The sequence below is a fragment of the Hypanus sabinus genome, chromosome 10 (assembly GCF_030144855.1).
Source record: "Hypanus sabinus isolate sHypSab1 chromosome 10, sHypSab1.hap1, whole genome shotgun sequence".
Taxonomy (NCBI): Eukaryota; Metazoa; Chordata; class Chondrichthyes; order Myliobatiformes; family Dasyatidae; genus Hypanus; species Hypanus sabinus.
The window spans coordinates 38,742,206-38,873,385 of NC_082715.1; the positions used below are offsets into that span (position 1 = coordinate 38,742,206).

General features: G+C 38.5%; 2 protein-coding genes across 5 annotated transcripts; one reads left to right on the top strand and one right to left on the bottom strand.

Moving 5' to 3' along the window:
• Nucleotides 1-4,348: 4,348 nt before the first annotated feature.
• Nucleotides 4,349-49,594, bottom strand: hadhb (hydroxyacyl-CoA dehydrogenase trifunctional multienzyme complex subunit beta). Of its 4 annotated transcripts, none has more exons than XM_059981698.1 (16): nt 49,464-49,594; nt 34,647-34,730; nt 33,733-33,774; nt 33,500-33,596; nt 31,734-31,778; nt 31,527-31,626; nt 27,433-27,520; nt 26,579-26,766; nt 25,496-25,676; nt 23,155-23,276; nt 20,701-20,780; nt 20,554-20,601; nt 20,389-20,476; nt 7,007-7,081; nt 6,119-6,283; nt 4,349-4,707 (listed from the first exon to the last, which is right to left on the bottom strand). In XM_059981698.1, exons 2-16 carry the CDS (start codon nt 34,711-34,713, stop codon nt 4,669-4,671), a joined length of 1,425 nt encoding a protein of 474 aa, XP_059837681.1. In that variant the 5' UTR covers nt 34,714-34,730; nt 49,464-49,594; the 3' UTR covers nt 4,349-4,668. The 4 variants fall into 4 exon arrangements, with proteins under 4 accessions (XP_059837681.1, XP_059837680.1, XP_059837682.1 ...); XM_059981697.1 differs by lacking the exon at nt 49,464-49,594 and adding an exon at nt 49,224-49,380; XM_059981699.1 differs by lacking the exon at nt 49,464-49,594 and adding an exon at nt 49,217-49,367.
• Nucleotides 49,495-109,425, top strand: LOC132400596 (trifunctional enzyme subunit alpha, mitochondrial-like). Its single transcript, XM_059981696.1, has 20 exons — nt 49,495-49,627; nt 65,953-65,994; nt 67,221-67,291; nt 67,810-67,943; nt 68,642-68,780; nt 70,685-70,804; nt 73,441-73,543; nt 78,646-78,768; nt 85,410-85,528; nt 85,636-85,692; nt 87,104-87,213; nt 90,635-90,769; nt 91,119-91,290; nt 91,374-91,460; nt 92,972-93,112; nt 99,551-99,619; nt 101,706-101,901; nt 104,471-104,585; nt 106,918-107,063; nt 109,036-109,425. Exons 1-20 carry the CDS (start codon nt 49,552-49,554, stop codon nt 109,179-109,181), a joined length of 2,301 nt encoding a protein of 766 aa, XP_059837679.1. The 5' UTR covers nt 49,495-49,551; the 3' UTR covers nt 109,182-109,425.
• Nucleotides 109,426-131,180: the final 21,755 nt, after the last annotated feature.

Below are 131,180 nucleotides of genomic sequence, written 5' to 3' on the forward strand. Positions count from 1 at the left end.
CGGCAAGTGATGACATTTCCCCCCGGTTTTGGCGCGTCTTGTGGGTAAGTTCTGGTTCAGAGAAACAGGAAGGTGGGGGCCTGCACTTGCAGGACCAACGCGAAACGCTCCATTTCTACCCACAAAGAAACATCATAGAAGCAAATCCATAAGTTCATATGACAGTTGATATGTTGGAAGTAAAAATATTAATGCTGATTCTGTTAAAAAAAATGACGGTTGATGAGGTTTATTTTCTTGTGCCATTGAAAGCATTGCTGGAAAAGTTGTGTTGGAGTCTACCTAAAACTGTTGATGGCTGAAGCAGATTCTGCCTGTATGTTGTACTTTAATGAGACTTTAATGTAATACAGTTTGTTATAGTTTTATTTTTACAAATATGATGCAAATGTGTCAAGAAGGCAACAGACACTGTATATATTTTGTATTATTTTATCAACAGTTTTCACCATACGATATTAATGTGGAAGAGCGAACAGTAAACGGTTAATCTTACTGCAACTTTGTCTTCATTGGCTCCAGTTTAACTTGGTGTTTAGTCAGAGTTTCAACACTGCATGAAAACACTACATTGGCTTTCAAGAAGGAACTGGATTAACAAGTGTTGGCAAAGCAATTGTAAGGCTCTAGAAGAAGAGCTGGTGGAGGAAACTAAAGAATTGTTCTAACAGAGAGCTGGCATGATCATGATGTAACCACTTCATAATTACGTATTTGAATTGTGAATCAGCATTCATTTAAAAGGGTACAATTTCTGGTAACAGAAATGAGTGATGAAAAACATGATATCACACCTAACGACTAGCATTGGTTCTGACACCCACTATCATAATGGCATGTTCTAACTCCACACTTCTAGATAATGATTACCCACTGCAGTTCATCTAATGCCAAAACAAGTTTGTGCCAGATGCCATATTCCTCAGCTTACACTCATCTCTGGAGCATCTACATTGTAAAGACACCTATAATAGACTATTGTTTATTGACTACAGCTCTGTTTACAACACTGTTCAACTCATCACCAAACTCTGGACCCTGAGAGTCAAAGCCTTCCTCTGGAACTGGATCCTTGACTTCCTGACCACAGTCAGTAAGGATAGGCAGCAAGACCTCCATCATGATTACTCATGGTTCACTGGTGGACCACAAGGTTGCTCTTCAGCCCTCAATGTCACAAAAACAAAGGAGCTGGTTGTGGACTACAGGAGGAACGGAGACAGGCTAACCCCTATTGACATTAATGGATCTGGGGTTGAGAGGGTAAATAGTTTTAAGTGGCTTGGCATCCATATCACGGAGGACCTCACGTAGTCTGTACAAACTGGCTGTGTGGTGAAAAAAGCACAATGGCACCTTTTTCACCTCAGACGGTTGAGGAAGTTTGTTATGGGTCCCCAAATCCTAAGAACTCTCTACAGGGGCACAATTGAGAACATACTGACTGGCTGCACCACTGCCTGGTATGGGCACTGTACCTCCTGTTATCACTAGGATTCTGCAGAGAGTGATGTGGACAGTCTAGCACATCTGTAGTTGTGAACTTCCAATGATTCAGGACATTTACAAAGACAGGTGTGAAAACAGAACCTGAAGGACTTTGGGGACCTAAGCCACTCCAACCACAATCTATTCCAACTGCTACCACCTAGAAAACGGTACTGCAGCATAAAAGCCAGGACCAACAGGATCCGGGACAGCTTCTTCCACCAGGCCAACAGACTGATTAACTCACGCTGATTTGAGTGTATTTCTGTTATATTTACTGTTCTATTTACTATAAATCATTATAAATGACTATGATTGCACATTTAGACAGAGACATAATGTAAAGATTTTTACTTTTCATGTATGTGAAGGATGAATTTCCATCTTTGAGATGTGAAACCAAAAAAAAAATCAATCTCTTATATAAACACAAGAGATTCTGCAGATGCTGGGATTCAAGAGCAACATACACACACAATGCTGGAGGAACCCAGCAGATCAGGCACCATCTATGGAAATACATATAATAGTCCTTCATCGGGATTGGAAAGGAAGGGAGAAGGTGCCAGATTAAGAAGGTGGGGGGTACGGGACTAGAAGAGGACAAGCTAGGTGGTGATAGGTGAACCCAAGTTGTGGAGTAGGAAGAACAAAGTAAGAACCTGAGAGGAGGAAAAGGTGAAAGTGCTGGTGAAGAAGGAATCTCATAGGAGAGGAGAGTAGACCATGGTAGAAAGGGAAGGGGCAGGTAATGGGCAGATAAGAGGAGTTGAAAGGCTAGAGTGGGGAATTGAAGCAGGAAGGGGTGGAGGGAAATTACCAAAGTTGGACAAATCCGATATATTTTTATCTGTGTTGTTCTAAGCTAATAATGTTTTCTCCTATTAACAATATACCAGAAAAGATTCCAGGTTACAGAACAAATGAAGCTTGTTCACCAAATCATATGAAAATGGGCTCATTGCTCAAATAACCAATTATTTATGTAAAATTGTTCTTTTGTTTTGAACACATTAATGTTCAACCAGAACAACAGAATAATTTAAAGGTCGACTGACCTAGTTTAAAATAAAGATGTATTTCCTTTAGTCAGTCCAGAAGAGGTTGGTTTGGCTAATGCTTTGGATTAGAGAGTTTTCCCATAATACACAACTGAAACAGGTTTCAACTATATCATTTGGAGTTAGGGTAGTCTAATTGAAATAAGGGTGAAGGACAAGGTGAATATTGAAATGTTTCCACTACTGAGAAGTTCCCAAATGACTGGACATGGTTACAAACAACTCTTGCAAATTTATGTGAACAACTGAGAGATCTGCATCAAATTATGTAATCAGTGAATCAATACCAGATAAATAAAAAAGCAAACCATAACCATATCCAGTTATAACTTCCCCAGAGTTAAACCTGCTTTTAAATAAAATTACTTTTTTTAAATTGCTTTTGATTTTTATTTAATACTGAAGCTCATTTTGTTACATGCAATCAAATTGAATATATTCCAACATTAGCTTTATTATGAACTGAGTCAATAATTATATATCAAATATGCATTTGAATTGAAATCCACTGCACTAATAATGTTTAGAATCAATAATTGTTAGGGTCACATTTCCACTGTCTAGCTTCTATCTACATAAGTTAGAAGCCAAACAGTTTGTGGTAATTTCAATAATTTTATTCATGTGTGGGTGATTAGTTAATTCTTATTCTACTGTGACTTCATTAAATATTATAATGTAGATAGAATTGATACTATTTGATGTTAAACCTTAGTATATTTGCCACTATTGGTGATTATTCAATATTTATTCCATTGAAGCAATATTTGCATTGTTTCTAATTTTTGGCTAAATTATTAATGCAACAATGGTATAAGTGAGGTGTAAAATTCAAACTTTTTTTACTCATAACACAGGCTGTTCAGCCATTGGATCTTTGCTAGCTTAAAGCAAACTCATCCAATCACTTCTAATCCCCATCTGCCTATTTTCCTGCAGTATGCAATATATTTCTCTCACATCCCAATCCATTCCCTCTTTTACCCAATTAACTTACCAGCACATTTCATTACACAAGAGGAAAATGTTGCACCAGGTAGTCAGAGATCATGCAAATTCCACACAAACAAGACCCATGGTAAGCATTTGCATAGCAACAGCATTAACATATCTGCCACATGCAACCGCATAATTTTTAACCTGTTACCAGACATTCCTCCATCTCTTATCAACTAAAATTCATATTTTCCCATCCCATTACAAAAGTTGTTCACTACCCAACATAGGAAAGTAAAGTTTTGAATAAATCATACAACTTCTTTTAACCAATTTCCAAATGGTGTTCACGAGAAACTTCTAAGTTCTATTTTAGATTTTTAGAGATGGTTTATAATATTGACCTATATTTAGGGAAGGTAAAGAAATTATTACCACCAATAGCTTGTTAGATTAGCTCTTACCAAAGTACAAAAATTTCCAAATAAAGGTGAAGAATTTTGGTGCATTTAAGTTAACGGAGAGCACTGAGAGGTGCAATGGATCAGATTCTTTCCTCAATATGTGCAAAGCCTATGTAACAAAAGGCTTTTGACATATTGACTACAATGTCGCGTTAGTAAGATTGAGCAGTTTTACCAGGACATAGCAAATTCAACTCACACTGCAGAAAATTACCATTACTTCAACATTCACATAACAATCAACAATTTTGATTCATTCAGTGGCAGAAATAGAAAGTCTCCTGTTGGTAATGAAGGATTGGTTTTCTTGCAGAAGACACATCAGTGCTGTGGTCATAATATATTTAAAAGAAATAAATTATATACTCCCGCATAGGTGATTTCAAGAAAATCAAATAATTCACAAAACATGGTTTATTAATGAATAAGGCACAATTTGATATTACTGCATCTCCATTCTTCTGCATATCCTATTTAATCTTTTTACAAATCACTAAGAAACTATATTCTTAGCTGGAAGGCAGAATTAGGCTTATAATGTACATTAAGAAAATCATAAACTAAAAGCTGGCCAAAGCTCCTTATTTGAGATACATATTTAATGGTTTAATTTTTTTTTAATTGTCAAATGTGGATGGTGTTTTCAGATGAGCAGAATATTTCTGATCTTCATTTAACTCTCAGTTACACTGGATTGGTGCTGATTAGGAAAGCACATTTCATTTCTGGGGATAGGTTTCAACAATCATTCCATGACCCTGAGAAGAGAAAATGCAAGTTAACAGGGAATAACTAATCCTTGTACTGAACACATATGACAAAGAAAAATAAAATAATTAGTTTCCAAAGTAACTGATCACAACCCTGAAGTGTTGTGTATTTAGATACTCATATTATTACCAGGTTTAAGTAAAACAAATAAATTGCTAAGTGAAAAATGGATACAAATATTTTTTACTATTTTGCTCTTCTATTTGTAAAACAACATCTCAGGTTTAAAGTAATGAAATAACTAAGTTTCATGCTCGGTTGAAAAACATTCAAGAAAAAGCAATAATTAAATCTTTGAAGAGACACTTAAAGCTCTTCTCCCAAATATGATGTCTATTTAAATGCCAACTCTAAAGGAAAATGTAGCTTAAAAGAAGCCATTTTTGGAGGCAGAGAACAGTATCATAGCTGCTCCAATCTCAAGACTATTAAACAATTCAAACACTTTAATAGAGACCAACATCCTACCTTGCACTATGTGGTGAAATATTAGTATTTGTAAAAAGGTATTAGAACACCTACAGCAAGTTACTTCTGGCCACAAATCCCTACTGGGATCCTCCCTGCTGGGAGGATCATCGAGGTCTTTCTTTCACCTTTCTATTTATCAGGAGTGCAACACAGAATCGTCAGTGATTCCTCCCATTGAACCAACAATCTTTGACCTTCGACCATCAGGCAAGAGGTACTGTAGCATGCCATCAGGAACTGTTAGGATGGGAAACAGCTACCTTCCTCAGGCCTCAAGATGACTGAACTCCCTTCCATCACTTAGGTCTCACCACGCATGAAGCATCAGTAGTATTATACTGTTCACGCTTTAGCTTGTGTCGTAAATGCACCTGATTATTTGTTAATTTATTTGTGCTAATATTACTTTATGTGTCGTGTATTTGAGTTATATATAGTGTGTTGTGCACCTTGGTCCAGAGGAACATTGTTTCATTTGGTGGTATACATATGGCTGAATAAAATAAGAGAATTTTTAAAAAACAGAATTATGCAAATGCCTGAAATTTGATAAAGAATGCTGGAAATACATAAATGTTCAGTAGCATTTATAAAGAAAATTAATTAACATTTCATGTAAATAACCTGCCATCCAGTGCCAACTAACCTGAGGGTTCCCAACAATTGCTTCAAGCACATAATTCAACTGCAATTCACATTAAAAAGAGTCATGTTTACCATTCTAATCTGTTCTCATGGAGCTGTTGCCATCATTTAATACTGTGCTAGAAAGATATAAGGCGTACGCTAAAATTAGTTAGCTAAAATTAGGAAGAATTTAACAATGATATTGTAGAAACTGCTTCCTCAGTAATGGACTGCCATACTGCAATCTGCACTGTCTCAAACAGTAATCCTTTAATGTATCATAACAAATAAAAGAGATACCTGTCCTCCAGCAGCACAAGCAGCAACAAGTGCATATTGTCCACCTCCTGCAATCAGTCTATGAGCAGCCGTTGTAATGAGGCGACAACCAGTGGCACCAAACGGATGTCCCAGGGATAATGAACCACCCCAACAGTTAAACTTATCCATTTCAGGAACACCAACCTAGTTAGATTGCAGAAGATTTTCAAAGATTTTATAGATCAGAGCTACAAAAATAATTCAATAATTGTATTAATAATAGTTCAATAATTGTATTTCATCTGTGAACATTATGTTTTTCCATAATGCTGAAGATTTATGAAATCTTAAAGAATAAAATTACTATTTCCACCTGATTTTGGTTTATAATTTAACTTCACTGCTTCCTATCATCAAAGCATCAAACCATCAGGTGGGAATTCCCAATTCTAATAAACTTGGAGATATTTAACAGCAATTGATGCAAATAAAATGTGAAACTTTGATAACATTCTGGAAGTAACATAGACCACAATGATTCCAACATTCAAATTGAATACCACTTACTACTTATCTGTAATTTTGTGGTCACATGGACAAAGGGTGTGCTTTCAAGTTTTTAAGTATCAAGATTTGGAAACACTTCACCCCTCTTGTGTAGGACTGATGGAATGTTGTGGAGAAGGGCAATAAGATACTAAACCAAAATTTTGTCTGTCCCACAGGTATACAAAACAAAATCCATAACACTATTTGAAGTGGAAATCTCAAATGTCCAGCCAAAAGTTAACCAACTCTGTAATGAGGCTAAATCTAAATTACCTAGCAGGCTATTCAGTTCAGGGTCCAGCTGTTCCTGAGAATAATTAAATAATAAAGACTACATTACAATCTGCATAACTAAAAATAATTTCAGTTTAAACATACCTTAGTTTTTCTGCCCATATAGGTTTTTGCAAACCATTCTGAATCCATAGCTTTCATATTAGACAGGATCTGTGCCTATTTTAAGTAGAAAATGGCAATTACTATACATTACACAAAATGCTAGGCAAATATTTATAATCAGTCTTGATACTACATTGGTAGAGTACTGACAATTGATATAATATCTTGTCTGAGGAGTTCTGCAGCAATATTACAAGTACAACCCATTATTTATATTTTCTGAAGTTTTCTCAAAACAAAAAAATTACTAGCTTTGCAAGAAAATTAATATTAACTCGTTACCATTATCATTCAAGTGAATTTTTAAGTATTCTGACAGACCTGCTATCTACTACTACAGTAAAACCCTACTAGCCCAAAGTATTTACAAAAAAAAGCTGTTACTTATTTACACCGTCTATGTACGTTTTTATTTAATGCTGGCTATACGAGAGGTTAGTTGAGAAATCAATCTAAAAGAAAACAGAAGGTTTTTTTTAATAGAGGCAGAGGAATGAAGGGGGGGGGGGTGGTGGCATTGCTAGTCAGGGAAAATGTTACAGCAGTGCTCAAGCAGGATAGATTAGAAGGCTTGTCTACCGAGGCCATATGGGTGGAGCTGAGAAACAGGGAAGGTATGACCACATTAATGGGGTTGTATTATAGACCACCCAATAGTCAGCAGGAATTGGAGGAGCAAATCTACAGAGAGATAGCACATAACTGCAGGAAACATACGCTTGTGATAGTAGGGGATTTTAATTTTCCACATATTGATTGGGACTCCCATACTGTTAAAGGTCTAGACAGGTGAGAGTTTGTAAAATGTGTTCAGGAAAATTTTCTAAATCAATATACGGAGGTACCAACTAGAGAGGATACAATATTAGATTTCCTATTAGTAAATGAGTTAGGGCAGGTGACGGAAGTGTGTGTATGGGAACACTTTGGTTCCAGAGATCATAAACGCCATTAGTTTCAACTTGATCATGGATAAAGATAGATCTGGTCCTCGGGTTGAGGTTCTAAACTGGAAAAAGGCCAAATGTAATGAAATGAGAAAGGATCTAAAAACCGTAGATTGGGACAGGTTGTTCTCTGGCAAGGAAGTGATTGGTAAGTGGGAGGCCTTCAAGGCAGAAATTTTGAGAGTGCAGAGTTTTTATGTTCCTGTCAGGATTAAAGACAAAGTGAATAAGAATAAGGAACCCTGGTTCTCTCGGGATATTGGAACTCTGATAAAGAAGAGGAGAGAGATGTACGACATGTATAGGAAACAGGGAGCAAATAAGGTACTCGAGGAGGATAAAAAGTGCAAAAAATACTTAAGAAATCAGGAGGGCTAAAAGAAGACATGAGGTTCCTTTGGCAGTCAAGGTGAAGGATAATCGAAAGAGCTTCTACAGGTATATTAAGAGCAAAAGGATAGTAAGGGATAAAATTGGTCCTCTTGAAGATCAGAGTGGTCAGCTATGCATGGAACCAAAAGAAATGGGGGAGATCTTATATGGGTTTTTTGCTTTGTATTTACTAAGGAAACTGGCATGGAGTCAATGGAAATAAGGCAAACAAGCGGTAAGGGCATGGAACCTATACAGATTGAACAGGATCTTGCTGTCTTGAGGCAAATCAGAATAGATAAATTCCCAGGACCTGGCAGGGTACTGCCTCGAACCTTGAAGGAGACTAGTGTTGAAGTTGCGGGGGCCCTGGCAGATATACTGTATTTAAAATGTCGGGATCTACAGGTGAGGTGCAGGAAGATTGGAGGATAGCTGTGATTGAAGTTTGACCCTTTCTTTATATAGGTCTTCAGTAGGTTTAATTGAATACGCTTTATCTGTTTCATTTTATTTATAAGCACTGACAATTCCGCTTTAGTTTTCTTTCTCAAAGCTGCTGAACGTGAGATTATCTGTCCTCTAAGAAAAGAATTCAACTTGTCCCATATAACCAAATTTGACATTCCTTTAGTTGTGTTAAATTCAAAAAAATATAGAAATTTGCTCCTTAATAAAATTAACAAAAGCTGGATCCTGTAACAATACAGGATCCACTGTGACATTTTCAAAAATCTATTCGAAAGCTTAAGGGTTAACAAAGGCACGTGATCTGAGAGTGCTATGATGTCATACACACATTCAACAACAGAGTTTAACAGATGTGTATCTAAAAAAAAGTAATCAATTCTTGAATACTTGCGATGGATGTGTGAGAAAAAAGAGAAATCTTTATCATTGGGGTGTTTATATCTCCAAATATCGACAAGGCCATTTTCTAATAAAAAAGAGTTAATACAAGCTGCCGCTTTATTAGGAAGCGACGGATTGGTTGATGAACTGTCAATCGCTGGATTTAAACAACAATTAAAGTCACCACTCATGATCAGCTTATATTCATTGAGATTCTGAAACTCAGAAAAAAGTTTCTTAAAAAAATCAGAATTATCTACATTAGGTGCGTATACACACACCAGAGCTACCTTTTGCTCACATAATAAACCAGTAACAATTAAATATCTTCCAATCGAGTCAGTATTAGTATTAAAGTGTACAAAAGGGGTTTTAGGGCCAAAAATATAGAAACAGTATGATTTGCTTCTGACCTTTCCCATTGAACAGCAAATTTTTAAATCTAAAAGTTTATTTTATATACATGGGGAAAAATCTGCTAAGCCTTTAGTGGGTCAGTTAAAGGCTGGGAAAGTCAGAAGACAGATTTTAAAAATTAGTTAACCAGATAGAACAGAAACTTTAGATCCTTATGAAATTAATACGATATTTATGGACTTCTAATCTTTATAAATCTGAATTCTCTGATAGCACTACTATTATGAATAGATTTTTGGAAAGGTTAACTATACCTCAAATTTCGATTCAAGATGTTGATACATTAGATACACCTATTAAACAAGAGGAGATAGCAAAGGCTATATCCTCTATACAATTAGGTAAAGCTCCAGAACCTGATGGTTATATGGTAGAATTTTACATGACTTTTCATGAAATGCTTATACCACATCTTCATCAAATGTTTACTGTTTCTACATCCTCTGGGAATCTTCCTAAAACTTTTTATGAGGCACTAATTTCACTGATTCCAAAAAAAGGAAAAGACCCACTGGAATGTGTATCCTATAGACCCATTTCTTTATTGAATGTAGATTTTAGAATCCTCTCTAAGATTCTAGCAAATAGGCTTGAGAATATCTTGCCTAATGTTATCTCAAACAATCAAACAGGATTTATAAAAAATAGGTACTCATATTAGAAGATTGTTAAATTTCATTTATTCCCCCTCAGCCAAAGAATCTGAATGTATTGTATTTTTGGATGAGAGAGCCTTTGATAGGGTGGAATGGGCTTATCTATCTCAGGTTTAAAAGAGGTTTACTTTTGGTCCAGGATTTATTTCCTGGATTAAATTGATTTATCATGCCCCGGCAGCTGCTGTTATAACTAATAATCAAAAGTCACCTTATTTTAGATTATATAGAGGTACCTGTCAGGGCTGTCCCCTTAGTCCTTTATTATTTAATTTGGCTTTAGAACCACTTGGTATTGCTCTTAGGGATTCTAATTCTGTGCAGGGTATTAAGAGAGGGGATAAATTACATAAGGTTTCGTTATACACAGATGATTTATTAGTTTACATTTCAAATTCTAGGAAATCTATTCCTTTTATGTTATCTATATTTATGGAATTTGGTATTTTTTCTGGATATAAACTTAATTTACATAAAACTAAATTATTTCATATTAATAATTATTCTGATTATTATGATCAACTACCTTTTAATATTGCCAAAAACCATTTCACTCACCTTAGTATCAAAATTACTAAAAATTTTAAAGACCTATACAGGTATAATTTCTCCCCTTTAGTTGAATACACTCAATAGGCGCTTTCTAAATGGTCACCTATGTCGATGTCATTGATAGGTCGAATAAATGCTATAAAAATGGTTATACTACCGAAATTTTTATATATATTTCAAGCAGTTCCCTCTTTTGTTCCAAAAACATTTTTTGATAAAATAGATTCTCTGATTTTGTCTTGTGTTTGGAAATAACAAAAGCTCCAGAGTGAATAAACTTTTATTGCAAAAACCAAAAAAAATGGAGGACTGGTCTTAACAAACTTTAGATTTTATTATTGGGCAATTAATATTCATTATATTACTTTTTGGACTTATGATATAGATGACCAAGATAGCCCTTCATGGTTACAGTTGGAGGAAAATTCAGTCATGAGGTTTTCATTAGCTTCTTTATTAGGAGCTCCTCTTCCATTTTCACTCTCTTGAATAGGTAGACAAGCTCTCAACCCTATTGTTAAACATACTTTAAAAATTTGGTTTCAGTTTCGTAGATTTTTTGAATTGAATGATTTTCTACTTTCTAGTAATATTTATTCTAATTTTTTAAATCATCAACTTTGGACAAGGCTTTTTTAACATGGAAAATTAAGGGTATAAAAACATTTTTAGATTTGCTTTTACAGGACTGTTTAATGTCTTTTTCACAGTTAATGGATAAATATGATATCTCTAATACACATATTTTCAGATATTTACAGGTTAGGAATTTTTTACGTGATTTTTTACTGAATTACCCCTTGGCTTGCTCTTTAAATTTGGCTTATGCTATTTTTCAGCTTAAACCTTTTCAAAAATGATTAATAGCTATCATTTATAAACAGTTAATGAATGCTCGCATGTCACCTAGTGATAGGGTTCAACACATCTGGGAAGTACAACTTTCAGACAAGCAATGGAATAAAATGTATTATCTAGTCAATAATTCATCTATCTTGCCATATAATTCATGCCATATCTTAATTCAGTTTAAGATCGTACACAGGGCCTATATGTCCAAAGATAAATTGGCATATTTTTTCCTAATATAAGCCCTATTTGTGACAGATGTAACGCAGAACTGGCTACTGTAACTCCTATGTTTTGGTCATGTGTAAGCTTAAACAATTTTTGGAGGGATGTGTTTGGAATATTATCTAAAGTTATAGATGTGGATGTTCAACCTAATTCTCTTACAGCAATTTTTGGGATTATTCCAGAGGAAGCAAGCAAAGTGTCTGCTTCTGCTCAACATATGTTAGCCTTTTCAACTTCACTGGCTAGGAGAGCCATTTTGCCATACTGGAAAGAATCTAACCCACCTACTGTTTTTTATTGGCTCTCCTCCATTATGTCATGTCTAAGCTTGGGGAAAATTAGAAGCTGGACATTTGATACACCTTTAATTTTGAACAAGTCTGGCGACCCTTTATTCAATATTTTCACACGATTTAATCTATTTTTATTTATTTATTTTTCTTTATTCTTTTCGGAAAATCCTTATCCATGAAGGTTCGGAGATGACTGGAAGGATGTGTTTTTTCCTCTCTCTCTCTCTCTGCTTTTTAAATTTTATCCTCAAATGGACTGCCCAATCTTTCTTTTTCCTTTCTCTTTTCTTTCATCTTAGTTAATTAGTGGGTTTTTTTTCCTTTATCAAATAAAATTTCCAATTTTTTTTTTAATGATTGCTATGCGGAATTGTAGTTTCTTTTTTACCATTGTACATATAACAGCGTAATATTTTACCTACCTGATTTTGACATAATATATTTTCTGTTTTTTTATTGCTGTTTATATGTCTTTTATATTATTTGCTAAGCTCCTCCTCTGATCTGTATATTCTTTATTTGAAAATCAATAAAAAGATTGAAAAATGAAATGGAGGATGGCTCATGTTGTTCCATTGTTTAAACAAGGCTCTAAAAGTAATCCGGGAAATTATAGGCCAGTAAATTTGACATCTGTAGTAGGTAAATTATTGGGTTCAGCTGGAGACGCTCATGGAGTGAGTACTGTTTTGGATTCGCTCCATAACCTTTACTTTTTTTAACCTTTGATCACCCTTATTCAGCTTATTTTTACCTATACCGAAAGTTTCTTTATTCATTTTTTTTTGGATTTACTGCCAAGAGTTTGTTGTGAACTTTTGAAGATATGCAAACAGAAATGTCTCTCAGGTCTAAGGGACGGGATCCCGGACGTAATCCGAACGGTAACGGAAAAAAGCAGGCTCCAACACAACAAACTCAATTAACTTTTGAATTGTTTATGGAGGTTTTGGATAAAAAATTTGCTGAACTACAACAATTTTTTAAAGAAGATATAAAGGCTTTTCAAGAGTACATGGTTAAGACGGATTTAGTAATTAAACAGCAACAAGCTCTTATTGCGTCTCTGCAAGAAGATGCTCGGAAGCGAGATTTGACTATTGGAAAACTGCAACAGGATTTAATTTCGACCATTAAGCTGATGGAAGCCCTTAAAGCCAAGAGTGACGATTTTGAGAATCGGTCCAGAAAACAGAACTTATGTATACTTGGTCTTCCAGACGGCATAGAAAAAGATGACCCTTCGAAATATTTTGCTCAACTTTTAAAAGAAGCGTTTCCGATGATTTTCCCGAATAACCCCCCACTTTATTGGATCGGGCACATAGAATTCGGCGTCGAACACCGAGTGTTACAGACAAACCTTCGGTGGTAATTGTCCGGTTCCATTATGTACATGACAAAGAACAACTTATAAGAGCTTCTCGTCGAGCAGGAATGATTAAATTCAAAGATTTTTGCTTCTGCCTGATCGAAGATTTTAGTCCAGACCTTTTAAAAAGAAGGCTTCTTTTTAAACCGTTGATGGCTGAATGTTATGAGAAAAATCTGAAACCTGCGCTTCTATACCCTGCGAAGCTTCGAATATCTCCGTCGAATGCTCCACGACAGGTTTTCATTTCAACTTCAGAAGTGAGAAAATATCTGGAGGAGAACTTCCCTACTGCTACAGACACCAGTCTCTAATAAATGAACGATTCTGATCATGTAAGATGGTTCTCGATCTCCTAAACCAGAATTAAAATCTGGTTATTGGTGTAGGTTCATCCTACACTTTATACTTAAGTTAAAGTGTGTTTGCGTCATATTAATTGTTTTGCCTTATACACTTTAATCATTTAACTACATATTTGTCTATTAACTTTGTTCCTTCGAAGGTATATTTTTAATTCTTTGAAGGTGAATTTTTCCTTGATTAAGATGGTGGTTTTTTGGAAAAGATTTTTGGTTTTGCTTAAGATGGCGTTATGTTTATATTTTTCGCGTTTCTTCCGTACAATGCATCGCTTATCTTAGCTTAAATATTTTTTGTTTTGTCTGGGCCAGAACCCGATTTATAAGTTTTTTTTTAGTGATTATATTTTTATTCTTTTTACAACTAACTATACTTAGAAATATGGTTTTTATTATAGCGATTTTAATTTTTAAAGTTGGGGTGATTCTTTTATATATATCCTTTTTATATGGAGTGTTCTTCAGCTGACATGGGGGTAGGATTAGTCTTACTTTTTCTCTTTTTAAGTCATATTTTGGCTTTTTCTCTTTTTCTCGGGGGGTGGGGGGATGGTCTGTTTTCTAATTCTATTTTTTTTGTACCAGTTTGTGTTAGTTTTTTTATTTGGGCTGTTTTTGAACTTCAAATATGTCTGTGTTGTCGTCACTTCCGGGTCTTCTCACTACTTTTGTTCCTCTTCCGGGTGCATGAGTTTATAAGTTGGTTAACCCTTTTTATACCAAAGGGTTGATTATAGAATTATGGCTCAGACCATTAATTTTGTGTCTTGGAATACTAATGGTTTAAATCATCCAATTAAACGAAAGAAGATTTTCAAAGTATTCCAAAGACTTAATGCTCATATCATTTTTGTACAAGAAACTCATGTGAGGAGGGAGGACAAATTTCGTTTTTTTAGATTTTGGCGGGGTCAACAGTATCATGCAAATTCGAATGCTAAAGTAAAAGGAGTTTCAATTTTTATTGACTCCTCTATTTCATTTGTTCAACATGATATTTTTTCGGATCCGAATGGCAGATTTTTGTTAATTACGGGTTTACTTTGTAATAAAAAGGTTGCTTTGGTTAATGTTTATGCTCCAAATGTGGATTGTCCTGACTTTTTTAAGTCTTTATTTACTTCTTTACCCAATCTAAACGAATATAAGTTAATAATGGGTGGTGACTTTAATTGTTGTTTAAGTCCTCTGATGGATAAATCTTTATCTATTCAGACTTTACCTAATAAGTCGGCCACTTGTATTAACTCTTTTTTGACTGACAATGGAGTTTTTGATATTTGGAGATTCCGGTATCCTAATGACAAAGAGTTTTCTTTTTTCTCACATGTTTATCACTCTTATTCAAGAATTGATTATTTTTTTGTAGACTCTTGTTTTATTCCATTGGTAATCGGTTGTAACTATGATAGTATAGCTATCTCTGATCATGCTCCGTTATTACTTTCTATGAAATTTACGGACACAGCTTCTAATGCTAGACAATGGCGATTTGACTCTACCTTGTTGCAAGACTCTGAGCTTATAAAATTTATGGAGGAGCAGATCGACTTCTTCTTCTCAACTAATTCTACAGATGATATTTCCTGCGGAACACTTTGGGACACTTTTAAAGCTTATATACGTGGACAGATTATTTCTTATTCTGTTGGTTTGAGGAAATGTATCAAGATGGAAACTCTTTTATTGGTTGATAAAATTAAAGAGATTGATAAGAAATATTCGATTGCTCCTAGTAAGGAGCTTTACAAACAAAGGGTTGAACGTCAAATGGAACATAGTTTATTACTTACATCCTCGATTGAAAATCAATTAATGAAAACTAAATCTGATTTTTATATACATAGTGATAAATCTGGTAATCTGTTAGCTAGTCAATTGAAGAATGCTTTGGTTAAACGTCAAATCACTAAGATTGGTCAGCAGAATGGGAATCTGACAGTTAATCATGATGAGATAAATAAGGCATTTCAAGATTTCTATACCTCCGTGTATCAATCTGAATTTCCTCAAGATTATAATACCATGTCTGATTTTCTTGGAAAATTAAATTTTCCAAGGTTATCATCTGATGATCTTTTGATATTGGATACTCCTATTACGGATGTAGAAATTAAAGGGGCTATTTCCTCAATGAATTCTGGGAAAGCACCGGGTCCAGATGGTTATACAGTTGAATTTTTTAAATTTTTTTCCGCTACTCTTTCCCCTTGGTTAGGTAAGGTTTTTGAGGAAGCCATTAGATTAGGGAATTTGCCACAATCTTTTTATAGAGCTTCCATTTCTTTAATATTGAAGAAAGATAAAGACCCTACTAACTGTGCTTCTTATAGACCTATATCTTTATTGAATGTAGACTCCAAGATTTTTTCCAAGTTACTGGCATCTAGATTGGAGAAGGTATTACCCAAAATTATTTCAGATGATCAAACTGGCTTTATTAAAAATCGTTATTCTTTTTTTAACATTAGGAGATTGTTGAATATTGTTTATACTCCCTCACATGATACTTCAGAATGCGTGATTTCATTAGATGCGGAGAAAGCATTTGACAGAGTTGAATGGCCTTACTTATTTAATGTGTTGGAGAAGTTTAATTTTAATCCGATATTTATATCATGGATTAAATTGATTTATCATACTCCAGTAGCCTCAGTGTTTACCAATAATCAAAGATCTCCCTTTTTTCGCCTATTTCGGGGCACTAGACAGGGATGTCCTCTTAGTCCATTACTATTTAACATTGCCTTAGAACCTTTGGCAATTGCCATCAGACAATCACAGGATATTTTGGGTATTAATCGTGGGACAGATATTCATAAGTTATCTTTGTATGCAGATGATTTATTACTATTCATTTCTAACCCGGAGAAATCCATTCCAGCAGTTTTATCATTATTGGCTCAATTTAGTGAGTTTTCTGGGTATAAGTTAAATCTTAATAAAAGTGAATTGTTTCCATTGAATAAACGGGTCCCAATTTATGGAAATTTACCTTTTAAATTAGTTAATGACTTTTTTACTTATTTAGGGATCAAAATCACAAAAAACCATAAAGATTTGTTCAGATTTAATTTTTTACCCTTAATTGATCAGATTAAAGGTTTGTTTACTAGGTGGTCACCTCTGTCTTTATCCCTAATAGGTCGGATTAATGCTATTAAGATGGTTATTTTACCTAAGTTTTTATATATTTTTCAAGCGATACCAATTTTTATCCCGAAATCTTTTTTTACTAATGCTGACTCTAAAATTTCTTCATATATATGGCAGAATAAAAATCCCAGGTTAGGTAAAACATATTTACAGAAGACAAAAAGGGAAGGCGGGTTAGCATTACCTAATTTCAGATTTTACTATTGGGCAGTTAATATTAGATATTTGTTATGTTGGTTGAAAGATGGGGGTGGATCTTTTGGCCCTTGTTGGGTGAGTTTAGAAACTAAATCGGTATCAGCTTATGCTCTGGGTTCTATTTTAGGGACTTCTCTCCCTTTCGCTCTTTCTAAATTGCCGAAACGAATTGACAACCCGATAGTTAAACATACTTTGCGTATATGGTTTCAATTTCGGAGATCTTTTGGGTTGACTCAATTCGTTTTAAATAGTCCTATTGTATCTAATTGTTTTTTTCACCCTTCCATTATAGATCAAGCTTATTCGGCTTGGAAAACTAAGGGATTACTAAGATTTTCTGATTTATTTTTAGATAATTGTTTCATGTCTTTTGAGCAATTATCCAACAAATATAACTTGCCGAGATTTCATTTTTTTTAGATATTTACAGACTAGACATTTTTTAAGTTCTGTACTCTCTACGTTTCCAAATTTTGTGCCTTCAGATACTTTGGAGAGTTTATTTGAATTAGACCCTTTTCAAAAAGGGCTTATTTCAAAACTTTATAATATAATTATGAAGATACGTTCAGAGCCTCTTTATAAGACTAAAAAGGATTGGGAAAGAGAGCTTAGTTTTAGTATTTCTAGTGAGAATTGGGATAGAATTCTTCAATTAGTTAATACATCATCGTTATGTGCCAAACATTCACTAATACAATTTAAGGTCGTACATAGGGCCCATATGTCCAAGGATAAATTAGCTCGTTTTTATTCTCATATAAGTCCTATTTGTGATAGATGTCATTCTGAAATTGCGTCTTTAACTCATATGTTTTGGTCGTGTTCATTTTTGGAGAAATATTGGAAAGATATTTTTGATATTATTTCTGTGGTTTTGAATATCGATTTACAACCTCATCCTATTACCGCAATTTTTGGTTTACCAATGTTAGACTCACTGCATTTATCTTCTTCAGCCCGTCGAATGATTGCATTTCTAACTCCGATGGCTAGAAGATCTATATTGTTGAATTGGAAAGAAATTGATCCTCCCACTGTATTTAATTGGTTCTCTCAAACTATGTTATGTTTAAATTTAGAAAAAATTAGAAGTGGTACTTTTGAGACTTCTATTAAATTTGAAAAGTTATGGAGACCATTTATTCAACATTTTCATATGATGTGATATGACCCTGTGCCAAGTTCATTTGATTTCCCAGCTTTTAGCTTATGTATTTTGAGAGGACCGGAAGTGACGGCATTGATGAATACTTATTTTTGTGAGATATTATAAACAGCCCCCCCTTTTTTTTTTCTTCCTTCTCTTTTTTTTGTTTCTTTTTTTTATTACTTATTAGTTATAGTTATTAGATTAGCTAGTTTTGCATTATAAAAATTTTTTTTTGTTTTTTTTTCTTTCCTTTTTCTGTTTTCTTTATATTATACATTATGAAATATTTAGATTTACTATGTCCATACATATATCTTATGGCTTAGGTCTTGGTAAACTCATATATATTGTAACTATTATGTATGTTTTTTTTCATATGTAATGGAATGTGTATGTTGGTAATTTCTTTATCAATATATCATTTGTATTCTGTCCATATTACTAATACTAATAAAAAGATTTAGAAAGAAAAATTATTGGAAGGATTACTAAGAGATAGGATCTACAAGTATTTGGATAGACAGGGATTTATTAGGGAAAGTCAACATGGCTTTGTGCGTGGCAGGTCACGTTTAACAAATCTATTAGAGTTTTTCGAGGTGGTTACAATGAAAGTGGATGGAGGAAAGGCAGTGGATGTTGTCTACATGGACTTCAGTAAGGCCTTTGCTAGAGATACATGGTGAGGTACTAAATTGGATTAGACATTGGCTCAATGGGAGAAGTCAGAAAGCGGTAATAGAGGATTGCTCCTCTGAGTGGAGGCCTGTGACTAGTGGTGTGCCACAGGGATTAGTCCCTGGGTCCATTGTAATTTGTCATCTATATCAATGATCTGAATGATGTGGTAAATTAGATCAGCAAATTTGCTGATGACACAAAGATTGGAGGTGTAGTGGACAGTGAGGAAGGTTTTCAAAGCTTGCAGAGGGATTTGAACAAGCTAGAAAAATGGGCTGAAAGATGGCAGATGGAGTTTAATACAGACAAGTGTGAGGTATTGCACCTTGGAAGGACAAACCAAGGTAAAACATACAAAGTTAAATGGTAGGGCAAAGAGGAGTGCAGTAGAACAGAGGGATCTGGGAATACAGATACAAAATTTCCTAGAAATGGTGTCACAGGTAGATAGGGTCGTAAAGAGAGCTTTTGGTACACTGGCCTTTATAAATCAAAATATTGAATATAAGAGTTGGAATGTTATGGTGAGGTTGTATAAGGCATTGGTGAGGCCGAATTTGGAGCAATGTGTGCAGTCACCTAATTACAGGAAGGATATTAATAAGGTTGAAAGAGCACAGAGAAGGTTTACAAGGATGTTGCTGAGACTTGAGAAACTGAGTTACAGAGAAAGGTTGAATAGGTTAGGGCTTTATTCCCTGGAGCATAGAGGAATGAGGGGAGATTTGATAGAGGTATATAAAACTATGATGAGTATAGATAGAGTGAATGCAAGCAGGCTTTTTCACTGAGGCTAGGGGAGAGAAAAAAAGAGGACATGGGTTAAGGGTGATGGGGGAAAAGTTTAAAGGGAACATGAGGGGGGCTTCTTCACGCAGAGAGTGTTGGGAGTGTGGAATGAGCTGCTAGATGAAGTGGTAAATGCATGCTCACTTTTAACATTTAAGAAAAACTTGGACAGGATGAGAGGTGTATGGAGGGATATGGTCCAGGTGCAGGTCAGTGGGACTGACAGTAAAATGGTTTGACACAGCCAAGAAGAGCCAAAAAGCATGTTTCTGTGCTGTAATGTTCTATGGTTCTATATCAATTCACCCCTAACCTAATTATACTTTTTAAAAAATACCTGCAATTATTGACAAGAATTCTGGCTACTGGATTTGCATTAAAATAGTTTTGGGTAGAAACTTTTCAATCAGCTATAACTAAAACTGCAAAACTCCTCTACATTACATTTTCACAGTTTCCTTTAATGAAGTAATGAACTTACTGCAAAAGCTTCATGGAACTCAAAGACATCAATATCATTAAGCGTTAATCCAGCTTTCTCCAAAACCTTAGGAGTTGCATATGTTGGCCTAGCATTAAAAGAAAATTGCATTATAGAAAGAAAACAGCCAAAAAATATGAAGTAGTTGGAAATAATAATAATTACCCAAGCAGCAACTGGTCTTTTGGATCCTGTGAGACATATACAAAGTCCCTGAATGAAACAAAATAGTGCTATGTATTATTTCATCAATTATCAACTTGCTACATTGATTCCCCCACCATTCAAGTAGAAAAGGAATAACATTTTCACCTTAGATAAGCCAGTGGTTTGTAGCCCATAGCCAGCGCTTTATCTTCAGACATGATTAACACAGCAGAAGCACCATCTGTCTGAAATTAAGACCATGAGAGAAGACTTATAGAGTACAATAAAAGAAGTCTATGCTGAATCCAAGTAGCTCATTCACATATTTCCATTCTTTTCTCAAGGTCTTGAAAATCTCTCAAGTATCCATTCAAACTCCCCATGGAAGGAACAAAATTGTTCTTTTCCCATCATGTTTAGAGATCATTTCTATTCAGTAAAAGAGTTTGATCTCGTTAACTTTGAATCTCATGCTGTAATTTTAAATATATCCCCTTTGGGGTTTAAACAATTATTTTGTTTAATCCAAACTAAATCTGTCATGATCTTGTACATCTCAACAAGTCTCAATTTTTTTGCTTCAAGAACCCCAACTTCTTCATTCTAACCTTATTGCTGAAGTTCCTTATTCCTGGAACAATTGTTTACAGGTGCTATTATTTGACAGAATTTAAACCTAATAGTAAGATCAGCCCTAAGGACATGTCCAAATCTTGGAACAGTATTTATTTCTTATACATTTTCAAAACCATATCAAGTAAAATAATTAAACAAGTACATCTCTGATTCTTGACTAACTTGAGCTTTTGAATTCCCAATGGCTAAATAAACATAACAAATTTAGAATTAAGTAGAGAAGCCTCATCAGTAAACTTGGATTGGCAAATTCTCAGAGGTTGAGAGATGATACAAATGTTATAAAAATCTGTTAATCAAGTCTTGAACCATGAAACTGAAAAGAGCTAAGGTTTGAATATTGGATGGGGTTGGGATATAGAGGGAAAGAATTCAAAGCTAATCAACACCAATATAGAGAGACAAAGGGTCTCGGCCCGAAACATTGACTGCTCGTTTCCACGGACACTGCCCCACCTACTGAGTTCCTCCAGCTTGTTGTACATGTTGCTTTGACTCCAGCATCTGCAGTGTACTTTGTGTTTACCAATATAGATCCATTGTTTATGGGGAGGTAGAGAAAAAGTAGGAAGTCTGGCAAGCCCAGGTAAGTGGAGATCCTGATGAATTTAATGACTAGACCTCAAAGATGTTATGCTTCCCTTTTCCTTCCTTGCAGCTGGCTAAATTGATAGGCTGGCCATTTTCTGAAATGGGGTATGAGAATAAGAGACAGCAGACTTATCCCGATCAGTAAGAAAACAAGTGTTTGATTTTGGTGACAAAGGAGACAGTAGCAATTGTGTTTGTCAGAGAGCAATGCGACCTCAAGGAGTAATCAGACCTTCAGTGATGCATTGGGGGAAACTGCCCAAAAACTTTTGGCAACTAAGATTCACTCCCAGTTTTGCCAGCTACTCAAAGTTCACAGGAATTTGGCTTCCATGAAGAATCCACAGAAGAGTTTGTCAGTATATCTGTCCTTGGACTTGTTGCTAATTAAACAGGACAATGCCAGCGGTTCTATCTGGAACCAGCTAAATCCAAACCAATGTAGTCCAAAATATAACAATGATAAACTTGATGGATTGAATAGATGGCTTTGGACACATGGTCATTACCTTTTTATTCTTTAAATTTTCTTTGTCCTTTGATTGAGTAAGATTGATTGAAGTTGATTAACTAATTTTTCAGTTATTGTTATAGTTTGCAATAGTAGAGGGTGATCCATATTGTCTTTTATTGTTTATTATCATGAACAATAAACCCACTAATTTGCTCAAGAGTCATAAGAGATACCATCACACAGTTTCAGGCTATTCAAAGACCTTATTCAAGAAGAACAGGCAAATGAACTGAATTCAACATAAACCAAGTTCTATTCACCCATTATTCATAGCCTGATGATCAACAGGAAGTCATATTTTAAATGCTTCTCTCCATTTTCAATGGCTTTGCCCTTCTTTAACTTACAAGTGTATGCAATATCTTTCAGGCCAGTCAAAGATCTTGAAGCATCCCCTCCTGATGCACATGCCTTCCTCAGATGTTAACCTCCCAAAATTATCCTTTACTTCTTCAAGACCTACTGGATTGACCAAGCACTGTTTGATAATTCCAAATATGTCCTAGCACAGCATTAATCTGTGTTAATAACTGCCTATGACTATGACACTATGAAGACCTTGTGATGAGTTGCTATAATCAAAGACAAAATACAGCTGAGTTTTTTTTTATGAAAACCAACATTAATGTATGTGCAATCACAAACAAGAGAAAACCTGCAGATGCTGATTTTGATGAAGGGTCTTGGCCCAAAATGTTGACTGTACTCTTTTCCATAGATACGACCTGGCCTGCAAAGTTCCTCCAGCATTTTGTTTTGTTTATGAATGTGTGTGCGCTAGTTAGCAAGAGTCAATCAAATAAAAATTACTATTTAAGTGTTAGCATTCCTCTTCCATCTTTGCAAATTAATAATACTTCAACCTTATAAGCAATTACCAGGAAAGAAGCATTGGCAGCAGTAATGGTTCCATGTGGTTTGATAAAGGCTGGCTTCAATTTAGCCAGCTGTTCCATCGAGGATGGTCTAATTCCATTATCTTTGGTGACGGTGTGATGGCCTGATTTAACACAAAATAAATAAATAAATTCAGGTTGCCTAGCCAGACAATTTTTTCCCCCCCACAGCAGACAGTAATTTGATTTGCTTAATATTTCTTTTGCCACAGATGTTGCCTTAGCTGCAGAGTACTTTTAGCATTTTCTTGTTTTAGATTAGATCTTTAAGTGAATGCATCAATTTATCTTAGAAAAATGTCTGTTGGAATTTCATTTCCTTTATTTGCTCCAATAAAAATTCTTTGACCCGCAGTTGTGAAACAACCAGTCAAATGAGCAACAAAATCAGATTGGTGAGAGCATAGAGACCAGCTGCAATACACTGAAATTTTACTGTTCTTACTTGTGACCCCATTATCTGAACAATTAATAACTCTTGAGTTTTCCTTTTTCCTTCTACTTTGGTGAATGCTTCAAAAATCCATGATAGTTTCAATCATAAAAATAAGTCAAATTCCCTTACCAACCTCTGCTGCTTTAAAATTTGACCAGTAAACTCAATAAAATTTTATAGTTGTGGCTTCAAACTCACACTGAGTGAGGGGGAAAATGGTTAAGACTTACAAGTCAGCACAAAATTTGTAAATTAAAAAAAATGTAAATACTTAACAGTTGTAAGAACATTGAGATACATTTAAGCATGAACAGATTAACTTTAAAGATTATTATGCAAGATTGAGGATCAATGGCGATACAGTGGAAAAAGGCATACAAATGTCTGGGTATAGTTTCAGTAAGGCTCTGTACTATTGAAATAAGATTTCCTTACTACTGTTTTCAAATCCTCCCATATATTGAGCAAACTGCCTTTAGAGAAGAGTGACATAATAAAATAGAATTTTACATCGAGTTTGAAGGTGACTTGGTTTAATATCACACCACGATATTAAATCTAAACAGAATATATTTCTTAAGATAGGAGAAAAAATTAGCATGCTTGATAAAAGTCATCAACATTGAAAAGCATGAGATTATATGTGGACAGACAATGTTTAGTATTTTTCAATAATGGCAATTGGATTGTACCTGTTTACTTCTATTTGTGCTATTATTTCAAGTACCATGTCATGACTGGTGTGAGCATTCAGACACAGCATCATTAATTCTAAACTTTTAACATTTATCTTTGATTAATATTGCTATTTGAATTTGCTTTCAGGCACCTATTTGGCTTATTTTCTTCCTGTATTCACTAGGAGATCCTCCATGGTCAAGGATGACCATAGATGCTGCGCTCCAGTTGTCTATAACTGGTTAGTAAAAGCCAGGGTTAGTAGAATATGGAAAGTAAACTGTTGCCCATCTTGCAAGCTACCACTCTCCTCACAGCTGAAAAATCCAAAGGGAAGTTACAGACCTCTTTCATTTGGCACCAGTAGTGTCACAGGAGTTGCAATCAGTGTTGAACTCAACACAAGACTGCCTTAGGGACCCCAGCTCTAGATTTTACCTTGGGGTTTATTCCTGAAGCCCTCCCCATAAGTGCAAGGCATCGAAGGTTTGAGATCAGTTTTCTTTCCTGTAGATGAGATGCAACCACAGCTGACAAGCACTATCTACCTGAAACAGCTGGTTTTAAGGTGCCAGTAACCAGCTTTTGCCCCTTCTCCTGTCAGCAGAAATGATTCTGCTGGACTTAGTAGCTATGCTACACATGAGGACAGCAGCTGGACTTGGTTGTCAGAGGCTATTTGAGACACATGCCATTGAAAGATTTAATAGGTAGCAGGAGCTTATCCCCAGTATCAACTCCCCCCCTGGCTAAAACATCCTTAGGAACCTATGAAATTCTCATTATGACAAGCTAATTTAACAACTCACCCCCTCCCAATAGCAGTAACAAAGCTGCAAAATGTTTGCTCCAGAAATGGCAGGAAAGAAGTGCTTGCCATGAATGGATAAAAAGGTTAGAAAAAAAAAATCTGATCCCATAGTTTAAAATAACATGACTATGATAGCCTCCCTCATCTCTAGATGTCGAAAGCAGTGATAGACCATTCTTAAACAGCTCTAATTTTAGTAATGATACTAATTGCAAAATGAAACAGAACTAAGAGAGGTTCTTAAAAACTGTATACAGATTTCCCCTCAAAACTTCAGGCTCTTTAAAGCAATGCTTACAGAACAAATGCAAGAGTAAGTATTTTCAATTAGCAGAATTTTGCCAGCGCACCATTTTTCAATTAAATAGCTCTTCATAAGTTTTCTACAAGATAACTACCTGGCACTTTGAATGGAATGACATCTTTAAGAAGCTTCTCAGTTTCTGCTTTCTTGGCCAAAGAATGTGAACGCAAAGCAAATTCATCTTGTTCTCTCCGGGATACACCGAATGCTGCTGCAAGTCTGTCTGCAGAATGTCCCATCGTCTCGTTGGTGGAGAATTCAGCTACCGCTGGAAGCTAGAGAAATCACATAAATTACTAAAATTATATTTTGGACTAAACTTCATAATTTCCATTGTTTACACCATTATGTTTGCTTGCTTTATAATTAGGATACTCCTTTCTAACAGCCTGACATCAACTCATAATCTGTACAGGAGTTTTAAGTAATTCTGAGCATATTTTGCATCAACCATTTTCAATCACAGAATATTCAGTTGGATTTTTACCAACAAATGCTTAATTCAAAGCTATTTATGTTCTCAATGGCTCTTGGTAAGTTTTGGACTTCTGTGCAAATGTTTGTGAGTGCACACCAGTGTGTTCTTAAAGTTCTGCAAGTAAGTTTAGCCAAAACTTAAAGCTGTGAACTGTAAGACACATATTCAACTTTGCTATAGCTCAAAAAAAATCAAATCCCAACTTTTTAAAAAGTTGATAAAAACACACAGGATACCTCTGCCAAATACTTATGGAGCAAATGAAAAATATATATATATAAAATACTGATATTTTTCTATTTCAGTAAACAGTGGTTTTGAGTACCTGTGTACCTTATTAGCGTAAATCTGCCTTTATAGAGGTGTGACAATATTTTAAATATTTTCAAGGGCTGGAAAAGCAAGAATCATTTTGTGACATTTATTAACAATTGCAGCAACACAAAACCTGTGATTGTGGCATTTAACACTACTACAGTGCCAGTGTCCCAGTGTTTGCCTGCTCTCCCAGTGATCACATGGGTTTCCTCCACATCTGCTGGTTTCCTCTTATGTTTCAGATGTGTGGGTTAGTAGGTTAATTGGTCACATCTGTGTAACAAGGTAGTACAGGCCAATTGGACTGGAAGGACTTGCTAACATGCTCTAAAAATAATTATATTATTGCCCATATACTGTAAGAATACATTAGTGCAATACCTCAGGAGCAAAAAAGTCTGGGCGGATTTTTCCAAGGAGAGCCAATTTCTGTCCTAGTGTCTTAGCTCTGGGAAACGAAAGTAAGGCCTTCCTCATTTTCCTGCTGTGACGGATGGGAACGTCAGACATGAATTCTACACCACCTGCTATTATTGTATCACACTGACCGGAAGCAATTAGACTAAAAGCTGTAATACAAGAGATGCATCATAAATAAACATCCTCAAAAAAAGAAACAAAAATAAATTCAATTCCTCTTTCAATATTTTTATTAGTTTCTGCATAAAAGAATACAAACTACAAGATATACAAGTCAAAAGAAAAAAATAATAGTACCAAATACATTGTATTAAAAACTGTTACAATCACAAAACCCTGTATTCATAAAAATTAAATCATAATATTGAAATATAATAATTTTGTTATACAGAAAAAAAATCTAAACCCACTACCAGAGTCAGAGCTGTTCATAAAAGCGAGAAAAAAGGGAAAAGGGAAAAAACCTTATAATAAAAAATATTATTAGCCACCATCTGTACTTTTACAACAAATCAAAGGTTTTGAAAATAACTCAAAAATGGTCCCCACAATGTATAAAATTTGGAGAAGATACGATGTTCAGTTTTTGAATCTAGCCAAGACTTTTATACAAAAAATTCAATTCCAAAGATAAAAATTTTAGAAATTTGGTCCTGAGCTAGTCTAACCAGACTATTCAAAAAAGAATGCACTAATTTATAAGGAATATTCCAAATTAGTTCAGTTTATGAATAGCAATTAACTCAAGCAACAGTTTGAATCCAAATATTGTGGCAGATACAAGACTATAGGGGGATGCAATAATTTTGACCTACCTGTAGTCATTGCCTGATTCGAAGAAATACAAGCCATTGTTACAGTGTGGGCTGGAGTTCTCTCTGAAAATCCTGCTCCAAGTGCAGCCTGTTAAAATCATAGCAGCCGAGAATATCAAACCACCAAGTAAAACAGCAGCATTTTTGCATAATATAAAATACACACCATACATTTATTCACTTAATGAAAGAAAAATCCCTAACAACTTCCAATTGTTTGAGGAATTCTTCATATGAAGTAAAACATATAATACATTTGATTCATAAAATCTGGAATGTTAGACACTGTATTCAAAAATACATAACAAATTGATCTTCAAGACATACTGTACGTCACCTGGAAAATCATGCTAAATTTGGCCATTAAGGTGTGCAATTACCAAATGTCTCCACTAATTGTTGAAAAGTTGGGGGGGGGGGGGGTTGCATGGGGGCGGACTTAATCCTGTATGACATGCTTTCCATTCCCATCCAAAAATAAAGTTACAAAGTCAAAGAAATTCATTTGATCCTTTATTAAGCAACTAGCAAAACAATCTTGAAATAACAAAACTAATGAAACTAAAACTAGCAGTATAGCAAAATAAGCAGTCTTAGTGTAATAAACATACTTAAACTTCCTTCAATGTAATTAAGTGATTTTAAGTCAAGTGGTGTTTAAGCAAAATTAAGTGGTCAACAAAAAAAATCATTCCCTGCTATATCTAACATTAAGTGACTCTAGACTGAACTAAAGACGAAGCATGAACATACAACAAAACTCTTCGCTTCTACCATGTCTCCACTCATGTGACTTACGTACCATAACAAAATAATAAATGCACATAAATTCCAAAATAATAAATTCTCAGTCTTAGTCATTAAGAATATAATGACTAAGACTGAGAAATACTGATTTTTGGAATGTAGAATTTTGGAAATCGCAATGGAAATGTGGAAATTGAGGCAAGCAATCAGTTTGATATTATAAAATGCTGCCAGAGTCCCAATGGTGACAGTTTCTACTATTGATATTTTATGTCCTAACCTAATCAAAGCCAAATGAAGAGTTCCTCCCACAAACAAGAGGAAATCTGCTGATGCTGGAAACTAGAGCAACACACACAAATGCTGGTGGAACTGCCTGCAGTAGCATATTGTGTATAAAGAGTTCCTCCAGCAGTTTATTTTTTTGCTCTAGATTCTAACATCTCTTTTGTTTACAAATGAAGATTTATTTCTTTAACCTACTCAATTTAATGTTTCTTCTATCTAATAGCAGTATGGATGCAATTTTGGGGAAAACATTTCTAATTCTGCTGTCCTGAACACTATTGGTTAGTTATCTGTCCTTATCGTTTTTGCTCACTTAACGTTTTGTACCCTTTCATTCCATGTAATTTTTCCCCACCATTTCTTTATGCTGTGTGAAAACAACAACACGAACAGGAAGATAAAGACACAACATTAACCATTTCAAAAAGTAGCCACCAATATAACACTTTGTAATAAATCTATAAAGGATGCACTTCTAAAAGTTTGTGCATACAACATTCATATCATACTCCATGAGATTTTCAGATTTTGAAATAAATTACTTTAGTATAATACACCCTTCAAAACAAAAAGAGAAAACTTTTTGCCATTCAAGTACAAAATACTTCCATTTTACAGATGGCCATTTTCCAAATTGTACTTTGAGTGGAAAGTTCCATCAATTGATAGAATAAATAAAATATTCTCGCATGAGTAAATGAATATCAAAGTGCACAGCCCATTAATCTAAAAGTCATATACAGTCGGCCCTCCTTATCGACGAATCCAACCAACCGCGAATCACGAAAACCTGCAAGTGCTCTTCCAGCACTTGTTGTTCGAGCATGTACAGACTTTTTTTCTTGTCATTATTCCCTAAACAATGCAGTATAACAACTATTTTACAAAGCATTTACTTTGTATTAGGTATAAGTAATCTGAAGATTACTTAAAAGTATATGGGAGGATGTGTGTGGGTTATCATGGATCGGGATTGAAAAAAATTGGAAGTTCTCTTACTAAGTAAGTCGGAACAGGTATTATTTAGCGTCAGTTAGTCAAACGTTTGCATTCATATATATAGTATATATTTTACCTTTCTATGCATATAAAGCACTTCAGGACGTATGCTTCAGCGCCGGGCTTGGGAAGTTCCCGAGTTCGATCTAGTGACAGATCGCTATCGAGAGCGCTCTCCACCATGCCGGGTTGATGTGGAGGATCAAAAACCCAAAACCCCAAAACCCAATAATTAAACCACTGCGTAGCTTAGTAATAATTGTAGCTTTCATTGGGGCAGGGCCTTTCTCACTTTATCCTTTAAAATTGTTACGACCGTTGACCGAAGTAGCCTAATGCTTTTCCAATGACCGATGGTGTTTCACCTCTTTCCGATCGCTTTATTATTTCCATTTTATTTTCAATCATTATTGTGATTATTTTCATGAACAGAAACACTGCGGATTCAGATCTCTGCCGCTGGGCTCTAATGTTCACCGCACTGAGACAGGTTAAATAAGGGCTTGGGTTCCGCTAGGTCCTCAGGTCCACCACATTGAGACAGGTTGAATAAGGGACTTGAGCATCCACGAGGGGTCCCGTAACCAATCCCTCACAGATAAGGAAGACCGACTGTATTTCTTGTTCCTCAGACTGAAGATCAAGAGTGCCCCATGGATCCAACCAGCTTCAGTTACTTCAGCAGCAGAAGTCTTTGCTGAAATGTGATAGAGGCTAGGCAACCCCCAACATCTCACTCTCTTTACTTCCCAAAGCTTTAAGAAGTCATATTGAGTTGTGATGAAATATCACTCTTCTAGATGAATGTGGCACAATTACATTCAACAAGCTGAACACCATTCAAAATAAAGCAAATTGCTGGAGTGGCAACTCAGCTATCACACCAAAAATACCATGTCTTTTTGAGGATGTCATAACTGTGAGGAATTGATGATATAAAAAAATCATTTTGAACCTATGTAACCTCTGGCTAAAAGAATAATTGGGACTGAATAAGAATTTTTGAACTGAAGTAAACTCTGTCTTCAGCAGTCAGCTAAAACCAGCTTATACTAGTTCTCCCTTGGTTTACAGAGAGACATTGAGAGTTTGATAACATTGTACATTGTGCCCTCATTTAAGTAGGGGAAGGAGGACTCACCGATAAGGATAGGAATGAACATCCATCTGTAATTAAGTCAGGATCTATCAAAGGGAATAACTGATAAGGACAGGACAGCACATCCATCTGTAATTAAGCCTTGATCTAGCAGACTCTCTTATCTTTAACTAAGTTTCGCACCAACAGACTTAGTGAGGGTACCAGTTCAAATGACATCTTGCAACAGTAATGTATGGGGCTTACTATGTATAAATATATGGCTGTAACTGGAGAGAGTGGGCCCACTTGTCAGATGGTGGCAGTAAAGTGTCTTCACTTTGAAAACTGGGTCTCAAACTCCTGCAGGAGGGTGCACAACAAACTGTTGTAACGAAAAGAAGTTGGTTTCCTGAGCTTTATTCAGATTCAACTTTAACAACTGAATGCTTTATCATCTACAAAATGCAGCACAGCAATTCACCAAGATTTCTTTTCACAACACCACCAAATTCTGGTGCAATGGAAAACTTCTATTTCCAAATTTCTCTCCAATTCATAGACTATACTGTATTGAAATAAAACCTCACCATTCTGTCTTCATTTCTGGTTCCAGTTAGAGGAATTTTCTACCCAACAATGCAATGTTCACAATGTTCTAACATAATGTTGACCACGGCACCATTAAGAAGTCAAAATGGGATCAGTTATATTGCCAAACAGGATTTGTTAACTCATTTAAAAGACAACATTTCTGATAATACAGCAATCCATTAGAATTGCTTTGATGCAGCAATCTAAATTCTGGATTGCATCGGTACATGTCTGATTTACAGAAGTAACTGTGGACAATAAACCAAAGAAATACTTATTATGCAAAATCTTTAAAGGTTTTAAAGACGTCCAAGGCAAAACAATAAGATGAGTTATATCAGGAGCAAAATATTTTTTAAAAATCTTCAAATATAGAACTCTCACATACCTCTCGTGCAACATTACTTGTTTTGACCTCCTGAATAACAGTACCAAATACAATATAGTCAACATCTGGTTTTGGGACATTGGTTCTTGTAAGTAGTCCCCTATATAAATAAAAATGCTTTTAGTTTCCAAAAGAAACTCTTAATAATCTGAAGTGCAATACAATGAAGTACAAACAATAATTTCAAAGCTTAGTCTTCTCACTTACTTTAGTGCTGTCCTGGCTAAATCATGAGGCATCAATTCTGCATACCTATAAGACATGATGTATCAACATACAACTGGTTTTATATGTACAATCAGATAAAACTTTCCTTGTGGTAACAAGAGTTAGCATTGTACTGAAACATACAAAATTTAAAAAAACATTTTAATTCAAATTTCTAGTGAATCACAAGAGATACTGAGCAAATAAAAAATATAGATTTCTGTAACATACTTAATGAATGTAATCTGACAAAGCAATTATATTTACCATTAACAGAACATTAAGACGTATGCTACTGTTAAAATAAGAATGTTCCATTTAGAAGCCAATAGCAGATGTGACTTGACATCTTTCAAGTCACATCTGCGAGGATGTGACAGAGAGGAGGTGCAGTGGCTAACGGAATGGTGCAGAGCCAACAACGTCTCTGAATGTGAACAAAAGAGATGGTTGTTGACTTCAGGAGGGCATGGAGCGACCACTCCCCGCTGAGCATTGACGGCTCCTCAGTAGAGATCATTAAGAGCACCAAATTGCTTGGTGTTCACCTGGCGGAGAATCTCACCTGGTCCCTAAACACCAACTCTGTAGCAAAGAAAGCCCAGCAGCATCTCTACTTTCTGCGAAGGCTGAGGAAAGTCCATCTCCCACCCCCCATCCTCATCACATTCTACAGGGGTTGTATTGAGAGTATCCTGAGCAGCTGCATCAGTGCCTGGTTCGGAAATTACACCATCTCGGATCGCAAGACCCTGCAGCGGATAGTGAGGTCAGCTGAGAAGATCATCGGGGTCTCTCTTCCTGCCATTACAAACATTTACACTACACGCTGCATCCGCAAACAGCATTATGAAGGACGCCATGCACCCCTCATACAAACTCTTCTCCCTCCTGCCATCTGGGAAAAGGCACCGAAGCATTCGGGCTCTCACGACCAGACTACGTAACAGTTTCTTCCCCCAAGCTATCAGACTCCTCAATGCCCAGAGCCTGGACTGACACCTTACTGCTCTATTGTCTTGTTTATTACTTATTGTAATGCCTGCACTGTTTTGTGCACTTTATGCAGTCCTGAGTAGGACTGTAGTCTAGTGTAATTTTTTTTTTCTGTGTTGTTTTTTTATGTAGTTCAGTGTAGTTTTTGTACTGCATCATGTAACACCCTGGTTCTGAAAAAACATTGTCTCATTTTTACTATGTACTGTACCAGCAGTTATGGTCAAAATGACAATAAAAAGTGACTTGACTTGAAGTCAAAACTGTATTCAAGCAATGAAAATTGGTGAACTATTAGGAAAACAACATGACAACTTACAGGTTAAAAATGCCTGTCACTGCAGTATTTGCTAGTTCAACATATTATGAAAAGCATATGTTGCAATTATGTGAAATGTGTAATGCAATGAACATCTGTATGATAAGCAATTTATTAGTCTTTCAAACACTGTCATATATCCATCACGTACAAGCAACGAAAATTTCTAAATTATTTTCCTTTTATAAATACTTTCCAACCACTATCCTATCGGCAGAATCAAAATATATTACTCAGGTTGCCCTGGTTAGACATACATTGAACAATTACAAAATATTGACAAACAAGGAGTATAAATTGTTGGTGGGCTTTGTCGGATTAAATCACCATTTCTAGGAGAGAAGCAGCAAAGAGGAAAATGGAAATTCCACAAAAGAAAATTTCTTGCTTTAACAAATACATGTATCCGTAAACGCAGTGTGCAGATTCAGACACCAAGTTTAATACCTACGTGGTACCAGACAACAGGAATGGAATTCGGACACCTTCAACCAGAACAACATTTCTCAACCCTGGTTTTGCTAGAGTTTTCTTGGTGCTTGATTTCACTGTTGGAAATAATTTTAAAACAATAATAAACTTATATCTTGAAATCTCTCTCTTAATGAGTTGAATTTAAGCATTGAGGTCAATTAGTACTAGATCTATGTCAAATATTAGAAAGCAAATAGAACGACACTGTACCTTGGGATTGAGTAGAAGAAACAGAGCTCAATAAACGCAAATCTGGTAAAAGAAAGATGACAGAGCAATTATCAGATCCCACTTGGCTCAACATAGGTATATAAAAAGATCAATTACATTAAAATTTTTTAGCACTTTTAAATTATCAGGCAATTGCCTTGACAAGCACTTAAAACTATTAAATTGATTTAATGAGAATACCAATACTTTTGACTTCTGCAGGCCTTTACATTCTTGAAATAAATTAATTTTAATCCCCGAGAAGTGGTAATATTGCCCAGTCTGATTCTGAAGTGATTTTCTGTAACCCTATACAGAAAGACACTTTTCTAAAAAAATAAACCAAATACTTGATATTCAATAGGATTAAACCTCAAATTTCTTCCTAAATGCAATAAATATGAACTAATGGAAATCCACTATTGCCTTTGTCAGAAACATTTGTTCCTTTTATACTCATCCACGAAGGACAAGGATCCTGCTGTACTCCTATCCCTACAATATAGATAATTACTCAATGGAATAAGGTACAATAGACCTGCATTCTCTTTCTTTAGGATCATGTCCTGCCAGAGTCAATTTGAAAGTAAATTAAAATCAACGGCTCATCCTCTATCAAAATTATTAAAACTGTGATATCGTACAGTGTATATTGATTAAGCTTCATTGTGTTTTGTATGAAATGAAGCTGTTATTTATTCATGTAATTTTCATTCATAATTAAATTCAGAAAACAAAAGTGTGCCATGTTGTTGCATAGGGAACTTTTCACTAATTAGCGTGGAGATGCCCAACTGTTTGCCTGAAAAGTAACTGTATAATCAGAGTCCCACCAAAAACTGAGCGGAAAGAAAACAACAAATGTCCATTGGATGATAATAAATATTTCAAACTGATATTACACACATACTTACTTAATTTTGCAGCCCATTTCACATTGGTGGGTACAATTCTAAATGTGTGCATCAACATGGAAGCCATGACTTATAAATTAATTTCTGTAGAAATAAAGTTCAATGTTATAAGAACTGCTCATCAGTATTAATTCCCCACTGCCAAATCTGTAGCTATATTTTCAAGCAAATTTCTGTATACAAAAGCAAAATGCTACTCTTTTTAAAAATGCAAACACAAGGAATTCTGCAAATGCTGGAAATTCAAGTAACACACACAAAATGCTAGTGGAACACAGCAGGCCAGGCAGCATCCATAGGAAGTAGTACAGTCTATGTTTCGGGCTGAGACCCGAAATGTCAACTGTACTTCTTCCTATAGATGCTGCCTGGCCTGCTTCATTCCACCAGCATTTTGTGTGTGTTACTTAAAATGCTACTGTTGTTGGAAATATGCTATAAAATAGGGAAAGAAAAACTAACTTAACATTTCTATAATTAGAACTATTAACTGCATTTTTTCTGTTTGTAGTTATATATGAAAATAACTGATATGCCTTCAACATTTTTTTCAAAACTGGTATTATTCTTCTGAACATCATTGCATATTTTTTCTATTATACATAGTCATTACCAAAATTTATACTTAAGAATAAGAATCCAGTTTAATATCACTGACATACTGAATGCCTTGAAATTTATTGATTTGTGTTAGCAGTATAGTGCAATATATAAAAGTATAAATTACAGTAAGAAAGAAATACAAAAAAAATTAAGTAGTGCAGTTGTAAAGAGAGTAAAAATAATGAGGAGGTGTTCATGCGTTGATTCGTTGTCCATTACGAAATCTAATAGTAGAGGGATAGAAGCTGTCTTCAGGCTCCAGGACCTCCTTTCTGATGGTAGTAATAAGAAGAAAGCATGTTCTGGGTGATGAGGGTCCTTAATGATGGATGCCACCTTTTTCAGGGATCACCTTTTGAAGATGTCCTCAATGCTGGGAAGGCTAGTTAGTACCCATGATGAAGCTGACCGAGTTTGAAACCCTCTACAGTCTTATCCCAATCCTGTGCAATGGCTCCTCGATACCAGATGGTGATGCAGCCAGTTAGAATGCAAGCCACAGTACATATGTAGAAATTTGCTTGAGTCTTTGGTGACATATCAAAGCTCAATGACGAGTCTTCCTAATTACATCAATACGTTGGGCACAGGATGGATCTTCAGGGAATTGATAGCCAGGAACTTGAAAATGCTCACCCTTTCCATTACTGACTCCTTAAGGAGGACTGGTGTGCATTCCCTCAAATTTCCTTTCCTGAAGTCCACAATCAATTCCTTGGTCTCACTGACATCGAGTGCAAGGTTGTAATTGTGACATCTCTCAACCAGGCATCTCACTCCTGTATGCCTGCTAGCCACCATCTGAGATTCTGCCAACAGTTGAGTAAAAATCTTGCTGAACATCTTCTAAAATCTTGCTCAAAATTTAAATTGACATTTTTTAATTCATTTGCGCCAATTTCTTTAAAACATACTAAATCATCAAATAAATAAACCTAATGAAAATTTCAAGAAAAAGCTAAATTGTATACAGACGTGCAGCAGCATCAAAAGGGTATTTTCCTTCAAAATGTGTATCTCCATTCGTTAGTATCGGTATATACAAATCAAAATCTTGAAATCATATTCAGTATGATACCTGACCACAACATGAAACTTGTTTAATAAATTTAAATCAATTCCATACATTTATGTTCTTTACTGGGTAGAAGGCAAACAGAACAAAGTGGTCTCAGAGATTATCAAGCACCACAGGAGTAGCAAGGTCACATCTTTGTTACTATTAATAAAGACAAAGCCTTATAGTTTTTTTTAATATTCTGTGTTTTTGCCTGATTTCTCATTTTTTTTCTGTGTAGAGGAGAGAGATTTGGGGGTTGATGATCATGCTGCCATTCTTAGTTTTGGAGCTATCTGGTGAAGAACAATTTCAGAGCTGTGTACTTTGATAATAAATGAACCTTTGACCCTTTTTTCAATTACTATGGACTACAATTATGCAATGTACATGCAACTTTGCATAATTGTAGTACATAGTAATTGAAAAAAGAGTCAAAGGTTCATTTATTATCAAAGTACACAGCTCTGAAATTGTTCTTCACCAGATAGCTCCAATGCATGTACATTGCAGTAACCAGAGCAAAAAGTATGCAAGTTGAGCACACCTTATCCAAAAACCTCCAAAATCCAAATGTTATTTTGAATGCTGTCATAATGTCACAATTGGAAAATTCAACAAGGAACTGGGAAGGTTCCCACACAAAGAGCAGGCCTCTGTGCATGAGAAAGTTCTGAGAAGTGACCTCACATATGTAATGAACAGAAGCTAATGAAAAATAGAAAAACACTGCATAAAGCACAAAATGAAGATCTCGATGTATTGAAAGAATGGATTCATCAGCATGGAGTGAACATGTGCCACTTCACAGTATACTATCATGACAAAAGCAAACATCTATCATGACGAACTGAAAATTGAAGGTAATTGTGAATATTCGGCAGTCTGGTTGCAGAAATTTAAGAAAAGGCATGGCATTAATTTTTTAAACATTTGTGATAAAGCATCTGGTGGTCATGAAGCAACAGAGAAATTCATTGAGTTTGCTAAGATTGTTACTGATGAAAATTTAATGTGAAATATCTGCATTTGTATATATGTGTGATGAACAAGTGTTAGATGATGACTGCTTACTGGTAACACACACAGTAGCATGCAGAAGTTTGGGTACCCCCGGTCAAAATTTCTGTTACTGTGAATAGCTTAGCGAGTAAAAGATGACCTGATTTCAAAAAGGCATAAAGTTAAAGATGACACATTTCTTTAATATTTTAAGCAAGATTACAGTTTTATTTCCATCTTGTACAGTTTCAAAATAACAAAAAAGGAAAAGGGCCTGAAGCAAAAGTTTGGGCACCCTGCATGGTCAGTATTTAGTAACACCCCCTCTGGCAAGTATCACAGCTTGTAAATGCTTTCTGTAGCCAGCTACGTCTTTCAATTTTTGTTTGGGGGATTTTCACCCATTCTTCCTTGCAAAAGGCTTCTAGTTCTGTGAGATTCTTGGGCCGTCTTGCATGCACTGCTTTTTGAGGTTGTGTTGCCTTTATAATATTTTCACTTAGTAATTCGTTTGTTAGCATTCTAGTTAAAGTTAGGATTGTTTAAAGTTGTCTGTGAGATATTGCGGCATGCGATGACATCACATCCAGTTTTGCCGCGTCCTGTGGGAAAATACTGGTTTGGAGAAATGGGAAGGTGGGGGTCGAGACATGTGCGAGCGCAGCAGCAGCAATGTTTTCTCTCTACGCACCAGAAACATTGTGAAAGCAACGCTGTGAGTTATGAGATAAGCGATATGTTGAATTAAAATGTTAACGCTGATCCTGTTAAAAGTAACGACGGTCGAATATGTTTATGTTTTCGTTAGTTAAAGAGTTATGGATAGTTTGCGTTGAAGTGCATTTAAAGCAGTCAATGGCGTAGGTAGATTCTGACTGTATGCTGCACTTTAATGTAATGTAGTTGTTGTAGTTTTACCTTGCAAGTATTTATTATGTAAATGTAATATCAAGAAGGAAACAAATGCTGTACAAATCTTGTATTGTTTTATCAACAGTTTTCACCATACGTTAATGTGGAAGAGTGAACAGTAAATGGTTAATCTTACTGGGATCCTGTCGTCATTGACAAAGGTTTAACTCGGTGTTTAGCTCAGCGTTATCTTAACACGCCGAGCGAGAACACTACAGAGGTCTATCCACAGATTTTGATGATGTTTAGGTTGGAGGACTGTTTAAGTGAGGGCCATGGCAAAACCTTCAGCTTGCGCCTCTTGAGGTAGTCCATTGTGGATTTTGAGGTGTGTTTAGGATCATTATCCTGTAGTAGAAGCCATCATCTTTTCATCTTCAGCTTTTTTACAGATGGTGTGATGTTTGTTTCCAGAATTTGCTGGTATTTAACTGAATTCATTCTTCCCTCTACCAGTGAAATGCTCCCCCTGCCACTGGCTGCAACACAAGCCTAAAGTGTGATCGATCCACTCCTGTGCTTAACAGTTAGAGAGGAGTTCTTTTCATGAAATTCTACACCCCTTTTTCTCTAAACATACCTTTACTCATTGCGGCCAAAAAGTTCTATTTTAACTTCATCAGTCCACAGGAATTGTTTCCAAAATGCATCAGGTTTGTTTAGATGTTCCTTTGCAAACTTCTGACGCTGAATTTTGTGGTGAGGACACAGGAAAGGTTTTCTTCTGATGACTCTTCCATGAAGGTCATATTTGCGCAAGTATCACTAACGGTAGAACAGTGCACCACCACTCTAGAGTCTGCTAAATCTTTCTGAAGGTCTTTTGCAGTCAAACGGGGGTTTTGATTTGCCTTTCTCGCAATCTTATGAGCAGTTCTCTTGGAAAGTTTTCTCGGTCTTCCAGACCTCAACTTGACCTCTACCATTCCAGTTAACTGCCATTTCTTAATTACATTACAAACTGAGGAAACGGCTACCTGAAAATGCTTTGCTATCTTCTTATAGTCTTCTCCTGTTTTGTGGGCATCATTTATTTTAATTTTCAGAGTGCTGGGCAGCTGCTTAGAGGAGCCCATGGTTGCTAATTGTTGGAACAAGGTTTGAGGAGTCAGGATATTTATAAAGCTTTGAAATTTGCATCAGCTGGCCTTTCCTAAGGATGACCGTGAACAAGCCATTGCCCTAACAAGCTAATTGAGGTCTTGAGACCTTGGTAAAAGTTAACTAAGAGCTCAGATCTCTTGGCGTGCCCAAACTTTTGCATGCCACTGTAAACACGGTGTGCCAAGAATGATGGCGATGCCTAACAGCCACTGACTGTCCACCTGGGTGGCCAAGGTAGTGATAACACCTACCATTCAGAGTCCCAAACAGTCCTTCAAGGTGAGGCAACACTTCACCCGTGAGTCTGTTAGGTCATCTACTGTATCCAAGTGCTCTTAGTGTGGCCTCCTGTTTATTGGTGAGACCCGACATAGATTGAGAGATCGCTCTGCCGAGCAGCTATGCTCTGTCCACCAGAAAAAGAGGGATCTCCCTGTGGCCACCCATTTTAATTCCACTTCCCATTCAGTCAGTCCATGGCTCCTCTACACGAGACCACATTCAGGTTGGCAGTTTGGGCAGCCTCCAACCTGATGGAATGAACATCAATTTCTCAAGCTCCCAGTAATGCTCCCCCCTTTGCCATTCCCCATTCCCTTTTCCATCTCTCACCTTATCTCCTTATCTGCCCCTTTTCTTTCTTCTATGGCCTCTCCTGTCAGATTACCCCTTTTCTAGCCCTTTATCTCTTTCACCAATCAACTTCCCAGCTCTTCAACTTCATCCCTCTTGCTCCAGGTCTCACCTATCTCCTTATGATTCTTCCTCTCCTCCCCCACTTTCTAACTCTGATCCTCATCTTTTTTTCTCCAGTCCTAACGAAGGGTCTCCCCCAAAACATTGACTATACTGTAATGTGCTGTACTATTCTATGTTCTATACACTTTTCCTGCTGAGTTCATCCAGCATTTTGTGTGTCTTGCTTGGATTTCCAGTATCTGCAGATTTTCTCTTATTGGTGATAACATCTTTCTTATGGCTCAATGTGTACATTATTGGTCCATGCACAAAATTAGCTAAAATATTATATAAAACTACGTTTGGGGTATATGTATAAGCTGTATATATAAACTGATTTTGTGCTTAGACTTGGGTCACATCCCTGAGGTGTCTCATTATTGTTACATACTCGTGACACATGACAGTGGTGCCCTTGTCATGTGACTGGGGTTGAAGCTGTACTGGACTTGAGGTGATGGTCTTGTGATGGTGGAATGACGTCATTTTCCCGCCAGTAGAGATCATGTGACGGGTTTTTTTTACAGGTTATAAAAGGTAGACCCCACCCTGTGAGGAGGGGCAGTTCGTGGCTGGATTTGCCAAGTTGACTTCATGCCACTGCGTGTTTGAAGTGATGACGCAGTTTAGTTGAAGGATGAAGTTTTTATTTAATGCCTAAAGTTTAAAAGGTTAATGCCAACAGGTTCGTTATGATTCTGTTAGTTTGAGAATTAAAGGAGAGTGAAGATTCAAGGTTGGAAGTTAAAGATCGAGGAGAATCGCTTTCTACGGTGAAACGGGGGCGACCTTTGTTTGATCCTTATTTGGAAGGATTTCGTTGACTATCTTCGTGTTAATCCCTAGGTTTACCTAGAAAGGATTGAAGGTAGTGGAGAAGGAAAGGTCAGTGCCTTGAAGCCGTTCTGTTTCGTAAATTCTTCGTGGGAATTTCGACGTCGGGAATCGAAGCAAGCGACGTGAAAGAGAATTTAAATCGTCCTGTAAAGTATCTCCTTTTAAATGGACTGTGAGCATATTGAACTTTTGGCAATATCACTTTAAGAACTGTTTTGGAATATCACTTCAAAGAACTGTTTTGGGAATATCACTTTACGAACTGTTTGAACAGCCGCTCAGCAGCTGTTTCCGGTTACGGTAGTGTTTGTTTACTTTTGGGGGGTTTGTTTTCTGTGTTTAATAAACGTGTTGTTTGTTATAAGAAACCCTTGCCGAACTCATATTTATTGTTGCCTGAATACGTAACATTAAATATGGGGGCTCATCCGGGATTGAATTTTTTGAGTTTACATGCTTGCTAACTTTTAAATCGGTGTTTTGGAAACGGGGATTACTCGGTTCTTTTGTTTGGCTTGTTGTGGTATTCGGCAGCAATGAATATTGATGAGTTTCTGGCTTCGCCAGCTGCAGAGGTGTTGGCGAAGGCGAAAAAAACTGAGGTGTTTGAGATAGCTAGTAGATTGCAACTTAAAGGTATTTTGCAGACTACTTCTAAGGCTGTAATACAGAGGAAAATCGCGTCACACTATGTGGATTCGGGTGTTTTTGATGAATCGATTTTAGAGTCGTTTCAAATAAGTAAACTGGAGATGCAGTTGCAAATCGAACAAATGAAATTGGAACAAAGTAAAGCTGATTTGGAGAGGTGTAAATTGGAGATGGAACAAAAGAAGAGAGAATTTGCATATGCAATGGAGGAATTAAGGACTGGAAATCAGTCTTCTGGTTCTAAAAAAACGTTTGTTGCTAGTCAAGAAATTAAATTGGTCCCTCCATTTAGTGAAACAGAAGTGGAAAGGTATTTTCAACATTTTGAAACTATTGCTCGGATGTCAGAGTGGCCGAAAGATAAATGGTCAGTGTTGTTACAGAGTGTAATTAAAGGCAAAGCACAACAAGTTTACACAGCTTTAACAGCTGCACAAGCTCTTGATTATGATATTGTAAAGAGTCATATTTTAAACGCATATGAGTTAGTCCCAGAAGCATATAGGGAAAGATTCAGAAGTTTGAAAAAGTCTGTGGAAAAAACTTATGTGGAATTTGCCTATGATAAAGCTATGTGTTTTGAGAGATGGGTTTCTTCTAAAAATGTAAATGGGGACTATGATACATTGAGAGAGCTGATTTTAATGGAGGAATTTAAAAGAAGCATTCCTGTTGAAGTAAGGACCTACTTAAATGAGAAGGATACTGATAAATTGCAGGACTGTGCTAGATTAGCTGATGAGTATGTTTTGATCCACAAGAACAAATTTCCTCAGGGCAGAATTTTTAAGAGGAAAAATAACATGGAGACTCCAGATAAATTTGAAATTAAATCGGAGGTTAATGAGAAAGTTGATGAGAAAGGAAAGCCTGTGAAGGAAAGACAGTTTGGTCTTACTTGTAACTATTGTAAGAAGCCTGGCCATGTAATAGCTAACTGTTTCAAATTGAGAAAGAAAGAGAAGGAAGCAGTTCCAGATGCTTGTGTGCAACATACTGAAGCACATGTAAAGTTACAGGGTTCGATAAAAACAAATGAGGCTTTGTTAGAGTCTGACCAAGTTAGAAAGGGATATGATCATTTTATAACTGAAGGGTTTGTATCCTTGAAGGAAGGATCTACTCTGGTGCCAATAAAAATCCTTAGGGATACTGGTGCTTCTCAGTCATTGATGTTAGACAGTGTGTTGAAGTTTAATGAAGAGTCTGATACTGGTGAGGTAAATTACATAAGAGGTGTTGGAAGTGATTTTATGCCTGTACATTTACATAAAGTAAATTTAAAGTCAGGGTTAGTTACAGGATTTGTTAAAGTAGGATTACAGCATAGCTTACCTGTGAATGGTATTTCTTTATTGTTAGGTAATGACTTGGCAGGTGGACAAGTTTTTCCTGAAGTGCATTTGACAATGGAGTCAGAGGAACCAGAGATGAATTCTAACACAGATTCTTCCTGTGTTGTGACTAGAGCTATGGCTAAAAAGATTGATGCGCAGAATGAGGTTGTTATTCAGGACTGTTCAACTCAGGATTCGAGTTTTGAGGATGTGTCAGAGACTTTCTTATCTTCGTTGTTTGAACAAGATTCTGGGAGTAAGTCTGACTATAAAGATTTATCTTTGTCTCGGAAGGAGATGATAGCAGAGCAGAATAGAGACACTGAGATTATAAAATTAAAAGAGCAGGTTTTACTAGATAGTGAAATTGATAAGGTGCCAGTAGGATATTACTTGGAAAAAGGAGTGTTGATGAGGAAGTGGAGATCGCCTACAATTCCTGCAAGTGAGGATTGGAATGTTGTTTACCAGGTAGTTGTTCCAAAAGCTTATCGAAATGAGATTTTGACTTTAGCTCATAGTGTGCCTTTAGGTGGACATCAAGGGATAAGGAAAACTGTGGACAAGATTTTAAAACATTTTTACTGGCCTGGTCTAAGAAAAGATGTGGCGATGTTTTGTAAAACGTGCCATACTTGTCAAATTGCGGGTAAACCAAATCAGGTTACACCAGTAGCTCCATTACAACCTATCCCAGCATTTGGTGAACCATTTTCTAAAGTTATTGTAGATTGTGTTGGTCCATTACCAAAGACAAAAACTGGTTATCAGTATTTGTTGACTATCATGTGTACTTCTTCTAGGTTTCCAGAGGCAGTACCACTTAGGAATATAAAAGCTAAGACTGTGACAAAGGCCCTTATAAATTTTTTTACTTATTTTGGATTACCTAAGGAGATACAAACTGATCAAGGCAGTAATTTTATGTCTGGATTGTTTCAACAGATTGTTTATAAATTGGGAGCTAAGCAAATCACTTCGTCTGCATACCATCCAGAATCGCAGGGTGCCTTGGAGAGGTTTCATTCTACCCTCAAGAATATGATTAGGACATTTTGTGTGGAAAATGAAAGTGACTGGAATGAGGGTATAAACTTACTTTTATTTGCAGTAAGGGAATCGGTACAGGAATCTTTAGGTTTTAGTCCATTTGAACTTGTGTTTGGGCATAGAGTTAGAGGACCTTTAGCTTTGTTGAAAGAACAGTGGATTAATAAGGAAGTACATACTAATTTGTTGGACTATGTGTTGAAATTTAAGGACAGGTTACATAAAGCTTGTAGTTTAGCTAAGGAAAATTTAAAGTTGGCTCAGGAGAAAATGAAGACTTGGTATGATAAAGACGCTAGGATGAGGATGTTTAAGCCTGGAGATAAGGTGTTGGTTCTTTTCCCAGTGCAGACAAATCCTTTACAAGCTAGATTTCATGGTCCTTATGAAATTGTGTCTAAAATTAATGATGTGGATTACGTGGTAAAAACTCCAGATCGTAGAAGGTCAACACAACTTTGCCATATAAATATGTTGAAACCATATTTTGAGAAACAATCTGATACTGTGACTGTTGTGGTTAGTGAGAATGAGTTTGATTTAACTAGGAACATGATAGATGATTCATCTGACTTTCATTCTAAATCCAACATTGTTTCTGTTAGGTTACCAAATTCAACCATTCTGGAAAATATTGATGAAAAATTAGCACATTTACAGTTAGAGCAGAGACAACAGATGAAGGAGTTGATTTTTAAATATAGGGAGTTGTTTCCAGATGTTCCGAGAAGGACTACTATAGCTTCACATGATGTAGATGTTGGGGATGCCAAACCTATTAAACAACATCCATATAGGATGAACATGGAAAAATGTGAACTTGCTGAGAAAGAAATTGAATACATGTTAGAGAATAATATCATTAGACATTCTAACTCGAATTGGAGTTCGCCATGTGTTATGGTGCCAAAGCCAGATGGTAGTATTAGGTTTTGTACGGATTATAGGAAGGTGAATGCTGTAACGAAAACAGATGCATATCCAATTCCTAGAGTAGATGATTGTGTAGATAAAGTTGGAAAGGCAAAGTTCCTTACAAAGATTGATTTATTGAAAGGGTATTGGTGTGTTCCATTAACGGACAGAGGTAGAGAGATTTCTGCATTTGTAACTCCATCTGGGTTATATGAGTAAAATGTTCTTCCATTTGGGATGAAGAATGCCCCAGGTACTTTCCAGAGGATGATTAACTTTGTGATTCAGGGATTGAAAGATACTGATGCTTATATTGATGATTTAGTGACAGGAAATGATACTTGGGAAGCACACATTATTGCGATGGAGAAATTGTTTGAAAGGCTTTCAAAAGCTAACTTAACTATTAATTTAGCTAAGAGTGAATTTGGACATGCCACTGTGACTTACATTGGTTATGTTGTGGGTCAAGGTAAGGTAGCTCCTGTTCTGGCAAAAGTTCAGGCAATTTTAGAGATTCCCACTCCAACGGGGAAAAAAACTCTCAGAAGGTTTTTGGGAATGGTAGGATATTATCGGAAATTTTGTAAGAATTTTGCTAATGTTGCCCTTCCATTAACTAACCTTCTGCGGAAAAATGAGAAGTTTGTATGGACGGTGCCTTGTCAAGAAGCATTTGAAAAATTGAAAACAATGATATGTCAACAACCTGTGCTTAAGGCACCTGACTTTGGAAAACCTTTTTCATTGGCTGTGGATGCTAGTGATGAGGCTGCAGGAGCAGTATTAATGCAAAGGAATGAGGGGAATGAGCTTGATCATCCAGTAGCTTACTTTTCTAAGAAATTTAATAAGCATCAAAGAAATTATTCGACAATAGAGAAAGAATTGTTATCTCTTGTTTTAGCTTTGGAATATTTTGAGGTATATGTTAGTACAACTCAGAAGCCACTTATTGTTTACACTGATCATAATCCGTTAGTTTTTCTGTGTAAGATGAAAAACAAAAACAGAAGGTTATTAAATTGGAGTTTGATGTTACAAGAGTACAATATTGTGATAACTCATATTAAAGGTAAAGATAATGTGGTTGCTGATTGTCTATCTCGATGTTGAATGTACACTGTAATTTTTTTTATGGAGTGGTTTTTTTTCAATTGTAACACTCCTACTGTATTGTGACTTATAAGCTGTTATATGATGGTGTTGTGTATTGTGTATGTTATAAAATTTATACCTTTGTTTTTCTTGTAAGCAATTGTTAAAAATTTTTGTTCTTGTCAGACCAAAAATGTTTTTTTTTGGAGGGAGATGTTACATACTCGTGACACATGACAGTGGTGCCCTTGTCATGTGACTGGGGTTGAAGCTGTACTGGACTTGAGGTGATGGTCTTGTGATGGTGGAATGACGTCATTTTCCCGCCAGTAGAGATCATGTGACGGGTTTTTTTTACAGGTTATAAAAGGTAGACCCCACCCTGTGAGGAGGGGCAGTTCGTGGCTGGATTTGCCAAGTTGACTTCATGCCACTGCGTGTTTGAAGTGATGACGCAGTTTAGTTGAAGGATGAAGTTTTTATTTAATGCCTAAAGTTTAAAAGGTTAATGCCAACAGGTTCGTTATGATTCTGTTAGTTTGAGAATTAAAGGAGAGTGAAGATTCAAGGTTGGAAGTTAAAGATCGAGGAGAATCGCTTTCTACGGTGAAACGGGGGCGACCTTTGTTTGATCCTTATTTGGAAGGATTTCGTTGACTATCTTCGTGTTAATCCCTAGGTTTACCTAGAAAGGATTGAAGGTAGTGGAGAAGGAAAGGTCAGTGCCTTGAAGCCGTTCTGTTTCGTAAATTCTTCGTGGGAATTTCGACGTCGGGAATCGAAGCAAGCGACGTGAAAGAGAATTTAAATCGTCCTGTAAAGTCTCTCCTTTTAAATGGACTGTGAGCATATTGAACTTTTGGCAATATCACTTTAAGAACTGTTTTGGAATATCACTTCAAAGAACTGTTTTGGGAATATCACTTTACGAACTGTTTGAACAGCCGCTCAGCAGCTGTTTCCGGTTACGGTAGTGTTTGTTTACTTTTGGGGGGTTTGTTTTCTGTGTTTAATAAACGTGTTGTTTGTTATAAGAAACCCTTGCCGAACTCATATATTTATTGTTGCCTGAATACGTAACATTATAAATACAAATATTCCAAAATTCAAAACATTTCCAACCCCAAGCATTTTGGATATGGGGTGCTCAAACTTAGTTTCAACTTTTTCCAGAGTTTATGGCATTATAAGGTTTAGCTTACTCTTGTGGAACAGTGTGTAAGAATGAACTATATCAATCTAAATTGTATAGTTAGAAATAACAAGCTGACCATTCCTGCCTGTGGCCATCAAACTTTAAAACTCCTCCCTCGGAGTGCCAGACACCCTGAGCCAATAGGCTGGTCCTGGACTTATTTCTACTTAGCATGATTAACTTGTTATTATTTAATTATTTATGGGTTTATATTGCTATACTTCTACACTATTCTTGGTTGGTGCGGCTGTAACAAAACCCAATTTCCCTCAGGATCATATAACAATTACATCATGGAAACAGGCCATCTTCGCCCTTCTAGTCCATGCCAAACGCTTACTCTCACCTAGTCCCACTGACCCACACTCAGCCCATAACTCTCCATTCCTTTCCTGTCCACATACCTGTCCAATTTTACTTTAAATGACAATACCAAACCTGCCTCTCCCACTTCTACTGGAAGCTCGTTCCACACAGCTACCACTCTCTGAGTAAAGAAATTCCCCCTCGTGATACCCTTAAACTTCTGCCCCCTAACTCTCAACTCTTGTTTGAATCTCCCCTACTCTCAATGGAAAAAGCCTATCCACATCAACTCTATCTATCCCCCTCATAATTTTAAATACCTCTATCAAGTCCCCACTCTACCTTCTACGCTCCAAAGAATAAAGACCTAACTTGTTCAACCTTTCCCTGTAACTTAGGTGCTGAAACCCAGGTAACACTCTAGTAAATCTTCTCTGTACTCTGTCTATCTTGTTGACGTCTTTCCTGTAATTCAGTGACCAGAACTGTACACAATACTCCAAATTCGGCCTTACCAATGCTTTGTACAATTTTAACATTACATCCCAACTCCTATACTCAATGCTCTGATTTATAAAGGCCAACATACCAAAAGTTTTCTTCACCACCCTACCCACATGAGATTCTACCCTTGGAACTATGCACACTCTGTTCTGCTGCATTCTTCAATGCCCTACCATTTACCATGTATGTCCCATTTGGATTATTCCTACCAAAATGTAGCACCTCACACTTATCAGCATTAAATTCCATCTGCCATCATTCAGCCCACTCTTCTAACTGGCCTAAATCTCTCTGCAAGCTTTGAAAACCTACTTCATTATCCACAACGCCACCTACCTTAGTATCATCTGCATACTTACTAATCCAACTTACCACCCTATCATCCAGATCATTAATGTATATGACAAACAACATTGGACCCAGTACAGATCCCTGAGGCACACCACTAGTCACCGGCCTCCAACCTGACAAACAGTTATCCACCACTACTCAATAAAGTATGTCTGTCTGTCATCACACACTTAAAATTCAAACAAGGCAAATAATAAAAACTACAAAGACGTGTTAGTTGCATGGGCAATGAGGTCAGGATTGTAAGGGCGAAATCCACAATGACATTATTGTAAGTAATAATGGGACAATTTACATGGAGATTTACACCTTTTACACTTTATCAATAGTTTACTTTAAAATCGGCGCAACTGAAAACAAAATTACTACATTGCAAAGAGCTGCGAGAAGAGTTTACAGAATAGTCAACATTGAGTATTAACTCTGTCACGGCCGGGAAGACAGAGAAAACCGGACCCTGATATGACAGCGGATCCAGTTCACCTGAAATCATTGGCGAGGGACATGGCCGAGCCCCGGACACTCTGGACGTGGGTAGTCATGCCCCAAAGCGAAATCCATCCTGTAACTTGTTCCCTCCCCCGCCACCGGACACACAACACCCTTCTCCCCTCCAGCCTCATAACCGTGAAGCCAAATACAAAAACTATCCGTAGTAAAGTCTCAACTAAACCAAGCAACAGCATCATCATCCGTTTTATATTTCCAGCAATGACCTCGCCACAAAAAAAACTCCGATCTGCCAAGCACTTCCAGTATTTTCTCTTTTAATGTCAGACTCGCCAACATTTGATTTTAATTTTGGACCAGCACCTTCGCCGACGCTGCCCCCGCCAGCCAAGCCCGAGACTCCCCCACAGGCTCCGCTTCACAAATACAACATGGTCTCGCCCACTGAGCAAGGTTTTACCAGCGACCTGGTTCTCAGCTCTGCCTCTCCGACTCGGCCCCGGCCTCCCGATCCGATCCCGTGCTCGGCTCTCCCGCTTCCTGGACCCGAGCCGCGGTACTCTCACCCTAACAACCAGCGGAGGTCCCCTCCCTGCCGAACCTCAGAGCCCGCCCATTATTGTGTTTTGCCCTCCCCCACACAAAAACATTTTAAAGCGGTAGAGGAAATAGAGGGTGAAATATTCGGGATTAAGTGCGATTCTAACCTATTAGACCCGCTGTGGGTAGTTTTGCTCAGGCGAGCCCGAGATTTCCCTTAGGCCGTCGCGTCGGGCGGAGCCGGGTCAGCAGAAGATGGCGGCGGTGGTGCGGGCAGTGGCGTTGCCGCTACGGCTCCGGCTTTTAGCCGGGAAGCGGCTGCGCTTTTCAGGTACACATGGTTTAAGATCTTATTTCATTTATGGAAGGAATTCAAGTTTTTATTTCCTTCGCTACAGCGGACTCTCTGAGAATAGTTGCCTAAATTTAGCGGTAGGTTGTGTTGATGCAGTGCGTCTCTCAGCTACTAAATTGGACATAAATGCCACGACATTTTGATAACTTTATGTTACGGAATTTCTCTCTCTCTCTATCTCTGGTCAGCAGGACAGCTTTTCGACCTTATAAGTCAAAAGAAAAATTCTTCCAACATTACTCGTTACTTTCTCCCGGAGACAAGTTTATAGAGATTTGACACTTAGACTTTTTATTCCCTCTCTGCCTGATTTGTGTTCGATAAGTACGTTTTGCTGTGCGATCTACATAGCTCATAATATAAAAGAATATTTACATGTGTTATTGGACGGCAAAATAAAACTCAAATGTTTGTTTTATTTTTACATAATTACATTCTAAATGGTTTCGCCCAATTGGTAGTGTTGACTTCCAATAAAAACACTTCAGCTGCCACCCTAATCTTTGAAAGAACAAATAAAATAAAACGTTTGAATGGAATGTGAAATTAAATACTTTAATTTCCTATAAATTGTGTAGGATGATGTCAATCAGCCCTCTTGTCAGTAAATGAAAGAAGGGAACTATAGTTGTTGGAAATCCTCAGATAAAAGCAAAATACTAGAAACTGCAGCTGGACCACCATCTGTAAAAGATGTTTCAGGTCAAGTATCATCTTTCCACAGGTGCTGCCAGACACAGGTGCTGCTGAGTGTTTCCAGCATTTTCTGTCTTTTTTTTCTTGAGACAATTTTGACCAACAGCGCTAAAAATAAATGAATTTAAAGAGTCATTGATAACTCTGTTAATTTTTATAAGGTTGTCCCTGTACTATTTGTGCAGCAGGCATTTATTGACATAGTTGCTGAAAGTAAATGTCAATTTGACCCTTGTACGATGGACACTGGTAATTTACAGTATTTATGACTTTTTAAACATTTACTTTAAGTGTTGAATATAAACTTCTGTTTTAATTAAGGATCTTAGTTGAGCACTCATGAAAATCAACTCTTTCATTTATTGGAAATTTAGTGATTTTAGTAGGAGAATTTGGGAATATATAAATTTGTGTAAAAGAAATTTTAAAATCATCTCCCAAAAATTTGAGAATAAACCTCACTCTCACAGAATTTATGTGGGAAAATAAAATAAACAACATTTTTTCCCAACTGTATTTCTTGTTTCATGTATATCTTTGTGATATCGAAAATTGCAATATGGGCCATTTTCTAAGATTATGTCCACCTCCTAATGCTGGGTCACCTGTATTTTATTAAAGTCTGTTGTGGTTAAGCCTTTTACCTGACACCAACATCACATTTATATCAGTCACAATTTAAATTTGTTATAATTTAAATTATGATTTTTTGCAAATATTAATCTGAGGTTTCCGTTTGGAAGAGTTTGGAGTTAATGTGTGCATGAAGGTCAATGAAAATTTAGTGGGCAGAAGAGCATACTCTGACTAAAAATATTAAGCATTAAGTTAACATATATATATATATATATATATATATATATATATATATATATATATATATATATATATATAAAATAATGATGTTATAAATATCCCAAGATACCATACAATGTCCATAATAAAAACTGTCAAATTGACATCTACTTTTCAGTAGATGATCAGGTTTTTATGAAGTGCTCCAATCACATTTTATGTTCATGATCTGATTCATTGTTTTATTTACAGAAGTTCTGATAAATTTTGATCATAATGCTCTCTGAGGGAGCAAAGTTCTGAAATATGTAAATAGTTTACTTAGTGAAGCTACCTAAAATTTCCCTTGGTCAGCAACTAAAACTGTTTGAATTGATGATGAAGGGTCTCGCCCGAAATGTCAACTGTTTACACTTTTCCTGGCCTGCTGAGTTGCTTTGAATTGAATTTGCATTTGCAACAGTGCTGGGAAAAAAATAGTTTATATAACTTAAATACTCAGTATATAAATACAATCTTAAATGTCATCAGAAACAAACGGAGTTGGTTTGTGCCCACTCCATAAAATGCAGCATATCAGGTTCAAAGAACAAAAGATCTCTAATGTCACAGTGATCTCCTCCTGTCCTATTATCCTTTCAAAAACCCAGCAATTCTCCATTTCTGGTCTCTTAAGCTTACCAGATTGTTGGCTGTGACCTGAGCCACCTACAGTTTTAAGTTTTGGAATTACCTCCTCAAACCTTGCAGCCATTCTACTTGTTACAATAGTTAAATTCTACATTTTTGACCAATTCTTATTTTCTTAACTACAATATCTCCTTATATGAATTTGGTATTGTGGGAAGAATTTTCAATGCATCTTAGGGAAGAGCTCTTCAGCCATGTGATGGTGGGGTAGGAGATGGGTGTAGTTGAAGAGATTATCATGATCAATTCCCCGGGAGAACCCTTTGTATCTATCACAATCAGGTTTTTTCTCCTTTCTTGAATGTGGTCACTTTACCTCTGATATACTCACTTCTCAGATGTGAGCGAAATGGATGAGATAAGAATTTGTAGAATTATTCACCACAATGTTTTGGTATGTCAGGATCTTCCTATCCTCCAGATGTGTACCATTTCTCTCTTGCCATCAGTCCCTTTTTATTAAGGTGAAAGAATGGTACTAACTTAGTATACTGGCGGTCTTTTTCTTTAAAAATATATTTCATTTTCAATTGAAACTGTCAAAGCAGGACCACTTGCAAACTATAGAATATTAATTATCCAAAACCACTGAGGTGCTTGTCAATTAAACACCGCTCTTTCACTGTTGGAAACTTTTATAAATTTAAATAGCCAGTTAGATCCCCTGTAAGTGGATTCGTTCTTGCAGGTCCAGACCTCAAAGAAATAAGGGTTTTTATTTTGTTTTCCCAACCCCCACATTCAAGCAACTTGTGAATGTTTTAATTATGTAGCTCCAAATTTGAGATGGGTCCAGCTTGTATCATGTTTATCATTACATTTTCCTTTTATGATGTTTCAAATCTTAAATAATGCGTCCTATTAAGCTAGGCAGCTTAGTGAATTTCAAATCTGGAAAATAATGCAAAGATATATGTGAACGTGGAACTGAACCCTAAGGAAATGAAAAGCGGATTAGTCTGAAAATATTGCTTTCATCTGTTTTTGCAGGCTACAATATTTTGATGTACAGTGCTATATTTGTGCATTGTACCACACAATTGGCTGGCAGGGTGGAGATGCGTCTCTACCAAAGGAAGTGTAAGGCGCTCCTTCCCTCTGCTAACCTGTAGACCATAATCATCCACATCATACAACACAGCGGGTAATGATGATGATAACTACGTACTTGTGTCCACAAAAAAAAGTATTGTCTTCATTTTAAGAGTTCAGCTTGGTGTTAACTCATATTTCAGTTTCCTCTCTGTTTGGGATCTGACAGATTTCAACAAAATTATTATTTAAATAGAGTTTAACTTTGTGCTTTGTTACTTTTGCTCTGCTCATCTTGAGCATTAAATTGCCATCCTTGCTATTTTTTGTCATAATTACAAAGTGTTGCAATCATACTGAATGGTGCAAATATTTGTGGGAGTGTCAGACCAGTGGAACAGTTGGTGACCTAATCTGCAAACAAGCATACGTGTTTGAAGTGGGACAAAGGTTATTCCAGCCCTTTTTTTAAACCATGTATGGGAAGTAAATGAACAATCTGTGCCAAAGTTCAATGATTAAATAGCATGCTACATCTAGCATATTTGCATAATTCAGGGGGCAGACGAGTTCAGTAATTCCAGTTGCCCACGTGTATTATTTGCACTATGGTTCTTTGGTGTGTTTATTTGATGGCAAAAGATTAATATCAGATAAAAAATATTTAGAGTTGTATTCTAAAATTAAAATGTCATTCATTTCTTCAAAAAAGCTGATCATGATAGTTATGTGAAAAAATTAAATAAACATGTTTTTACATCCTAATGAGCCACAACTTATGTCATTAGAAATGACTTTTTATTGAAAACTTACCTCTGTAATTATACCATTTTATATCACTGAATTCAGTTGTTCATCTCCCTTGATACACAGCCTTCAGGAAGAAGGACGAAGGGTGGTTTAGCTTTTTTTTTGCTTAGTATTGGGTTGAGATAATGTTCTTGCACAATATATCCTTTCACTTGATGAAATTTGCCTTGCTAACTGAATGTGGTATGTTGTTCAGTAAAATCATTAAATGGGGGAAAGGTCAATCATTAGAAACTGAGTCATAGTGTATCTACTCAGTTCTGAGACATCTCAGATCAAGTCCTCAGTATTCCTAAGTAGGAGAGTCAACAGCCAGAGGTTGTGGTCCACGTAGGTACCAATGACGAGGTTCTGCAAAGTGAGTTCAGGGAGTAAGGTGCGAAGTTAAAGGGGAGGACCTCCATGGTTGTGATCTCAAGATTGCTACCCTGTGCTGCAAGCTAGTGAGGCCAGAAGTAGGAAGATTATACAATTTAACACATGGCTAAGGACTTAGTGTAGGAGGGAGGACTAAAGATTTTTGGATCATTGGGCTCTTTTTCAGGAAAGGTGGAACCTGTACAGAAGGGACAGTTTGCACCTGAACTGGAAGGGGACTACTATCCTAGCAGGAAGCTAGTGCTGCAATAGTGGGGTTCAGAACAGAGGTGTAAGGGGATGGGAACACGAGTGCCAAAGAGTTAGTAGAAAGGCTGTAGAGACAAGTTGTTAAGAAGACCTCAGACCAAGTCAGGAATGATGAAGTTGAGCATGGTGCGATTAATGTCCTGAACTGCATGTATTTCAATGCAAGAAGCATCGTAGGAAAGGCGGCTGATCTCAGGGTATGGATCAACACCTGGAATTATGATATTGTAGCCATTTGTGAGACTTGGTTGCAGGAGGGGCAGAACTGGCGGGTCAATAGCCAGGGAAAGTGTCAAGGCAATGCTCAGTCAGGACAGACTGGGTGAAACCATGTGTGACCATGTTAATGGGGCTTATATTATAGACCTCTCAACAGTCCAAGGGATTTAGAGGAACAAATTTGCAGAGAGATCGTTGACTGTGGCAAGAAACATAAGGTTGTTACAGTAGGTGATTTTTAACTTTCCATATATTGACTGGGACTCCCATACAAAGATCTAAATGGAATAGAGCTTGTCAAATATTTTCCAGAAAGCTTCTTTAATCAGTATATAGAAGTCTCAATGAGAGATTTGCGGTACTTAATCTTCTATAGAGGAATGAGACAGGGCAGGTGACAGAAGGTTGTGTTGGTGAACGTTTTTCATCTAGTGTCCACAATACCACTAATCCAAGATAAGTATGCAAAAAGATAGGTCTGGTCCGCAGGTTGAGATTCTAAATTGGAGAAAGGCCAATTTTAATAATATCGGAAAAGATCTGGCAAATATGGATTAGGACAGGCTGTTTTCTGGCAAAAGTGTACTTTGTAAATGGGAGACCTTCAAAAGTGAAATTTTGAGAATACAACCCTCATATGTGCCTGTCAGAATAAAAGGTAAAGATAACAGGTGCAGGGAACCTTGGTTTTCAAGGGATATTGAGGCCCAGGTTAAGGGGGAAAGAAGGAGTTGCATAGCATTTATAGGTAGGAAGGAACAAATGGGGTGCTTATGGACTATAAGAAATGCAAGAAAATACTTAGAGAAAGATATCAGGGGTCTAAAAGAAGGTGTGAGGTTGCCCTAGCAGACAAGGTGAAGGAGAATCTTAAGGGATTCTATAGATGTGTTAAGAACAAAAGGATGGTAATCCATGTGTGGAGCCAAAAGAAATGGAGGAGATCTCAAAATAATTTTTTTGCATCTGCATTTACTGAGTAGATGGGCACGGAGTCTATAGAAATGAGGCAAAGCAGCTTCAACTTCATGGACCCTTGAAGTTGACAGATTACAGGGGAGAAGAGGGTGAACACCTGTGAAGAGGGTGTTTGCTGTACTAAGGCAAATTAGGATAGATAAATTCCCAGGGCCTCACAAGGTGTTCCCTCAGACCCTGTGGGAAGCAAGTACAGAAATTGCAGGGCCCCTAGCAAAGATATTTAAATCATCCTAACCGACAGGTCAGGTACCAGAGGGTTGGGGGATAGCCAATGTTGCTCCGCTGTTTAATAAAGGCTCTTCAAAAAAGCAGAAAATTTTAGGCCGGTGAGCCTGACATCAGCAGTGGGAAAGTTATTGGAAGGTATCCTGAGGGTCTGGATAAATAAGTATTTGAATAGACATGGACTGATTAAGAATAGTTAGCATAGCTTTGTGCATGGTAGGTCACGCCTAACCAATTTTATAGTTTTTTTTTGAGGAAGTTACCAGGAAAGTTGATGAAGGCAAGGCAGTGGCTGTTGTCTATGTGGACTTCAGTAAGGTATTTGACAAGATCCCGCATGGGAGGTTGGTCAAGGAGTTTCAGTCATACCGCATTCAAGATGAGATGTCTAATCCAATGTACTGGACATTAGCTTTGTGGAAAAAGCTAGAAAGTGGTAGGAGATGGTAGCCTCTCTGACTGGAGACCTGTGACTACCGGAATGCCGCAGGGATTGGTGCTGGTTCCCTTGTTGTTTGCCAAATATATCAACAATCTGGATGATGATCTGGCTAACTGAATCAGCAAATTTGTGGATAACATCAAGATTGGGGGTTTAGTGGACAGTGAGGAAGGTTATCGTGGCTTGCAGCGGGATCTGAACCAGCTGGAAAAATGAAGTGAAAAATGGCAGATGGAATTTAATACAGACAAGTGCGAGGTTTTGCACTTTGGTGGATCCAACTGGGGTAAATGGTAGGACACTGAGGAGTGTGGTAGAACAAAGGGATCTGAGAATAGAGGTCTGTAATTCACTGAAAATGGTTGCACAGGTAGATAGGGTCATTTTAAAAAAAGCTTTTGGCATATTGGCCTTCATAAATCAAAGTATTGAGTACAGAAGATAGGATGTTATGTTGAAGTTGTAGAAGACATTCATGAGGCCTAATTTGGAGTATTGTGTGCAGTTTTGGTCACCTACCTACAGGAAAGATGTAAATAAGGTTGAAAGAGTACAGAGAACATTTATAAGGATTTTGCCGGGTCTGGAGGACCTGAGATATTTGGAAAGACTGAATAGGTTAGGACTGTATTCCTAAGAAAGTGGAAGATTAGGAGGTGGTTTGATATGTATCCAAAATTATGAGTGATATTGATAGGGTAAATGCGAGCTGGCTTTTTATCCACTGAGGTTGGGTGTGACAACAGCCAGAGATCATGGGTTAAGGGTGAAAGATGAAAAGTTTAACGGGAATATGAAAGGAAACTTCTTCACGCAGAGGGTCGTGAGAGTGTGGAAGGAGCTGCCAGCACAAGTGGTGCATGCAAGCTCGATTTCAATGTTTAAAAGAAGTTTGGATACGTACGTGGATGGTAGGATACCGTTCCCAGTACAGGTCGATGGGAGTAGACAGTGTAAATGGTTCAGCATGGACAGGTTGAACCGAAGGGCCTTTTTCTATGCTGTATTTTTCTATGACTCCGTATTCTTTTGGAAGTCACATTAGAATTCCAAGCCATGTTTCTTGTCAATAACTTTTTAATTGGTGTCTTTTGTAAATCAGCATTGTTGGAATGCTATATCAATAAAAGGAATAAAGGAATTTGTGAGTTTTGTTCCAGATCTAAAGTCTTCGTTTTCAACTCTTCTTTTTCCCAGTCATCCAAACGTTGTGCTGGCACATTAATGACAACAATGAATTTACCATTGATGACTATTTTTGCTGAGAAGTGGTATATGAAATGGATTGTTCTGCATTTTTAGGGTTGTGTGCAGAACCTTTGTTTTCAGAGGGCTGTATGATGCAGGTTGACAGGGATCTCAGATCCGCGGTGTACTTGGCAATAGATGTTCCAGAGATCTGAATAACCTACAAACAGCAGCTTTAGGCATTGCGAAAAGATGGCACCATCACTGTCTCTGCAAAGTCCTTCAAATTCACTGCAAACATCTCTAGCATTGTAGCCCTGGTTCCATTGAACTGGGCAGGCAACATTGTTAGCACACTCAACACCAGATTCGAGAAACAATATATTTGCAAGCTCTGTTGCCAGAAGAGATTTTCAGGCAGGAGGGGGGAAAAAATAAAAGATAAAACATTAAAAGATGCATTAGATGACGAGGTTTCCGCTCAAAACATCGACTTTTTGTTCTCCTCTGTAGATGCTGCCTAACCTGCGGAGTTCCTTCAGCACTTTGTGTGTGTGTGTGTGTGTGTGTGTTGCAAAATATGCAACATCTATGCACAGTTTGAACAGAAAAGAATGTATGAAATCATCCACCCCAACAGTGTCCAGTGTACTTTGCACTTGAACCCACAATCACTAGCAGACGTAAGGTCAGTCTTTTGGAAAGTGCATCCTAGAAAGCATCTGGCCAAGTCCTTAGATCCTGTGCAAATCAGCCAGCAGGGGTATTTGCAGACATTTTTCACTTCTCCCTGCTTCAATCTGTAGTTCTTACCTGTTTTAACACCACTATAAAACACGATAACATGCTTTAATAACTACTAGTAGTGTCTCTGACATCTACCAAAATGAAGTGATTTGAGAGTTTGGTCAGGGTGTGCCTTAACTCCAGACTTCCAGACAAACTGAACCCACTGCCGAAAGAGGATCTCAGTGGATGCCATTCGCTAGATCATCTCTGGAGCATCTGGACTGTAAGGACATCTCCTTCACACTCTGGTTTAGAACTACAACTGCAACTTCAACACTAAATCCAAGCAAATTCATCACCTAGAGCTGGACTGAGTAGTCAATATCTTCCTCTGCAATTGTATCATTGACTTCTGGGCCAACAGACCAATGTCAGTAAGGATAGGCGGCAGTGGCTACTTAAACACTGGTGCTCCACGAGGTGTGTCCTCAGCTCCGTACTCTATTCCCTGTACACTCATAACTACGTGGTCAAATACTGTTCCTAACTCTATAAGTTTGCAGATAATACCATCCGTAAGTTGGTAAAAATGGCAAAGCAATGGAGGGTGGAATTTAATTTTGAAAAATGTGAACTGACTAAAAAGTTTTTTTGTGATTTTTTTTATGGAAGTTCATCATCAAACAAACATTTCCATAAGATGTATTTCAGTCATTGTACATATATATCATATAATCATATACATCACAAATCTCCACAAAGTATTTATCTTGAGGTATACACTTATAGAAAAGAGTGGAAAGAAAAAAAAACAAGCACAAGGAAAAAACTATGTACAAGTAGGGAGTGATCTTTTTTTTTTACAACAGATTCATTGATTTGTGAGAATAAAATCAGGCCTATGAGGCATTATGTAGTTAAACCATTTTTCCCAGTATGAATCAAATTGTTCCAGCTTATGATTAACAGATGCTGTTATCTTCTCCATTTTGTAAATGTCCATTGTAATTTCCATCCATGTATTTAAAGTTGGGCTCTCCTGTGATAACCATTTCCTAGTAATAGTCTTTTTACCAGCCACCAACAGTATATTCATTAAATATTTATCTCTTTTCAACCATTCTTGAGGTATATATCTAAAATATATGGTCTCGCTCTCTAAGGGTATTTCATGTTTAAAGATGTCTTGTAGGGCATTGTGTATCCCCTCCCAATAGTTTTTGATAACGGGGCAGTCCCAAAAAATATGATAATGATTTGCACTTTGATTTCCACAATTTCTGCAGCAAACAGGGAGTTTACTATCATATGGGATTTCTGAGAGGGTGTAATAAAATATCTTATCAAGCTTTTCCATCCAAACTCCCTTCATTTCTGTGAACTGGTACACTTCCATTGATATCTCCATATTGTTGTCCATTCTTCCTCAGATATAATTATCCCTCCTTCCTTCTCCCATTTCGTTTTAATGTATGAGATCGAATGTGTTTTAAGATTTGACACCCCCTTATACATGCTTGAAATGATTCTACTACCGTTATCTGAATTATATGCTTTTCTAAGGAGCTCTATCAAGCATGTACATGCCTTGGTTACATTTTTAAGCGTCTTATTAACATATTGCCGCATCTGTAAATACCAATAGAAATCTTGTTTTTCTAAAAAGTGTTTCTCTTTAAGCATTTCAAAACTGAACAGTGTTCCTTCTTTCATTATGTTGCAAAGAAATGTTATTCCTTTAGCTGTCCAGTCCATAAATATAGCATCCAATTTATTTGGTGTAAAATCTGAGTCATATGCACACCATTTAAGAATTGCAATATCTCCCTCTGGATTATATTCTTTTATAGTAGTTTTCCATATTTTAAGAGTCAATTTCACCCATGGGTTATCAATAGTATTTATGTACCTTTGCAGGTTGTTAATCAGCCAAAATTGCTTGTATGGGGGTGGGAAGTACCCACTCCTCAATGTTTTTTCCATTGAGCGTCATATGATGGGTTGCACCAACATATCACAGCTCTCAACTGTGCTGCAAAATGATAATCTGTTAAAGAAGGTAGGCCCCCCCCCCCATTTTCCTTTGCTAATTGCAAAGTTTTGGGACAAACTCTAGGCCTTTTACCCTGCCTAATATACCTTGATAGCATCTTGTTCCATTCATTGAATTGATTTTGATTAATCTCTATTGGTAGGGTCTGAAAGAGATTTAACAGTCTGGGCAGTATATCCATTTTAATAGACTCAATCCTTGAACTGAGACTGAAAAAAGGAATCAGGTTCCATCTTGCCACATCTTCCTTAATTTTTACATAAAGGCTGATAATTACATTCTGATAATTTTGCCAAATCTTTTGGCATAATGATGCCCAAATATTTGAAAGACTCTGTGTGCCATGCCCAGGGGTATCGACTTTCAACTTCTCTTGGTGGGCTATAGTAATATGAAAGTAATTGGGTTTTATCTATGTTGATCTTGTATCCTGATAATTGACCATATTGTTCAAAGGATTGCATCAATTTAGGTAAAGAGTATGTTGGTTGCCCTAGGTAGATCAAAATGTCATCTGCATAACAAGCCAATTTATGCTCTGTCCCTTGAATAGTAATTCCCCTGATATCTTCATTTTTGTCTGATGTATTGAGCTAATGGTTCCAGATATAACGGGAAGAGTAGCGGTGACCATGCACAACCCTGTCTCATGCACTTTTCTAGTTTACAGAAAGGGGCACGAGTTTATAGTTTAAATATCCATTGATTTTAATCCTAGCAGTAGGATTGTCATATAGTGTCTGTATAGTTTTAATAATTGTGTCTTGGAAACAAAATCTATGTAAAACTCTGTAAAGAAAATTCCAATTAACCGAATAAAATGCTTTTTCAGCGTCCACACTTATCACTATTGCTTCAATTTTATTTTTTTGTATATGATCCATAATGTGACGTGTCCTTCGTATATTGTCTTGTGTCTGGCATTGTCGTATAAAACCTGTCTGATCGTTACGTATCAGTGTGGGTAGAAACTCCTCTAATCGTTTGGCCACAATGGAGGTAAATAATCTATAATCTACATTAAGAACGGATATTGGTCTAAATAACCCGCATTCCATATTATCCTTGCCTTCTTTCGGTATAGCTGAGATTATCACTTCCTTCCAACTGGGTGGCACTTGTGCCTTTTTTAGAGCCCAGTTCAGTGTGGGGAGTAAAACAGGAATTAACTCATTTTTAAATTCTTTGTACCACTCTGCCGTATACCCGTCTGATCCTGGTGACTTGCTTAATTTAAGCCTACTAATTGCAGCTTTTAATTCAACTTCAGTTATAGTCATCTTTCTATTTTGTTCTTTGCTTAAAGTGGGTAACTAGAGAATTCAAGAAGGTGTCAATTTGGATTATGCTTCCCCCTGGAACTTTGGAATACAGCGTTTTGTAAAACACTTCAAAAGCTTCTTGAATTTCACTTAGCTCATTTTTTATCATTTTCGTTCTTGGGTCCCTAATTCTATGAATTGTATTTTCTGCTATCTTTTTTTCTCAGTTTCCACGCCAGTATTTTCATAGATTTCGATCCACTTTCATAATATCTCTGTTTCAGAAACATTTTTTCCTGATTTCTTGCGTAGCCAAACTATTTATTTCATTCCTAATTCTTTTAATTTCCCCTAATGTATCCTGTGCCAAATTCAATTTGTGTTTTTTCTCTATTTCCTTCAGCCTATTTTGTAATTCCTCTGTTTTATTCATTTTTTTCTTATATGAAGATATCACTATAATTTTCCCTCTTAAGACCACCTTCAGAGTATCCCATAAAATGGGAGGTGAAACCTCTCCATTATCATTAAATTCTAAGTAGAGACCAATTTCTTTTTTAATTTGTTCCTTAAAGTATGGATCATTAAGTAGACTTGAATTTAGTTTCCAAATAGTATTCTTTGGTTGTAGGTCAAAATCAACAGATAAATATATAGGTGCATGGTCACTTACATCTATTGTTCCAATTCCACAGGTGTTTATTTTGTCCTTATCTTTTCCAAATGTTATGAAATAGTCTATTCTTGTATATACAGAATGGGGAGCAGAATAATGAGTGTAATCTCTTCTGTCAGGGAAAAGGTCCCTCCATATATCAATTAAACCAACATCCTCAAAAAGCGTATTAACTTTCTTATGTAAGGATTTTGTTTCATTGGTTTTTCTATTGGAAGAGTCTAAGTTTGTTTACAATTGTAAATTTAAGTCTCCCCCACATATCAGGAGACCTTCTGTTTCCATTACCATAATATCAGTAATTTTCTGAAAGAAACTAATATCACTTCCCAGGGGTGCGTATATATTCAATAGAGTAACTGAATTTCTGTCTATATTCCCCTTACCAGAATATATCTGCCCTCTTTGTCTCCCATTTAGAATACTTTTTCAAAATTTAGCTTACTTGAGATAAGAAAAGCAACTCCTCTCCTATGTCCTGATTTATATGAGGAGAAAAACAGATTAGTGAAGCCCATCCTCTTTAGTTTTTTTATGCTCATTATCACTGAAATGAGTTTCCTGTAAATATACTACATGGGCTTGTTATTTTTTTCATTTTGGATAAAATTCTCTTGCATTTGATTGGATTTAATAGCCCATTGACATTAAAAGAAATGAATTTTACCTTGTCCTTAGCCATCTGTATTTATCTGTCAATGTATCATTGAAATTAGAGTAAAACTTAATCAATCTACTCCTTGAACAAATAAGAACCAGGAAATGCAAATAAAAACAAAAATGGTAGCGAATGTGTGATTCCAAGGCTGAGGTCTCTAGTAGATGACCATGCGTTGAGCGAGAGGAAATGTTTAGCGGTGGGGGATAACCCCTCCTACTTGTGAGTTGAGGGCTCCCATTGCAGTATTCATAAAAGTCAGTGAACAAATCCATTACACAAAAGATTTCTCTGTGTACTCCTATATATATATATATATATATATATATATACACACACACACACACACACACACACACACACACACACACACACTCATTTTGGTGGGGAAAAAGGAGTAAGGGAGCGAATAAAGAATAAGAACTAAGTAATATAAAATCCACATTATAATAAGTATTTCTTGAGATAGGTATACCACCATGTACTTTTGCTTCCGTTTAGCTTCTCAACATTTTTAAAATTAGCCAAACCTTCTGAAGGGGGTGAGAATTGTCTTTGGGGAAACTCCCAGTCTCTTCCTGATATATTTCTCTCTGCCTCCTCCCATCTCCTGCCTTCTCGATTCCCGTACTATTTCTCAAGCGGAGCGGGATAATTCCTCAGCCAAGCTTTCCCTCGTTTTGGTCACGCTGACGGGCAACCCTCTGGCTTTCGTGTCTTTAGTTGCCTTTTCCACTGTCTGGTTTGACATCAGTGGTGGATAAATTAATGGAAAGTATTCTTGGAGATAGTATTAATAATTATCTGGATAGCCAGCATGGATTTGTGCGTGGAAGGTCATGTTTGACAAACCTTATTGAATTTTTTGAAGAAGTTACGAGGAATGTTGACGAGGGTAAGGCAGTGGATGTAGTCTATATGGACTTCAGCAAAGCCTTTGACAAATTTCCACATGGAAGGTTAGTTAAGAAGGTTCAGTCATTAGGTATTAATGCTGGAGTAATAAAATGGATTCAACAATGGCTAGATGGGAGATGCCAGAGAGTAGTGGTGGATAATTGTTTATCGGGATGGAGGCCGGTGACTAGCGGGGTGCCTCAGGGATCTGTTTTGGGCCCAATGTTGTTTGTAATATACATAAATGATCTGGATGATGGGGTGGTAAATTGGATTAGTAAGTAGGCCGATGATACTAAGGTAGGAGGTGTTGTGGATAATGAGGTGGGTTTTCAAAGCTTGCAGGGAGATTTATGCCGGTTAGAAGAATGGGCTGAACGTTGGCAGATGGAGTTTAATGCTGAGAAGTGTGAGGTTCTACATTTTGGCAGGAATAATCCAAATAGAACATACAGGGTAAATGGTAGGGCATTGAGGAATGCAGAGGAACAGAGAGATTTAGGAATAACAGTGCATAGTTCCCTGAAGGTGGAGTCTCATGTAGATAGGGTGGTGAAGAAGGCTTTTGGAACGCTGGCCTTTATAAATCAAAGCATTGAGTACAGAAGTTGGGATGTAATGTTAAAATTGTACAAGGCATTGGTAAGCCCAAATTTAGAATATTGTGTGCAGTTCTGGTCACCGAATTATAGGAAAGATATCAATAAATTAGAGAGAGTGCAGAGACGATTTACTAGGATGTAACCTGGGTTTCAGCACTTAAGTTACAGAGAAAGGTTGAACAAGTTAGGTCTCTATTCATTGGAGCGTAGAAGGTTGAGGGGGGATTTGATCGAGGTATTTAAAATTTTGAGAGGGATAGATAGAGTTGACGTGAATAGGCTGTTTCCATTGAGAGTAGGGGAGATTCAAACGAGAGGACATGATTTGAGAGTTAGGGGGCAGAAGTTTAAGGGAAACACGAGGGGGTATTTCTTTACTCAGAGAGTGATAGCTGTGTGGAATGAGCTTCCTGTAGAAGTAGTAGAGGCCAGTTCAGTTGTGTCATTTAAGGTAAAATTGGATAGGTATATGGACAGGAAAGGAGTGGAGGGTTATGGGCTGAGTGCGGGTAGGTGGGACTAGGTGAGATTAAGAGTTCGGCACGGACAAGGAGGGCCGAGATGGCCTGTTTCCATGCTGTGATTGTTATATGGTTATATGGTACAACCACATCCCGTTGTCATAAAACACTCGAAGTTTAGCAGGGTACGGAGTTTGAAATCTAATCTTTTTTTGCTTTAGTACTTGCTTTACTTCAGAGTATTCTTTGCATTTCTGCAGGACCACGGAGGGGTGTAATCTTGGTGGAAATATATTAATTTATCATCGAAAAACACTCCCTTCTTACCCCAGGCCCTTCAAAGAATCTCCGCCTTGGTGCTATACCGAAAGAACTTAATTATTATTGAGCATGGCTTTCTATCCTGGGTAAGTTTCGGGACGAGCACAGGATGGGCTCTTTTGGCTTGCAGCTTCATAGCCAAGGGAAGATCCAGCGTGTCCTGCAGTAACTTTCCGACAAACTCTGTCATAGACTAGCCCTCCGCTCCTTCGGGAACGTTGTAGGTTCTGATATTTTTCCACCATGATCTTTCCTCCAGCCTCGCCTCGCCAGCACGCAGTTGGGTAGGAGAGCCGTACACTGCACTCCTCTTAGCCAATGTGTCGCTTTTTTTATTTCCATTCCTTTTCCCCATTCTTGCCCCTCTTTTCAGTTCAAATATTTTTTGAAAAATATTATATTTGATGGGTTAACGGGGCTTAATAGGCATTTTTCTGGAGGAGCTAGTGACTTAAGCTGCCATTCTCAACGATGACGTCACCGGAAAACCTCAGCTGACTAAAAAGTTAAGATTTGTACAGTGATTGGTAGGACACTAAGTAGGACAAGAGCAGAGAGACTTAGTACATTTCCAAGGATCCCATAAGGTGCAGCATAGGTAGTTAAGATGCCTTATGGAATGGTTGCATTCATTACCTAGAGCATAGAATGTTAAAAGAGGAAGGTTATGGTACAGGGTGTAAATAATTTAATTTCAACCATTTAAGTGGTGAGTCCATACAATTAAAGCCAATGGCATTGGTACTCCAGGAATGTACTTTGAGGAAATTTCTGCTTTTCTTATATTGAATTTTAGTTATTCATGTGATTTATTGATGTAGAGAGTCAGCACAACTTAGTTTGGAATATATTAGTTCAAAAGAAGCCTGATTCTAAATTCCTCTGAGTTGACTTGTGTTAATTATTAAATTGAACTATTTTCATTTTTCTATTTTAGATAACTTCCATCGCTGTTTCACAGTTTCATCAATCATGATGGGTAAGTGCTTTTAATAATAGCATCAAAAATAAGTCGGTCATAAACCACTTCATATCAAGAACATTCACTGGGCACTGTGATGCTTTTGGTTCAAATATCAAATGCTATGAACAGATATTCCAGTTTACATACTACATTCAAATCCTCTGGCCTGTTTTTCAATATAAAATAACAATGGGGGAACAAAAAATCACTGCTAAAATCTGCAAAAGTTGGATATTTTTGTTCTGTTTTAATAATTTTGAATTAAATACTGAAAATTGTGATTTTCAGAATTTTCCTTCAACATTAGTGAGTTGGGGAAAAAAAAGCATTGATGGAATACAATTACTATTTGGAGATGGACTTTTAGAATTTTTTTACTTAATCTTTGTGTTAAACATCTCTTAAAATCAAATCAGCATTTCTACAGATGGTATGTATTTTGGGTTGCATTGCAAGAAGCTAAAAATTGAAAGCTTTACTTATGACATTGTATTGTGGATATTTGTTAGTAACTGATAACTTTTACACAAACAAGAATTGAAGCTACTAGGCAAAGATTTATAAAAGGCCGACAAATAATCAGTCCATATTTAGTTTCATTTCAAGTTAACCAAACCCATGCCCGAAGACAACTTTAGCTTTCATGGACAAAAATATCATTATTTTTTAGAAAAAGCAACCTTTGCATATGAAATCTTTTTTATGAATATTACAAATAATATGAAATAAATGGAAAATGGATGAAGAGTTAAACTCTTGCACTTCAACAAGATGTTTCTATATTTTAATGGACCACAAACTATATTATGTAATCACCACTGTAATAGTTTTACAACCTTAGTACATTCTGTATTTGTTTATTTTTGTGACTTTTTTTTCAAGGTGTAGTTTTGATGCTTAACAAGCAGTTTATTATGATAGTAATTGAAAATGATATTTGATATCCTTGTATACCAGGATGAATTTCTATTAACTCAGTTAAAAGACTTCCTTTGGAATGTTGATGCAGAGTTCAATTGCATTGCCTAGAATTAAAGTATTTGGAAACTTTTTTTAAAGCTACGATAAAAGAACAGAAAAATGTTGGAAATTTTTGGAGTTGAGGCAGCAGCTTTATTCACTGACAACACGTACAATTGAGAGATGGCATTGCAAGCAAGAGACAGTTTTGGAAACTTAGGAGAACTCTAGGAATTGTTTTTAAAAAAAGAAAAATGAAGTTCCTATTGCCTTTCTTATAGAGAGGACCCATGTCAACTATGAAGTCAAAAGTGATGTTGCAGTTGTACGGTTTAACACACCAAATTCCAAGGTAAGAATTAAGTTGAGCATTTAATAATGATTGACTGCTGAGTGACTTAAATTACCAGTTCATCAACTCTCTTGAATTTATTCAGATCCAGTGCTCTCAGAAAGTGATAAGTAAAAGCTTTTAATGTTCTAGAATATTTTCAAAAGCATTGACAAAGGCCTATCATATGCAAAGGGTCCAGCACGAAAATCTTTCAGCTCAGTATAAAATTGTACAACGTGGAAATAATGAAGATTATTATAAGAATTGGTGTTTATTGAGGTATCTGATCCTATGCTTTTGAATGTCAAGTGCATATTGGAAATTAAGTCTTGAGATATCCAGTGAAATAATGAGACCCTTCATTGGGACTTGGCCAGAAATGTGGACTGTTTATTCTTTTCTGTACATGCAGCCTGATGTGCTGAATTCTTCCAGCATTTTGTATGTGTTACTCTGGATTTCCAGATCTGCAGAATCTCTTGCGTTTATATGTGACTTGAGTGATTTGAAATTTGTTTCCTTTTCATTCTGTTTAGGTTAACACTCTATCCCAAAAGCTACAGTCAGAATTTACTGATGTGATGAATGAAGTCTGGGCAAATGATTCAGTCAGAAGCATTGTACTTATCTCATCAAAACCGGGTTGCTTTATCGCTGGCGCTGACATCAAGTATGTTGCATTTTTTAAATTTATTTCCAAACATTGCACAAGGAATTATTTGCAGGACTAGAAGAGCAGTGGTGTGAGACCAGTTGTTCCAAAGATCTGACAGTCAAGAAGTCTGTAGGCCCTCCTTGTATGATGTAAAATTCTCATATTATTTTTTGCGATATGATATACAGTTTTTCCCTTTTTTTGGTTTATTTCCTGTCCATATTGCTTCTTTTCCTCTTTTTTTTAAACTTAGCTTTTTTAAAGCTGTTACTCATAGCATTTGTTTTCCTACCAGTTTTAATTTTGAAGAGTGTGAGAAAGTTGCTTTCTTGACAGATTATCTTTATTGCATTCTTAAAGGGAAAAGAAAACTTTGCGAAATGTACAGTTTAAGAATTTACTCTGTGTGGTCTGAATTAAGTAATCAAGAAACAATAATTTCTAATTCGATCAACATTTTAAAAATATATAAATGTTTTTTGGGTTATGTTGAAGCCTTTGATTCTATTGCAGTCTCCAAAAGTAGATTTTTAAAAGTAGATTCTATTGAAGTCTCCAAAAAATTATTTATTGGTCCAATATAAATTAGGCTCTTAGCAAGAAGTTGGCATTGACTGCAGTATTGTTAAATCCTATGAATGCGAAAAATGTTGCTCTGTAAGTGGGTTATATTTGTATTAAATGTAGTCGCACAAAACTTGTTCTCTTTGCAGTATGATAAAGGAGTGTAAAACTGCTGAAGAGGTGGTTTGTTTATCTCAAGAAGGACAGAAAATGTTTGAGAAGATTGAAGGGTCCACTAAACCAATTGTCGCTGCTATCAATGGTTCCTGTCTGGGTGGCGGTCTTGAGGTATGGGCTTTGTTCCTTCTTTGTTATGTGCAATCTAACTAGTTGCAGAGAAACTAGGAGAAAAGGCTTGAAGCTAATGGTCACCACTGTCTCCCAACATCAGTCAAACCCTTTACTCCTCCCCCATCTATCAGAACCTGTCTATCATGTTGCAGCCTTCCTCAGTCCACCAATCATTGCAGACTCCCCTTCTCTTCTTCACACTGATTGCCTCTCCACTCTCAGTTTTAATGCAATGTTTCAACCTGAAACATCACTGATTCCTTTCCTCTCACAGATGCTACCTGAGTTAGTCCAGTAGATGCTTTGTAGCTCCAGAGTAAATCTACATATGCTTATTTATGCATTATGATGTTGTTCCATATAAATCTGTCTTGAATGAATTGCATCTCCCATCTAAGAGGCATTTACCTCAATGTTCTGAATTCCTTCAAAAAATTTTGCATTGGTTCAGTGTTTCTTCCTGTTTTGCTATTATTATTTTCTTGCTTTTGAAAGGTGGACTTTTCTAATTGTTTAAATCAAAACTTATATACACTTCCCTTTCCCCACAATATACTTAAAGTAAGATATAATTATTGAAGCATTTAAGTACTGAATTGATGTTGTTTTGATCACACTCATTGATTATAGTTTTATAGGAAAATGTGATTCTTGCTGGAGAGAGTGAAGAGTAAATTTTCACTAAGATGTTTAAGGACTATACATCATAGAGTTATGGAGTTATACAGCAAGGAACCAGGCCCTTCAGCCCAATTGGTCAATGCTGACCAAGATGCCCAATGTAACCAAGTCCCATTTGTCTGCATTTGGCCCATAACCTTCATGGGGAGAGATTGAATAGGCAGTTTTCTAGAAGTGAATGATCTGAGGGGTGACCCTCGGAAGAAAGAAGTATGTAGGATTATGAGAGGCATAGATAGGGGAGGTAGTCAAAATCTTTTCCCCATAGTACCAAAAACAAGGTAGTTTAAGGTGAGAGGAAGAAGTTTTAAAGGGATCTAAAGTTTAAGTACTTTTCAGAGAGTAATTGATCTCTCAAAGTTGCTGCTAGAACTAGTGGTAGAATCAGATATGATTACTACATATAGAAGGCATTTAGACAAGCACAGATGGGCAAAACATTGAAAGATACTGTAGTCCTAATGTGGGCAGAATGGTTTAGATGGAATAAAAGGCTGGCATGAACATGTGTTGAAGAGCCTGTTTCAGGAATGTATACAGCTAGTTTTAGAGGAAATTTTGTCAGGAATTTTGTTATTCTTTATCTTGACTGAATTGTTATTTTTTTCATTCATGATTATCTTTGCCTTTTGATAAGCGAACTCAGTAACTTGTGTTTTGCACTTACCCTTATAAATTTTGGTATAAGTCAAGATCTTGTTCTATACATCACTATTTCATTTTCAGTTTTGGAACTAAAGAAATCCATGATTAACTGAAATCATCAAAATATTTAAAAGTATAATTTTTATGCAGTGATGGTTTTGATTTAATTTCATGTGATTTTTCCAATCTGAAATGGAATTTTTTCTTCTTCTTAAGCTCACTGCCCTGCTGGGGCACAGGTCATTGACAGCAGCTCATAAGAGTCTTCTGTTCTGATCCAGTAGAAGGTTGATCAGCCCTGTGGGTTCTGCTTTCACCACAGAATTTCATATGTCTCCTAGATGAAGATCGTTCCTCGCCCAGGAATGCAGCTGTCATTGTGGAGTTAGAAATGGAATATGATGAACATCATTTGAGTTGATGTGATTTAATTGATATATGCATAAATCTGTGATATATTGCTGAGGAAATTGTGATTGCTTTCAGTTTTGTGCTTAAATGGTAATGTAGCACTCTACACAAATAGCTTATTGCAACACCTATCACTGGAACTAAATTATTGAATGTGCTTATAGGTCGCAATTGCCTGCCATTACAGGATAGCAACAAAGGACAATAAGACAGTCCTAGGCACTCCAGAAGTCATGCTTGGTTTACTGCCAGGAGCTGGTGGTACTCAGCGATTGCCAAAGATGGTAAGTAAGTCTACTATGCAAATACGATTGCAGTAACAACCAAAATAACTGAGTTCAGTGATGCTTTTCTTATTTGTCAAATTCATAATCAAATAACCTAGTGTAGCTTAAGTAGTGGGAAAAATGGACTTGATGAGTCTATTATGCACCATTTTAGGTTTCATTGTAGCTTAGAATATGTCTTTTAGATGTAACTGAAAGAGAAGATATGGTCATTTTATTCCAAAAATATTCACACAAAGCATGTTGATTGTTGAGATTTTAAGACCTCTTGAAGTGTTTTACTTTGCATAAAAAGAATAGTCTTTTAAATTTGCCTCCAACTTACACCCTGCCCTCAAGTTTACCTGGTTTATTTCCGACACCTCCTGCCCCTTTCTCCATCTCTCTGTCTCTCTCCACTGATAGATACTGATGAGACAGTTTGTATCTACTGATATCTTTTATCAACCTGCTGATTCTCACAGCTACCTGGACTATACTTCTTCCCACCCTGTCACTTGTAAAAATACCATCCCTTTCTCTCAATTCTTTTGTCTCTGCCACATCTGCTCTCAAGATGATGCTTTTCATTCCAGAACGAATGAGATGTCCTCCTCCTTCAGAGAAAGGGGCTTTCCTTCCTCCACCTTCAATGCTGCCCCATCCACATCTCTTTCACGTACGTCTGTCCTCACCCCAACCACCTCGACCCCACCGGGGATAGGGTTCCTCTTGTACTAACCTACCACCCCACCAGCCTCTGCATCCGGCACATAATTCTCTGTTACTTCTGCCATCTCCAAAAGGATCCCACCACCAAGCACATCTTTACCTCTCCACCCCGCCCCCCCACTTTCCGCGGGGATCGCTCCCTTCACATCTTTCTTGTCCATTCATCCTTCCCCACTGATCTCCCTCCTGGTACTTACCATTGCAAGCGGACCAAGTGCCACACCTACCTCTGCACCTCCTTCCTCACTATCATTCAGGGGCCCAAGCAGTCCTTCCAGGTGAGGCGACACTTCACCTGTCAGTCTGTTGGGGGTCATCTGCTATGTCAGGTACTCCTGCTATGGCCTCCTGTATATCAGTAAGACTGCTTTGCCGAACACCTACTCCCTGTCTGTCAATAAAAGTGGGATCTCCCGATGGCCACCCATTTCAATTCTGCTTCCCATTCCAACATGTCAGACCATGGCCTCCTGTACTGCTGTGATGAGGACACACTCAGGTTATGTTCCATCTGGGTAGCCTCCAACCTATTGGAATGAACATCAATTTCTTAAACTTCCAGTAATTCCTCCACCTTCACCATTCTGCATTCCTGTTTCTCCCTCTTTCACCTGATCTCCTTACCTGCCCGTCACCACTCTCTGGTGCTCATCCCCTTATTGCAATGGCCTTCTGTTCTCTCCTGTCAGATTTTCCCCCAGTCAACTACCCAGTCCTTTACTTCACCCCACCCCCTTTCCTGGTTGCATCTATCACCTACTACCTTGTACTCTTCCTCCCCTCCCCCACCTTCCCCTGACTTCTCTCTTTTTTTAGTCCTGATGAAGGGTTTCATTTGAAACATTGAATGTTTACTCTTTCCATAGATGTTGCCTAGCCTGCTGAGTTCCTCCAGCATTTTGTGTGTATTACTTTGATTTCCAGCAACTGTGGATTTTCTCTGGCTTGTGACTCTAAAATGTGTTAGAAATGAAATAAGAGAATGAGGGGTAACTATTGTTCCAATGTTTAAAAAAAAATCCAAACAAAGTGTCTACATGTATATAGTATAAAGTATAACTAAATGTGCAAGGTAGGAAACATCCATCCAGAGACAGAGAAGCAGCTTCAGCGGCAGGTTGCTGTCAATGCAATGCTCCTCAGACAGGATGAAGAGATCATTACTCCCGAACGCCATTGGGCTCTATAATTCAACCACCGGGGCAAGACATGTTAAAGTGCCGGAGTTAGGACTAAGCTTAAGTTACCACTCAATGCACTTTAGTAAACTATTTAAGAACTTTTTAAAAGCTATTTATTAATGCTTTTTTGGGAGGGTGATTTTAGATGCATATATTTATACTGAGTTAAATACTGTATGTAATTAGTTTTGCTACAATAAGTGTATGGGACACTGGAAAAATGTTGAATTTCCCCTTGGGGATGAATAAAGTATCTGTCTATCTATCTATCTAGTCAAAATAATTTAAAAATCACATCAAGTTTAATTATTATTCAACCATATATGGATACAGCCGAACGAAGCAGCGATCCTCTGAGGCTAAGCTGCAAGTCCAAGACCCTAAGCTGATGATACATCAATTTGAGCTAGCAAATTGATGGCACAGTTTCTGGCTCAAAAACATAGTAGATAAAATTTTAAGGAAAAAAAGCATGAGTTGAAAACAGCTTTCAAAGAAGAAAGTTATGATCATCCTTACTGAGTTATTTGGACAGACAAATAATATACAGATTTATTATGCTAGCATGATATACAATAAACACTGGACAAGAGAATTGAAGGATATAAAATGATAGAATTGAAGATAATAGCTTATCTGGAACATAAACTGGTATTAACCATTTTGGCTAGATGGCCTGTTTCTCTGCTGTACATTGAATACAATTCAATATTCTAATTTCTTGCCTTAAATTATTATCAGATTGGGCTTCCTAATGCTCTTGACATCATGTTGACTGGGAAAAACATTCGAGCTGATAAAGCCAAGAAGATGGGTTTGGTGGACCATTTAGTTTCTCCCCTGGGTAAGTTTATACTTCTGAGAAATCCTAGATTTAACAATGGGTGAAAAAAAGTTGAAGTTTTTTTCCCCCCCTTCAAATAGACTGAAAGTCTGAACCTGCCATAATTGGGCTGGATCATGCTTGATTCGCCTGCACTTCACATGCATTCCGTGATGCTATAATAAATCTACAGGCCATGTTACTTAAGTTGTTGCATGAGGTAGAACAGTCGACAATTTGAAGCCCTGTTTTACAGCTTGTGCATTTGTTTAATCAGGGTAGTTGGTCATTTGGAAACAATTGAAGTAGTAAAATGGATTCCACATTGGCTGGATGGGAGATGCCGGAGAGTAGTGGTGGATAACTGTTTGTCAGGTTGGAGGCCAGTAACTAGTGGTGTGCCTCAGGGATCTGTACTGGATCCAATGTTTGTCATATACATTAATGATCTGGATGATGGGGTGGTAAATTGGATTAGTAAGTATGCAGATGATACTAAGGTAGGTGGCGTTGTGGATAATGAAGTAGGTTTTCAAAGCTTGCACAGACATTTAGGCCAGTTAGAAGAGTGGGCTGAGCAATGGCATATGGAGTTTAATGCTGATAAGCGTGAGGTGCTACATTTTGGTAGGAATAATCAAAATAGGACATACATGGTAAACGGTAGGGCAATGAGGAATGCAGTAGAACAGAGTGATCTAGGAATAATGGTGCATAGTTCCTTGAAGGTGGAATCTCATGTGGATAGGGTGGTGAAGAAAGCTTTTGGTTTGCTGGCCTTTATAAATCGGAGCATTGAGTGTAGAAGTTGGGATGTAATGTTAAAATTGTACAAGGCATTGGTGAGGTCAAATTTGGAGTATTGTGTACAGTTCTGGTCACTGAACTATAGGAAATATGGCAACAAAATAGAGAGAGTACAGAGGAGATTTACTAGAATGTTACCTGGGTTTCAGCACCTAAGTTACAGAGAAAGGTTGAACAAGTTAGATCTTTATACTTTGGAGTGTAGAAGGTTGAGGGGGGTCTTGATAAATGTATTTAAAATTATGAGGGGGATAGATAGGGGATAGAGGGGGATAGGCTTTTTCCATTGAGAGTAGGGGAGATTCAAACAAGAGGACATGAGTTGAGAGTTAAGGGGCTTAGGGGTAATTTAAAAGTTTAGGGGTAACACGAGGGGGGAACTTCTTTACTCAGAGAGTGGTAGCTGTGTGGATCGAGCTTCCAGTAGAAGTGGTAGTGGCAGGTTCAATTTTGTCATTTAAAAAAAATTGGATAGGTATCTGGACAGGAAAGGAATGGAGGGTTATGGGCTGAGTGCAGGTAGGTGGGACTAGGTGAGAGTAAGCATTCAGCACGGACTAGAAGATGGCCTGTTTCTGTGCTGTAATTGTTATATGGTTATAGAATTGAATAGATTTAAGTGATTAAAATCAATTAGAAATGATTTGAAATTAAAAGTTGGAAAATTTAATTTAAAGCATTTATCTGATAAAAATTAAAAGCTTTAAAATTAAACTAAATCAAGAATACAAACCACTTTACCAACAAAGCATCTATTTAGATGTCAAATAAGATCGCATGGCTCCCATAAATATAGAGACATAGCATTAGAGCAAAATTTGGATCATGAGACATCCACAATTCAGCACAATTGAGACTCACAATCCACTAAAATACCCAGTTCTAGCTTTCTCCACATGTCTTAATCTCTATGACATCAAGAAATGTATCTGCGTCCTTGACTATTTTAAATGAGTTGGCCTTGGCTGCATTTGGTGGCAGAAAATTCCACAGGTTCACCATCCGGTGGATGAAGAAGCTGCTTCTCATCTGAGTTTTAAAGTCCATACCAGAAGCTTTGACCCCAGTTCTACATCCTCCATGTACCTCATCCTGTTAGATCTTTATACATATCCATGAGATTCCACTTTCATTCTTTTCTAAAGAGAATATATCCAACAAGCAACCCACTTATTTTAACACTAGCCTAATTACAGGACAATTTACAATGACCATTTAATCTACTAACTGGTACGTTTTTCAACTGTGGGAGGAAACTGGGGCACTGGAGACAACATACAAACTCCTTACAGTTGGCGCTGGAATTGAACTCCGAATTCTGGAACACCTCAAGCTGTAATAGTGTTGCACTGATCACTGTGCTACCACAGTGCCCTTAGGCCTAATCTACCCAATTTCTCCTTGTTACATTCTGCCTTTATAGAATCAATTTCAAATACTTTATAAGCTCCATCCATGTTAAAAAGACCTTATTAGATAAGGAGACCAAATCTTCACACAAAGCTCTAGGTGGGTTCCTGTCCAAGGCCCTGTATAATTGCACAAATGCATCCTAGCTATTGTAGCCATTGGTGAGGTCCAAGAGGACTAGCAAGTGGCCAATATTATACCCCAATTTAAGAAGGAACTAAGGGAAAATCTTAACTATAGACCAGAGTCTCGTGTCAGTTATAGAGAAATTGCTGGAGAAAATCCTTAGGGATAAGATGTATGAGCAATTGGAAGCTCATGGCCTAATTAGGGAGAGCTAGCATGGCTTTATGTATGGCATGTCATGCCTTACGAACTTGTTTGAGTTTTTTGACAAGGTGTTGAGGGAGATTGATCAGAGTAGGGCAGTGGATGTTATATACATGGATTTTAGTAAGGCATTTTACCAACAGGACCCCACCACTAAGGACATCTTTCCCTCTCTACCCATCTCTGCTTTTCACAGGGATCATTCCCTCTGTGACTGCCTGGTCCACTTATCCCTCCCCACAGATCTCCCACCTGGTACTTATCCCTGTAAGCACAAGTGCTACACCTGTCCTTACACCTCTTCTCTTACCACCATTCAGGGCCCCAAACAGTCCTTCCAGGTGAGGCAACACTTCACTTGTGAGTCTGTTGGGGTAATCTGTTGCATCCGGTGCTCCCGGTGCGGCCTCCTCTACATCAGCGAGACCCGACACAGATTGTGGGACCGCTTCGTCGAGCACCTCCGCTCCATCCGCAACAGACAGGATCTCCCGGTTGCCAACCACTTCAACTCTGCTTCACATTCCCATTTGGATATGTCCATACATGGCCTCCTCTACTACCATGATGAGGCCAAACTCAGGTTGGAGGAGCAACACCTCATATACCGTCTGGGTAGTCTCCAGCTCCTTGGTACGAACATCAAATTCTCTAACTTCCGGTAATTCCCTCCCTCTCCCTTCCCCCATCCCACTTTCACTCTGTCTCCTCTTCTAGCTGCCTATCACCTCTCTCACGATTCTGCCTTCTTCTACTACCCATAGTGCTTTCCCCTTAGATTCCTTCTTCACCTCTCCTGCCTATCCCCACCCTGCTTCCCCTCCCCCACCCCTTGATCTTTCCTCTGATTGGTTTTCCACCCTCCCACAACCTTCTTTATGGGGCCCCTGCCCCCCTCCTCCTTCAGTCCTGTCGAAGGGTCTCGGCCCAAAACGTTGACTGCTCATTTCAACGGATGCTGCCTGACCTGCTGAGTTCATCCAGCTTGTTTGTATGTGTTGGTCTGTAACTCGTGGAGTTCCACAGGGATCTGTGTTGGGACCTCTGTTATTCATAATGTATACAAGTGATTTGGATGAAAATGAAGATGGATGGGTTAGTAAATTTGTGGATGATACCAAGATGGGTGGAGTAGAAGACTGGCAAAGGAGAAAAACCAGCATGATATAGATCCATTCTGCAATGTGGGCTGAGAACTGGCAGATTGAGTTTAACCCAAATAATATAAGGTGTTGCACCTCGGTAGGACAAATACAAGGAGACAGTACATTGTTATGGGCAAGGTCATTAACAGTGTTACTAAGCAGAGATATCTTGGGATCCAAGTTCAGAGCTCCATGTAAGTGGCTAAGATAGGGTGGCTAAGAAGGCTTATGGAATTTTTTTTATTAGTCAAGGGATTGAGTCAAATGTCAGGAGGTTATGTTGCAACTTTATAAAACTTGGTTAGGCCACATCTGAAGTATTGCATAAAGTTCTAGTTGCCCCTACTATAGGAAGGATGTTAAGGGTGAAGAATAGTTTCACCAAGATGCTGCCTGGTTTAGAGGGCATGTGCTGTCACGTGAGGCTGGATAAACTTGGGTTGTTTTCTCTGACATGTCTGAGGCTTCTTCAGAGGCTGATGGAAGATCTGAAAGAGGTTTACAAGATTATGAGAGGCATAAATAGAGTGGACATAGAGTATCTGTTTCTCAAGGTTGAAATGTCTTGTACCAAAGGGCATGCATTGACGGTGAGAAGGGGTAGGTTTAAGGGGGATATGAGGAGTAATTTTTTTTGCTCAGTGCCTGGAATGTGCTGCCTGGTGTGGTGGTAGAGGCAAATACATTTAGAGGCTTTTAAGAGATGATTGGATAGGCACATGGATGCTTTTTATCTTGTTTGGCAAAACATTGTGGGCCGAGAGGCCTGTTTCTGTGCTGTACTCCTCTGTGTCCTATGTACTCAAATCCTCTTAGCAATGAGGACCAGCATACTAGCCTTCCTTACTATTTGTTTGACTTGAATATTGCTCTTGGTGAGTAATGTACAAGAACAGCCTGATCTCTCAAACATTACATTTTCCCAGTCTCTCATCAAGTCTGTCTTTGCTGTCATTCTACCCCAGGATTCAGTGCCAAGTCTAGTCGAGAAGTGAGAGATCATTGATCAAAGATCAATGAGAGATCAAAGGGGACATTGTTGGTAGAATCTGTTTATGAATTTTTGGTTTTTGTTTGGAGGCTACATGTACTCAGCTGAAGCATTATAACTATAATAAACAATCCTTAATGTGATCAATAAACAGCAATTAAATTCCCAATTGAGTGAATAGCTATTGTTAATGGCTGTGCAGTTAACTTCTGCCTGTTAAATCACAGAGGGGACACTGGCGGAAGAGATGATGAGTGCTGGGCGGTGCAGGGCAAGGATGAGGGAATAAGAGCAAAAGCCATTTGTATAAATTTGTATAGTATCTTCATAATTTGCTCTCATTCATTCTGGACATTGTTACTCTCATAGAAGTAGATAAATGATGTGCCTGTGCTGAAATGCTTTATAATTGAAATTACATTAACTTCTGAACTTGATAGGTCCTGGGTTGAAAACTCCTGAGGAGAGGACAGTGGAATACTTGGAAGAAGTGGCAATTACTTGTGCCAGAGGAATAGCAAATAAAGAGATTTCTCTTAAGAAGGATAAGAAGCTGTTTGACAGTAAGTATTCAAAGCAAAATATATAATTTACTACAATAATAGAACTTTAAAGTTGTAAGTACGAGGAAATCTGCAGATGCTGGAAATTCAAGCAACACACACAAAATGCTGGTGGAATCCAGCAGGCCAGGCAGCATCTATAGGAAGAAGCACTGTCGACGTTTCGGGCTAAGACCCTTTGTCCTTCTTCCTATAGATGATATGATTTGTGTGTATAACCATATAACAATTACAGCACGGAAACAGGCCAACTCGGCCCTTCTAGTCCATGCCAACGCTTACGCTCACCTAGTCCCACTGGCCCGCACTCAGCCCATAACCCTCCATTCTTTTCCTATCCATAAACCTATCCAATTTTACTTTAAATGACAATACCGAACCTGCCCCTACCACTTCTACTGGAAGCTCATTCCGCACAGCTACCACTCTGAATAAAGAAATTCCCCCTTGTGTTACCCTTAGACTTTTGCCCCCTAACTCTCAACATATGTCCTCTTGTTTGAATCTCCCCTACTGTCAATGGAAAAAGCCTATCCACATCAACTTAATCTATCCCCCTCATTATCTTAAATACCTCTATCAAGTTCCCCCCATCAACGTTTTACACTCCAAAGGATAAAGACCTAACTTGTTCAGCCTTTCCCTGTTACTTAGGTGCTTAAACCCAGATAACATTCTAGCAAATCTTCTCTGTACTCTCTCTATTTTGTTGATATCTTTCCTATAATTCGGTGACCAGAACTGTACACAATACTCCAAATTCGACCTTAACAATGCCTTGTACAATTTTAACATTACATCCCAACTCTTATACTCGATGCTCTGATTTATAAAGGCCAGCATACCAAAAGCTTTCTTCACCACCCTATCCACATGAGATTCCACCTTCAAGGAACTATGTAGCATTATTCCTAGATCACCCTGTTCTACTGCATTCCTCAATGCCCTACCATTTACGATGTATGTCTCATTTGGATTATTCCTACCAAAATGTAGCACCTCACACTTATCAGCATTAAACTCCATCTGCCATCATTCAGCCCACTCTTCTAACTGGTCTAAATTTCTGCAAGCTTTGAAAACCTACTTCATTATCCACAACGCCACCTACCTAAGTATCATCTGCATACTTACTAATCCAATTTACCACCCCATCATCCAGATCATTAATGTATATGACAAACAATGTTGGACCCAATACAGATCCCTGAGGCACACCACTAATCACTGGCCTCCAACCTGACAAACAGTTATCCACCACTGCTCTCTGGCATCTCCCATCTAGCCACTGTTGAATCCATTTTACTACTTCAATATTAATACCTAACAATTGAACCTTCCTAACTAACCTTCTGTGTGGAACCTTGTCAATGGTTCTATACTCCATATAGACAATATATATATAGACTTGTCAAAGTCCATATAGACAATAGCCACTGCTTTACCCTTGTCAACTTTCCTCATAACCTCTTCAAAAAATTCAGTAAGATTTGTCAAACATGACCTTCCATGCACAAATCCAAGCTGACTATTCCTAATCAGACCCTGTCTATCCAGATAATTATATGTACCATCTCTACGAATACTTTCCATTAATTTACCCACCAATGGCATCAAACTGACAGGCCTATAATTGCTAGGTTTACTCTTAGAACCCTTTTTAAACAATGGAACCACGTGAGCAATACACCAATCCTCCGGCACCATCCCCATTTCTAATGACATTTGAAATATTTCTGTCAGAGCCCCTGTTATTTCTACACCAACTTCCCTCAAGGTCCTAGGGAATATCCTGTCAGGACCCGGAGATTTATCCACTTTTATATTCCTTAAAAGCACCAGTACTTCATCCTCTTTAATTGTCATAGTTTCCATAACTTCCCTACTTGTTTCCCTTACCTTACACAATTCAATATTCTTCTCCTTAGTGACTACCGAAGAAAAGAAATTGTTCAAAATCTCCCCCATCTCTTTCGGCTCCACACATAGCTGTCCACTCTGATTCTCTAAGGGACCATTTTATCCCTCACTATCCTTTTGCTATTAATATAACTGTAGAAACCCTTTGGATTTATTTTCACCTTACTTGCCAAAGCAACCTCGTATCTTTTAGTTTTTCTAATTTCTTTAAGATTCTTTTTACATTCTTTATATTCCTCGAGCACCTCATTTACTCCATGCTACCTATATTTATTGTAGATCTCCCTCTTTTTCCGAACCAAGTTTCCAATATCCCTTGAAAACCATGGCGCTCTCAAACTTTTAACGTTTCCTTTCAACCTAACAGGAACATAAAGATTTTGTACCCTCAAAATTTCACCTTTAAATGACCTCCATTTATACATCCTTCCCATAAAAAAAATTGGCCCAATCCATTCCTTCTAAATCCTTTCACATCTCAAAGTTAGCCTTTCTCCAATCAAAAATCTCAACCCTGGGTCCAGTCCTATCCTTCTCCATAATTATATTGAATCTAATGGCATTGTCATCACTGGACCCGAAGTGCTCCCCAACACATACATCTGTCAGCTGACCTGTCGCATTCCCTAATAGGAGATCCAACACTGCCCCTTCTCTAGTTGGTACCTCTGTGTATTGCTGCAAAAAACTATCCTGCACACATTTTACAAACTCCAAACCATCCAGTCCTTTTACAGTATGGGCTTCCCAGTTTATGTGTGGAAAATTAAAATCTCCCACAATCACAACCTTGTGCTTACTACAAATATCTGCTATCTCCTTACAAATTTGCTCCTCCAATTCTCACTCCCCATTAAGTGGTCTATAATACACCCCTATAAGTGTTACTACACCTTTCCCATTCCTCAATTCTAGCCAAATAGTCTCCCTGAATGAGCCCTCTAATCTATCCTGCCAAAGCACCGCTATAATATTTTCTCAGACAAACAATGCAGCACCTCCTCCACTTGCCCCTCCAATTCTATCATACCTGAAGCAACGAAATCCAGGAATATTTAGTTGCCAATCACACCCCTCCTGCAACCATGTTTCACTAATAGCTACAACATCATAATTCCAGGTATCAATCCATGCTCTAAGCCAGGGGTGGGCAAACTTTTTGACTTGAGGGCCACAAAGGGTTCTAAAATTTGACAGGGGGGCCGGACCAGGAGCAGATGGACGGAGTGTTTTGGTAATGCACCTCATAAGAGAAAATAAAATATCATGGGATATGTAGAAAACATGTGCTTTAATTTCAATTGAAAATGAACAAATGCATTACAACAAAATATCTGTCTTTGAAGTCCCATGGTATTTAGCTATTTATTGAAATGACTTTTAAAACACTGAAAATTAAATAAAATACAGCTTTTTTTAATAGTAACAGTTATTATTTTAAAGCACTGAAAATTCTGTTATCCTTCAAGATATTATCATCATCACTCTCCTCCTGACTGTCTTTATTTCAAAAACGGTAGGAGATGCAGGTCTACTTGTCCTGCTCCTTCTCATTCAATTGTCCCCTGTGCCAAAACTCAACAACGACCCGCAGAATGACAAAGCAGGGAGAGCGCGCCGGTATGCGGAGCTCTGTGCTCGCAAATCCCCGCAGGCTATCTCTCTTAGCCGGAACGCTGGCTAATTGTGAGCCGGTTCGGATGTGCCAGGAAATGGGTCGCCACAAGGTCACAAAGTAAAGCGCAAATGTGGAGTAATACGCTGCACCTCAACAAAGGTCAATGTATATAGAGTGCGTCATCTATTGGGAAAACGCCAGAATTGCGGGGAGAAAACGTTAACAAGGTTTATTAATATAATTTCATCAAGTTCTGCGGGCCGGATTAAAAAGCTTAACGGGCCGCATATGGCCCGCGGGCCATAGTTTGCCCATGCTCTAAGCTCATCCACCTTTCTTACAATGCTCCTAGCATTAAAATAGATGCATTTAAGAAACTCTGCAGCTCTCCCTCTCTGTTTATCCCTAACGATGCAATCAACTTTAGTATCTTTTTCTTCCTTCTCCCCTACATCTTCGGTCTGAACGCTCCCCTTCTCTACCACCTGCCTATCCTCCCTCACACACTGTCTACCAGCTTTCTCTATTTGGGAACTAACCTCCTCTCCCTTAGTCTCTTCAAATTGATTCCCACCCCCTAACCATTCTCCCCAGTTTAACGCCTCCCCAGTAGCCTTAGCAAACCTCCCCGCCAGGAAATTGGTCCCCCTAGGATTCAAGTGTAACCCGTCCTTTTTGTACAGGTCACACCTGCCCCAAAAGAGGTCCCAATGATCCAGAAACTTGAATCCCTGCCCCCGCTCCAATCCCTCAGCCATGCATTTATCCTCCACCTCATTCCATTTCTACTCTCACTGTCGTGTGGCACAGGCAGTAATCCTGAGATTACTACCTTTGTGGTCCTTCTTCTCAACTGCCTTCCTAACTCCCTATATTCTCCTTCCAGGACCTCTTCCCTTTTCCTACCTATGTTGTTGGTACCTATATGTACCATGACCTCTGGCTCCTCACCTTCCCACTTCAGGATATCTTGGACGCGATCAGAAACATTCTGAACCCTGGCACCAGGGAGGCAAACTACCATCCGGGTCTCCTGATCCCGTCCACAGAATCGCCTATCTGACCCCTAACTATCAAGTCCCCTATTACTACTGCCTTCCTCTTCCTTCTGAGCTATAGGGCCGGACTTTGTGCCAGAGGCACGGCCACTGTTGCTTCCCACAGGTAGGCTGTTCCCCTCCCCCCCCCCCCCCCCCAACAGTACTCAAACAGGAGTACTTATTGTCAAGGGGTACAGCCACTGGGGTACTCTCTAGTACCTGACTCTTCCCCTTACCCCTCCTAACCGTGACCCACTTGTCTGCCTCCCATGGCCCCGGTGTGACCACCTGCCTGCAACTTCTCTCTATCAACTCCTCACTCTCCCTGACCAGACGAAGGTCATCGAGCCTCAGCTCCAGTTTCCTAACACGGTCCCTTAGGAGCTGCAGCTCGGCGCATCTGGCGCAGATGTGGACTTCCGGGAGGCTAGGAGACTCCAGGACATCCCACATCCGACACTGAGAACAACAAGCTGCCCTCACGCTCATACTTCCCCTTTCCTCAAATAACAGGAAAAACTGAAACCTAAACTTGCCTTGCTCGTTTCTGCCTAAGCCCATTGAGCCCAAGCCCTTAAGCCTTCACTCTGCTCCCAGCTCACTCCACTGCCTGCAAACAACACTGCCCGCTGTATAAGGCTGTGTTCTTTTTAAATCTTTCCCATTTCAATGCCTGCCGTCACACACTTGCGCAGTCCCGCCTCTCTTAACTCCGATTCGGAGAATAAGAAAAATTCAAGATGGCTCCCGCTGCATTCCTGTTCTGATCCTCTGACTTCCTTCTCCAAACTGTCTTTCCATGCAGTTTATCAGATTTCTATAAATATTTTTCCGCCACAACGAATGTTATGTTTAATTTTGTATTCTTCTATAGTAATGTTTGTAATCTTCATTTATGATTTCATGGTTATGACCTCTATCCATTGCCTGTGCATGAAGTTTTTTCCCAAATTCAGAAACATTTCAAGCATTTCTGTATTACAGTTTTCATTAAATTTTAATTGTGAGGAGGCACATTTCCGTGAAATCTGGTCCAGTAGTGAGTAGCTAGGCCGTCAAGACATCAGGCCCTGATGTTGTGCCTGGTAGGACACTGAAAACCTGTGTTCAACCAACGGACAGGAGTGTTCAAGGACATCTTCAATCTATCACCGCTACAGTCAGAAGATCCCACCTGCTTCACAGTTATCTAGTGCCTCAGAAAAGCAGGGTGAGCTGCCTCAATGTGTATTGCCCAATAGCATTCTGATCTACTGAGATGAAGTGTTTTGAACATGGCCAGAATCAACTCCAGCCTATTACCACAATAGGCCTATAACAGATACAATCTCACTGGCTCTCCACTTGGCTTTGGATCACCTGAACAATAGCAATACCTACGTCAGGTTGCTGTTTATTGACTACAGCTCAATATTCAAATGTAATGTCCCCCATTACATGATAAAATAACAGTAAGGTATTTCCAAGTGTGAAATTTGGAGAGAAACAGCTGACCTGTTCTAGATAGTAGACTTGTAGGTTTGGGGGGGATTGCTGAGGAGGTAATGGTGATTGTAAATGGGGGACATTACATTCACAGAATACTATTTATCAAGGAAATTACTATTTGAAAAGATGGGTGTTGATTAAACAGCTATTTTTTTCTGGATGATGTGGAGGTTCCCAAGTGTTTCTTGAGCTGTAGCTATCAAGGAGTTTTTTGGTGGTCTTGTCACGCTATAGGCATGCCTTAAAGATTATGGTAAGTCCTTGAGCTTGACTAGCCTCTGCAGGTTCTTTCAATCCTATATTATTGTTTTTTTTTCCATTCTGTACCTCTACATTTGGCACCTACATGTCTTCTCACGTGTCCTACATGGTTTTCATCAAAGTCCAACTGCACCATTATTTTGCATTCTCTTTTGCTGTCTTTTAATATCCTACTTAAAATTCATTTTTTTAGCTAGAGGTTCCATTTCTTTCATTTGAGGTGCTGTATGATGTTATCCATGTCAAAGTGGTTGAGCAAATGCAGGTTCCTGAATACCATGAAATACACAAATATTATTTAATTGTCATTGCAGGGGTTCAGTCTTGGGCTATGAAGTTCCCTTTCATCAGGCAACAGATCTACAAAATGGTAGAGAAAAAGGTGATGGCACAGACCAAGGGCCTTTATCCTGCCCCATTGAAGATCATTGAGGTTAATATTGGAACGCACTTCTTTTAAGATCATTTAAGATCTAAAGATCTAATTTAAGATCATGTGTAATTCAATTTTTCTGATTCAAAATATTTGCTTCAATGAAGGTGGTGAAGACAGGATCAGAGCAGGGATATGATGCTGGTTACCTGATTGAATCACAGGTAAAAAAGATATTTATGTCTCTTATCGATCTTGTACCAAAGTCTGCTGTGTCTTTGTACATCCTTTGGAAAGATGCTGCTTTACATTTAATCATGGGCTAATTTTGAAAGGAGTAAAAAAATGAGTGCTGAATTACCTAAAACTAACTAATCTTGTTCACTGTAAAAATCTGCCTTCAGTTCATAATGCTTTACAAAGATTTCTCCAAAAATTACTTCTTGGCTCATTTCCTCTTATGTTACACATTGCTCTTGGCACATATTGGCCATTTTTCTGAGAAATGTTGTATTATTGCCTCAGCTTCAAATTTTTCTATTCACCATGTTTGAAAAATTGAAAGTACATTTAAAATCAATTGTGCATGCCTTATAACCCTGAGATGCATCTTCCTGCAGACGGCCATGAAACAAACACCATGAAACCAACTCAAAATATCAAGTACCCAAGATGCAACAGAAGTACAAAACGTGCAAATCTGAAAAAAAACAAGATAATATTAAACATCAAATTACAGAGAACTTGAAACAGTGTTGGAATGTTCACTTCAATTTAGCACTGCCATTCATTGATTGCAGGCTGCAGAGCCAGTCCACACCAATCAAAATGTTGCAATATAGCAATTTATTTACTTTTTTAGGAGGACACAAAATCCAGAACCACATCTAACATGAACTGCAGAGTTCCCTTTTTTTAAAAAAAAAGGATTCTAATCCACAAACCACACCAATTAAACCTTGCTCAGGACCCAAGACTCCTGTACCGTCCTCCAGCAGCAGTGAGGGAGGAGACCGGTCAAACACAGGCAGATGGGCACTCGCCCTTCACTCTTGCCCTCATTGATTTTAGTCTTGCTCAATGTTTTAATCGGCGAGTTGTTGGAAAATTGGAGCCATTATGCTCCACTATTAGGCCAAACACTCCATTCTCAATCTTGCTCTCAACTACACCAAATTCTCTTGGAGGCAACCAAACTGCCAGATTACTCAATCAGCCCAAAAAACACATTATCAAAATGTAAATCACTGGCTCCAATCTCACATAGGTTAGTAGGAATATATTCAAAGGAGGAGAAGAAGTAGTTTGTCTACTGTCTGCAGGACATTGCTGTTAGTCGTGAAGGTCACTGGCACCATCTTGATAACTGCATTTCAATTTTGACTTCATGTAATTAGGTGATGTTAATTTAGTAACACAGCAAATGTATTATGTAGACTAAGCCTTATAGCTGGTTTCTTGTATTTTTTTGACTCTTCTTGACATCACAGAAGCTTTAACTATTCACATTTACCTTTGATTCTTCCATGCACTTTCTTCACATGATATCTTTAAAAATCTTCGAGAAGCATTCTTGACAGTCAAGAAACACTAATCTTTTGAACTCCAAGAATTATTTCTAATTTTCCTAACTAGAAATTTGGAGAATTGGCAATGACAAATGAATCAAGAGCTCTGATTGGACTTTATCATGGTCAAGTAGAGTGTAAGAAGAACAAGTTTGGAAAGCCACAGAAAGAATGCGAGTAAGTATATTTCTCTATAAGATGGTTTTCCGTTTGACTTTCTAATATGCCCAGACAAATTCAGAAGTGTCCTTTGTGTGTACAGTTTCTGTAAAACAAGATTGATCAAATATGAGATGAAAAAAAAACTTTTTCTTATTTGATTGATGTTGGAGCAAATACAGTCATTTGAATTGTTCAACAAGCTCTCTGACCCCTACCATCAGGCAGGAGATGCCATACCATTAAAACAGGAATTATTAGGATGGGAAACAGCTTCGCTCCTCCAGGCCATAAGAATACTTAACTTTCTGTCACTAATCAGGTCACATGTATGAAGTGCCAGTAGTGTAACACCGTTTACTTTTTAATTTGAAGATGCATTTACTATTAATTTATTTGTGCTAATACTTTATGCAGAGTGTGTATGTGTGTGAGTGCACAAGTTATTTGTACCGTGCTGAGCACCTTGGTCCGGAGGAACTTTGTCTCATTTGGCAGTATACATCTATACAATTGAATGACACTAAACTTGAACTTGTTGGTATCATTGGATTATTGCCAAACAGTAAAGCTTTGTGTAGCAGTAGTAAATGATGTCATCTGTTGGTTTAACTTCTGTTTTATTAACCAGCCCTGAGTCTGGTTGCTTCTCTACAAGTTTCATGTTAACTTTTTTAAAAGCCAAATCTTGACCTTGTAAATTATCTTCCTTCTCTTGACTAGGTTTCTGAGCATCTAGTGGCTGAAGTACCCGTTGTTTCCACTCCTTATTTGAATTCCTCTTATTAGAGTTCTGCCCTTAAAGCATTTTGTAGCAGTCATAGACGCACAATGAAATTGTTATAACATTAGCAATGTTATAACAATATTGTAATAAATATAATATCAGGAACTTACAGATTTATAGTTACAAGTTCAGAAGAAGAGTTAATTTAATAGGTCTGTTTCAATATTTCAAGGAGCTAGATAGGTATGATGGATAGGGGAATCAAGGGATATGGGGACAAGGCAGGAACCGGGTATTGATAGTGAATGATCAGCCATGATCTCAAAATGGCGGTGCAGGCTCGAAGGGCCGAATGGTCTACTTCTGCACCTGTTGCCTATTGTCTAATACTGCTTTTATCAGCAAAATATTGTTGTAGCATGGATCCTGGAGAGCAGAAAGCTGAGACAGTAGCCACCAGCCACTAGATTACTGCATATATGTAGTTAGTGAAAACACTCTCTGATCTACACTTCATTTTAATCACGAAATTAAATCCACTGTACTTTATCAGTGTAATGCAGTTTAGGAAGACAGAGGCTCGTGTTCTCACCATTGGTGTGTGTTAAAACGGGCAATTTTTTTTAAAGCTGCATTTTCACAGAGTACTATATGACTGAGAAGGAGTTGAAGAAGACCTGCTGGCCTCCGGCTCTTGCTGGCTATCTAGCAAAATCATAACCATTATGATTGTAGCCTCAATCTTGTATTTCTGTCTTCCAATTGAAAAGGTGGACGGATTTTAGATACACAAGGGCTCTACCTTTACTAGGGGAGAATTGAAAAAACTTTGAAGAGAAAAGAGTCTGGCATGAGGTAGAGAGTGGGAATAAAGAAGGCCTTTTCTGCTTAGCTGTGGTGACCAGTGGTGTTCTGCAGTGCTCAATGTTGGTATCACTTGTTTTCACATTATATGTCAATGATTTGGATGACAGAATTGATGACTTTGTGGCCAAGTTTGCGGATGATACATAGGAAGGTGAAGAGGCAAGTAGTGTTGAAGAAACACTGAGTCTGCAGAAGGACTTTGACAGATTCGGAAAATAGACAAAGAAGTGGCAGATAGAATATAGTGTAGGGAAATGTATGGTTATGCATGTTGGTAGAATGAATAAAGGCATAGAATATTTTTAAATGGGGAGAAAATTCAGAAATCAAAGGTGCAAAGGGACTTGGGAGTCCTCGTGCGGGATTCCCTAATGGTTAACTTGCAGGTTCCATCAGTGGTAAGTAAGGTAAATGCAATGTTAGCATTTAATTTGAGAGGGCTAGAATATAAAAGCAAGTATCTAATGCTGAAGCTTTATAAAGCCATACCACAGTTGTCATTCCACACTTGGAATATTGTATGGAATTTTGGGGCCCCTTGTCTAAGAAAGGATGTGCTAGCATCGGAGAGTGTCCAGAGAAGGTTCACAAGAATGATCCCAGAAATGAAAGGGTTAATGTATGAGGAGTATTTTGATGGCTCTAGGCCTGTACTCACTGGAATTTAGGAGGGGAGATCTCATTGAAATCTATTAAATATGGAAAGACCTAGATAGCGGGATGTGGAGAAGGTGGTTCCTGTGGTGAGGGACTCTGGAACCAATGGGTACTGCCTCAGAATAGAGTGTGTCAGTTTAGAATAGATGAGGAGGAAATTCTTTAGCCAGGGAATGGCGAATCTGTGAAATTTATTGCTACAGGCGGCTGTGGAGGCCAAGTCATTCGATATATTTAAAGAAGAGATTGATAGGTTCATGATTATAAATGGTATCAAAGGTTATGGGGAGAAAGCAGGAGAATTAGGCTGAGAGGGATAATAAATTGGGCATGATGGAATGGTGAAACAGACTTGATGGGCCAAATGATCTAATTCTGCTCCTCTTTTATGTTCTTATAGGTGGCTTAAAATGCACAATCAATACTGTTTCATTTCTGCTTTTGATGGTTAGAACATTGATACCATTGGATAAGATTCAATTTGCTGTTCATATTTTCAGGTTGAAAGGTCGACAGATTGAATGAGTTTGTTAATGATCACCAAACCTGTAGTTGCATTCTAGTATGTTCCTCGCCATACAGCTGGGAATCTTCTGTCAGGCAGCTTCTTTCAGCAGTCCATGCTCCACCAAATAACATTTTCATGCACCTGGACCACTAAATGCCAAGAGGCATGATTGAATTAAATGGTTTGACTTAGAGCAGGATTGTGTAAAGATAGAGAACTACAGTGCAGTTTTAAACTTATTTGAGGGAAAAGAGTGTGGCTACTTATTTACTAAAGTGTATTGAAATTAACAGAAAATTTTGGAATATCCAGAAGGTCAGAGAGCATCTGGGAGAAAGAAAAAAAGTTTACATTTTGAGATGATGACTCTTCAAGGTATGTTATAAAGAATCAAAGGTGATGAAAACCTTCAATGGCACCTTTTGAAGCCCAGAAATTTGTAATTAAGTAGGTCTATTTTTAATCAGTAACACATAGTCATTATTTTTGTTGAAAGATATGATCATTTCCTTTGCAAGGTATGAATTTATTGTGCTCTTTTGGCCTCAGGTGGGTTCAAATACATTCTAGTGCTCCACCACTCTGTATTCCAAATCTCTCAGACAGGTTAGAGAAATATAGTAAATTTGTTACACAATCTCAGTTTGTGATTTAATGTACTGCAATTTTTATGCTTCCAGGAATATTGCAATTTTAGGTGCTGGTCTAATGGGTGCTGGTATTGCACAAGTCACAATTGATAAAGGCATTTCAACGATCTTAAAGGATACTACATTAGAAGGTCTTGAAAGGGGTCAACAACAGATCTACAGAGGGTATGTAGCAATTAAACTGCTTTCCCTTTTCAATGACAATTTTGCTGCATGTCTTTTGTATGTAATTAACACAGAACTAAAAGATCTTGCATTTTGGCATGTTTACATTTATTTATTATGTTGGAATGGTATTTGTTGTATGTTTCTCTTGCAATTTTGTTCTTTTTTTTGTAAGAATTAGTTGGATTATGTGGGATCATAGAATATTTTACAGTTGCTTTGAGTAACAATAGTGTATTACTGGGTTATTTGTTAAAGGGTGATTTGTGGCTATTCCCAAAGTTTAATATTTTAAAACACTGAAGCTTATATGTTTATAATGATTGTGATTTCTATGGAATCTTAACAGACTGAATGATAAAGTAAAGAAGAAGGCTTTAACAACATTTGAACGTGATAGAATCCAGTCAAATCTGATTAGTCAGCTAGACTATGAAGGATTTGAAAAAGCAGACATGGTGATTGAAGCAGTATTTGAAGATGTGAAAATCAAACACCATGTCCTGAAGGAAGTCGAAGCTGTAAGTTTCCAAAAAAAATGCATATTAAGTCAAATCCTGCATATTGCTTAGTAAAATACATTGTGCTGCATTTCTTCTGGCAGGTTGTATCCCCTCATTGCATTTTTGCTAGTAACACATCTGCTCTTCCGATTTCTGAAATCGCTGCTGTCAGTAAGAGACCAGAAAAGGTAGGATATGATTTGGCAGTGTTTTCTCTCCAATTGTTAGTATTTTTAAAATGAATTTGCCAAGTAGTTTTATTTAAGCTAAATTGCCAAATAAAATAAAGTTGTAACATGAACTTAACTGAAATGGAAGCTTTTTGAGTAAGAACTTTATAAATTATAGAATTCAGTTCATGGTTAATGAAATGTTGTATGTGAGTCATTTGCTCCTTATCAATAGTTAAAATTATAATGAATGCCTTCGGTATTTTCACAGTGAATGTTTTCCTTTGGAAACATTCAGCCAGTCTGAGCAAATACTTCTAATCATCCAATTCCTTAATCTCTGCTTCCTTTTCTGTCGTAGTCTTATCCAGTCATTTCCAGAATGTTAACATATTTCATCTGCAACCTGGAAGTGAAATCCTCAAGCTCAACTTGTGAAGGAATTGTGAATGGCTTTTATTTTATACCTTTAGCAGCTTGGCCCAGCTGTTATACTCTGTTTCTGTTTACCATCACCATCATTTTAAATACCAAATACATCTCTCCATTATCTCTGTATTGTTCTACTTTTTAAAAGATAAAAAAAATTTCCAGGATTCTCCTCGCATTCTGTTGTCTGACTATTGAACTATTTTTCATCTTTCCGTCAAATCCTTATTTTGTTGGCAGTGTGGAGCCCAATGCTCACCCACTAATATAAGTGATTTAAGTTATCATAGACCCTTTTATTTATTCTAATTGTCATAAGATGGGAATTCTTCCCTCAGTCTTATCAATCTAAGTTGCTTCTTTTAGCATTCTATGAGACCATAACCTTGAACTGACTTTTGTTCAGAATAATTACTAGTTATTTGTGTATTAAAATACAAATTTAGCTAAAAGCTTCTTGTAGACTACATCCAAGGCATCTCCATTATCTACTTTATTACCACATCAATATGATTTACATGCCTTTTACTTTGAGAATGTGTTTTATCTAAGACCATCTATTTTTTGATCCAGACTTTCCAAAATGAATTTGAGTTGTTCTCTGCTGACATCTGTTTTGTAGGAAATGTGCCTTGATAAATGTAGTTATTTCCATAAGCAACAAAAATGTATTCAATTGACTTATCAATATTTAGTTAAAAATTCACTTTTCCACATATACATTAAAACACCAAACATGCCTTACAAGAAAAGCTCTGTCATCATTTTCTCAAAATCTGTTTTTGAAGGCCAGGTAAACACATACACTGGAATTCTTTTTCTCCAAGGTTGCTTCACCAAAGAGGTATTAATTGTGATTTATTAATAAAAGTATACTACTTTGCAGTAGCAGTATAGTTCAGAACTTTCTTTCTTTATCCAACCATTATAACACTTAATATGACATTAATTGGCCAGTAATGAGAGAATTATAACCTACTTGGTTTTCTGAGTGTTGTCACTACATTACAATAACACCGGATAAATGTCAAGTTACAGAATAAGTTCTAGCCTTTGCTGTTAATTTTTAAGAGTTTATGAGTATACATTTTCATGCCCAGGTAATTGGAATGCACTATTTCTCACCTGTGGATAAGATGCAGTTACTGGAAATCATCATGACTGATAAAACCTCGAAGGACACAACTGCAGCAGCTGTAACAGTTGGCCTCAAACAAGGAAAAGTGATTATTGTAGTTAAGGTAATTATTATGTTTCACCTGCCATTTAAATATTTGGTATCATCAGCTACTCAAGTCTTAAACTATGTGACAAGCTTATGTTCAGATACAGTGCCTATTAAAAGTTTTCAACCCCCTTGGAAGTTTTCATATTTTATTGTTTTACAACATTGAATCACAGTTGATTTAATTTGGTTTTTTTTTACACTTATCAATGGGGGGAAAGCTCTTGTGTTAAAGTGAAAACAGATCTCTACAAAGTGATCTAAATTAATTACAAATATAAAACACAAAATAATTAATTGCTTAAGTATTCACACCCCTCTCCCCTTTAATATGACACACCCAAATCATCACTGGTGCAGCCAATTGGTTTTAAAAGTCATTTAATTAGTTAAATAGAGATCACCATGGGCAGTCAAGGTGTTTCAAATGATTGCAGTAAAAATACACCTATATCTGGAAGGTCCAACTGCTGGTGTATCAGTACCTGACAAAAACAACGCAAGAAAGATTATAGAACATAGAATGGTACAGCACATTACAGGCCCTTTGGCCCACAAGGTTGTGCTGACCCTCAAACTCTGCCTCTCATATAACCCCCCACCTTAAATTCCTCCATATACCTGTCTAGTAGTCTTGAACTTCACTAGTGTATCTGCCTCCACCACTGACTCATTGAAAAGTACAAGTCAGGATATGGATACAAGAAACTTTCCAAGTCATAGAATATCCAATGGAGTACAGTTAAGTCAATCGTCAAGAAATGGAAAGAATATGGCCCAGCTGTAAATCTGCTTCAAAATCTGAGGGAACTAGTGAGGGAGGCCACTAAGAGACCTATGACAACTCTGGAGGCGTTTCAAGCTTCAGTGGCTGAGATGGGAGAGACTGCACATACAACTGTTGCCCGGGTGCTTCACCAGCCATAGCTTTATGGGAGAGTAGCAAAGAGAAAGCCACTGTTGAAAAAAAACTGATACAAATTCTCGGCTAGAGTTTGTCAGAAAGCATGTGGGAGACTGGAAGAAGGTTCTATGGTCTGATGAAATTAAAATTGAACTTCTTGGCCATCAGACTTGTCAGTGTGTTTGGTGTAAGCCAAACACCATTCATCATCAAAAACACAATCCCTACTGTAAAGCATGGTGGTGGCTGCGTCATGCTGTGGGGATGTTCCACTGCAGCAGGCCCTGGAAGGCTTGAGGGTGCAATGAATGCAGCAAAATACAGGGAAATCCTGGAAGAAAACCTGATGCAGTCTGCAAGAGAAGTGCAACTTGGGAAAAGATTTGTTTTCCAGCAAGATAATGACCTCAAGCAAAAAGCCAAAGCTACACAAGAATAGCTTAAAAATAACAAATCCAATTGAATTTGTGGCTGGACTTGAAAAGGGCTGTTCACTCACGATCCCCATGCAATCTGACAGAGCTCGAGCAGTTTTGTAAAGAAGAATGGGGTAAATTTCAGTGCCAAGATGTGCGAAGCTGATAGAGACATATCCACATAGACTCAAGACTGTAATTGCTGCCAAAGCTGCATTTACTAAATACTGACCTGAAGATGGTGTATATTTATGCAATCAGTTATTTTGTGTTCTATATTTGTAATTAATTTGGATCACTTTGTAGAGATCAGTTTTCACTTTGACATGAAAGAGTTTCTTTTCTGATGATCAGTCAAAAAAAGCCAAATTAAATCCACTGTGATTCAATGTTGTAAAATAATAAAACATAAAAACTTCCAGAGGGGATGTAAATACTTCTTATAGGCATTGTATGTGGAGAATTATTATACATAGGAAAATAATTCTCATTTTGGGTCTTAAAGGTCAAATTTAATGTCAGAGAAATGTATACAATATACATCCTGAAATATTTTTTCTTCACAAACACCCCAAAAACAGAGAAGTGCCCCAAAAGAGTGAATGGCAGTTAAACGTGAGAACCCCGAAGTCCCCCCAGTTCCTCCTTCCAATGCATTAGTGGCAGCAAGCAATTATCCCCCGCAATAGCAAAGTCACAGACTAAAGTTACCCCAAAGGCTTTGCATTTCATCCGACATTTGTCAAACCACAGGTTCTTTCTCTTTCTGGCAAGGGAGAGGGAGGTGTCCCCCATTTTCACAGCGAGTGAGAGATGTAACAACAACCCACTGGTTTACGATGTTAAAAGTCCATTTCGTCGCTTTATGGCCCTGTTTAGGCTAATGATTCTCAAATGCATTTAACTGTTGTTAACTGTTACTTGGATTGCACTACTGTTTGTTGTTTTTACTTTAAAAAGTAAATTAAAAGGCATGAATTTCAATACTCAGAAATCGATTTCCAACCAGTGAATTGTGCTCAGTATGTTCCCACAAGAAACTGTCTAAATGAGCAGATGATTTGTCCTTGTTTACTGAGGACTAGGTATTGATTAGGATACCAGAGTAATCCATGCTTCGCTAAATAGTGGGATTTATTCCATTCACTTGACATGGCAAATGTGTCACCTGTGTTCTGCAATGGCCATTTTGAGCTCCTGGTTAATGCCATTGAGTTGTATAGCATAGAAACAGGCATTTCAGCCCAACTTAACCCTGCTGATGGAATTGCCTGTCCAAGCCATTCCTATTTTCCAGTATTTTTTAAACATAAGATTAGCTTTGTCTGTTACATGTGCAGAGGAACGTTGAAACATACAGCGAAACATGTCATTTACATCAATGACCATCACAGTCTGAGGTTGTACTGGGGGTAGCCCACTAGTGTTGTCACAATCCCTGTAGTCTTATCCAACTCAGCAGATTCAGCCCACCAGATCCCACCCCCACTTGGTTCCATCTCTCCCCTAATGGTACAGCTGATGGAGGATGATAAGCAGGAACATAAAGATTACCATCCTGGAATCTGATGTCTCCACATTACCCCTTCCTGGCTTCCACCTGCCTCTGTCCTCCAGTTTTACCATTCTCCCTCTCCCACTTGGCTCCATCTGCCTTTAATCTTTCACCACTCTTTGGTCTGGCAATGGTCTACTGGCCCTTGTCTTGCCTTTCGTACTGTACAGATTGGTTACCTTCTGTCTCCACTCTTAGCCATGATGCAAGGTCTCAATCTGAAATGTCAACCTTTCCTCCTTCCTCCCTTTCGACCCTTCTCCCACAGACAAATGACTCATTAAGTTCCTCCTGCAGTATCTTTTGCTCCATCACAATATCTGCAGTCTGGAAGTTATGCTCAGGAGTGGAACTTAAACTCCAAAATCTTTTGAAAGAGAAGTGAGCCACAATGAGCATTTTTCTTAAATGCACAGCTATTTTCCTGATACTTTAACAAGTTGAAATGTTGCACACGTTTTTTCAGAACAGAACATGCTTTAAATACCCAATAGATCAGGCAGTTCTATGAAGAATGAAACTGAGTTAACATTTCAGATGAATTTCATATAACTTTTATATGATTATGCACTGTTTCTAATTTACCAGTCACTCAAGCATAATTGTTAAAGGTGCTTGTACAGGACATTGCCCATTTGTAGATAGGTTTGTGAGGCTACAGAGGTGCGGCCAAATTTGTTCGATAGTGCAAAAAATTTTATTCCCCATGCTGTTGGCCACTGTGGTGTATGGAAATTTAACTTTTATCTAAAATTGTCCCTTTAACTATACTATGAAAATGTTTTATGAATTGATTGTTGGTCAGTAAAAAATTTTAAATGGCACCATCTCAATTTCCATTGCCATATTCCTTATCGGAGGATTGAAATAACTTGGTAATTTTAGATCCCAACTAAATCTGTAAAGATAATGCCAATTTCCCACATCAGTATTTTCTGTGTGGAATATTTCAATGTTGTATTTGTCCTGATGCTCATTTTGTAGATGTTTTATTTGTCAGTCAAATTTAAAATGACTTGGGCATACCTTTTGAGAATTTGTATTATGAAATTTGTAACTTTACACAAAGGTTTGGATAAAAACTTAGTGTTTTGCAACTTGTTATAGTGTTGAATAGTTCTTATTTTAAAGTAATAATAAAATTAATTGCAAATACTGATAGGAAGGAGAAATGTATTTTAACTGATTTATAGGCAGACTTAAACCATTAATATATTGAGTTGAGAAACAAATGGTTGTGGTCAACTAATGTTTACTTGCCAACTTTTATTAAAGAGCAACCAAGACAGAAAGATTTGGAAGATAACATAATTGGCCAATGACTTCAGACCAGTGGCAGAAGTGACTGTTTTATGCATTTGAAACTGATTCTCTTTTACTTTGTACAAAAAGGAAACACTGAATTGTTTGGACTCAATGGATAATAAAGACATAAATGGTTGCTCAAATGAATCTTAACAAAACCTGCTATCAGTCATTCAGGTTTTCGTGTTTTTCAGTTCACTTTTCTGCAGCCAGTGTTGATAATGGTCCAGCAATGAAAAGGGGCCCTTTGGACTTGAATGTTGTGGTATCTTATAGGGTAAGGGTTAAAGTAAACAGTCAGATTAAACAATTTTGAAATCAGCATGTACTAAAGGGGAAGGGAATGTGAATAATTATCAGCCAAATACAATTATGTTGGTTTTATATTAATTGTCAAGTGTGAAATTTTTAATATATTATTTTTTCCCAAGCCAATATAGAATGTCATGCTAGAATGCATGATCTTGGTGCAACAGTCTCTATGCATGTTGATTTGATCAAATCAAAAAGCAAGACACTATTACCTTCTACAGTAGTGGTCACCAACCTTAAGCCCAAGATCCCCTACCACGGCCTTAGTGAAAGGCAAGATCGACTCCAGATCGATTAGTTACATGCATGCGCAGAAAAGACCAGAAGTAAAACCCCGCAACCCGGAAGTAGAAATAATGTATAAACACCAGGGGTACCCACCCTTTTTCTCTCCGGTTTAATATTGACAATATTCTTGCAGACCGGCCGACTGGGGGTGGGGGGATAATTAAACATGACGGGAATACAGCAATACTCGAAGCAGGTTCCTTATGTCCAGTCTATACTGCAATTTAGTTTCTCGCAGCTCTCAGCACTTAGCTTCTGTCCTGCGCTGCTCACGTTTTATCGGCTGGAAAAACTCAACCGGTTTGTCTTTCAGTGTGGGGTGCTTGGACTCAAGGTACCGAAGCAGTTTTGAGGGCTTCATTGCCTAATTAGACAGCCTCCGGGCCTGAACTCCAGCCTCCCCGCCACCAGGCGCTTTGGCCAGGTGCGGCTGGTTGTGGGTGGGGTGAGAGGACAAGATCAGGGCCAGAGGTCCCCGTCCCAGGGCCACGGCGGTCGCAGTCTGGAGAGAGTGACCGACCAAGCAAGGAGTGCAACAGGGTGCATGCCCGCCCCACCTTGTAGGATCTATCGGCTAACTAAAGTTTGCTTCAGCAGATCACAGCGAGGTAGCTGCTCTGCTACTTACAAAACCCTGAGCCTGAATTAGGTCGTCTGAGACTATCTTAGCACTGGCTTCCCAATGAACATTCAGTGTGCTAAACAGGTTTAGAAGCGGCACCCATCTGTCCGCACTCCGGGCTGGTAGCTTTGGCACTTCCCGTCAGCCGAGCTATTCTACAGGGTACTTACCAAGCTCTATTTAGAAATTCAGTTACTGGAGCAATGGATGCCAATTTAGAATTTTTTTGTGAAATGTAAAATTGCTGGAAGAGTAACCATTACTGATCAGTTGTTCTTCTCATTTAGGTTGTGTATTGTTTGGATCATTTGTCGACAGGAGCCTTTTGCAGCTATATAGGACCCTGGTCAGACCCCACTTGGGGTACTGTGCTCAGTTCTGGTCGCCTCACTACAGGAAGGATGTGGAAACCATAGAAAGGGTACAGAGAAGATGTGCAAGGGTGTTGCCTGGATTGGGGAGCATGCCTTATGAGAATAGGTTGAGTGAACTCGGCCTTTTCTCCTTGGAGCGACAGAGGATGAGAGGTGACCTGATAGAGGTGCAGAAGATGAGAGGCATTGATCGTGTGGATAGTCAGAGGCTTTTTCCCAGGGCTGAAATGGTTATCTCAAGAGGACACAGGTTTAAGTAGTGGGGAGCAGGTACAGAGGAGATGTTGGGTAAGTTTTTTACTCAGAGTGGTGAGTGAGTGGAATGGGCTGCCAGCAACGGTGGTGGTGGAGGATATGATAGGGTCTTTTAAGAGACTTTTGGATAAGTACATGGAGCTTAGAAAAATAGAGGGTAATGGGTAAGCCTAGTAATTTCTAGGGTAGGGACATGTTCGGCGCAACTTTGTGGGCTGAAGGGCCTGTATTGTGCTGTAGGTTTTCTATGTTTTCTCAAAATAGAGTTAGAGGTTTAAAAATTGATCAGACAAATTGCAGTTCTATTTTAACAGAGGTTCTATTATTGAAGAAAAGACTTTTAAGGATACAATTTTGTTGGGAGGGCCGATTGTTTAAAAAGTGTATTCTTCTATAATTGAAAATTGACTTTATTTTCTTTAGGACGGCCCTGGTTTTTATACAACAAGATGTCTTGCACCTACATTGGCAGAAGCACTTAGAATCTTACAGGTTTGTTTAGATTATGTTAGCTTCATTTAAAACTGTTGGTCTTCATAATGGGTTGACTAGTATTTTAATGTAAGTTGGTTTATTATTGCGTAAACATATGTACAATATGGTATAAACATTCATACATTATGGAGAAGTTTCCAAATTATTGCATATAAATGGAACATTTTCTTAAATGTTTGAATTGTTTCTGTTGTAATTTTCAAAGTAAACTTTGCATTTCTTGCCCCCTCCCATTTGTGAAGACTTTTATTCTGATTGCAGTTTTAAATCCATGCAAACCACTTTTTCTCAGTTTGTTTAATCCCGTGCTTTTGATCAGTTTCCAATGATTTTGCCTATGACCAAAGTCTAATGATTATCTGCATTCTGTGGTTAATAATCAACAACATCCAAACAATCTAGTGTGTATAACGGCATGGCTAGCGGAACTGCTTTTTCACAGTTCCAACAACTTGTGTTCCGTCCTGACCTCCCATGCTGTCCGTGTGGAGTTTGCATGTTCTCCCTGTGACCCTGTAGCTTTCCACCAGCATCTGCAGTTTCCTCTGAAAGATATGTGACTTGGTTGGTTTTTCAGCCTCAGTAATTCATCCGTCATGTGTAACTCAGTCTGTTGAGAGTTAATGGGAATGTGGTGAGAAAATAGATGGACAGCATAGACCTGGTTATACTGTAAGTTGCTGTGTGTCAAAATGTGGCACACTTATTTCAGCAGTACACACAAAACGCTGGAGGACCTCAGCAGGCCAGGCAGCACCTATGGAAAAGAGTATAGTCGACGTTTCAGTTCAAGACCCTTCAACAGGACTGGAGAAAAAAATGAGGAGGAGTAGAGATAAATGGGGGTGGGGGAGAGTGGGAAACACAAGGTGCTGGGTGAAACCAGGAGGGGTGGGGGTTAAAGTAAAGAGCTGGGAAGTTGATTGGTGAAAGAGATACAGGGCTGGAGAAGGGGGAATCTGATACGAGAGGACAGGCCCTGGAAGAAAAGAGGGGCCGAGTACCGGAAATGGGCAGGCAAGCAGGTAAGGTGAGAGAGGGAAAAGGAGATGGGGAATGGTGAGGGGGGTGGAGTAGACATTACTGGAAGTTTGAGAAATCGATGTTCATGCCTTCAGGTTGGAGACTATCCAGATGGAATACAAGGTATTGTTCCTCCAACCTGAGTGTGGCCTCATCGCGACAGTAGAGGAGGCCATGAATAGACATATCCGAATGGGAATAGGGAGTGGAATTAAATTGGTGGCCACTGGAAGATCCTGCTTTTTCTGGCAGAATTTATTTCAGGATTATATATGACCTATACTCTAGCACTGATGTGCTTCCAGCAAGACGGGGATGGAAATTGAGATAAACTATTTGCATTCATTGAGCTGATACACTGGAAATTTTTTCAAAGTTAAATCAGTGGTTGTTCAGCTAATAGTAATGCATTTATAACAAATAAATGGGAAATTTTATGCATATCCTCTATAAATATTCTGTTGGAACAATGCCCCTTGTTTTAAGTATCTACACCAAACTTACCTAGCATTAAAATCTATTTTCTGATTACCAGCTTTTATCCAAGGTCATAATTCTTAATGTGAATATATAGTACGTTAAATGTTCATCACCAGAGCAGTATTAAAACACCATACAATTCTGTGACTTGGCCAAAATTGAATCATTCAGTGCCTGCCATCAACAGTTAAATTCAAATCAATGTATCAAATAATAGAACTTGTACCTGATGGTGGTTACATGTGGTTAGATATAATGAACTGTAGCTGCTGATGACATTAACATTACAAACTGATATTATTTTGCATTGTAGCATTGTTGACCCAGTCAGCAAATATTGAAAAATTATGAAATCCTCTGGATAATGAGAATTTATGCATACTTTCACCAGTGGTAATAGCAATTTTTCTTCAGTACTGTTTCTTTAACTGTTGATGCCAGGCATTGAATTGAACTAGATGGGCCTTTCTTCAGTCTACTAATTTTAGCAATAAATTTTATAGAATGCAGCAAAAATATTGTATGCATTGAAATAACATTCTTTTTGTGTGTCTAATATACCAACAATTTAAATTTCTAGGAAACTGGTGATCCAAAAAAATTGGATTTGGTTACAACTGCCTTCGGATTTCCTGTAGGCACTGCCACGCTGATTGATGAAGTTGGTGTTGATGTAGCAGCTCATGTTGCAGAAGATTTGGGGAAAGCCTTTGGCTCTCGATTAGCAGGTGGAAATGTTGAAGTACTGAAAAGGATGGTTGAAAAGGGATTTTTAGGTAAGTAGCATCAGCTGTAATTTGACTTAGTTAAAGGCAAAATATGGAAATGCATTTTTTATAATCCTCAATTAATTAAAATGCCTGAATGCCTGGTGTCTATTTCTGTGACCATAGCATCACCATTTCTGTTAATTATTCAATTCTTGTCGCAATGTACAGTTAAGTTCTCGAGCCGAGATTCTGTTTTGTGCCAGAAATCAATTTATTTCCTTCATAATCTCTCAGCTGGCTTCTTTTCAGAATCAGAATCAGGTTTATCATCAGGATGTGTCATGATATTTGTTAACTTAGCAGCAGCAGTTCAATGCAATACATAATATAGAAGTGGGAAAAAACAAAGTAAAATAATAGTAAATCAATTACAGTATACCTTTATTGAATAGATTAAAAATTGTGCAAAAAAATATATTTAAAAAGTGAGGTAATGTTCATGGGTTCAATGTCCATTTAGGAATCAGATGGCAGAGGGGAAGAAGCTGTTCCTGAATCACTTAGTGTGTGCCTTCAGGCTTCTGTACCTCCCTCCTGATGGTAACAGTGAGAAAAGGGTGAGAAATGCTCTGGGTGCTGGGGGTCCTTGATAATGGACACTGCCTTTCTGTGAACCACTCTTTGAAGATGTCCTGGGTATTTTGTAGGCTAGCACCCAAGATGGAGCTGATTAAATTTATAACCCTCTGCAGCTTCTTCCGGTCCTGTGCTGCAAGCACCCCATACCAGACAGTGATGCAGCCTGTCAGGATGCTCTCCACAGTACATCTACAGAAGATTTTGAGTGTAATTCTTGATGTACCAAATCTCTCCAAACTCCAAATTATAGTTGCTGTCTTGCCTTCTTTATAACTACATCGATATATTGGGACCACGTTAGATCCTCAGAGATCTCGACACCCAGGAACTTGAAACTACTCACTCTCTCCACTTCTGATCCCTCTATGAGGATTGGTATGTGTTCCTTTGTCTTACCCTTCCAGAAGTCTGCAATCAGCTCTTTCATCTTACTGACATTGAGTGCCAGGTTGTTGCTGTGACACCACTCCACTGGTTGGCACATCTCACTCCTGTACGCCCTGTCATCTCCATCTGAGATTCTACCAACAATAGTTGTATCATCAGCAAATTTATAGATGGTATTTGAGCTATGCTTAGCCACACAGTAATGGGTATATAGGGAGAAGTGCAGTGGGGAGGTGCACTGGTGTTGATGTTCAGCGAGGAGATATCATCACCAATCCGCACAGATTGTGGTCTTCTGGTTAGGAAGCCAAGGTTCCAATTGCAGAGGGAGATACAGAGGCCCAGGTTATGTAACTTCTCAATCAGGATTGTGGGAATGATGATGTTAAATGCTGAGCTATGGTCAATGAACAGCATCCTGATGTGTATGTTTGTATTGTTCAGGTAGTCCAAGGGCATGTGAAGAGCCATTGAGATTGCATCTGCCGTTGACTTTTTGTGGTGATAGGCAAATTGCAATGGATCCAGATCCTTGTTGAGGCAGGAGTTCAGTTTAGTCATGAGCAACATCTCAAAGCATTTCATCACTGTAGATGTGAGTGCTACTGGACAACAGTCATTAAGGCAGCCCACATTATTATTCTTAGACACTGGTTTAATTATTGCTTTTTTGAAGCAAGTGGGAACTTCGGCCCATAGTAGAGAGGTTGAAAATGTCCTTGAATACTCCTGCCAGTTGGTTTGGCACAAGTTTTCAGAGCCTTACCAGTTACTCGATTGAGACCTTCCACCTTGTGAGGGTTCACCCTCTTTGAAGACAGCCTAACATCAGCCTTTGAGATAGATCACAGGGTCACGGGGTGCAACAGGTATCTTCACAACTGTAGTTATATTCTCCCTTTCAAAGCTGATTTTGTAACTGATTTCAAACTTTACATCTTTTATTAAAAAATCTGTTGGTGCATTCATCATAAAATGTCTTTCCAACCAAATCACACCTGACCTCTGCCACCCTGAATTGATTCCAGTAGTCCTTGCACTGATTTCAGTGCTCAGTTCTCTCTGATGCTTTATTGCAAGCTATGTGAGAAACATTTTTTTGCACTTCGCTTTAGTATCATTGTATAATGTTACTTAATCTTCCACCTTTATCTCAGAATTTAATCAAGTTTCTGAATTTATAAAGCTTATTTGCCTTATTTTAAAAACCTTAGGTTCTACAGTGGATCTTCTCCACTTACTTCCCATCCCATAATTTCTCACTATTTATTTCTAAATGTTTACTCATTGTTTCACTGACCATTTATCTCTTAATGTTTCTACTAGCTCTGAGAAACTCTGCTACCAGAGCCACATAGTTCTTCAGTCTCATTCTGTGAGCTTCTCCTTTTACACAAGTTATCAAGTGACCTAAACAACCTATGAAATTAGATTACTTACATTAGGAGATGACTGGTATTTTAAGGTGCTCACTTCACACATAATAAAATAGAAGAATCAAGGAATTTCTCAACACAATTGAATGCTGAAGTACCGAAAAGTTTATTAAAATTCTCAGGTTCACATTTATTCAAACTAATCAAATTTAATTTTATTTTTTCAATTTCAGGCCGTAAGGCAGGCAAAGGTTGTTATCTTTACCAGGCAGGTGTGAAAGCCAAAAATGTGAATCCTGGTGCTAAGGAAATTCTAGATCATTTAAAACTGCCTGGAAACCCTGAAGTGTACGTAAAATCAAATTTTTTATAAATCCTTCAGATACACATGTTTTATCTACATTTTTTCAGTTCCATTGTAAATAAGAAATTAGATAACAGTTCCAGTGAGCAGGTAAGTGATTTTTATATTATTGCTTCCATTTGTATATTTTTAATAGATTTTGAATGTCACAAGGAATTTTTGCAGTCAGGTATTTATTTTTGAATACTTGGGACTATTATTAAGCCAGGTGTTGCAGGAAAATACATAACACTAGCAAATATGGGTTCCTGTCTAAATCTCACCCCATCAGAGTGGCCATGTTCAGAGCTGCCTAGCTCTTCCAGTTCTGCTAACTTTAAGATGCTAATTAAAATCAACATTTGAATGAGCTTTTGACTACTGGTCTCAATACATTCTGGCACACCATCACTATTTGTTTGATAATGCCCCCGTTGAGTGCTTTGTTAAAAGAACTAAATCTGCAAGTTTTTGCCTTGGATAATTTTTTTTCCCCAGTGGATCAAGTTTGCAAACTAGCAAAGTGCTTATTCTTTCCAGTAGACCATTAGATATAGGAGCAGAATTAGGCCATTTGGCTTATTAAGTCTGCTGCCCAGGTTCATCATGTGATCCATTTCTCTCTCAGCCTCTATCTCCTGCCTTCTCCCCATAACCCTTCATGCCCTAATCAGAACTTATCAACCCTCTGCCTTAAGTATACCCATTCATGGCTATGAATTCCACAGATTCAGTACCCTCTGCGTAAAGAAATCCCTTCTCGTGTCTGTTCTAAATGGTTACCACTGTGTTCTGAGGCTGTGCCCTCTAGTCCTAGATCCATCCACAACGGGAAGCATTCTCCCCACATCCACTCTATCCAGGTCTTTCAGTATTTGAAAGGTTTCATTGAGATCCCTCCCTTATTCTTATAATTTCCAGCGAGAACATGTCCAGAGCTGTGAAATGCTCCTCATACCCTATCATTCATGGAATTATTCTCGTGAACCTCCTCTGGACAATCTCCAATTCCAGTACATCTTTTCCCAGATAAGAGGCCCAAAACTGCTCACACTACTGCAAGTGTGGTAGCCTCAGCATCATATCCTTGCCTTTAAATTCTAGAACTTCTTGAAATGAATGTGACATTGCATTTGCCTTCCTTGCCACCACTGAACCTGCAAGTTAACTTTTAGGGAATCAAGGACTTTCAAGTCCCTTTGCACGTCTGAGTTTTGAATTTTCTCCCCAGGTAGAAAATAGTCTACACTTTTATTCCTTCTATCAAAGTACATGATCATACTCATTTTGGAGGACCTTGAGGTTCATATTTGATTTGTTCTGGGATTCTGGTTACCCTTTTGCTGTTTTGATCAATTTGATTGTGGCACTCAATGCAGACTGGGGTGCTTCAGCGAAGAATGGCCCTACAGCCTGCATTGGCTTGCAGCACGGGACTGAACTGAACTAAACTAAACTGAATACTACTGGTTTGTTGTATGATATTCTATGTGTTGTTCACTTGCTTTTTCCCATTTGCAGAGTTTTTTTGTGCCTTGGGTGTTTAATGTTTTCTTGAACGAGTTGTGTGGCTGCCTGTGGGGGACAGTTGTATCCTGTATGCGTACTTTGATAATAACTCTACTTTGAGTACATTTCCCTACAAGTGTTCCATCTGACACTTCTTTGTCCATTCTCCCAATTTGCCTAAGTCTATCTGCAGATTCACTGCTTCCTCAACACTACCTGCACCTCCATCTATTGTTAATATCATCTGCAAACTTGGCCACAAGGCTATCAATATGTCATCCAAATCGTTGACATACAAAGTGAAAAGAAGCAGTGCCAACATTGACCCCTGCAGAACACCACTAGTTACCACAGCTAGTCAGAAAAGGCCCTCCCCCCATCCCCACTGGAGGTTTTTGTCTCCTGTCAGTCAGCCAGTTCTCTGCTGTGCTGGTATCTTTCCTGTAATACTATGGACTCTAATCTTGTTAAGCAGTCTTGTGTGCAGCACCTTGTCAAAGTCCTTCTGAAAATCCAAATAAGCAGCATCCACTAACTCTTTTGCTGTCCTGCCAGTTAGTTCCTCAAAGAATTCCAACAGGTTTGTCGGGCATGATTTCCCTTTAAGGAAACAATGCTAAATGGCCTACTTTATCATGTGCCTCCAAGTACTCTGAAATCTTATCTTTAATAATGGAGTCCAACATCTTCCCAACCTTTGAAGTCAGGCTAAATGACCTATGATTTCCTTTCCTCTGCCTCCCTTCCTTCTTAAAGAGCAGGATCATCCTTCTGGTAAAGTCTTTATTTTGCAAATAAATTTGCTAATTTTGTTTTCTCCCTCTCAAGTTCAACAGATGAAGATATTCAATTGCGTTTGGTATCAAGATTTGTAAATGAGGCAGTAATGTGCCTTCAGGAAGGAATATTAAGTAACCCAGTTGAAGGAGACATTGGTGCTGTTTTTGGCCTAGGGTTCCCACCACATCTTGGAGGTGAGAAATTACTCAAACTATTATAGCACGGGATTCAACCCTGGCGTCTTCTGTAAGGAGTTTGTTTGTTTTCCCCATGAAATGTATTAGTTTTCTCTAGATGCTCCGGTTTCCTCCCAAAGACATACTGGTTAAGAGGCTAAACGGTCATTGTAAATTGTCCCATGATTAGGTGAGGGTTAAATCAGGGAGTTTGCTGGGTGGTGCAGCTCAAAAGGCTGGAAGAGTTTATTCTGCTCTGTTAATTTGTTAATAACTACCGTAGAAGTATACTGTTATCTATTCTCTTTGGGGAGCCTAGTTGCGAACTGCTGATAACAAGGTAGTATTATACATAGGCGTGAAGGCAAAAAAAAATTGGCATAAATTTCCAGTGTTCTGTCATATGAAGGGAAATGAATGGTGAGATTCCTTTGCACGTTGATTTTTGCCTTTTTTATATGGGCAGGTGAAGAGGATGCCAGACATCAATCATTTATTTGTTCATGGAGGTGAAGGCATTACTGACAAAGCCAGCATTTAATTACCTATCCTTAATTTCTCTTGAGAAAAAAATGCTGAGTCACTATAATGAACTGTGCAGTTCTTATGGTGAATGTTTAGTTTTGAGAAAAATGTGGCTGCTGTAGGGATTCCCAAACTTTTTTCTGCCGTGAACCCTCCCATTAACCAAGGGATCTGTGGACCCCAGATTGGAAGCCCCTGGTGAAGAAAGTGAAGAGTTAATCATTTAGGTAATTGTATGCTCCATACAACCCTTAAGTTGTGCCTTGTGGTTAGTGCAAAGCCATTAAGGTGCAAGATGCATGTTAAGGTAAGGTGCATGTTACCTTGATATCAAGTAGTTATACCTCCTTCCCCTAATACTTCGTTCTTTTGGTAATGTGACCAAATAACTGAATATCATGTTGTCCTAGTTAATTTTGTGACTTTTATGTAAGAGTATTTTGTTTTAAAGTATTTGTCAAATACTCTGTTTTTGTGATGTATGTGTATTTCAAAACATGTTATGGTGATTTTTAATTTAGAATTAGCTTTTACATTTTGTCTCATACATAAGTTAATTCTCTATAGATTTTCTCAATGCTGCAGGCAAATGCTGTTGAGTCTGCAAGTTCTAATAACTCATGCCAAAGAATTGTCTATATTCCCATCAGCATGGAATAAACCATGCCAATAGGAACATGGAAAAGTACTATAAAAGCCAAATAATAGGATTGAAAATTAAATGTGATAAATTTTCAGCATGTTATAGTCATGCATGCTGTTAAAGTTTCAGGAAAAATTAACAGCTTTAACAGGCCACTTTTAACTTGACACATTTCTGTGCAATCCTCCCCAACGTCCCTCATGACCTCATACCCTCAAGACCAGCCTATCACTTCACTCTGGTTCTTCATCTTCCCTTTATTCCATTTTTATCAGGTTCCTCCTCTAACTCAATACATCGTCCACTTCCCAAGTTCTCACATTCATCTTCCCCTTCGCCCTCACCTGAGAGCTTGTTTTGCTCCTTCTACCTCCATCCTCTCAAGTCCTGTGAGGGGTCTCGGCCCAAAAATGTCAACTGTTTTTTCCTCCGTACATGCTGCTTGACGTGCTGAATTCCTCCAGTGTTGTGTGTGTTGTCCATTGTAGTCTATTCTGCCATTCAGTTTGGAGCATCAGTAAGTTAGGAACTGTGTATAATTAGGAGAGGGAGAAATATTAGAGAAAGTGAGTATCTTTCACCTCTCCCAAATGTCTGCTTGCTCTTTTGCTGTGAAACATTCAATTTGGAGCAAACAAGGTTGGGGATCTACAAGTTCTGAACCTAGAGTTTTAAATTATATTATTACCAGTAAAAGCATTTCCATTCAACCATACAATGAATTTTCAGTTATTCTATTATACAATAATAGCTTAAAGAATCTTAACAGTGCCGATATTATTCAGAATTAAATTAATTTTTATGGGGTTTTGTTTTCTTTAGGGCCTTTCAAGTTCATAGATTCCTATGGAGCAAGCACGCTAGTTGACAAGCTGTTGAAATATGAAAATGTTTATGGTGCTGAGTTCACACCTTGCCAGATGCTGCTGGACTACGCAAAGGACAAAAGCAAGAAGTTCCATCAATAAAATGAAATTTCTACTTGACAAAACTAAACCAATAAAAATGTACATAATTGCTGAATGTGACACTGTAAAAAGGTTGCATTTTGTATACATGATCTAGTTTTATCTGAACAATTTAATATTAAATGACATGCAATCTAATAACTCTTAATACTGGATCTTTTAGTCGCTGTTGATTAGTGCCTTCAATTGCAACTTGGTTGTATATCTCTTCCACATATTATACATATTGCTGTTCAATTTTGCACTTAAATTTGTCCAGTTTCTTTGTGAAGCTTGGTAAGTTCATATCAGATTTGTCTACTTACAAGGTAGCAATAAAGCCATTCCAATGCAATCTTTAAAATACAATAATATTTTGACCCTTAATAACTTAGCTGACGTAGTATATTTAGAAACAATATTTTGGGTTGGTAATCCACTATAAAACTCTTAAGTGATCCTCTTTAATTTACCTGCCCAGAAATGGTCCAGTTTGGCAAATGAATTAAATACCATTTGAATTTAAAATATGAATGTTTGACTTAATTTTATATTTGTTAGATTATACAGAACAAACTGTAAAAACATGTATTTCCTAACTTGTTTATCTTAAGGGGAAGTAGATCTAGCGTGGTTTGACCCTTTCAGTGAGATTTTTTAAAAACCCTCCAAACTGAAGATAGCTCCAGTTTTACAATAAGGCTAACTCTAAAAAGAAAAGGGAAAATAGTATTACTCAATATTAACAACTTGTCTAGGAACTGTGTATGAGGGCATTTTGATGTAGACATGTTAAATTAGCTGGTAAGCCTTTGTCAAGGCTAATACAGCAAGGCCATTGCTTTTTAGCAGTGTGAGCTGGTAAGTCCAAAGAGTCCAAGTAAGTGTCAGTTCCCTCAGCTCAGATTTGCAGAGTAATTTAAAAGAACACTTCAATGGTAACACTTTAAAAGATGTCAGTCCTGATGTTGGTCTTTTTTTTAAGCATGTTATAGACATAACTCAAACATCCTAGTGTCAAAATTGTTTAATTTGGTTGTAATAAAAGCTTCCCACAGCATCAAAAACAGAAGAAAATTAATGCTATTACTAAACTAAATAGGTGTATATTATGAGAGCAAAAGATGCTCTTTCCAATGTTGAAATCAAGATTTTGAATTTATTGTATTCAGGAAAAGATATTTGTGCTTTTGTAACACACAAAATGTTGGAAGAACTCAGCAGGTCAGGCAGCATCTATGGAAAGGTCGATGTTCTGGATCGCGACGCTTCATCAGGATTGGAAAGGAAGGGGGAAGACAGCAGAATAAAAAGGTGGGGAGAAGGAGGATGAGCAAGAATGTGAAAGTACAAGCCATGTGTGGGGAAAGTGAAGGGCTGGAGAAGAAGGAATCTGATAGGAGAGGAGAGTGGATCATGGGAGAAAGGGGAGGAGGGGGGCACCCAGGGGAGATGATGGCAGGAGAAGAGAAAAGACAAGCCAGAGTGGGGAATAGAAAAAGAGTGAAGGGAGAGGGAAAGAATAATTAACAGAAGGAGAAATCTTTTGACATCAAATTAGCATTTGTAAATTCTCAGAAGAAAATTGGATCAGCCATGATGAAATGGCAAGCAGATTCAATGGGCCAAATGGACTAATTCTGCTCCTATATCTTAGGGTCTTCTTCTTACTGTTCAAAAAGTTCCAAAACCTGGGCCTTAGTACCTACCTCTGCAATTGGATCCTTGGCTTCCTCTCTGGAAGACCACAGTCTGCGCAGATTGAAAATAACATCTCCATTTTGCTGATGATCAACACTGGTGCACTTCAAGGATGTGTGCTTAGCCCACTGCTCTGCTCACTACACCCACGACTATGTGGCTAGGAACAGTTCAATTGCCATCTACAAATTTGCTAACAACACAACTGCTGGCAGAATTTCAGATGGTGATGAGAAAGCCTACAGGAGTGAATTATATCACCTAGTTGAGTGGTGTTGCAGCAACAACTTTGTACTCAATGTCACCAAGACCAAAGAATTGTGGACTTCTGAAAGGGCAAGTCAAGGGAACACCCACCAGTCCTCACTGAGGGATCAGATTGGAAAAGTTTCTGGGTGTCAACTTCTCTGTGGATCTATTGTGGGCCCCACGTATTGACAAATTTGCAAAGAAGGCATATCAACAGCTATATTTCATTCGGAGTTTGAGGAAAATTGGTATTTCTCCAAAGACAATTGCAAATTTCTACAGAGGTTCTGTGCAGAGCATTCTAAATGGCTGTATCACCATCTGGTGGGGTGGGGGACACTACATAGGATTAAAATAAGCTGCAGAAAGTTGTAAACTGAGTTAGCTCTATCATAGGCACCAGCATCCATCATCAATGACCCCTCCCACCTCACCCAGGACATGCCCTGTTCTCATTGTTACCATCAGGGAGGATGTACAGGAGCCTGAAGGCACCGCACTCAGTGTGATTCAAGAACAGCTTCTTCCTTTGCCATCAGACTTCTGAATGGACATTGAACCCATGAATACTTCCTCTACTTCTTTTACACTACATATTCAACATATAAATATACACACTGTAAATAAACTTACTTTTCCCTCTAAGTTTCACAGGTGCAGGGCTACAGAGTAACAGAAATGCTACTGCGCACATAGCCTTTGTTGCTGTGCAGTTGGAATTTTATATAATGTGCAGTTTTCAGGCTGTGTAAAAAAAAAATAATAGTAATTAATTTCCTGCTTAGAGCAATAGTTGGTCCATACAGTTGTAAAAAAAATTAGAGGGAATGTTGCACAAGTTCCACTATCATTAAATTTTGTACCCACTTTATACCCACCACCACTCTGAAAATGTAAATAACTGTTCACATTTAACTCTAAGATTACCAAGTCTACATTTCTATTCAACTGACCGTTAATCTGTAACTGACTGTTACAGACAAAGCATTGCTCGGAACATTTCAACATGGAAGCCATATCATTACAGAACTGCATTGCACTGATGATAGGAGCAGAATAATGGTAAACTACTTCTGCAACTTCTTTATTGTTTGACCTTTATTTAAATTACAAACTAATCAGAATGTTAGACCTAAATCAGCATTTACCTCACAAAGCTGTCGTCTTTTTCTCAGTTATGCTGATGAATGTAAATTACCTACTTTGCCTATAGTTCGTTTTACATTATAGACTTCATCTCCGAAGGTGGTCAAATCTATTTCATCAACATGGTTGTTTTTTATGCTAATTCTACAGAACACAGACTTAATTAACACCAGCAACACATACACAATGCTGGAGGAACTCAGCAGGCCAGGCAGCATCTGTGGAAAAGAGTAAACTATCTACACCCATGACTGTGTGGCTAGGTACAACTCAAATGCCATCTATAAATTTGCTGATGACAACTATTGTTGGCAAAATTTCAGATGGTAACAAGGAGGTATACAGCAGCGAGATAGATCAGCTGATTTGAGTGGTGTTTTAACAACAACCAAGCACTCAGCATCAGACCAAAGAACTTAAAGGGTAAGCAAACATGAGGAAATCTGCAGATGCTGGAAATTCAAACAACACACACAAAATGCTGGTGGAACGCAGCAGGCCAGGCAGCATCTATAGGGAGAAGCACTGTCAATATTTCGGGCCAAGACCCTTCGTCAGGACTAAAAAATCATTGAAAAAATTCAAAGCGTGAGAAGTGTCACGAACATAGGTGGGGAGGGATTGAACAAGCAGGAATAAAACAGTGTCAAGTATGCAGAAATGAGTTTGGTAGGGCAGGAGCAAGCTGAGACAATGGGTCTACCTGGACAGGCAGGTTTGTGGATCTTGAGTAGGAGGTAGAAACAGGAAGTGCAGGGTGTGGGAACTATGAGGTTGGTGGCAGTGGATGGGAGATCCCTAGAGCTGACAAGGTTGGTGATGGTATAGGAGACAGTGGCCTGGTGAGTCCTGACGAAGGGTCTTGGCCCAAAACATAGACAGCGCTTCTCCCTATAGATGCTGCCTGGCCTGCTGCGTTCCACCAGCATTTTCTGTGTGTGTAGGATGAGACAACACACACCAGTCCTCATTGAGGGATCAGAAGAGGAAAGGATGAGCTGTTTCAAGTTCCTGTGTGTCAATATCTCTGAAGATCTATCCTTGTGCCAAACATATTAATGCAGTTATAAAGAAGGCACAAGTGTGGCTATATTTCATCAGGAGTTTGAGGAGATTTGGTAAGTTTTAACAGATGCACTGTGGAGAGCATTCCAACTGGCTGCATTACTCTCTGATACGGGGCTGGGACACTGCACAGGATTGAAATTTGTTGCAGGAAGTTGTAAGCACAGTCAGCTCCATCATGGGAACTGGACTCTCCAGCATCCAGGATCTCTTCAAGGAACGATGCCTCAAAAAGGTGGCACCGATCATTAAGGACCTGAACACCCAGAATATGCCCTCTTATTGCTACCATGGGGGGGGGGAGGGACAGGAGCTTGAAGACACACACTCAGCAATTCAGGAATAGCTTCTTCCCTCTGTCGCATAGCAATAAATTTCATGAAATTTGCCAGTGATGTTAATCCTGATTCTGATTCTAATGTATGTTTCTACTCTAAATCTGTTGTAAGATGATGCTTCAGACAAAACAAATTGGATAGAAATCAAGTTACATACGAGTTGCCAGTGGATGGCACTGTTTCATGTATTATTCATTAATTCATTGCAAATGATGCATGCATTTTCAAAATTCAAGATTGTTTAATGTTAGCTCCAGTATACAAGTGTAAAGGAAAATAAAATAATTGTTACTCTGTATATGATGCGGGCCAAATAAAATCACAATAAGATAAAGAACACAATCATAATAAAACATAAAAAGATACATAAGATAGCTTATATACATAGATTGATTGTATGTCAATGAAGCAACACTAGGTAAGGGAGTTATCTATTCGTAATGTGATTCTGACTGTATGCGGTACATTAAAATATTTGGTTTGGAAATATTAATGTCAATAGAATCAAATTCCAGGAGTACAAGCATTAATATATCATATATTATGATGCATATTCATATTATATGTTATACGTTCCTTTCAACATTAGTGTTTTTTAAGGCTTACAAACTATTCTCTACTTCTCTGGCAATTTTAGTGTTGTCATGCTTCTTGTATCATTCTACAAGTATGTGAAGAGCAAGAGGATAAGATGTGAGAGAATAGGACCAATCAAGTGTGACATTCGAAAAGTATGTATGAAACTGTAGGAGACAGCGGAGGTACTCAATGAATACTTCGCTTCAGTATTCACTATGGAAAAGGACCTTGGTGATTGTAGGGATGACTTGCAGCAGACTGAAAAGCTTGAGCATATAGACACTAAGAAAGAGGATGTGCTGGAGCTTTTGAAAAGCATCAAATTGGACAAGTCACCTGGACCGGACGAGATCTACCCCAGGCGACTGTGGAAGGTGAGGGAGGAGATTGCTGAGCCTCTGGTGATGATCTTTGCGTCATCAATGGGGATGGGAGAGGTTCCAGAGGATTGGAGGGTTGTGGTTATCGTTCTCTTATTCAGGAAAGGGAGTAGAGATAGCCCAGGAAATTATAGACCAGTGAGTCTTACTTCAGTGGTTGCTAAGTTGATGGAGAAGATCCTGAGAGGCAGGATTTATGAACATTTGGAGAGGTATAATATGATTAGGAATAGTCAGCATTGTTTGGTCAAAGGCAGGACGTGCCTTACAAGCCTGATTGAATTTTTTGAGGATGTGACAAATACATTGATGAAGGTAGAACAGTAGATGTGTATATGGATTTCAACAAGGCATTTCATAAGGTACCCCATGCAAGATTTATTGAGAAAGTAAGGAGGCATGGGATCCATGGGGACCTTGCTTTGTGGATCCAGAATTGGCTTGCCCACAGAAGGCAAAGAGTGGTTGTAGACGAGTCATATTCTGCATGGAGGCCGGTGACCAGTGATGTGCCTCAGGGATCTGTACTGGGACCCCTCTCTTCATAATTTTTATAAATGACCTTGATGAAGAAGTGGAGGGATGGGTTAGTAAATTTGCTGATGACACAAAGGTTGGGGGTGTTGTGGATAGTGTGGGGGTGTTGTGGATAGTGTGGAGGGTTGTCGGAGGTTACGGCGGGACATCAATAGGATGAAAAACTGGGCTGAGAAGTGGCATATGGAGCTCAACCCAGATAAGTGTGAGGTGGTTCATTTTAGTAGATCAAATGTGATGGCAGAATATAGTATTAATTGTAAGACTCTTGGCATTGTGGAGGATCAGAGGGATCTTGGGGTCCGAGTCCATTGGACACTCAAGAGCTGCTGCGCAGATTGATTCTGTGGTTAAGACGACATACGGAGCATTGAAACCGTGGGATTGAATTTAAGAGCTGAGAGGTAATGTTACAGCTTTATAGGATCCTGGTCAGACCCCACTTAGAGTACTGTGCTCAGTTCTGATCACCTCATTACGGGAAGAATGTGGAAACTATAGAAAGGGTGCCGAGAAGATTTACAAGGATATTGCCTGGATTGGGGAGCATGCCCTATGAGAATAGGTTGAGTGAACTTGGCCTTTTCTCCTTGAAGTGACAGAGGATGAGAGATGACCTGATAAAGTTGTGTAAGATGATGAGAGGCATTGATCGTGTGGATAGTCAGAGGCTTTTTCCTGGGGCAGAAGTGGCTAACATGAGAGAGCTCAGTTTTATGGTGCTTGAAAGTGGGTACTGAGGAGATGTTAGGCCTAAGTTGTTTTTTTTTTGGTTTTTTTTAATACGCAGAGTGGTGAGTGTGTGGAATGGGCTGCCGGCGGCAGTGGTGGAGGCGGATATGATAGGGTCTTTTCAGAGATTCCTGAATTGGTACATGGAGCTCAGAAAAATAGAGGGCTATGGGTAACCCTAGGTAATTTCTAAGGTAAGTACATGTTCGGCACAGTTTTGTGGGCCGGAGGGCCTGTATTGTGCTGTAGGTTTTCGATGTTTCTACATTTCTATTATTCTGGAGCGAAATGTATGATCACTAAAGCATAGCAGCCGATGTGAATACATACATGGTTAAAGAGATCAAATGAGCATGTGTGAGAAAGTGAGTGCCAATAAGACAGGAAAAGGTTTAGGCTATTCAGCCTACCGAGTCTGATTCATTATGCCTCTGAACTCCATTTGCCACCTTTACCCGTAACCTTTGACACCCTGACATCAGAGGATATACTTCGTTTTGAAAGGACAGGCAGGAAAGTGTAGGCAGTGGTGTGGCTCTGATGGTAAGAGATGAAATTATCAGAGAAAGAGGTGACATAGGGTCAGAGAATGTTGGAATCTTTGTGGGGGGAGTTAAGAAACTGCAAGTGTTAAAAAAAAATTATGGGAATCATGTATAGGTCTCCAAAAAGTAGCCAAGATGTGGGGTTGAGATTGCAAAGGGAGTTGGAAAAGGCATGAAGTGTAATGTCACAATTGTAATGGGAGACTTCAACATGCAAGGGGATTGGGAAAATCAGGTTGGTGTCAGATTGCAAGAGAGGGAATCTGTTGAATGTCTTCAGGATGGCTTTTCAGAGCAGCTTGTGCTCAGGCCTACTCAGGGAAAGGCTATCTTAGATTGGGTGTTGTGTAATAACCCAGATCTTATTAGGGAACTGAACGTAAAGGAATCCTTAGGAAGCAGTGACCATAATATGATAGACTCCCCACTATAGGAGACATCCTTTCCACATCCACCCTGTCTAGACCTTTCAATATTCAATAGATTTCAATGAGATCCCCCCTCATTCTTCTAAACTCTAGTGTGTACAGGCCCGGAGCCATCAAGAGCTCCTCGCATGTTAACCCTTTCATTCGTGGAACAATTCTTGTGAGCCTCTGGACTCTTTCCAATGCCAGCACATCTCTTCTTAGAAAAGGGGCCCAAGATTGTTGACAACACTCCAAGTGCAGTTTGACCAATGCCTCTGAAGCCTCAGCATCACATCCTTGTTCTTGTATTCTAGTCCTCTCAAAAAGAATGTTAACATTGCATTTGCCTTCCTTACCACCTAGTCCACTTGCAAGTTAACCTTTAAAGAATCCTGCATGAGGAATCCCAAGTCCCTTTGCACCTCTAATTTTTGAATTTTCTCTTCATTTAGAAAATAGTCTATGTCTTTAATCCTACCAAAGTGCATGACCATACACTTTATTTCTTCTGGGCACTGATTTGCCCATTCTTCCAATCTGTCCTCCTGAACACTCCCTGCTTCCTCAACATGACCTGCACCTTCACTTATCTTTGTATTGTCCACAAACCTGGCCACAAAGCCATCAATTCCGTCAACCAAATCATTGACATATAACATGAAAAGAAGCGGTCCCAATACCAGCCTCTGCGGAATGTTACTAGTCACCTGCAGCCAACCAGAAAAGACACTCTTTTTTCCCTCACTCTGCCTCCTGCCAGTCAGCCAAATTTCAGAATCAAAATTAGAATCAGATTTATTATTACGGACATGTGACATGAAATTTGTTAATTTGGCCGTAGCAGTTCAATGCAATACATAATAAAGAAAATAAAATAAATGAATAGATTAAAAAACATGCAAAAAACAGAAATAATGCATATTATATAAAATGGGGTAGAGTCCAAGGGTTCAATGTCCATTTAGGAATTGGATGGCAGAGGGGAAGAAGCTATTCCTGAATTGCTGAGTGTGTGCCTTCAGGCTTCTATACCTCCTACCTGATGGTAACAATGAGAAAAGAGTATTCCCTGGGTGCTGGAGGTCTTTAATAATGGACACTGCCTTTCTGAGACACTGCTCCCCAAAAATGTCACAGGTACTTTGTAGGCTAGTGCCCAAGATGGAGCTGACTAGATTTACAACCCTCTCAACCTTCTGTAGCTTCTTTCGGTCATGTGCAATAGCCCCTGCTCCTCCCCTCCCAGTAATGCAGCTGGTCAGAATGTTCTCCACGGTACATCTTGAGTGTATTTGTTGACATGCCAGATCTCTTTAAACTCCTAATGAAGTACAGCCACTGTCTTGCCTTCTTTATAGCTACATCGATTAGTTGCGACCAGCTTAGATCCTCAGAGATCTTGACAGCCGGGATTCTGAAACTGCTCAACCTCTCCACTTCTGATCCCTCGATGTGGATTAGTAATGTGTTCCTTCATCTTACCCTTCCTGAAGTCCACTATCAGCTCTTTTGTCTTATTGACGTCGAGTGCCAGGTTGTTGCTGTGGCACCATTCCACTAGCTCGCATATCTCACTCTGTATGCCCTCGAGCCACCACCTGAGATTCTACCAACAATCTTTCTGTCCATGCTAGTACCTCTCCTATGATACCATGGGATCTTGATAAGCACTTCAAGTATCCAACATCCACTGACTCCTTTGTCTATCCTGCTTGTTGTTTCCTTAAAGAATTCCAACAGATTTGTCAGGCAAGATTTTCCATGCTGATTTTGGCCTATTTTATCATGTGCCTTCAAGTACCCCAAAATGTTATCCTTAATAATGGACTCCAATGTTTTTTCATTCTCAGAAGTCAGACTAACTGGCTTATAATTTCCTTTCTTCTGCTTCCCACTCATCTTAAAGAGTGGAGTGACATCAGTAATTTCCAGCACTCTAGAACCCTTACAGAATCTAGTGATTCTTGAAAGTTCATTACTAATGCTCTTCAGCTATGATTCATCTCTTCAGCCACCTCTTTCAGGGTACTGGGGTGCAGTCCATTTGGTACAGGTCACTTACTTACCTTCAGACTTTTCAGCTTCCCAAGCACCTTCTCCTTAATAACAGCAACTACACTCCCTTCTGCTCTCTGACACACTCAAATTTCTGGCATACTTCGAGAGACTTCCACAGTGAAGACTGGCTCAGAATATTTATTAGGTTCATCCACCATTTTTTGGTCCATCATTACTACCTCTCCAAAGTTATTTTTCAGCAGTCCGCTATCTATTCTCTCCTCTCTTTTACATATTGAAAAAGAAAATTTGTTTCCCCATTTTATATTATTGGCCAGCTTACCTTCATGCTTCATCTTATGGCTTTTTAGTTACCTTCTTTAGTTTATTAAAAGCAGCCCAATCCTCTAACTTCCCACAAGGTTTTGCTATATTGTATGCTCTCTCTTTCGCCATAATATTGTCTTTGATTTCTTTGAGAAGGTGTAGAGGAGCAAGCAGATCAGATAGTTGAGTGGTGTTGCAGCAACAACCTTGCACTCAACGTCAGAAAGACCAAAAAGTTAATTGTGGATTTCAGGAAGGGTAAGACAAGGGCATACACACTTGTCGAAGGGATCAGTTGTGGAAAGAGTGAACAATTTCAATTTCAAGTTCAGAGAGGATCTAGCCCAGCAGGTCGATGCAGTTGCAAAGAAGGCATGACAGCGGCTATATTACATTAGGAATTTAGGGAGATTTGTTGTATCACCAAAAACACTCGCAAATCTCTACAGATGTACTATGTAGAGCGTATTAATTGGCTGCATCACTGTTTGGATTTGGGGGACAGTGGTGCTACTGCACAGGATCAAAACAAGCTGCAGGAAGTTCAGAACATCAGCATCCAGGTCATCTTCCAGGAGTGATGCCTCAAAAATACAGCTCCCATCATTAAGGATCTCCATCAAAGATGGTGATGAATCAGCAGAAAGGAGAGAGAGAAAAAAATCTACCCAAGTGATAACACAACAACAACCTTTCAACTCAGTGTCAGCAAGACCAAGGGGCTGATTATTGACTACAGGAGGAGGAACCTGAGATCCGTGAGCCAATCCTCATGGGGGGATCAGAGGTGGGAAGGGTTAGTAATTTTAAATTTATCAGTGTTATCATTTCAGAGGATCTGAACTGGGTCCAGCACACAAGTGCCATTACAAAGAAAGCACAGCAGCATCTCTACTTCCTTAGAAGTTTGTGATAATTCGGCATGGTATCTGAAACTTTGATAAACTTCTATATATGTGCGTTATGGAGAATATTGACTGGTTCCATCATGGAAACACCAATGCCCTTGGTTGAAAAACAGAAACATAGAAAACCTGCAACACAATACAGGCCCTTCGGCCCACAAAGTTGTGCCGAACACATCCCTACCTCGGAAATTACTAGGCTTACCCATAGCCCGCTATTTCCTAAGATCCATGTACCTATCTAAAAGTCTCTTAAAAGACCCTGTCGTATCCGCCTCCACCACCGTTGCCAGCAGCCCATTCCATGCACTCACCACTCTGAGTAAAAAAACTTACCCCTGACATCTCCTCTCTACCTACTCCCTAGCACTTTAAACCTGTGTCTTCTTGTGGCAACCATTTCAGCCCTGGGAAAAAGCCTCTGACAATCCATACGATCAATGCCTCTCATCATCTGCACCTCTATCAGGTCACCTCTCATCCTTCTTCGCTCCAAGGAGAAAAGGCCGAGTTCACTCAACCAATTCTCATAAGACGTGCTCCCCAATCTAGGCAACATCCTTGTAAATATTCTCTGTACCCTTTCTATGGTTTCCACATCCTTCCTGTAGTGAGGCGACCAGAACTGAGCACAGTACCCCAAGTGGGGTCTGACCAGGGTCCTATATAGCTGCAACATTACCTCTCAGCTCCTAAATTCAATTCCACGACTGATGAAGGCCAATACATCATATGCCTTCTTAACCACAGAGTCAAATTGCGCAGCTGCTTTGAGCGTCCTATGGACTCGGACCCCAAGATCCCTCTGATCCTCCACACTGCCAAGAGACTTACCATTAATACTATATTCTGCCATCATATTTGACCTACCAAAGTGAACCACTTCACACATAACTGGGTTGAACTCCTTCTACCACTTCTCAGCCCAGTTTTGCATCCTATCAATGTCCCACTGTAACCTCTGACAGCCCTCCACAATATCTACAACACCTCTAACTTTTGTGTCATCAGTAAACTTACTAACCCATCCCTCCACTTCCTCATCCAGGTTATTTACAAAAATCACGAAGAATAAGGGTCCCAGTACAGATCCCTGAGGCACACCACTGGTCACCAAGCTCCATGCAGAATATGACCCATCTACAACCACTCTTTGCTTTCTGTGGGCAAGCCAGTTCTGGATCCACAAAGCAATGTCCCATTGGGTTCCATGCCACCTTACTTTCTCAATAAGCCTTGCATGGGGTACCTTATCAAATGCCTTGCTGAAATCCATATACACTACATCTACTGCTCTTCCTTCATCAATGTGTTTAGTCACATCCTCAAAAAATTCAATCAGGCTCATAAGGCATGGCCTGCCCTTGACAAAGCCATGCTGACTAAACCTAATCATATTATACCTCTCCAAATGTTCATAAATCCTGCCTCTCAGGATCTTCTCCATTAACTTAGCAACCACTGAAGTAAGACTCACTGGTCTATAATTTCCTGGGCTATCTCTACTCCCTTTCCTGAATAAGGGAATGACATCCACAACCCTCCAATCCTCTGGAACCTCTTCCGTCCCCATTGATGATGCAAAGATCATTGCCAGAGGCTCAGCAACCTCCTCCCTCACCTCCCACTGTAGCCTGGGTACATTTCATCCAGTCCCGGCGACTTATCCAACTTGATGCTTTCCAAAAGCTCCAGCACATCCTCTTTCTTAATATCTACATGCTCAAGCTTTTCAGTTTGCTGCAAGTAAGCACTACAATCACTAAGATCCTTTTCCACAGTGAAAAATGAAGCAAAGTATTCATTAAGCACCTTTGCTATTTCCCTTGGTTCCATACACTTTCCCACTGTCACATTTGATAGGTCCTATTCTTTCACATCTTATCCTCTTGCTCTTCACATGCTTGTAGAATGCCTTGGGGTTTTCCTTAATCTTGCCTGCCAAGGCCTTCTCATGGCCCCTTCTGGCTCTTCTAATTTCCTTCTTAAACTCCTTTCTAGCAGCCTTATAATCTAGATCTCTAACATTACCTACTTCTCTGAACTTCTTGTAAGCTTTTCTTTTCGACTAGACTTATTACAGCCTTTGTACACCACGGTTCCTGTACTCTACCATAACTTCCCTTTTTCTTTGGAACATACCTATACAGAGCTCTACATAAATATCCCCTGAATATTTGCCACATTTCTTCCGTACTTTTCCCTGAGAACATCCGTTTCCAATTTAAGCCTCCAATATCCTGCCTGATAGTCTCATAATTCCCCTTACTCCAATTAAATGTTTTTTTGACTTGTCTGTTCCTATCTCTCTCCAATGCTATTGTAAAAGAGATAGAATTATGATCACTGTCTCCAAAATACTCTCCCACTGAGAGATCTGACACCTGACCAGGTTCATTTCCCAGTACCAGATCAAGTACAGCCTCTCCTCTGGTAGGCTTATCTACATATTGTGTCAAGAAACCTTCCTGAACAAACATAACAAACTCCACCCCATCTAAACCCCTTGCTCTAGGGAGATGCCAATCAATATTTGGGAAATTAAAATTTCCCATCACGACAACTCTGTTATTATTACACCTTTCCAGGATCTGTTTCCCTATCTGCTCCTTGATATCCCTGTTACTATTAGGCAGCCTATAAAAAAAACAGTAAAGTTATTGACCCCTTCCTGTTCCTAACCTAGAGACTCCTTAGAGAATCCCTCCCTGGTGTCCACCTTTTCTCAGCTGTGACACTATCTCTGATCAGCAGTGCCACGCCCCCACCTCTTTTGCGTCCCTCCTGTCCTTTCTGAAACATCTAAAACCCGGCACTTGAAGCAACCAATCCTGTCCCTGAGCCATCCAAGTCTCTATAATGGCCACCACATCATATCTCCAAATACTGATCCATGCTCTAAGTTCACCCGCTTTGTCCATGACACATGTCAAACCTTCGGTCTGAGCGCGTCCCTTCTCTATCACCTGCCTATCCTCCCTCTCGCACTGTCTACAAGCTTTCTCTATTTGTGAGCCAACCTCCTCTTCCCCAGTCTCTTCAGTTCGGTTCCCACCCCCCAACAATTCTAGTTTAAACTCTCCCCAGTAGCCTTAGCAAACCTCCCCGCTAGGATATTGGTCCCCTGGGATTCAAGTGCAATCCACCCTTTTTGTACAGGTCACACCTGCCCCAAGAGGTCTCAATGATTCAGAAATCTGAATCCCTGCACCCTGCTCCATTCCCTCAGCCACACATTTATCCTCCACCTCATCCTATTCCTATTCTCACTGTCACATGGCACAAGCAGTAATCCCAAGATTATTACCTTTGAAGTCCTGCTTCTCAACTTCCTTCCTAACTCCCTATAGTCTTTTTTCATGACCTCTTCCCTTTTCCTACCCATGTCATTGGTACCAATATGTGCCACGACCTCTGGCTGTTCTCCCACCCACCACAGGATATCTCGGATGTGATCCAAAACATCCCAGACCATTGCACCTGGGAGGCAAACTAACATCCAAGTTTCTTTTGTTGGTCCACAGAATCGCCTGTAGACCCCCTAACTATAGAGTCCCCTATCACTACTTCCTTCCTCTTCCTTTCCCTACCCTTCTGAGCCACAGGGCCAGTCCCTCAACAGTACTCAAACTGGAGTACTTATTATCAAAGGGTACTCTCTAGTACTTGACTCTTCCCCTTCCCCCTCCTGACTGTGACCCACTTGTCTGTCTCCCGCAGCCCCTTACAAAAAGTAGTGTATATGGCCTAATCTATCACGGGTAAAGCCCTCCCCACCATTGAGTACATCTACATGGAGCACTGTTGCAGGAAAGCAGCATCCATCATCGAGGACCCTAACTACCCAGGCCATGCTCTTCTCTGGCTGCTGCCATCAGGAGGGTGGTTCAGGGGTCTCGGGGCCCACACCACCAGGTTCAGGCAGGAACAGTTTTTTTTCTATTTGCACAGTTTGATGTCTTTTGCACACTGTTTGTTTGTCCACTCTGTCGGGTGTGGCCTTTCATTGATTCTATTTGTTTCTTGGATTTAATTACATGCCTGCAACAAAATGCATCTCGGTTGTATTTGGTGACATATATGTACTTTGATAATAAACTTACTTTGAACTTTGAGCACAATAACAATCTTTCTTCTCTACCAAAGCATACAGGGCAATATCTACAAATCATGGAGCCTGCTCGCTCCCATTCTGTACCATGTTCTCTACTGAGTTGTTGTCATGTCATCAACAATTTATATTGTAAACTCCTAATTTTCATAACTTTTTCATTTAACTTTTGGGGTTTCATGTAGCTGCAGCTGAAGCCCAGTGGTACAGTATTCCTCTATCATCATACATACCTCATAGCCTTCATAGCCTGATGAGTCTTCCAATTTAACAGTTCTTTTCCAAATGATGAAACAAACAGAATGAATTTAAGTCTCTGGGTAATCACTAAAAGAGTTTTGTTTTTTGAATGAGGTGATGGAAAGCATATCCTTTCCTCAACAAAGTATTCTACCACTAAGATGTCCCATTAAAATTCCCAGGAAAGGTGAGCTGAAGCAAACACCACCTATTGGTCAGCCTGACAACCAATCCCAGGCTGACCTTCAGTAATTGATCATTGTTCCAATCAATGTTTTGAATGGATCATTATTATTATCACTGTGTGCCCTGTCATATGACAAAAGCAATTTGGGTCTATCCATGACCATAATTGTTTTTGGCAAATTTTTCTACAGGAGTTTGTTTACCACAGCCTTTTTCTGGCAGAGTCTTTACAAGATGGGTGACCCCAGCCATTACACTGGACAGCAAATTTTTTTTGAAAGTGTTGTTTCCTCAGAATGTTTTTGAGGCTATGATAGACTGTTTGAAGCTGAACACAAATATAATTTCAAACCACTTGTATCACGTAGAAATTTGGAGAAACAAAAAATTAATTTTTATTTTAGAGTAGAGAGAATGCCAGGCAGGATGTTGGAATGCTCCTCTTGCAGGATGTGGGAAGTCCCTGACAACAACACCTGCAAGAAGTGCATCCAGCTGCAGGTCCTAATAAATTGCGTTAGGGAACTGGAGCAGGAGCTGGATGACCTCCAGATCATTCAGGAGAATGAGGAGTTTATAGATAGTAGCTACAGGGGAGCAGTTACGCCAAAGGAGCAGCGCACAGGTAATTGGGTTACCGTCAGGTGAGGGAAGGGGAAAGGGCAGGCAGAGCAGGGCTCCCCTGTGGCCATTCCATTCAATGACAAGTATACTGATTTGGATACTGTTGGGGGGGGGGGGGGAGGAGGGTGACACCTGGGACAAGCTGCGGAAGCCGGATCTCTGGTACTGAGTTGGGGGGGGGGGGGAAGAAGAGGAGAGCGGTAGTGATAGGGGACTCAATAGAGGTACAGACAGGAGGTTCTGTGGTCACGACAGAGACTCCCGGATGGTTTGTGGCCTCCCAGGTACCAGGGTCAGGGACGTCTCTGATCGCGTGCACAGCATTCTGAAGTGGGAGGGTGAGCAGCCAGATGTCATGGTACACATCGGTACCAGTAACGTAGGAAGAAAGAGTGAAGAGGTCCTGAAGAGTGAGTATAGAGAGCTTGGTAGGAAGTTAAGAAGCAGGACCTTGAGGGTAGTAATCTCGGGATTGCTACCTGTGCCACATGTCGGTGAGGGTAAGAATAGAATGCTCTGGCAGATGAACACGTGGCTGAGGAACTGGTGTAGGGGGCAGGGTTTCAGATTTCAGGATCATTGGGACCTCTTCTGGGGCAGGTGGGACCTGTACTAGAGGGACGGGTTACAGCTGAACTACAGGGAGACCAATATCCTTGTAGGGAGGTTCGTTAGTGCTATTGTGGGGGTGGGTTTAAACTAGATTTGCAGGGCGATGGGAACCAGAGTAGATAGTGGAACGTGGGTGAAAATAAATGATGTTAGTTTATGCAAAGTCACAAATAGAAGGGTTGTGTGTGGTGATAATAATCTTCTGAGGTGTGTCTATTTCAGTGCGATTATTGTGGGAAAGTCTGACGAGCTGAGGGTGTGGATTGACATGTGGAATTATGACATTGTAGCCATTAGTGAAACTTGGCTACAGGAGGGGCAGGACTGGCAGCTCAATGTTCCTGGGTTCCGATGTTTCAGACATGATAGAGACAGAGGGATGAAGGGTGGGGGTGGGGGTGGGGGGTGGCATTGCTAGTCAGGGAAAATATTACAACAGTGCTTCAGCAGGACAGATTAGAGGGCTTGGCTACCAAGGCCATATGGGTGGAGCTGAGAACCAGGAAAGGTATGACCACATTAATGGGGTTGTATAATAGACCACCCAATAGTCAGTGAGAATTGGAGGAGCAAATCTGCAGAGAAATAGCAGACAACTGCAGGAAACATACACTTGTGATAGTAGGGGATTTTAATTTTCCACATACTGATCGGGACTCCCATACTGTTAAAGGTCTGGACGGGTTAGAGTTTGTAAAAGGTGTTCAGGAAAGTTTTCTATACTTTGGGGAACACTTTGGTTCCAGTGATCACAACATCATTAGTTTCAACTTGATCATGGATAAAGATAAATCTGGTCCTCAGGCTGAGGTTCTAAACTGGAAAAAGGCCAAATTTGAAGAAATGAGAAAGGATCTAAAAAGTGTGGAGTGGGACAGGTTGTTCTCCGGCAAGGATGTCATTGGTAAGAGGGAGGCCTTCAAAGGAGAAATTTTGAGAGTGCAGAGTTTGTATGTTCCTGTCAGGATTAAAAGCAAAGTGAATAAGAATAAGGAACCTTGGGATATTGGAAATCTGATAAAGAAGAAGAGAGAGATGTATGACATGTATAGGAAATGGGGAGCAAATAAGGTACTTTAGGAGTATAAAAAGTGCAAAAAAAAACTTAAGAAAAAAATCAGGAGGGCTAAAAGAAGACATGAGGTAGCTTTGGCAGTCAAGGTGAAGGATAATCCAAGGAGCTTCTACAGGTATATCAAGAGCAAAAGGATAGTAAGGGATAAAATTGGTCCTCTTGAAGATCGGAGTGGTCGGCTATGTATGGAACCAAAAGAAATGGGAGAGATATTAAATGGGTTTTTTGCATCTGTATTTACTAAGGAAACTGGCATGGAGTCAATGAAAATAAGAGGAGGAGGTGCTTGCTATCTTGAGGCAAATCAGAGAAGATAAATCACTAGGACCTGACAGGGTATTCCCTTGGACCTTGAAGGAGACTAGTATTGAAATTGCAGGGGCCCTGGCAGACACAGGATATATTTAAAATGTTGGTATCTATGGGTGAGGTGCTGGAGGAAAGGAGGATAGCTCATGTTGTTCTGTTGTTTAAAAAAGGCTCTAGAAGTAATCGGGGAAATTATAAGTGGTAAGTTTGATGTCGGTAGTAGGTAAATTATTGGAAGGAATACTAAGAGATAGGATCTACAAGTATTTAGATAGACAGGGACTTATTAGGGAGAGTCAACACTGCTTTGTGCATGGTAGGTCATGTTTGTCATGTTTAACAAATCTATCAGAGTTTTTCGAGGAGGTTACTAGGCAAATGGATGAAGGGAAGGCAGTGGATGTTGTATACATGGACTTCAGTAAGGCCTTTGACAAGGTCCCGCATGGGAGGTTAGTTAGGAAGATTCAGTTGCTAGAGATACATGGTGAGGTAGTAAATTGGATTAGACATTGGCTCAATGGAAGAAGGCAGAGAGTGGTTGAGGAGGATTGCTTCTCTGAGTGGAGGCCTGTGACTAGTGGTGTGCCACAGGGATCAGTCCCTGGGTCCATTGTTATTTTTCATCTATATTAATGATCTGGATGGTAATGTGGTAAATTGGATCAGCAAATTTGCTGATGATACAAAGGTTGGAGGTGTAGTGGACAGTGAGGAAGGTTTTCAAAGCTTGCAGAGGGATCTGGACCAGCTGGAAAGATGGGCTGAAAAATGGCAGATGGAGCTTAATACAGACAAGTGTGAGGTATTGCACTTTGGAAGGAAAAACCAAGGTAGAACATACAAGGTAAATGGTAGGGCACTGAGGAGTGCAGTAGAACAGAGGGATCTGGGAATACTGATACAAAATTCCCTAAAAGTGGCGTCACAGGTAGATAGTGTTTTGGTAAAAGTAAAGAGAGCTTTTGGTACATTGGCCTTTATAAATCAAAGTATTGAGTATAAGAGTTGGAATGTAATGGTGAGGTTGTATAAGGCATTGGTGAGGCTGAATTTGGGGTATTGTGTGCAGTTTTGGTCACCTAATTACAGAAAGGATAATAATAAGGTTGAAAGAGTGCAGAGAAGCTTTACAAGGATGTTGCCAGGACTTGAGAAACTGAGTTACAGAGAAAGGTTCAATAGGTCAGGATTTTATTCCCTGGAGTGTAGAAGAATGAGGGGAGATTTGATAGAGGTATATAAACTTATGATGGGTATAGATAGGGTGAATGCAAGCAGGCTTTTTCCACTGAGGCTAGGGGAGAAAAAAACCAGAGGACATGGGTTAAGGGTGAAGGGGGAAAAGCTTAAAGGGAACATTGGGGGGGGGGGGGCTTCACACAGAGAGTAGTGGGAGTGTGGAAGGAGTTGCCAGATGAAGTGGTAAATGTGGGCTCACTTTTAACATTTAAGAAAAACTTGGACAGGTACATGGATGAGAGGTGTATGGAGGGATATGGTCCAGGTCCAGGTGCAGATCAGTGGGACTAGGCAGAAAAGTGGTTTAGCACAGCTAAGAAGGGCCAAAAGGCCTGTTTCTGTGCTGTAATGTTCTATTGTTCTATTGAATATAATGCATTTAATTGCATAACAATGCTAATGCTTTGCAATATTTGAACTGAGCTAAAAATATTATGTTGATTACTTTCATTTGTATTAAATGTCTGAGGCTTCTCAGTTAAGTGTCCAACAATAATCAGCCATTATTGATGGATTTCGATTGCCCTGATACCATTTCTCCATGGCTGTGAAACCTTTCACCGTGCTCATCACTGGCAGTACCAAGAACTGGAGGGAAAAAGTTTAAAAAGGAATGCAGAAAATTAACCTTTAGTGACATGTTCCACTTCATGGCTTTGTACGCTCGAAGCATGTTGTCAACCAGTTGCACAGAGTTTGGTGCTTTGTAGTAGCCAAGAAAGTGTTCAGCAATGTCCTTAAATACCTTCCATGTGATTTTCTCCGGACCCATTAAAAGTTCTTTGAATAACCCGTCATTGATGGCCTGTTTGATTTGTGGACAACTAAAATGCCTTCCTTAAGCTTGGTATCAGTTATCTGGGAAACATCTGTCTAAAATATCGAAATCATTTACAGAAGTTTTTGTGCACACTGACAGCAGATTCCATCCTTGTGGTCTTGAACCCAGTAATTTCTGCTTTTGCCTTTGACAAACCCAAGTCTCCGATCAGGTCACTTAACTCGGATTGAGTTATCGGAAGAGGCTCACTTGACATAAAGGGTTCAAATCTGTATTAGTATCGTTTTCCAGTCCTGGCTCGTGCATCGTGGCATGTTTGTCTGACTCCACATCTCTGGTGGCTTCAGTACTGTCATGGCTGAAGGGAGATTAGGGTATTTAATGGATTCCTTGTTTTTAGCAGAGAAACCAGAAATGCTGGTCAGACAGAAGTAGCAGTCTGTCACATGATCCTCTGCTCTCACCGTATCATCAGGACAGCGAACAGCATTGGCTTCCATGTACCTCTGAGCCAAGCTTTAAGATTGACAATACATGTTGCGTAATAAATGTGAGGAGCCCAGACTTTGTCTTGGTCGCCAATTTTACACCAAAGTAGAGCTCATAGGCTTTCTTAATGGGAAGAGTCATGCTCTGTCTTTGAGATTTAGCTATATACTTGCCACAAATATAACAGAAAATATCATGGCAGTTGCAACAAAGGCAAGACAGTTTGTTATCACAAACACTCTTGAAAATACAATTACTTTATTACAAGGAGTGCACACAATATGGTGTGTGTGTCGAGCATGAGCCTCAACTTGATCACAAACTGATATACATGAAAACATAATGCATGATGCTTTTGTACCTTTCTAACGTTTGAGGTGTGTCTATTTTAATGCAAGGAGTGTTGTGAACAAAGCAGATGAGCTTAGAGCGTGGATCAGTACTTGGAGGTATGATGTGGTGGCCATTACAGAGATTTGGATGGCTCAGGGACAGGAATGGTTACTTCAAGTGCCAGGTTTTACATGTTTCAGAAAGGACAGGGAGGGAGGCAAATGAGGTGGGGGCGTAGCACTGCTGGTCAGAGATAGTGTCATGGTTGCAGAAAAGATGGACGTCACGGAGTGATTGTCCACGGAGTCTCTATGGGTGGAGGTTAGGAAGAAGAAGTGGTCAATATCTCTACTGGATGTTTTTTACAGGCCGCCCAATGGATAACAGGGATATCAAGGTGCAGATAGGGAAACAGAGTTGACGTGATGGGAGATTTTAATTTCCCCAAATATCCATTGGCATCTCCCTAGAGCAAGGGGTTCAGATGGGTGGAGTTTGTTAGGTGTGTTCAGGAAAGTTCCTTGACACAATATATAAATAAGCCTACAAGAGGAGAGGCTGTACTTGATTTGGTGTTGTGAAATGAACCTGGTCAGGTGTCAGATCTCACACTGGGGGAGCATGTTGGAGATAGTGATCATAATTCTATCTCCTTTACAATAGCATTGGAGAGAGATAGGAACAGTCAAGTTAGAAAAGCGTTTAATTGGAGTAAGGGGAATTATGAGACTATCAGGTGGGAATTTTGAATTTTAAATTGGGAACAGGTGTTCTCAGGAAAAGGTACAGAAGAAATGTGGCAAATGATCAGGGTATATTTGTGAGGAGTTCTGCATAGGAGTGTTCCAATGAGACAGGAAAGTTATGTTAGGGTACAGCAACCGTGGTGTACAAAGGCTGTAGTAAATATGGTTAAGAAGAAAAGAAAAACTTACAAAAGGTTCAGAGAGCTAGGTAATGTTAGAGATCTAGAAGTTTATAAGGCTAGCAGGAAGGAGCTTAAGAAAGAAATTAGGAGAGCCAGAAGGGGCCATGAGAAGGCCTTGGTGGGCAGGGTAAAGGAAATCCCCAAGGCATTTCTCAGCCCGTTATTCTACTACTAAGTT

What these genes read in the sequence shown, in the direction of transcription:
- hadhb (XM_059981698.1), bottom strand. Translation starts at nt 34,713, where the DNA reads ATGGCTTCCATGTTGATGCACACATTTAGAATTGTACCCACCAATGTG. An exon ending in GAAATGGGCTGCAAAATTAA is followed by an intron (nt 33,775 to 34,646) that starts GTAAGTATGTGT and finishes TTCTTTTACCAG; the next exon opens with ATTTGCGTTTATTGAGCTCT. An exon ending in CATTCCATTCAAAGTGCCAG is followed by an intron (nt 23,277 to 25,495) that starts GTAGTTATCTTG and finishes GTGTTAAATCAG; the next exon opens with GCCATCACACCGTCACCAAA.
- LOC132400596 (XM_059981696.1), top strand. Translation starts at nt 49,552, where the DNA reads ATGGCGGCGGTGGTGCGGGCAGTGGCGTTGCCGCTACGGCTCCGGCTT. An exon ending in AAGCCACAGAAAGAATGCGA is followed by an intron (nt 87,214 to 90,634) that starts GTAAGTATATTT and finishes TTATGCTTCCAG; the next exon opens with GAATATTGCAATTTTAGGTG. An exon ending in GTTCCCACCACATCTTGGAG is followed by an intron (nt 107,064 to 109,035) that starts GTGAGAAATTAC and finishes TGTTTTCTTTAG; the next exon opens with GGCCTTTCAAGTTCATAGAT.